The sequence below is a fragment of the Tamandua tetradactyla genome, chromosome 2 (genome assembly GCF_023851605.1).
Source record: "Tamandua tetradactyla isolate mTamTet1 chromosome 2, mTamTet1.pri, whole genome shotgun sequence".
Lineage (NCBI taxonomy): Eukaryota > Metazoa > Chordata > Mammalia > Pilosa > Myrmecophagidae > Tamandua > Tamandua tetradactyla.
This window is the reverse complement of record NC_135328.1, coordinates 152,948,285-153,092,463: the sequence shown is the minus strand read 5'-3', so window position 1 is coordinate 153,092,463 and position 144,179 is coordinate 152,948,285. Positions and strand designations below refer to the sequence as shown.

Sequence of the window (144,179 nt, the reverse complement as noted above, 5' to 3'; positions counted from 1 at the left end):
GAACAGCAGGAGGGAAAAGCAAGGGAAGGAGGGAGAAAGACTGTGTGCTAGGACTGAAGATATCACAATGAATCTCCGAGGAATAATTGCCTCAGTCTCCTGGTGCCAGCAGCCAGGGTAGAGCATTTCAAGGGAGGACCAGCCCCAGCTAACTCAGTCCCCTAGAAATGGCCAGCTAACAAATGAATTTTTCAAGGTTCTTCTTAGGAAGTGGCTATTTGTGTGGTCACTGTAAATGTTAATAGGTGAAAATAAATAAAACAATGTAAGCAGCTGGCGCGAGCTTGGCACAGGAGTGCAGTGTCCGAATCTGGGTACCGTCCTGGCCTGGGGGCCTCCTGCAGTCAGCAGTGAAGCAAGACTTGCTTTGTCCAATTAGAGGCTCAGTTACTGCTCAGAGAAGAAGTTTAAATCCTTGAATGAAACAGCTGTTTTACTTTCTCATCCAGAATTCTAGAACACTGAGCCCACAGGACACACCTATCGCTAAATCACTGTGTAGAGACAGAAGGCTCGTGATGGGGGGCGAAAGAGCAACCTGGAAAGTCCATTCCTGCAGAAAGCAAGTATGCCTTAGGCAAGGGCCACTCTGCAGCTCCCACCCGGGCCAGCAACACGAATCACTGACCTCTGAGGTAATTCTGGCTCCAACTCAAAATAAACAGAGCCCTGATCTGTAGATACAGGTAAGAAATAGAGGGAAAAGAGAAAAAAGCAAAAGCTGAGAAACTGAAAACCACCCGACGGGTTGAAGGGAGGGACCAGCACATCCTCTGGTTGCAGCTGAACTCCATCTGGTCCTCGTCAGAACCTCTGGCTCCTGTCCGGATCGAGCCACATTAATGATTTAAGGCATTTTCATGAGTGTATGATGTCATTTGCTGCAGTCCCCGCAGCGTGCTAAAGGAAGGACTAAGCTGCTAATTACAAGAAGATAAATAGAGGCTAGAGGCGATGCACCAGCATTCGCTGTCCTGCGCCCCGCCCCCGCTCCCCATCCAGCGCTGAAACTGGCTTTTCAGCCTGTGCCTTTCCCACCTGGTGTTAATTCTCTCTGGATTTATTCCCGAGACACAACGCCGAACAGGAGTTACAACTGTACCAAAATATGCCTCCCTATATTAAAAAATGTTTAACTTTCAAAACACTGTTCTCTAATCGAAGCCTCTGAGCTCTTCGGAGCAGTCTCCTCTTACAGGGCTCTCAACAAAGATTAACAGGCTCAGCCTCCTTAGCGCCAGCTGGGTCTAATTGTCACTGCCATTTACTCTTACAGGGAGAACAAGTTCTGCAAGGACAGGCCCTGCTGGATGCAGCCAGAGCTGGAACGCACCAGATGCAGAGGCAAGAGGCCCCTTTTCCTTCCCAGCTCTGTCCCTATCGGCAAATCAACCTCGTAGGGCCTCTATTTTCTCATCTGCAGAAAGGAGCTTTTCCAGGGAGCTGGGTTTGGGGCTGGCCTGCTACTGAAGCCCTCTTTGCTCAGCTCTAAACCCTTACTGCCCTATAGAAGCAAAAAGACGTCATCACCTTTCCTCTGTTGGAAGGAATGCTACTAGGATTCATCTTCAGTGCTTCCCTAAAAAGGTCTTTGCGAGTTCCTCAGGAAAACATTTTGAGAGGAATCACAAGTTGCAGAGGACAAAAATAAGGCACAGCGAGCTTCCTAAGTGACAATGGAATAAAAAGTTGAGTTTGGCCTTGCTCTTGGGAGCAGCATAGAAAGTGGCTTTTATGTTCTGTGAGAAATTTTGTTGGTTGCTTTTTTTTTAACGAGAGGTTTTATGGGAATTCCTACATTTTAACAAATATACTTGACACCATATAAAAGACATTCCGAAATGACACGTAACTCAGAAATTCAAATTTTCATTCTTTTTACCCAGAGGAGTCACTTAGCAACAGGTGTGTGTGGATTAAGGAAATAATTTGGGCTCCAAATCCATTTTAATTCAGGAAGGCAAATGAAAACACAAAACCATGCAAATCTGAAAGCAGTAATTTGGAATTAAATTATCAGGTATTTGTACCAATCTTTTATCATTGCTTATGCAATACATAAAACCAACACACTTTTGGAAATGCAGGCTCATTGTGTTTGTTCCAATAAGGTGAAAACTTCTCCCTGCTGCTAAGTGTTCTCTGCACACTACCCCAGTTAAAAACAAATAAAAACACCACCACCACCACCAACACCCCACCAAATAAAACATCATATGTCTTCACTGCCCAAAGCCTCTCATCTGACCTGGCTGAGTGACAGCTGTCAGTTGCCTGGATTTGCTAAATACTGAGTAATTGGAACAGGGCTATTTGAACCACCATGATACTTTTCATTATCTGAAAATACTGAAACCTGAGGAATGAATGGAAGTCTTATTCTAAGCATATTCTTAGCCTTTATTTGTGCAGCCTTGATCTGCACTTTGGTTCACTAAAATGCTCGTCACATTTCATCAGGGACCTGTGATCTGTAGAACACTGTCTGAGGCTATGACGAACTAGAGGAAATGAAGGGCTGCCTTCCTACCCCTGAGGAATTTGCCTTCTAAGGAAGAGAAGAAATGCACATGAGAAGAAAATACGCAACGACATACATGAAGAAATGCAAATCCATCTAGAATGAACTATACTCACAAGTCCTGGGTTGACGGGATTAGGGGCTTTCCCAGACCAGGTGATTCAGGGAAAGCTTTGTGGGGGGTGAATCCCATCATAGATTTTGAGATCATAGATTGTTGGATTCAGACCACTGCAGTTAACAGAGGTACACCCTGCAGTCTGAACACCAAGGCTGAGGCAGCTTTGGGTAGGAAATTAAGCAGGCTTGGGTGCAGTAGAGTGTGGGGAAGAGAAGTAAGACGTGAGGATGAGCGATGGGGGAGGAGCTATTGGTGCAGAGCACAGCTGCTCATTCAGGCACTCATCCATTTAACAAAAATTCATGGAGCACCATTATATGGCTGGCCCTCGTCCTGGGCGTTAATGCAGGCGGGAAATCTGAGTAATCATGACAGGCAACCAGGAACCAAAAAATGACATGATTGGAGTAGCATTTGAAGAGGAGAATTTTGAGACAATATGTAGGAAAGCTGATATGTAGGATAACACAGGCTAGAAGTGAGAACAGAGAAAATAAAAAGACTGGAGAGTCTTATTTTTTTAAAAAATTGGCACCAAATTTGTAGAACTTGGAGCTCATTGTTTGTGATCTTTTAAATCCCCCCTAAAATGTTAGACATAAGCACATTGCATCAAGTAAAAACAGAGAAGATGAAGTGGGTATTTGCTAATATTAGTTGATTAGTACCGTTATATTTCCATCAAATTTAATAAAACCACCATTAACCTGAACACCATAGAGTTCAAAATACATGATATTCTCCCAAATCATCACAGATACAACGAGCTGCCCAGCCACCTACCCACTCCATTTTAGAGACCTTCTGACAGAAGCTAAAAACAAAACCAATCGCGATTGACTGGTGGAAGTGTCAGCTCTGCTCTCCATTTGGAGTCTGGCTTCAGGCGTTCAGAATACCATATGGCATGAATTTCATGGCATTATCTTAAATATACTGTATTATCCTCCACAAACCTCCCACCCCTTGGTTTCTTGCAGTCATCTGTCCCCACAGGTATGCTTAACTTCTGGGTTCCCCAGCCTGAGCCCATAAAAGCTCCCCCGCCTCACTGCTCCCTGTGCGCAGGAACGTAGCCACGCCCAGTCCAATCTGCAGCACCAGCTCCTGCCCGAGTGGTGTGAACCTAGGCCTGTCCACACTCTACGGTGGCCTCTTGTCTACATTTGTAAAGGTGTTTCCTCAAACGCTCAAGGTTTTTCTCTGCTAAGACGGCTGCCCCTTTCCCCTGTCTAGGCTGGGACTGCTGCATTTTGAAATGGGCTGACAAAACAGCAATATATTTTACAATGTCTTGCAGGGCTCCGTGAGCTTGCAAACTGCAAGAAAATAAAACAATATTTAACAGGCTGTCCAGCCAACAGGGATCCTGGGACTTTTGCAGTAGGTCTCTGTGACTAATCCTGCCAAACGAACGCAGGATGTAATAACAATATTTAGGCAGGGAAAACTGCTGAAAGCTGCCCACGTGTGGTAGGTCCTCTGTTTATTATAATAGGATAGAGGGACTGGATAATAATGATTTCTCAGGTTATTATGCTGGGCTAGGGTTTTGGGAGGAGATGGTGTTTCAGAGAACATTTTACCTTACATGTAACAATTCCTGATCCACCCCAAGAAAAATCCCATTACAGGATTGACACCAGTCTCCCGGCTGAGCTGCACACGTGCTGAAAAATTTCAGATATTCCCTTTGGAAAGGACAAGTATAGGTTCCCCAGAAGGACATGTTATTTTTTATTCTTGTAGTCAGGGGGTTGGCAACTTTTGTGTCATGTGATTAGGGTTCTGAGCCTTCTTTCTAAAGCCTGAGCATGGGAGGGAGAGTGAGGAGTGACTATACCCTGTCGCTGGCAGCCAGCTGCAGCCCCTCTGGATGGAGGAGGGGGCACAAGTTGTGCCTGACTCTCAGGGCTGGTACCAACTTTTCAAATGCGATCAAGATAGGGGACAGCAATTGGCTCATGAGACCGAGTAAATCCAACTGTAAATTCTATCTGGCTAAGCATTCTCTGTCCTCCATTGGACCTTTTTTGTTCTCTGTTTCACTTCTGCTCATGCCCTGAATGTACACATGCACACCCCCCCACACACACATATATACACATGATCATGCACATACATGACACACATCTTGGGGAAAATGGCTGAGACAGACATGAGTACATTCGAGAATACAGAGCAGAGAAGCAGGAAGCAGAGGCTTTGGGTTATGTCTCCAAAAGCAATCGGCTGGGTTGGCCCACGTAAGGAATCTGGGTCAGGAAAGGTATTAGAATCCCAGCTCCACCACTTCTCCGCTTGGCTTTGATGAGCTACTAATCTAATCTGAGGCTCAGGTTATTTTTCTCTAAAATGAGGATGACACCATCTAGTCACAGGATGTTTTTTTGAGGATTTTATGCTAAAGCTCTTTGTAAATTGCAGTGCTGTGAAGAATCATATAGAAGCCTGAGGCAAAAGGAAAACATGTGCCCCATCTACACTCACTGAAATAGACTCATATATTTTGAACCAAGTGGGAAACGTTAGTAAAAGTTCTACAACTGTATTATAACAGAGTTATAAAATGAGCACATAACAATCTGTCTTTATTTAAAATTTTGATATTTGCTTATCAGTTTTTGCATTAATTTTTGCATTAATGTTGATTATTTTTAATGTTGCAATATAATATTTTTAACTTTATTACTGAGTTCTTTGGTACTCCTTAAATTTTGCTCTAGATGTGAGTGCCTCACTTGCCTCACCCTAATTTGCTGACCCTGGTAAATTGTAAATTCATTTACTTATTATTGCCCTGTTTGGTTTCAGTAGATCATCTTTATAGCCTTAATCAAATCGCTTTTTCTTTCCTCCCCAGTTGCCCAATCTGTAAAATAATAAACTATGTAGAGGAGATAAGAGAGATAAGAAAGAGAGCCCTTGATGTCAGGGACCTTACAATCTGGTAAGGAGGCCAAGATGATTCAGTTTGTGGACAATGTGAGCTACTGAGTTATATGTGTAGTGCAGACAGTCTTATAAATTTTGTAGAATTGCAGAGTAAGAGGAATTCTCGGAGCCAGGATTCCTTTCCAATGGGTTCATCAAGGTGAACTCGAAGTGAAATTAAATGGATTAACACACACAAAAAAAGAAAGGTGATTTCAACAGAGGAGCGTTGCAGCATTGTACAAGGTGAGACATCATGCTCCACCTTCCTTTCCCTGGGTTCTCCTGGGTTTCTGGTTCATGAGGTGGATTCTGGTTTTAAGAAATCCTGGATATACAAAGACTATGGTCTCAAAGCTTGTCTCTCTAGGAAGAGGGGTTCCATCTCTCCCCCCCCCCCCACGAAATGCTACTAGAAGACCTACCGTAGTTGTAATAGTTTTCAGACATTTTGGCAAAGATGTTAAAATGGGTCTTACTGGCACAGTAAGATTAGAAGTAAGAAGAGAGAGAAAAATGTGTCCTGATGATATCAAAGGTCAAAGCAACTTGAGCTAAAGGAGCCTGCCAAAACTATGGCAGGAGCCTAACCCTCCTAAAAGGGGCACCACCCGAGGGAGTAACTAGTGAGATGGTCTAACTACAATAAAGGTCGGAGAACGAGTCTATGGGGCGCTGTATTCTTTCGCACAATAAAAATTGAGCCATTAACCACAGCCTGGGTGTTCTGAGCTGAAAATGACTCATACAAAAATTCCCCAGACCAAAAACACAAGACGTCAGAAGTGAAATAGGGTTCACGTTGCCTCCCTCCAGTGGGACCTTCAGGTTCTCTGTGGCTTGCTTAGTTATGGCTTTCTTGTTTCAGAAGCCCTGGGAATCCTCACGCTTGCTCTGAACATCTCCATGATCTGGGCGGCCATGTCCCCATTCTGTCCTGAAATCTAGGAAGCCACATGCATTGGCTGAACTGCCAATCTAGAGCTACAGTTGACTCAGCCCCAGGTTTTCCCTGACAATCTAGATGGCTACTCCTCATCCTACCCTTTTGCCTCCTATTCCTAATCCCGATGTTGAAGAACACAGTGCTAATAAGTCTCAAAATGGAGATGAAATAAAGAGTAATTGAAGTAGCAGTGTATCTCAGGATTCATTGAAGTTCCTCCGAAACATGGTTCCAGCCCAATTGGAAAAAGTCCTGACTGTGTCAGTGTGTCTCAGTTGTTTTTTTTTTTTTCGGAAAATAGAAGCCAAGGTGGGGCTCTCTCAAGCTTACTGGAAAGTTATGCAGGCTCCTGAGACAAGAGCTTACTGAATCCCCAGCCTAAGTGTTTCTGTGCATATATATGTATATATTTGCGTACACATGCACATAGACCCCTCATATCTCCTATTCCACCCCTCCACATAGCATGTGAGTCAGTAGTCAAAAGACCTCTGCCAGCCACCCAGTCCTCTCAAAGGGAGCTGCCTTTTCCACTCTCCTCCCCTTTTGCAATGCCCCTGTAAGGGCTTATCCTATATGTGTTTCAATACAATACTCCAGATCAGACAATTGCTTATTAGTTTTATTTGCTTTCTTGTTATTCAAAACCATCAAGAAACTGCAGAGGCCTTTTGGCTGCCAAGAGAGAGCTGAAGTTCAAGTCTGAGTTTATTGTACCCCAGATTAAAGAATGCTCCCTAAGAAGCACTATCAGAGATGGGGAATAGAGTCAGCCTGAAACCCCAATATCTTGGGAGGGAAGGAAGGAGAAAGGGATAGTATCAGTGGAGTCATAGCAAATAAGCCCTGCGTGATTTCACAGTAACAGGAAGGAAACAACAGAAATCCGACTCTGCAGAGTCTGGTCAGTCAGACCTGTCCACAATCTATTCATCAGAGTGTAAACAACCAGGCAGAGTGTCCTGAGACCTGGTATTTTAGGAACTGTCTGATCCAGACCAACAGAACCACAGTCCAGCAGGACACACTGATCTGGATTCCTCAGACTCCCTCCCCCTCATCGTAGGACACAGTCCCAAGACCTTGGGACTTCTTGTTTTCACTCCCCACCATGTCTCCCTCCATCTCCCAAACTAACAGAAAGCTTTTCCTTTCTGGCTCCTGAAATGTCCTTCATTTGACTCTTAGTTTGCCTTATAAAGTCTCCCAATAGTCAATTTATTCTGCCTGCCACAAAAGAGTGCCTTGAGTTGAAGACATTCTCTTCAGGGCCTACTGCTTTCAAACAGGGCTCCGTTTTCTGCCGTCATTTCACACATAAAAGTGTCATCGTTTTGTTTACCTGTTTCTAGGTACTTTAATACATCACCCGCCCTTAAGTTGAAGAATTCTGTTCTTATTCCACAATTCGGAGTTCAGAAGGAAATTAATGCCAAAATAATTGATCTATTCCTTTCTGACTTTACCCTTTTTAACACTATTTGATAATCAATACTTTTTTATAAAGTACAAATCAATGATTTACTAGATCTATATTTCATTCTACATTAATTGACTGACAGTCTTCTATAAAGCAGGGCTTTTCTTTATCAACTGAAGCTATTTGGTTCCATGAAACATAGTTCCTAATGGAAAGGTGAAATAGAGATAAGCAATTGCTGTCTATTTTTTGGGGGGTGTGGTGGATGCACAGTCCAGGAATAGAACCTGGTCTCCTGCATGAAAGGTGAGCATTCTACCACTGAACCACCCAAAGCAATTGTTGTCTTTTAATGAAGTATAGAAGTTGGCTAATAGCTAGAATAACTAGTGAAAAGGGGAAAATTTTCTTTCTCTCTCTCTGCCTTTTAAAATTTTTTTTCTGATGATGATGATCATTATGAACTTATGGATTTCCCCCATTTTAGAGAAGAAGATGAAGCTCAGAGATAGTTTATTTTCTTAAAGATACACAGCTAATAAGCGGCCTAGCTAAGAATAGGACACAGACCAGTCTAATCCCATGACAAAGTTCTTAACCATTTTACTATACTGCTTCCACATGGCCTATGATTTTTTTCAAGTTTCCAAACACTAGTTTTGAAAGTATAAATTCTTGAAGCTCAGTTGGTTAATCCTGGGCATTAACACTTGAGTTAATGTAGCCTGCGGAATCTCTGCCTATCTAGGGATTTAATTGGCTCTTAATCATCTACTCTTTCCTGTTTTCAAGATTATTCTCCTTGATAAAGAAGATAGACACAAAACAGAAATTGGGACACTCTGCTTTTTGTTAACATTTATTTCCCAATCAGTGACCTATCCCTTACTCATCCATCTTTTTGCTCTGAGCAGCAACTACAATCTAAAGAACTGAAAGAACATTCAGACGAAATAAGTATGCTCTTCTTTTCTCCTGTTATCCTTATCCAAATATTCTCCACTAAAATTGCACAGCGCTATTATGGATTTTCTAACTCACAAAGTTCATCTCGCTTCTCAGTTCTTTTAATTTGTTTCTTTTAAAGTAGATACGTTCTTCCACATAGTATTATATTTGCTTCATATAATAACAAGCAATGTTTTGCTTATTTGATCCTGTCTGTTTTGGTGCCTGTTTATGCTGACCCAGGCATGGACTTTCTCCCAATTCTAGGATAAGGAAAAAGGTGGACCTGATATTTGAAGATGAATTTAAAGGTTGAAATAAAATCACTAATATAAATCACAGATAAATAAATAGCTAGACAGTTCATATATTTGTGGAGTAAATGAAATTTTGCTGACTAGATATAAATATATCGCTTAGAACATTGATATTAAATAATATCTAACATTTTTTTCTTCATTTGCCTTGTGATAAGTACCATGCTAAGTCCTTTACCCGCGTTATCTCATCTAAATAACCTTTAAGATAGATATTTTATTCCTCTCATTTTACAGGTGAGAAAACTGAGGCTTAGGTAGTCTAAAAAATTTCCTACGGTTAGTGAGTGGCAGAGCCAATGTAAAAGTCAGGTCTCACTGACACCAGAACCCATACTTTTTTACCACTCTGTTATACTATCCCTGTGCTCCTTGGAATACATAAGCCAAAGGAAAAAGAGCTTTCAATAGAAAACTCATTCATGTATAATACCATTATATGTATTCTGAGCAATGGGTTTTCACTTTCAGTTAGGATAAAGTGTCTTGAGGCAGATTAATGCTCCTTCAAAGAGTAAGTTAAAAAGTTGGATAATTTTTTTTTTCTAATCACTTACCATGCAGAGACCATTGAAGTGGAGAGGACTAAGAGTCTAGTATTCCAGAGGGAAGAAGTGAGCAAACTTTTTGTAGTTACGTTTACCCTCAGGTGATCTTGGGGAACAGGTTAAGACTTAAAATTCCAGACATTGCCTGGGCAGCAGCCTACTGCTCAGGAACAGAGTAATCGGTAGAACTTAAGAAGTTTTCTCTGTACATGCAAGAAGCCAATATTTCAATGAGAAGGAATTGGCTGAGAAATGAGCTTGTCACACCACCAGTTTTTTCCCTCAAGAAATTTCTCAAAGACCTGAAGCTCAGCAGAACAGGACACTAAAAAGAAGCAGAAATTTCAAAAAAATGGAGTAGACCTCCATCTTTACCCTATTCCTCCCTCTAAATACAACTAAAAGCCCTGAGCATTATACATAAAACAAATATAAGAAGACTCAGAGATTGAGTAAAGAACAAAGACTAGCTAGGGAACTGAAGATTCAAGGAACTGCATGGGTTGACTTCCCTGGGTTTTGTCTCATATGATTCCAGAATTGAAGCTGAAGACAGCAACCCAGAAACAACAATAGACACAGAACAACAAAAAAAAAAAGCCCCAACAAAAACCTATAGACAAAGGATAAGGAAAAGAGCAGCCTAGAAAGGTAGAAAGCTTTAAAATAACAACTGCTCTACTCCAGCCAAACATCACAGAAAAGACTGTGGCCCCACCTTATCCACACATGCAAAAGCTGGGTTGAGAGACTAGATTTGCACCCTTGCAAGGCTGTTACACCCCAACTCCTAGGAGGGCTCAGAGAAAGCCAAATATGAAGCTAACTTTCATCCCTGCGGACTGGTAATGAGGTCCACTTTCCCCCCGAAGGTTTATAGAGACCATGTATAATGAGGTTTATAGAGACCATGTAGGGAAACTGGACTTCTACCCTCACCTGGCGGTAACGAGGCACACCACCCCTTCCCTGCTGGGGTGGTGTCAGAGGAGGCTTAATGGAGAGTCAGGAATTTGACTATTGCCCACCATGGTGTCGGTGGAGACCATGTGTGAAGGTTGGACCTCCACCATGGCCAGAAGCAATTAGGAACCCCCATCTTTGGTGTCAACAGAAACCAAATGGCGAATTTGGACTCCTTCTACTCCTGGCAGTAATGACGTGAAGACATCTTCCCCTGCCAGAATAGTGTTAGAGAAAGCCAGTTAAAACAGAAGTTTAAGTAAGATTCAGAGGCTCAAAACATAATAGAAAAATGTAGTGATTAAAGCAGCCATGCTAAAAGTACTTCAACAAGCAATTACAAACACACTTGAAACAAATAAAAAAAAAAATAGAAAACTCCAGAGAAATAGAAAGTTTCTTCAGCAGAGAAATAGAAATTCTCTTCAAAGAAATAGGAGATATGAAGAGGACCCAAATAGAAGTTTTTAAACAAACAAACAAAAAGAAACCCTAAATGAATGGGCTCAACAGTGGAATGGAAGGAACAGAGAATCAGTGAACTGGAAGATAGAACAACAGACATTAATTCGATGTAAACAACAGATAGAAAACAGACTGAAAAAAGTAAACAGAGACTTAGGGACTTGTAGAATTATAACAAAAGATCTAATATTCATGTCATCAGAGGACTGAAAGGAGAAGAGAAAAAGGACAGGATTGAAAAAGTACTTTTAAAAATGCCCCAAAATGTCTCCAATTTGGCAAGAGACATAAATGCTCAGATTCAAGACACTGAGTGAATGAATCCCAAATATGATAAACCGAAAGAAATCCACGCCAAGACATATTATAATTAAACTTCAGAAAATTAAAGACAAAATGTATGATGTGTGTGTGTGTGTGTGTGTGTGTGTGTGTGTGTGTATGGAGAGAGAGAGAGAGATTGAGAATGAGAGAGAGAGAGAGCAACCAGGAGAAAAATGATACCTTGCCTATCAGTAAAAACAGCAATACGAATGGTGATGAATTTCTCAAGAAACCATGAAGAGCAGAAGCATAATATTTATATATTCATAATATTTTTCCAATGCTCGAAGAAAAGAAATCTATCAATCCAGAGTCCAATACCCAGTAAAAAGAAGCTTCAGGATTGGAGGGAAAACAAGACTTTCTTAGATGAAGTAAAACTAAGAGAATATGACACCAACAGATAATTGCCACCAAACTATAAAAATCTGAGTAACTATGTAAGTGGAAGAACTCTTTCTAAGCAGTAGTCCTTACTATATTCAATAAATTTTGGCACACCTCCATTTTTTTTTTGTTTTCAAAATTATGATTTGTATTGGCTGTGTCAGAAAATATTGTCTTAGAAATCACTGGGTATCCTTTCAGTGAAGTGGTGGACACTGTAATGAATGCTTCAAAAATTACCTGATTCTTCTACTGACTTTCTATTGATTAGGCTACCTTACAACTCTGTAGAAACAGCTGTTAAGTTGTAGGAAATGGATAGCAATAAAAATGATCGCTATCATTTGAGTGATCAAATTTGAATGATCAAAGCAAAAGACCTTTGTTAAGTAGAGAACATTAATTTCTGCACATCAAAATTTCAACTGTTCTTAATATCTTACTGGTTTACTCATTAATTAATGAGCCAGATAAAATATTGATACATGCTCATGTTCATATGTGTGTGTGTCATGTTTTCAACTTTTTGAAAGTAATGCTTTAGCAGTCTGGGACTTGCCAAATAGACTTACTATCCAAACTAATTAAAGTGCCATCCTAGAGAAGTGTCTCTCTCCTGCTGCACAAAGGCCTGAGCTCTCAGAGTGAAACCCAAGTGGTGACAGAACTTTTAACTTTGCTGACTCTGTTTTACTAGCTGTTTGTTTTTTCCTACTAATTTCATATTTTTAAATTTCGCTTATAGTTCATGCATAGTCCATAAATTAATCCCTTCTCATGGCAGCATTAATTGGAAATTTGGTTTTATTTCAATCATCTGGTGATCTCTGGAAATGGATAATGGAGAGCTATTTTTTATTGGATGAGGGGTGAAAGAGGATTCAGATGAGTCCTTTTTGTTTGTTTGGTCTATTTGTGAGCTCAAATCAATCAAGTATATCATGCTTATTGGGGAAAAAAACACTTTTATGATATCTGGACCAGTGAGTTTCTGTTTTTGTGTTTATTTTTGACTGGTGGTTGAAATTATAGAATTAAAGTTATAAACTCTCTATGTATTTGTGTGTCTGTGATTGAGAATAGTCTTTGCCTATTGTTGTATGAATATAAAATATCTTCCTTACAACATCATGTATTATAATGTCTCTTAAATTGAAAGAGAACAGTTCTGATTAGTTTATAAAGTGCTTATATATATCAAACATTCCCAAAATTCCTAGGAATTTTTAAAAACCAAGCAAAACTGAGTTTGCAATACAATTATTGTGATAGCTTTTTCAAAAAAAGGCTAGCTTAAAAATATATTTATATAAAAATCCAAGTTTGTATAAGTAAGTGAATCTAAACAAATAAGATTGGTTAAATGATTTTGATTTAAGGCAGAAAAAACACAGGTATATGTATTTACCCTGATTTATCAGTGTTAAGTTTAATAAATGCATATTTAAAAAATTTTAGGTTTGTTTTTTCATGAAAAGACTAATTAATTTGTATTTCTGAATTTCTAACACTTATTTACTGAACAAATAAGCTAATTACTCTTACCTGTTTACCATTATGAAAAATATAAATTTGTGCTCAATAAAACAATTCACAATTCTCACTGTTCTATACCAAAAAATAATTTTCAAGATCTTTAGATAATTCAAAACCTTAAATTAATATTAGATTTGGTTAATTAGTAGATTATTGGAGACCTCGAATGTTGATTGCTAGGCATAATTTTGTTTATACACTTGCTTCTTACTTTTATATGCTACAGAGAGGCTGTAACCTTGGGTCATGATAATGAATGTGTTCATTTTATTCCATTTGAAGAAAATGTAAAAATGATGTGTTATAGAATGATTATAGAATGTGATGTTATATGTATTTATGAGTGCTGGCCAGTTATAATACTTGTATAGGACAGACTATTGCCAATTATCTACCTCCTAATCTTCTCCATGAAACAAAAATTAGGTACTTTATTTAACTTTATGATTAATATGACAGATGGAGCCCATACTGGGAGCAACAGTGACAGAGAAATATAAATTTATGCGTCTTTTAATTTTTCAAGGGAGAATTGAGTAGATTTGTCCCAAAGTAAAGTATCAGTTTGTTCCAGAATATCAAGAGTATAATGAAGGAAAAAATTTGCTTGGGTTTGTGCATCAAAGAACTTTATCAAGAAAGCAAAAAGGTGTCCTATGCAACAGGAGACAGTATTTGGAAACCACGTATCAGACAAGGGTTTAGTATCCAGAATATATAAAGAGATTCTTCAACTCAACAACGAAAAGACAAACAACCCAATTAAAAAGTAGGCAAAAGACATGAGCAGATACTTCTTAGCAGAGGAAGTACAAATGGCTAAAAAGCACGTGAAAAGATGCTCAACCTCACTGGCTATTAGGGAAAGGCAAATCAAAACCACAATGAGTTACACCTTATACCCACTAGAATGGCCAGTATCAAAACAAACAAACAAACGAAAAACAGAAAATGATAAGTGCTGGAGAGGATGTGGAAAAAGAGGCAAACTTATCCATTGTTGATGGGAGTGTAAAAAGGTACAACTGCTATGGAAAGCAGTTTGGTGGTTTCTCAGGAAGCTAAGTATAAAATTGCCATACAATCCAGCAATCCCATCACTAGGTATCTATTCAGAGGACATAAGAGCAAGAACACAAACAGACATTTGCATGCCTATGTTTTATTTACAATGCATTATTTACAATTGCCAAGAGATGGAAACAGCCCAAATGTCCATCAATAGATGAGTGACTAAACAAGCTGTAGCATATACACACAATGGAATACTACACAGATGTAAGACAGAATAAAGTCATGAAGCATGTAACAACATAGACGGATCTTGAAAACATTATGCTGAGTGAAATTAGCCAGAAACAAAAGGACAAATACTGTACGGTCTCACTGATATGAACTAACGTTAATGAGTGAACTTGGAGAATTTCAGTTAAGAACACAGGTTATCAGGAGATAGAAATAGGGTAGAGATTGGGCAATTGGTGCTGAAGGGATGCAGACTGTGCAACAGAACTGATTGTAAAAATTGAGAAATGGATAGCACAATATTACCTGACTGTAGCACAAAATGTAAGTACACTGAATGAAGCTGAATAGGTAGGAGGGCTGGGGGCACATATGCAACCAGAAAGAAAGATAGACAATAAAGACTGAGATGGTATAATCTAGGCATGCCTAGAATGTACAATGATACTGACTAAATGTACAAATTAAATAATGTTTCTGCATGAGGAACAACACAGAAATGTCAGTATTGCAAGGTGTTGAAAATAGATGGTCATCCATATTTTGAAACTTCAACTTCTGTGTGAGACTAAAAGTAGAAATATTTATTTGGTGCAAAATTTATATTTTGACTAGTGCATTTCCTAATTTAATTTGTATAGTCAGTTTAATTGAACACCATAAGTATATGGAACCTTGACTAGGGCGTGAGATTTTGTTGTTTGTCTGGGTTAGAGTGATGCCCCAATAAATCCCAGAGTAATTTGAACAGTGAGTAAAGAAGTTATTTACAAAGTCTCCACAGGGGAACAGGGAGGAAGAGGGAAAAATTCAACTTCCCCATTTGGAGAATTCCTGATATTCTCGCAAGCAGTGGAAACAACCACGTCAATAGTCCAAGCCCTCGATCTTGGGGTTTACCCCTATGAAACTTATCCCTGAAAAGCATAGGCTAAGCCTACTTATTATTAGGCCTAAGAGTCACCCCCAGAGAACCTCTTTTGTTGATCAGATGTGGCCTCTCTCTCTAAGTCAATATGGCAGGTGAACTCACTGCCCTCCTCTTCCACATGAGATATGACTCCAGAAATCCTGGGATGAGCTGGGACTTAGCATGAAGGGATTGAGAAAACCTTCTAGACCAGAAGGCAGAAGTGTGAAATGAGGCAAAATAAAGTGTCAGTGGCTGAGAGATATGAAACAGAGTTGAGAGATTATCCTGGCGGTTATTATTACGCATTATATAGATATCCCCTTTTAGTTTATGGTGTATTAGAATAGCTAGAGGAAAGTACCTGAAACTGTAGAGCTGTGTTCCAGTAGCCATGTTTCTTGAAAACGTTTGTATAATGACATAGCTTTTGCAATGTGACTGCGTGATTGTGAAAACCTTGTGTCTGATGCTCTTTTTTTATCTATAGTAGGGACAGATGAGTAAAAAATATGGATTAAAAATAAACGAATAATAGGGGGAAAAAAGGTTAAAGTAAATTGAGTAGATTGAAAATGCTAGTGGTAAATGAGAGGGAGGGTTAAGGGGTATGGCACGTATGAGATTTTTCTTTTTTCTTTTTTCTCTTTTTCTTTCTTTTCTGGAGTGATGCAAATGTTCAAAAAAAATGATCATGGTGATGAATATACAACTGTGTGATGATTTTGTGAGCCATTGATTGTATACCATATGTAGAATGCTTGTATGTTAAGATTTACAATAAAAAAAAATTGTGTGGGAATACCAGTTTGTAGAGTTTGAAGGAAATGAATTTTATTTGTCTCAGTTTATAATACCTGAGTCAGAAAAGAAGCTGTGAAATACATTAAAATTTTGGCAAGGTTCACCAAGTTTTGAGGGGCTTATTCAGAAATGTTTATTTTTTTTAAAGATGAGGAGGCAGATATGTAAAAATTTCACTGCCAAATATTATATTAATATAAAGTTAGCTTTCTCACCCATAAATAACAAATTGGTCTTAGAGTTCTTAACAAAGGGTAGTAATTATTTGCTATTTTCCTTTTATGTAATCTGACTGGGTCTGACTTCTCAGAATGACTTTCTTGTGCTATGTTGATTTATCACATCTTTCATTAAAAAAAAATTTCTCACTTGTAAAAAATGTTTCTTTCCAATTATACTATTTTCTTCTATGTTTATTTTAAAACATTTTAAATGAATCACTTAAATAGACAACTAGGTGTTTTCCAGGCACTCATGTCATATCTTACTCATGCTACCAAAACTCTGCTAACTTTTGGCTTTGCCTGCACAAAATCATATCCTAAATTTAGAAAAAAAATAGGTAAAAATTTCTGGATATCTTTTTTATCTTGCTCCCATGCAAGATAAAGAGTTCAGAAACTCTAACCTGTTCTCCTTTCTCCTCAATTTCATAATAATAGGTATTTGTCCTGGTTCCGAAGAATCTGTCCTTATTTTCACCAGTTCAATTTGCAAATAAACACGTTGCAAATTGACTGTTGCAAAAAAATGTTATTTGGACAGTTCAATTTGCAACCAGGAATATATTTGAAACCGTCCTGTGAATCAGGTATGTCAACAACTATTAAAGAACAAGGGTGACTTTGTGCAGGGGCCCAAGCCTGGTCGGGTGCCTGGCTTACAGGACTCCAGCCTTCCAGACAATGAGGAAATTCCCTTCCTGGCAGCCTAAGAACCACCTTGAGAAGTGAGAAATTCACCTATATATGTATATATCGATATTTGGGTAAAATTTGGTGAAAAAGTCTCCTGGACTTTGTTTCCTCATCTTATACTAGCAAAGAATAGAGACTTTCATGAGTCCAATCTGAGAATCTTTATGAAAATTTCCATAAAGATATTCATTCTATGGCCTTGGCAGTTGCTTAATGTTATATGGCTCAAGAATTGCAACTAAACTCAAGGAGGCATTTTTTACGTACCCATGTAAATAATCAGGCTAAATCTTTAAGATAACTTTTTTTGTGATTAAGAATTACCTCTGGAGGTTATTTATCACCTCATGAGGGGGAAAACAGTCATAAAAAATCGTCCACGTCTTGGAAATGGGCAAAAGAGATTACTGGGTGTCCTTTTCATGGAACTTTGGGCATTGTCTAGTGAATCCTTCAGAATTTATCTGAATCTATAGATGTCTGCACCTTGACTGGACTGTATTAGCTATATCTTGTAATAGCTGTATAGGGGTAGCTGTGAATTTGTTAAAAAACAAAATAAAACATTAATGGCAATGCATATGATTCTTGTCCAGGAAATATAGGTAAAATCATCTGGTATAGAACATAAATCTCTGTAGGTCAAATTCTCATTTAAACTGGTCTCAACATCTTACTAAGTCCCTTATCAATTACTTAATGAGCTGAACAAAATACTTGATATGTATTCATGCCATACATATGTGAAAGCCATATTTTTACCTTTCTATAAATTATGCTTTAGCAGCTACATAGTAGTTTACTGAGTCACTGTGACAGAGATTGCTTGTGCTCATCCTGTGTGATGCTCTTCTCCTTGAAGCCTCCCTTGCAGCTAGGTTGGGGCCATATGCTTAGTTTTGTCTAATGAACTGTGAGCTGAAGTAATATATCACTTCCAGTCAGGGCAGTTAAGAGCAGTTATGATTTTTTTTCTATGTTTTCTCTTTCACTTCCTGGAAGCCATGTATTGAGAAGGTGGCATCACAAAACGGAGTGACCTGGATCCCTGATTCACTCCATGGAGATGCGATCCTCTGATGAGTTGCTCAATTTACATTAGTCATTCCATGAGCAAGAAAAACTTTGGTAGAGTTGGTGATTGGAATTTCTGGATTTATCTATTACTGCAACCATACCTATTCTTTCTGACAAATATAACAAATAAGCTATAATTTAGTAATTTCATAAATATTTATATATTATTGAGCAATTACTTTGTTTTTCACAATTGTTTAAAACTATATTTGCAATTTATGCTGCAATGAACATCTCCATGCACGTTTTTCTTTGGAGCGGAGTAGGGATGGAGATTATCTTCTTAGGATATTTCTGGAAGTCGTATTTCTGGGCAAAAGAAAATAAAGCTTCCTATAATTCTGTATCTCAGTGCCTTTTATATTGTCTTAGGCACAGGATTTGGTTACATAACTTTGCTGATAATTATTTCTAATACTTGTCACCATCAATTTTGCCAACTTTTGCCATTACAATTTTTTGGCAAACTTCATGGGCATAAAATGGTTCTTTTCTGATATTTCAGTTTGCATGGCTTTGATTAGAAGTGAGGTTGAGCATTTCTTCATATATTTACTAACTAGTTCTTCTATTATGAGTTGTCAGAATTGTCAGACCAGGAATATTTGTAGTTGAGAAACAAAGAATAGTTTTGCTTGATGAAATTATTTCTCTTTGTTGTCTTCCCCAAAATAGCATCAGCCATACTGAAAAGTGAAAAGTATAATATCTCTAACTATAATTTATTATATGGAACAAAACTGAACTTTTCAGCTGATATTAGCTATAAGTAACCCTTTCATCTGAGGTTCCCAAATGGTCTTTCACTATATTCATCCAAATCTTTAATTAATGAAGTGGTGATTAATTAATAAACACCATTTCGGCCATCTGGAATAAGCTCCCTTTACCTCCTGGCTTTATCATTTTTCTATTTCAGTTAAGATCTCTGTGTGAAAACATTTGTCTTCTTTATCATCCATGTATTGTATTTTCTTCCTCTTTCCTTTTGAATTTTTAATGCTTAGAAATATTCAGGGTAAGGAAATAGCTGCCAAACCTAGGAGAATTAAATTGGATTTTCTGCATCAATGCTACAAAATGTTGTAACCTCACACTGTGGGCCAATAATTTATTGTCAAGTCCCTGACATCATTTATTTGCTCCTATTGTCTATGAGCCACAGTAAATTATACATTAGTAAGCATGAAAACCCCTCGGAATAACAACTCGGGGTCTCTGGATCTGGCTGCTGTCTACTTTCCAGGCTCCCTTCCTTGCACAGCATGATACACCCTTGTCATACCAAACTGTTCACCCTTCCTTGAGTGAACTCTATTCTTGCATTACCCTTGTATATACTGCTCTTTCTACCTAAAATTCCCACATTTTCCACCCGGAGAATTCCTCTCATTATTTAAGACACACAGATGTCAACATGTCTCTCATGCCACCGAAGAGTTTACCCTTCTCTTTTTCACATTTCTGCAGCACTTTCCACGGTCCACATCTCTCGCCCTCCTGGTTCTAAGTCATGAAGAACCACATCTTCTTTATCTTTTTGTTTCTAGCACCTAACCCAGTAAGAGCTTTTTTTTTTTTCCCAATGAATGACACTAGTTTAAATCATAAGGCAAAACTTTTAACTTTCAGCTTCCAACCAGGCTGAAACCTATCTGCCTTTCACCTTTGAGCAGTCATCAAACACAAAACTGGGATGAAGCATTTGAGCAAAATCACCTGAAAGACCAGGATAAAACCAAGGGGCAACTTGTCAGGGCTGTGCAGCAGGGCCCAGCTTAAGCACTGTGGGATTTCCATTCCACCCACAACCTTCACCATGATCTAGGGCATTCTGAAATGCTCTCTACATCCACCGGGAAGGGATCTGACAAAGCCCAGGCAATTTTTAAAAATCATTAATTCCAGGGCTGGGCCCCCATTCCTAACTTAGCTAATAATCTCTATTCAACTTGAACAACTTTCTAAAAGCTGAGACTAAATGTGGAACATGTAATTGATTGTTTCACTTAAATTCATATGTGCTGATGAGACTTAATAAATTATAGTGTTTCTCCCAAATTTGGGGGATATTAAAGCTCCAAAGAATCTTCACTTCTGTTTGGCCCTCCTGTTTGAATAGTCAAGCTAAAGAATGCCACTTCATTTTCCTCATTAATTGCTCAGGCTCCCGTTTAGACAATATAATTGGTTGAAGGGGGATTGGAAAAAGAGAAGAAAGAAAGGTGAAATTTAACCCCCTTTTGGGGGATGAATCTAGACCTAGAAACAAATATAAAGGTAATATGGACAAATGACCATGAGCCTATGCCATTTTCACCTGGCACACCAAGGACTTAACATCCTTTGCTGATGTCACCAAATATCCCCTTTGCACAACTGAAAAGATTTAAATGCTGATGACTGTACTGTTTCTAAGTTTCTCTCCTCACCCCCATCCTGTTCTCAACAGGGTAAATGCAGTGAACTAATGACTCTGACTCCAAGACTGGTTCTTATGACTTCGTTATTAAGAGGGAAACATTCAGGAGTCTTTTGCCAGAAATGGGGTGTGCTCAGTTCCAGAAAGTTCAGGCCAATATTGTGAACCATTAACCCAATATTTTTTTTAACGATGATTGAGAATGAGTAGTTACTTTCTTCACCCAGAAAGTACTCGGAACACAGAATTAGCTCGTCTTTACAGTCTTCATAGCCTATAGTGTAAGTCTATCCGTTAGAAAACATACGGAAACCTGTTTTGGGGGTCAGAACCAACATCTTTGAAACATCGTTGACTGACTGTCATATTAATGAAGCTGCACATTGAGAGAAATATGGAAACTGTGATGAGGAAACTATAAAAATACCAAAATGTAAGAGCTCACGGACAATAGACTATTCGACTAGCAAAAACAGCTATAAGTGACACTTTCCCCAAAGGAATAATGAAATAACAGATAGCATTGATCTAATGCAAGACAATTTGAGGACCAAGTGGATTTGAATATTAAATGACCTAATGTGTCACTATTAATATTTCAGACATTTGAACATCAGATTTTAAAATGATGAAAGAAAATGTTCTCTCTACTAATTAAATCAATCATCTATAAAGTTGTAACAGTGTGTTAGGATTGTAGGTGATTTTTTCCTTTATTCTCCAAATTTCCTAATACACAATTGTAGTATTTTAATTATAATAAACAGATAAATTAACCCACCTTTTCCAACCCATCTCTCGGAAGGCTTAGGTTGGGACAGCCCAAAGACCAAAGGGCATCAGTCATGGAGTTGGACATGAAATTATTTTAGGACTTAGTGACAGGGGAAAATCATCCATGGTTGGTGTCTGGTGGCAGAAAATGAAATTTAGCACTCTGCGAAGGGTGGGGAGTGCCAGAGGGTGGCTTATAAGGTTTCAGGACAAAGAAATTTCATAGGGTGTGTATTAGTCAGGGTTCTCAAGGAAAACAGATGCAACAGGAGATATCTGTAAATATAAAATTTTATAAAAGTGTCTCATGTAACTGTCAGAATACATGAGTCCAAATTCTGTAAGGCAGGTTGCGAGCTGAAAACAACGATGAAGGTTGGTGAATTCTTAGGAAAAGTTGGCTGACTGAAGTAAAGATGAAAGTTCTCTCTTCTGACTGCTGAAATTGTCACCCCTTCCTCAAAAGACTTCACCTGATTGGATTAAATCTGACTGATTGGATTCCTCTCAGAAGACACTTCCCTTAGTTGATTGTAGATGTAATCAGCCATAGATGCAATCAACTGACTGATAAGTCCACTAAATGTCCTCTCAATTATGGTTAGGTTAGTACTTGCCTGACCAGACAACTGGGCACCATCACATGGCCAAGTTGATGCATGAACTTAGCCATCACAGTCCACCACTTTTCAGCTGGGCAGTTATACACATCACCTTAAACCATACATAATCTCTAAATAGAAAACAATTAACAGACTATATATTTTTTGCCTAACAATACTCAACTGTCCTGCATACAATTGGAAATGCATTAAATCTCTCCAGAATAGGGCACAAGTTCTTGGGTGACATTCACTCTTAAAGTTGATATCTTATAACTTAAATACTACAGCACGAATACCATGAATTATATCATATGATAAAGGGATAAGATAGAGCAGAAAACAAGTTATTTGCTTTACGTACAAATGCAAACATACTCATAACAAAGTGAGGAGGAAATAGTCATACCATTCTAGCCCTCATTTCTTAATGGATCACATGGTTGCAGTTTTATATTTATCACTATCTTCATCCACTACCCAATCATGTTTCCTTTACCCTCAGTAAGCACTTCAGATGGCCGTGGTTCTTTACCTTTAATTACAGGGCATGGTAGTACTAAGAGGTGCCCTAGAAGATCCCCTGTATTCCAGGAAAACTCTTTTTTACCTCCATTGGGTAGTTTCAGTCCTACTTCCCCTTGATAGTCAGGACCAATCACCCCAGCCAGTAGAGTAATCCCCTTCCTTGCCTGTTGTTGTAGAGGCATGAGAAGCCCAAAGTGAACCAGTGGCAGTTCAACGGAATCATTGTTGTGTCTTCTGGTGGGAGCACTCCTCCTTTTAGTACTAAGACCTACAGACCAGCAGAGTTTAATTTTGCAGGGACAGGAAGCAAAAATCTTTCTAGTGAATCACTAGGGTGATAGTGAGTAGTACCATTCACATTTCCATCCCTTGATTCCTGGACATGTGAATCCTGGCTATGGGAGAGATAGCATCATTGAGTGGGCTGATTCAGAACATACACAGCCTCCTGGAGAACACTGTCCCAGGCCAGCAAGGTATTGTCACCTAGTTGGTACCATAATGAGCCTTCAACAACCTATTCCTCCGTTTTGTCAATCCAGCTGCCTCTGGATGATGGGAAACATGGTAAGACTAGAGAATTCCATGAACATGTGCCCATTCTCACACTTCATTTGCTGTGAAGTGGATTCCTTGATCAGAAGCAATGATATATGGAATATGGTATAATCACATAGCCATGACTTCACCACCACAATTCATATGAGGAAAATTCCATTTTTTCTGGAAAGAATCCCATACCCTTCCCCTATATCCCCCACTTATTGACATTTACCTTTGCATATTCCCTTTGTTTCAATCAATAGAAGCATATTACAATATTATTATTAACTATAGACACTAGTTTGCATTGATTGTATTCCCAACCCCCTGCCATACCATCCCATTTTCAACATCTTACAATGTTGACATTTATTTGTTCTCCCTCATGCAAAAACATTCTTATATTTATACATTTAATCACCATCATTTTTCACTGTAGGCATCACTAAGTTATACTGCCCCAGTCTTTCTCCTCTTGTTTTCTTCTGGGTCATACCTCCAGCAGCCTTTCTTTTCTTTCTTTCTTTTTAATATTTTTATTGATAAAACAACATACAAACATTCATTCCATACATGGTGTACAATCAATGGCTCACAATATCATCACATAATTGTGTATTCATCACCATGATCATTTTTTTTAACATTTGCATCATTCCAGAAAAAAAAGAAAAATCACATGCATACCATACCCCTTAACAACTCCCTTTCATTTACCACTAGTATTTCCATCTGTCCAGTTTATTTTATCTTTTGTCCCTTCTATTATCTGTTTATCTTTTATCCATATTTTTAAAACAAAATTCACATTTCATTTAGATTGAATAAACTGTACAAAATTGATTTTCGCCGCCAAAATAACAGCAATATTTTCTGTATTATTTCTAGATAAACCACAAAACACTTATTTTTGTAGGCTTCCCAGGTTTTGCTTATAAATCAAGGTGAGGTAGTAGATATAGTCATGGAAATAGAAGGAAACAGATGTGCTGGTTTTAAAGGATGTATGTACCCTAGAAAAGCCATGTTTTAATCCTAATCCCATTTTATAAATCCAGCAGTTTCTTCTCATCCCTATTGAGTACTGTATGTTTGAAATTATAATTAGATCATCTCCCTGGAGATGTGACTCAATCAAGAGTGGTTGTCAAACTGGATTAGGTAGAGATATGTCTCAACCCATTCGAGTGGGTCTTGATGAGTTTACTGGAATCCTATAAAAGAGGAAACATTTTAGAGAAAAGAGAGAATCTGAGAGAGCAGAGAATGCCACAGCACCATGAAGCAGAGAGCCCACTAGCCAGTGACCTTTGGAGATGAAGAAGGAAAACACCTCCTGGGGAGCTTCATGAAACAGGAAGCCAGGAGAAGAAGCTAGCAGATGACGCCATGTTTGCCACAGGCCTTTCCAGCTGAGAGAGAAACCCTGACTGTGTTCATCATGTGCCTTCTCACTTGAGAGAGAAACCCTGAACTTCATCAGCCTTCTTGAACCAAGGTGTCTTTCTCTGGATGCTTTTGATTGGATATTTCTATAGACTTGCCTTTAAATGGGACATTTTCTTGGCCTTAGAACTATAAACTAGCAATTTATTAAATTCCCCTTTTTAAAAGCCATTCCATTTCTGGTATATTGCATTCCAGCAGCTAGCAAACCAGAACAACAGACAAATCAGCTATCAGTATTCATGGCCTCTGATTCTGTCTTGACCATGAAACAGAAGTGTTCAACACATACCTGCTAAAAAGCTTATGACGGTATAGGCTCAGCAAAGGAATGTAAACAGCAACAACGAGATGTGGAAAAAGGCATTCAAACTTTAACTGTAACTTGTTCCTTTAGGTTCATTTGATAAAGACAAAATCTACACTGCAATCTTTGCTTGGCAAGCTTAGTTTCTCTCACTCTCTGGTAATTCCCTTAACTGTCCAATACAAATTCTTAACAACATACTTAAAAGTCCTACAAGTTAAGATCAGTTGAAAGCCTCATTTTAACATTTTACAAAATGCATTCCTTCCTTCGACACCTCTTCAAAACTTATTTCTTCAAAGCACTGATAAGTGGACTGGCAATTGGATCCACAGTCATGATTAATGTTATGTCTAAAATGACTTAAAGTAAGTCCAGAGCACCACTAACAAAGATCATGCAAAAATGAAACATGGCACTTTCAATGCTATCTTCTGGAAGAATAGATGGGTCTTCAAAGCATGAGAGTTCAAACAGGGGCCCTTTAAATAGGTAGATTATTAATGACTAATGTATTCAATGGGAGACCTACAGGCAAAGAAGGTCAGTGATTAAGCAGCTTACATACACCTCACAGCTTCTCCTCCAAATGTAAGATGAAAACATATGTTAAAAGTCTTTTAAGTATTTTCAATGGTTTCTGAATTACTTGTAGGAAGCTCTAACTTAGTTGTATAGAGTTTAATATATGTGTCCACCATCAAATCCAAATCATGTTTTATATAAAAATTTATGTTAAGCAAGGCCAAGTTACTTGACCTTTGGTCTGTCAAAGTGTTCCTCAGGTATGCTTTGAGATGCTTTCGTCCATTTTCATAGCATTCATTTTCAACCTTCATCACAGGAATAATACATAAGACCTTCAACAAAGCATAAACATTAGGAAAAAACTTGATGTCAGGTAGATGGAGGGCTTCATAAACGGTGGATGGAAGCTCTATATCTTTCCCTCTGTGTTTCCACTTGATTCTCCAACAATGAAGCTCGGCTGAGAGTGTGTCAGGTTTGGGTAAGTCACTTCTATACACGTCAGCATGATGTTCCTTTGATGTTTTGAACTTGAGCTGTCCCATGACAGAAGGTACCAGAGATAAGCATTTAAGAGCTTTGAAGTGCTGTTCTGAAAATATGTCTTTAAGTTCCTGAATAATGTGCTCCACTGTTGGAACACGTAGGGTTTCCTTATAGTAACTCTCTAAGATTAACTAAGATTCCAAATTACCTTGCTGAGCTCTGCGGAATTTGCCAGGGAGTTTCATGTGAATATCAAGTTTGGTTGCCAAATTTGTGGCTTCCTCAAACCAAAATTCATGATAAACTGCAATATTTTCCATCACTTCGTTTAGTGAATGCAGCACGGCAGTCAAGCGGCTAGCTGCAAAGAAGACATCAGAGGTTTGCTCCTGGAGGTTTTCCCAAAGGCTCTTGTAAAAGATAGGACATTCTCGTTCTTAAGAACAGCAATGGTAACAATGAAATCAAAATCTGTTGCTACACTACAGAGTGCAAATGCTCAGCCAGCTATAGTTATTCCATCTAATATTTCTGTCATTATTTATACCATCTGAACATAAAACAAGCGCTTTGATGTTTAAAAAAACTCCTTTTTTTTGCAGGAGTTCCACTAAAATTTCAAAAGCATCATGCCTGCCTGTCCATTGAGAATGGCAAATTTCCTTATGTTCATTACCCCTTTCTTCATTGTCCTGAAAAATGACTGAAATTACATTGTCAAGTTCTAAAAGTAGTTGCGGTGAATGACGGAAAAAAAGAAGAAACTTCTTCAATTGTTCCTAATGCAACAGATACTCCCATAACAGACACTGATTTTGCTAACCACATATAAAGGCACAGTAAGAGCAGAGCATGTAAATAGCTTGGGGTTATTTCTCTAGAAGTCTGGAAGCAACAACTTCATTTTGGAAGAAAATCCACCGGACACAATGTAAGCCTGTCCACGACAGTATTCCATGTTTAATCAGCATTTCTCAGTTATTACAGTGTGAAATTTCACAGCCAAAATTTCTGCATCTGCCTCACAGGGGAGAAAGTCCACAAATTCCTCTCTCAGGTTATGAGAATCCTCCAGAAACCTCACCAACACAGGCAGGTGCTCTTCCCCTGCTATGTCCACGACGTCATCAATGATAATTGAAGAGAAATGTGTCTCTCACTTCCCTGAGAGTTTCTTCCTGAATGCAGCTCTCACACGTCTCTAGCATCTGTTTCTACTGTTTTTTATTTTATGAAACATAACCACATACAAACACAAACATTCTTACCATATGATCATTCCATTCTTGTTTTATAATCAGTAACTCACAATATCATCACAAGTTGTATATTCATCATCATGATCATTTCTTAGAACATTTACATCAATTCAGAAAAAGAAATAAAAAGAAAACAGAAAAAAATCCATACATACCATACCCCTTACCCCTCCCTTTCATTGATCAATAGAATTTCAGTCTACTAAATTTATTTTTAACATTTGATCCCCATATTATTTATTTATTTTTAATCCATATGTTTTACTTGTCTGTCGATAAGGTAGATAAAAGAAGTATCAGACACAAGGTTTTCATAACCACATAGTCACATTGTGAAAGCTGTATCATTATACTGTCATCTTTAAGAAACATGGCTACTGAAGTACAGCTCTGCATTTTCAGGCAGCTCCCTCCAGCCTCTCCTTTACACCTTAACTAAACAGGTGATATCTATTTAATGCATAAGAATAACCACCAGGATAACCTCTCGACTCTTCTTGGAATCTCACAGCCATTGACATTTTATTTGGTATCATTTCACTCTTCCCCCTTTTGGTTGAGAAGGTTTTCTCAATCCCTTGATGTTGAATCCCAGCTCATTCTAGGATTTCTGCCCCACTTTGCCAGGAAGCTTTACACCCCTGGAAGCCATGCCCCATGTAGAAGGGGAGGGCAGTGAGTTCACTTGTCATATTGACTTAGAGAGAGAGGCCACATCTGAGCAACAAAAGAGGTTCTCTAGAGGTGACTCTTAGGCTTAATTTTAAGTAGGCTTAACCTATACTTTGCATAAATAAGTTTCATAGGGGAAAATCCCAAGACCAAGGGCTCAGCCTATTGATTTGGTTGTTCATACTGCTTGCTAGAATATCAGAAATTCTTCAAATGGGGAAGTTCAATATTTTCCCTTTTCTGCCCATTCCCCCATTACAAGGGGACTTTTCAAATACTTCTTTATTCACTGTCTAAGTCACTCTGGGATTTATCAAGACATCACATTAACCTGGAAAAACCAACAAAATTTCATGACCTGTTCAAGATTCCATGTACTTATAGTGTTAACTAAACTTACCATACCAAATAAGTTAGGAAATGCACAACCAAAATATAAATTTTGCACCAAATAAACATCTCTTCCTTTAGTCTCATACAGAAGTTGAAGTTTCAAAATATGAATGATATCATCCTTTATCCAGTCTTCTGATATACCTTAGTCCTATCCAGGTCAGCTTCATTCATATCTCTACTTGATGTCTGATCACCTTTTCAACTTTTTGAACAGTTCATATATATGGTATTGCTAACTTTCATAGCTTCAGAGCTCCAACTCTGGCAGACTTTCTTGAGTGAAAGTATCCTCTTATTGATGCCTTAATTTGGACATTTTTATGGCCTTAAAACTGTAAACTTGTAATGTAACAAATCCCCTTTGTATAAGCCAACCCACTTCTGGTATATTGCATTCTGGCAGCTTTAGCAAACCAAAATAATACCATTTCCATTTTATGATGGAGTGCTGCTGTGCACATGCAACTTTATGGCTTGGTGGGTGTATTAGCTAGGGTTCTCTAGATAAACAGAATCAGCAGGAGATATCCATAGACATAAAATGTATAAAAGTATCTCACATATGGAAATATAGAGTCCAAGGTCTGTAGGGCAGGCTGCAAGCTGGCAACTCTGATGAAGGTCCTCAATGAACTCTCTCTTTTTTGGTTGTAGGAGGGCCAGATGCAACAGCTTGTCCTTCATCTTTGAAAGGATATCTTGGCATGCCCCATGCCACTGGATACTTAGAAATTTCACTGAGATGGAAGTCCCCTGTATTTTTTGTTGGATTTATTTTATACCCTCTGGCATGCAAATACTTTACCAATAAGTCTGGAGTATTTTCTACTTCTTGCTCACTAGGTCCCATCAACATGATATCATCAATTAATGGACAAGTGTGATGTCTTGTGGGAGGAAGAAATGAGTAAAATCCCTGTGGATTATAACATAGTGCTGAAGAGTTGATATACCATTGAGCAGGACAGTGAAGGCCTACTGCTGGCCTTATCAGGTGAAAGGAAACTGTTTCTGGTGGTCCTTACTAACAGCTATTGAAAAAAAAGCATTTGCCAGATCAATAGTTGCATACCAGGAACCAGGGACTGTGTTGTTTTGCTCAAGCAATGATACCACATCTAGAACAGCAGCTGCAATTGGAGTCACCACCTAGTTAAGTTTGTGATAATCCACTGTCATCCTCCAAGACTCATTTGTTTTCTACACAGGCGAAATAGGAGAGTTGAATGAGAATGTGGTGGGAATCATCACCCCTGCATCCTTCAAGTCCTTAAGAGTGGCACTAATCTCTTCAATCCCTCCAAGAATCCAGTACTGCTTCTGATTTAACTATTTTGCTAGGTAGGGTCAGTTCTAGTGGCTTCCACTTGGCCTTTCCTGCCATAATAGCCCTCACTCCATGAGTCAGGGAATCAATGTGGGGATTCTGCCAGTTGCTGAGTATGTCTCTTCCAAGTATGCATTCTGGAATGGGGGAAATAACCACAAAATGGGTCCAGAGACCCACCAAACTCACTGTGAGATGGACGTGGTTTAAAATTCCATTGATCACCTGACCTTCAGAAGTCCCTGTCCTGACTGGTGGACCAGAATGACATTTTGGGTCTCCTGGAATTAATATCACTTCTGAGCTAATGTCTAATAATCTCTGAAATATCTGATCACTTCCCTTTCCCCAGTGCACAGTTACCCTGATAAATGGCTATAGGTCTCCCTGGGGAAGGCTGAGGAAATATTAATAAATTAATATTTAATATAAATATTAAGTTATACCATTAATAGTATAAATTTTTGGCAGTTTAATATGATCCTTCCCCAAGTGTACCTGGCCTTCCCCTCATTCAAGGGGCTCTGGGTCAGTAAATTGTCTTAAGTTTGGAAATTGATTAAAGGATGGTGACTATGTTTTTGTAACTCAAGTTATACTTTTGTTCGCTTGACCTAGAACTCTTCTGCCTATACAGATTAAACAAGAATTTGGTAGACTGCCTACCTATTATGCTTCTAAGTATTCCATTACCTACTAGTCAACACCACAAGTCTCTGTGAATCAGATTTTGACTCCTGCTTTAAGTCTGCAGTCCATTGTGGTGGCCACACCTGCCTTGTCTTTGGCATTTAACTGCTGCCATGTGGCTTCTGCTCACTCAGAATCTGATCATCCCCATTGTGTTTAAGGATTCCAGCTCAGTAACAGCAGTTCCCACAGTAATATCTGACCCAGAGAAGGACAAGCACAAGCTCTTCAAGGATGATGGAGTTAGTATCGTAAATTTATTCCTCAAAGTCCTGGTAAAAGTTGTGTCTTCTGGACATTCTTGTGGTTATATAAGCAGGTCTTCCATGATAACTCTCCTCTAATATTCCAATCTCTCTAAGCCTTTGTATCCCCTCATTTATCTTATGTCAGGGCAGTCCTGGAATTTTGACCTCAGGTAATGTCAGCCACCTTTTGATCCATATTTCAGCCAACCACCCAAACAAACTGTTACCACCCTTTCTAACACCTCAAGCTATAATATTGAATGCAGTATCTCTGCATTGTGGGCCCATATCAATCAATCAATCACTCAATAAAGCCTGATCCAACTTTATATTCCTTCCACCATTATCCCACACCCTTAATATCCATTCTCACACATATTCCCCTAATTTCTATCTATATAAATTGGAAAACTCATGCAGTTCTTTTGGAGTATAGCATAGCTCTTCATTGGTCACACATTGCACCTTACTCAATCTATCAGTGGTGCATGGAATGGTGTATTAGTCAGGGTTCTTTAGTGAGATAGAAGCAACAGGAGATATCTGTAAATATGAGATTTTATAAAAGTGTCCCATGTAACTGTGGGGATGTCCAAATTCCATAGGACAAGCTGCAAGCTGGCAACAATGAAGGTCAGTGAATTCCTAGGAGAGGCTGGCTGGCTGAAATAGAGATGAAAATTCTCTCTTCTGACTGCTAAAATTGTCACCTCTCCCTTAAGCCTTCAAATGATTGGATTACATCCAGCAGATTTGATCAAGTCAAACCAATTCAATTAAATACAACTGACTAGATTTCTGTATTGTGGAAGACATTCCCCTTAGTTGATCACAGATGTAATTAGCCATACATGCAACCAACTGACTGATGATTTAAGTTCCTGAAATGTCCTTCCATTAACAGCTAGGCGAGGCTTGCCTGACCAGACAACTTGGCACCATCCCTGGCCAAGTTGACACATGAATCTAACCATCACAGGGTGTGACAAGAGAATTTCAGCAAGGTCTCATGGCACAGGGGTTTGGAAGTTATCAGCAGTGAGCAAGAGGAGTTTCAATGCCTAGTTTACATGACACCATTTGTACATTCTTTCCCCCCTGAGGAGGTCTGATGATGTTTAATGTCTGTTCCAGTCATGTAGGTGGCTACATGCTATGACTTGCTCTCAGTATTGAGGGAAATACTGGGCCCTAGATCCTCACACTGGCAATAACGCAAAAACAATTATTTTAAGCAATGGCATGTGCAAAATAAAAAGAAAGATGCACCCATTGTGTTTCCTTAAGTATGACAAAACAGTGACATTAAAATTCTTGATGTTCTGCAAACTTCCTTGCTCAAGTGCCAATCTCAAGCAAACCAAATGGGAGGTACCGTTAAATTTTGCTATTAAGTATCATGTGAATATTAATATTTTAGATTGCTGTACGATTGTGAAAATACAATCATCCACACGTATATAATTCTTTCAAAACTCCACTTTTTTGTGTCTGTCTCAGGCTAAATAGTTATTATTTAAAGATCTTTACATTGCTTTTTTAAAAATAAATATGATTTCTATACTTTTGTGTTTTAATAGTTTCTGTTGGTACATGGGAATGCTACTGATTTTTGTATTATCATGTTTAAAGGGACAGACAATTTACTGAACACTCTTATTAGTTAAGACAGTTTTTTTTTTTTTAATTTCAAAGTACATTGTAACTAGTAGTTATAGAACAGATTCAGAGTTTGGTATGGGTTACAGTTCCACAATTTTAGGTTTATCCTTCTAGCTGCTCCAAGATACTGGAGATGGGGGAAAATATCAATATAATGATTCAGCAGTCATACTAATTTGTTAAATCTTATCTTCTGTGTTATAACTCCTCCTTGTCCTTTGATTCTTCTCCCAATCTTTAGGATACTTGGGCCACATCCATTCTAACATTTTCCATGTGGGAATGGGGTGTTGATAATATGGGATATTGGGGTGGAAATAGTTGATATTCTTGGAGAGACTGGTCCTTCTGAATTTCAGGATTTATCTGGCCTAGGAACCCATGTGAAGGTTGTAGGTTTCTAGAGGTAATAATAGTGCTTGGAACTTATGTAGAATCTCAGATAAAACCTAAGGTGTTCTTTAGGGCTGACAGGAATGGTTTTGGAAGGGATTTGGCAAATCTAAACTAAAGCTAGCATAAGAATAGCCTCCAGATAGCCTCTCAACTCTATTTGAACTCTCTTAGTAACTGATATCTTATTTTGTTGCATTTCTTTTCCCTCCTTTGGTCAAGAAGGCATTGTCAATCCCACAGTACCAGAGCCAGGCTCATCACTGGGAGTCATGTCCCATGTTGCCAGGAGGACTTCTGCCCCTGGATGTCTTTTCCCACTTAGAGGGGATGGTAATAATTTTACTTGCAGAGTTGGGCTTAGAGAGAGAAGCCACATCTGAGCAACAAAAGAGATTTTCTGGAAGTAACTCTCAGGCATAACTACAGGTATACTTAGTTTCTCTGCTATAGAAATGAGCTTCACAAGCAAGTCTCAGGATCAATGGCTTGGCCTATTGACTTGGGTGTCCCTAATGTTTGAGATAGTATTAGGGGTTTCCCTGGTGGTGAAGCTTAATAGCTCCATATTTTTTCTCCTGTCCCTCAATGGACTTTGCCAATTCTTTTAAATTAACTATTCAACATACTCTGGGGTGTATTTGGCTATTATATTAAGCTATACAGAATTACAAGCCCTCCCATTTTGGGCTCCATGTGTTTAAATGAGCTATCTAGATAGATTGAGCTAGATTATGTACTACAGAAAAATTTCAGTTTTGGACAAAATAAACCTCTCTTCCTTTGGTCTCATACAGTAGTGAAATTCTAAAAAACTGATGGTGTCATTCTTACCTCTGTATTCTGATTTACCTTATTCCCAATGCTATCAGCTTTATTCTTGTCTCTAATTAGAGGCTGATCTCTTTTTTGGTTTCTTTAACAGTTATATGTAGCAATGCTGACTTTCAGAGGTGCAGAACTCCAGCTCTGAGTCTTAGGTGTCACACAGATGGACAAAGTTCCAGGGAGATAACAGGTTATATATGTATAGCACAGCATCTTAAAATCTAGAAATAACATTTACAGCTCTGGACTAAATGTGACTGCCATTGAGCTTACAATCTAAATCCCAATTCTCTTAATAGTTATTTTCTAAAAGAGGCTATACAATATATGTTTTTTTGTTTCTGACTTAGTTTGTACCACATAAAGTCACCAAGGTACATTCACCTCACTGCATGCCTAACAATTTCATTCCTTTCTATAGCCACACAATATTCCATCAAATATGTAAACCACAGCTTGCCATTCTACTTCTCAGTCAATGTATCCTTCAACCACTTCATTCCATTGGGAATCATGTTTAATGTCCACAGTCAATAATCCATGTCTTATATTATCCTCACTTAGCTTTTTTTATCCTTATTTAGTTTTACAACCATTAATGCTCTCATTTTTAGACAATCTTCATTGCTCCAAGGAGAAAAATACCTAATAAATGCACCCTCACTAAATACAAAATCGAAACCTCCCCTTAGCTCTTGTTTTTCGCTCCCAATTATTTACCCCAGTATTGCTGGGACGCTATTGATGTCTTCCTTCTAAATATAAACGAGAGCTTGCAATAGTACTTTCCTCCCATAACCCTTGTGCCAGTTTGAAAATATTTTGTACCCCAGAAAAGCCATGTTTTAATCATTATCCAATCTTGTGGGAGCAGCTGTTTCCTTTAATCCTGATCCAATACTGTAGGTTGGAAAGTTTTGATTAGATTATCTCCACAGAGAGATGACACATGCAATTGTGGTTATGAACTTTGCTTAGATGGAGATGGGACCCCACCCATTCCAGGTGGGTCTTGATTAGCTTACTGGAATCCTTTAAAAGAGAGAACATTTTGGAGAGAGTTAGAAATGACAGAAGCCTCAGAGCTAACAGAAAGAGAGCAGACAGAAACTTCAGAGCAGAGCTGACACAGATGCCAACATTTGGAGAACAGAGACACAAATGTTTGAAGATGCTTGGAGCCCACCAGACATCACCAGGAGATGTTAAGCAAGCCAGAACCTGGAGAGAGTCAAGGGAAGCCAACAGATGAAAGTCAGCCCCAGAGAAGCAAAATGAAGAATCTGCATAGAAACAGAGGCTGAAAGCATGGAGCCCAAGAGCAAGGGAACAGCAAGGGACCAGTGTGCCTTCTCAGCTGACAGAGGTGTTCAATATGCATCAGCCTTCCTTGAATTAAGGTATCTTTCCCTAGAGGCCTTAGTTTGAAAATTTCCATACACTTTGAACTGTAAACTTGTAACTTATTAAATTCCTTTTATGAAGGCCATCCCATTTCTGGTATATTACATTCCAGCAGCTTGCAAACTAATATACCCCTCTATTATTTACTCTTTGTACAAGATTGCATACCTTTGAAGTAGTTCATGCAATAATGTATTTATATTTGTAGTGCTAATTGGTGAGATACATGGCTCTATACAACCCCTATAGTAATATTACTTAGAGACTCACTAATGAACTGCCTTCACTTTCATCCATTCCCTTACATTTAAGTTCAACCTTATTAACTAATGATTCACTCATCTCTAGCATCTATGTATCTGTAGGTCCCTTGTATTCTATATTATAACCTCTGAGTTTGCCTTTACCAAGTTCCAATAGCAAAATCACACAGTATCTATCCTTTGGTGTCTTGCTTATTTCACTCAGTATTATGTCCTCAAGGTTCAACCATGTTGTCCTGTGCTTCAGGACCTATTTCATCTTACTGCTGCATAAAATTCCATCACTATGCATATGCCACATTTTATTTATCCACTCATCTGTTGATGGCCACTTGGATTGCTTCTATCCTTTGGCAATTCTGAATAATGCTGCTATGAACATCGGTGTGGAAATGTCTGTTTGTGTCACTACTTTCAGCTCTTTTGGGTATATACCAAGTGGTGGTATTGCCAGGTCATAGGGCAGCTCAATATTTAGTTTTCTAAGGAACTGCAAAACTGTCTTTCATAGTGGCTGTACTATAATACTAATGAATGCTAATGAAAATGAGCATCTTTCATGTGCTGTGTAGTCATCTGTAGTTGCTCTTCAGAAAAATGTCTACACATATCTTTAGCTTATTTTATAATTGAGTTGTTTGTTCTTTTGTTGTTGAGTTGTATGATTTCTTTATGTATACAGGATATCAAATTTTATCAGAAACTTTATTTCCAAATATTTTCTCCATTGAGTTGGCTGCCTCTTCAACTTTTTGACAAAGTCTTCTGAGGCATAGAAGCATTTGATTTTGAGTCATTCCCATTTATCTATTTTTCTTTCATTGCTTGTGCTTTGAGTGTAAAGTTTAGGTAGCTACTTTGTATTGCCAGGTTTTGAAGGTATTTCCTATATTTTCTTCTAGAAGTTTTACAGTACTAGCTCCTATATTTATGTCTTAGATCCACTTTGAGTTAATTTTGTATAGGCTGTAAGGTAAGGGTCCTTTTCATTCTTTTGGCTATTAATATCCAGTTCTTTCATGCCCATTTAATGAAAGGACTCTTCTGTCCCAGTTCTGTAGATTTGAGGACCTTGTCAAAGATCAATTGACCACAGATTTGTTGGTTTATCTCCATATTCTTGATTCAATTTCATTGGTCAATACTTCAGTCTTCATACTATTACCAGGCTGTTTTAACCACTGTGACTTTGCAATAAGCTTTAAAAGCAGGAAGCATTAATCCCACTTTGTTCTCTTTTTAAAAGATATTTCTAGCTATTCACAGTCTGGTTCCTACCAAATGATCTTGATAACTAGCTTTTCCAAGTCTTCAAAGTAGGTTGTTGGAATTTTTTAATTTATTTTTTATTTATTTTATTTATTTATTTATTTATTTATTTATTTTTATTAATTAATGGAAAAAAAGAAAAAAAGAAATTAACTCAACATTTAGAAATCATATCATTCTACATATGCAATCAGTAATTCTTAACATCATCACATAGATGCATGATCATCGTTTGGTTGTTGGAATTTTGATTGGTATTACATTGACGCTGTAGATCAGTTTAGATAGAACTGACATCTTAACTACATTTAACTTTCCTATCCATTGAGCATGGAATATCTTTCCACCTATTTAAATCTTCTTTGATTTTTTTTTTTTTAGTAATGTTATATATTTTTTTGTATACAGGTCTTTTGCATCCCTGGTTAGGTTTATTCCTGGATATTTTATTCTTTTCATTGCTATTTTGAATGGAATTTTTTCCCTAATTGTCTCCTGTTAGGTCATTGCTTGTGCATAGAAACATGGCTGATTTTTGCACATTAATCTTGTATCACACCACTTCGCTGAATTTTTTATTGGCTCAAGAAGCTTTGTCATAGATTTCTCAGGATTTTCCTAGTATCATGTCATCTGCAAAAAATGAACGTTTTATTTCTTCCTTTCTGATCTGGATGCCTTTTATTTCTTTTTTATGCCTGATTGCTCCAGCTAGAACTTCTAGTACAATATTGAATAATAATGGTGACAGGGGGCATCCTCGTCTCATTCCCAATCTTAGAGGGGAGTCTTTCAATCTCTCTCCATTGAGTACAATGCTGGCAAAGGGTTTTTCATATATTCCCTTTATAATATTGAGGAAGTTTCCTTTCAATTATTAACTTTTAAAGTATTTTTATCACAATAGGATGCTCATTTTGTTGAATGCTTTTTCAGCATCAGTTGAGATGATTATGTGATTTTTTTCCTTTCAATTTGTTAATGTGTTGTATTACATTGATTGACTTTCTTGTGTTGTATCATCCTTGCATTCCTGTTATAAACCCCACTTGATTGGGATGTATAAATCTTTTAATGTGTCATTGGATTTGATTTGCTAGCATTTTGTTGAGAATTTTTGCATCTGTATTCATTAAGGAGATAGGTCTGTAGTTTGCTTTTCTTGTAGAAACTAATACCCGGTTTTGGTATTAGAGTTATGTTAACTTCTTAAAGTGAGTTAGGCAGTGTTCTTTTCCCTCAATTTTTGGAAGAGTTTGAGCAAGATTGGTGTTAGTTCTTTTGGGAATTTTGATAAAATTCCCCTGTAAAGTCATCTGGCCCTGGGGTTTTCTTTCTAGGAAGATTTTGGATGACTGATTGAATTTCTTTACTTGTGATAGGTTTGTTGAGATCTTCTATTTCTTCTCAAGTGAGTATAGTTTGTTTATAGGGTTCTAGGAATTTTTCCATTTCCTCAAAGTTGTTTAGTTTGTTGGCATATAGTTGTATAGTATCCTCTTATGCTTTTTTTTTTTCCTTCAGGGTCTGTGGTAAAGACTCTCTTCCCATTTCTGATTTTGTTTACTTGCATCCTCTCTCCCTTTTACTTTGTCAGTCTAGCTAGGTATTTATTGATTTTATTGATTTCCTCAAATAACCAACTTTTGGTTTTATTGTTTCTTCCTATTGTTTTTGTTATTATTGTCATTCTTCAATTCATTTATCCTTGCTTTAATCTTTGTTATTTCTCTTCTATTTGCTTTAGTGTTAGTTTGCTATTCTTACTCTAGTTCCTCCAGGTGAGCCATTAAGGCCTCAATTTTTGCTCTTTCTTCTTTTAAAATGTAGACATTTAGGGCAATAAATTTCCATCTCCACACTGTCTTTCCAAAATCCCATAAATTCTGATATATTGTATTCTCATTTTCATTTATCTCCAGATATTTATCTATTTCTTTAGCAATTTCTTTTTTGATCCACTGATTATTTAAGAGTGCATTATTTAATCTTTCTATACTTGTGAAAGTTCTGGTTCTTTGGTGGTTATTGATTTCAGGCTTCATTCCATTATTACCAGAGCAAGTGCATTGAGAAATTTCAGTCTTTTTTAAAGACTAGCTTTGTCCCCCGGCATATGATCTATCCTAGAGACTGTTCCATGAATACTACAGAAGAAGATACATTTTGGTGTTTGGGTGTAATGATATATAAATGTCTGTTAGGTTTAATTCACTTATCAGATAGTTTTAAGTTCTCTATTTCCTTGTCAACCCCCTGCCTGGTTGGGTTATCTCTAGAGGAGAATAGTGTGTCAAAGTCTCCCACTATTATTGTTAAAGTGTCTATTGCACCTTTCAGTTTTGCCAATGTTTACCTAATGTATTTGGTAATCCTTGATTGGGAGCATGCACATTTATCATTGTTATTTCTTCTTTTGTCCCTTTTATTAATATGTCATGTCCTTCCTTATCTCTTATGATGTCTTTACATTTAAGATCTATTTTGTCTGATATTACTGTAGCTACTCCTGCTTTCTTTTGGTTTCAGCTTGCATGGAACATCTTTTTCCAACCTTTCACTTTCAATCTATTTGTGATTGTTCTGTTGAAATCTTCTATTTCTTATTTTTCATATCCTTGGGTCTAAGATGAGTCTTTTGTAAGCAGCACATAGATGGATCATATTTCTTAATCCATTCTGTGAATCTGTATCTTTTAATTGCTGAGTTTAGCCCATTAGCATTCAAAGTTATTACTGTAAAGGTATTTCTTAAATCCACCACCTTATCCTTTGGATTTTATTTGTCAGATCTATATATTCTTTTCCCTCTTTCTCTTTTTATCCTTTAAGTTATCTTACTGGTACTCTTCAATTATGTGCCTTCTTCAGACCTCTCTCTCCTGTCTTTATTTTTCATCCGTCAGAACCCCCTTTAGTATTTCTTATAGAACCAGGTTCTTTTTGACAAATTCTCTCAGCTTTGTCTGTCTGTGAAAATTTTAATCTCTCACTCACTTTTGAAGCTCAATTTGGCTGGGTAAAGAATTCTTGGCTGGAATTTATTTAAAGATCTTTCTCTTGTCTTTTTTTTTTTAATTTTATTTTTATTTATATATTTGTATGGGCAGGCACTGGGACTCAAACCCGGGTCTTCAGCATGGAAGGCAAGAGCTTTGCCTGCTGAGCCACCGTGACCCACCCTTCTGTTGTGTTTTGAGAAAATACTACATAATACAACTTTATCTGGCCCCTGTCAGATGAATCCTCAACTTTCCCTTTATTCATGCTGAGTGGTCTCTGCCTGCAAGAGAAATAATCTTAAGTGGGACAGTTCTAGTTATGGATGGAAAAAAGGAAGCCCCAAGAGGTTTACATGAAAAGTGCTGATTTGGTTTGAGAGACTGAGACTTCTAGTCTCTGGCTGGCTTCCCCAGATCCTCAAAACTTGGATTTTTACATTGCTGTACTTTACCTTATAAGAACTTTATACTTTACCTTATAAGAACTATCGCTGAAGACATGAACTCTCAGGGGAATACTCACCCCTGCACCCTGACATTTACATCCCCACGGCCTTAGCACCAAAACCTAGAAAACCCTTCTTTGACCTCACCTCCTAGGGAGTTGTTTACAGGAGAAGTCTCCCAAAGCTCACTCCCACCCTATCCTCCTGCTCTCTCAGGGTTGGGATCTGTTGGCCTTGAGGTTCTAGTTACCAGGTTCTTCCGTTCCCACCCCACCCCCACCCTATCCGGTTATCTGTGCTGTCACTCTTCCACTGTCTTCCTGAAAGAACAAACAAAGCTCTGAGCTAATGGCTTCCAACTCCAACAACCCCTGCTACATGTGGCTCAGGGCCCACCTGGACAGGCTTTAAACTGCCCCCCACCCCCCACCCCCATAAAGATCCCATCTCACCATGGAATCCCCAGGGAGCTTCAGATATTTTTCCCATTCCCATGATTTGGTCTCCTTTGAGCTTCACATCTGGGGGAAAGGGAAGAGGACTGCTCAGAAGAAGGACAATTTTAGGGATTTTCCATCAGTATATTACTTTCCTATCTAGTATAATATTCAACACAGCTAGGAAGAGTGATTTATAAACTGGTATGCTTTCATCCAAAGACCTTGTAACAATTCCATTAATCTTCAACACACTTTTCTGAGGCACAGAGATAAGAAGTACAATTTGCTTTGATTTGCAGGAGGGAGGGAGGGGGAGAGAGAGAGAGAGAGAGAGAGAGAGAGAGAGAGAGAGAGAGAGAGAGAGAGAGGTGAGGTTTCAGCCAAGAGTCTTTTAATAAGGCCAGGAGGGAAAAACTGGTTTCTTCCTTTACAGTATGTCATTCAGTGAGCCTATCTCCTCTCCTTATTTTAACCAAGTATTGAGCAAATGTGTAAATACGAGGTAAATTTAAACAAGTAGAGAGAATCTACAATCTTCTTTAGAGTACCCTGTCAGGTTAGAATATAATTGTTAACAGGGCTGGGAGGTAAGAGGAAAAACAAGGTAAAGTCATTCTTTCATAATAGGAGAACAAAGAGAAGACACAGGACTGCACCTTAGGAAAACCTACTCCCAGGAAAAGGAATCACCAGAATTACATAATTTAAAAATTTGTAATTATAAAGTGATAACCCAACCTGGACCCTAGGACTCATATCCACAGCTACATTCTAAGGTGACTAAATGCCTCCTCTCCAAATTCCCTACACAGGTCTGTCCGCTTTGTTAACCTCCACCCCTGCCACCCATGCAATACAAAAGACTGTTGAAATTTATTTTGTACCATGTCAGTAAATTCACTAAGATTCTTACCCCTGTTTTCCTGTCACGTCTATATAATTCCTTTTCTACTGTTTTATAAAACCTCTGTTCCTTTAAGGTTGATGATACTGAGCACTGCCACCCTCTAAACTTTCCTCTTGCTGTTTTCTATGCATCTTCTCATCACTCCATTGCCACCATCTCTCACCCCCACCTCCCAAACTTCACTCCCCACTGAACCCCTGCCTTTCACTGAAGCAGCAGACGTAGAGTCATCCTCTCCCTCAAGCCCATTTGCAACCTCCCCAATTCCTGCCATTATCCTAACTGATGCCACCATACTTGTGAATGGCCTGCCCAATACGTTGGTCACTCAGATTCTTGATCTTCTCATCTCAGTGACTTTTCCTTACTTTTACCATAGCAACCCATACAGCACAGACCTTGATATCATGTGAAGCAATTTCACCTCTAAAATCACAACTTTTGATGGCCACTTCTACAACCACATCTTCTTTGCCATGTAAGTTATTATTTATTTACTGCTTACAGGTCACTTCTGACTCTTCTGCTTTCTCCGTACCCCTCAGCCCCCTACTGTCTTCCTCTCCCTTCTTAGTCCATGGCCCATTGGACTCCATAGCCCATTTCTTCAACCATTCTTTATGCATTTCTTCAACCTCTTTGTCCCATTGTCCTGCAACAGGGTTCATCTGGAGGTGATTTGTGAGTCTTTTCTGTGCTTGCCTTGAGACTGCTGAATACTGCTCAGGACAGTGTCTGGAAGACAGTGTTGGGCTAACCCAGCATTTACCCTAATTCCGTTCTTTCTCATCAGCCTCCACTCCTTCCTGCCTTGAAAATAGATGTGATACCTGAATCTGTGGCAGCAGTCTTTTGACCAATAGAGATGGCACAAATGCACAGTTTCACATTCCTGGCCTTCTAACCAAAAATGAAACCTGCCTCCATTGTTGTTGTTGTTGTTTAAATTTGTTAATTTGAACTGATTTCAAACTTACAGGATGGTTGCAAAAATAATACAAAACTAATAAAGAGAATCCCAACTACCACTCCTCACTCCACCAATTTTAACATTTTACCACATTTGCCATATAAATCTATTCCATCCATCCATCCATCCGTCCATCCACCCACCCACCTATCTCTCTATCTCTATCTATTTTCTAAACATTTAAGAGTAGATTGTATATAAATCCTGCTCCTTAAACATATAATACTTCCATGTGCATTCCCTAAGAACAAGGATATTTACTTATGTAACCACCTTAAATATATTATCAAGTTCAAGAACTTCAACACTGATATAAGGTTTACAGTCTATATTCTGATTTTTTTACATGTCCCAATGTGTTAGTTAGATTCAGTTGTCAACTTGGCCAGGTGAGCATACCTAGTTCTGTTGCTGCGGACACAAGCCAATGGTATGTGAACCTCATCTGTTGCTAATTACATCTGCAGTCGGCTAAGAGGTGTGTCTGTGCTGCAATGAGTGATGTTTGACTTAATTGTCTGGTGCTTAAATGAGAGAACACAATGTAGCACAATCTAGCAGCTCGGCATTCCTCATCTCAGCACTTGCAGCTCAGCCCAGGCCTTTGGAGATGCAGAAAGAAGTCACCCCGGGGAAGGTTGTTGGAACCCAGGGGCCTGGAGAGAAGACCAGCAGAGACCATCTTGTGCCTTCCACGTAAGAAAGAACCTCAGTGGAAAGCTAACTGCCTTTCCTCTGAAGAACCAACAAAATAAATCCCCTTTTATTAAAAGCCAATCCGTCTCTGGTGTGTTGCCTTCCGGCAGCTAGCAAACTAGAACACCCAATAATGTCCTTTTAAGCCCTTTCTCCTCCATTATTAGATCCAGACCAGGGTCGCGTACTGCATTACATTGACATTAACTATTTGGTTGCTATCTTATTATTTTTTTTGTTTTAGTAACATATATACAATCTTTTCCCTTTGTGTTTAAAATTTCCCCTTTTAAACACATTCTGAGATATAATTCAGCAGTGTTAATTACATTCACAATACATTGCTACCATCACCATCATCCATTACTTAAACTTTTCCATCACCCCAAACAGGAATTCTGTACCAATTAGCTATTAACTATCCATTCTCTACCCCTTATTTGGCCCCTGATAGCGTATATTCTAGTTTCTGAGTCTATAAATTTGTTTACAGTAATGATTTCATAGCAGTAAGAACATACAATATTTATCCATTTGTGTCCTGCTTGTTTCAATCAGCTTGATATCTTCAAGGTTCATCCATGTCATTGCATGTATAAGACCTTTATTCCTCTTCATACCTGCATGATATTCCATTGCATGTAGATACCACTTTTGTTTGTGTCCGTCTATTTATGGACACTTAGGCTGCTTCCGTCTTTTGGCAATTGTGAATAATGCAGCTATGAACGTTGGTGTGCAAATATATCTGTGTGAGTCCCTGCTTTAAATTCTTCTGGGTATATATATATCTAGAAGTGGGATTTCTGGATCATATAGTAATTCTACACTTAACTTTCTGAGGATTGTCAAACTGTCTTCCATGATAGCTGCACAATTTTACACTACCATTAAACAACTATGAGTGTTCCTCTATCTCCATATCCTCTCCAACACCTGTTATTTTTCTATTTAGTTAATAGTTGCCATTCTAGTGGATATGAAAGGTATTTCATTGTGATTTTGGTTTGCATTTTCCTAATGGTTAATGATGTTGAACATCTCTTCATGTGCTTTTGGCCATTTGTTTATATTCTTTGGAGAAATGTTTAGTCAAGCATTTTTTATAGGGTTGTTTGTCTCTTTGTTGTTGAGATGTAGAATTTCTTTATAAAGTCTGCAGATTAAATCCTTATCAGCTATATGGTTTCAAACTATTTTCTCCCATTTTGTAAGTTGTCTCTTTCAAAGATCAAGTTCTTTGATTCACAAAAGTTTTTAATTTTGACAGGATCTCATTTCTCTATTTTTTTTCTTTTGTTTTTTGTGCTACTGGTGAAGCTTAAGAAACCACTATTTAGCATAATGCCTGCAGATGCTTCCTTATGTTTATGAGTTTTATAGTTTGGTTCCTTATATTTAGGTCTTTGATTCATGTAAGTTAATTTTTATATATGGTGTGAGATAGCGGTCACCCTTCATTCTTCTACAATAGATATCCACTATTCTTTTCCAACAGAATGGACTTGGTGCCCTGATAAAAAATCAAATGGCCACAGTTGTGAGGGTTTATTTCTGGACTCTCAATTTTATTCCATTGGTCTGTATATCTGTCCTTGTGTTTACTATGCTGTTTTGACTACAGTAGCTTTGTAATAAGTTTTAAAAACAGGATGTGTGGGTCCTCCAATATTGTTCTTCTTTTTAAAAATGGTTTTGACATTCAGGATGTTTTAACTTTCTGTATAAATTTGAGAATGGCTTCTCTGTTTCTGTAAAGAATGGTGGTGCAATTTTGACTGGGATTAAGTTGAATCTATAAATCACTTTTGGTAGAGTTAACATCTTAACAACTTTTAGTCTCTCAATCCAAGATCTTGGAATGGTCCTCACTTTTTTTGAGAGCTTGTTAAATTTATTTTAACAGTATTTTTTAGTTTTTCATGCATAAATCCTTTACATTCTTGGTTAAATTTATTCTTAGATATAATTTTTTAGTTGCTATTGTCATGTAATATTTTTTCTTAATTTTCTCTTCAGATTGTTCACTACTAGTGTAGAGACACTACTGATGTGTGTTGATCCTGCCACTTTACTGAATTCATTTATTAGCTCTAGTGCCTTTGTTGTAGAATTTTTGATACTTTCTCTATATAGGATCATGTTATCTGCCAATAAGGAAAATTTTGCTTCGTATTTATTTTGCATATTTATTTTCCTTGCCTAATTGCTCTGACTAGAACTTTCAGTACAATGGCAAATGGCAGTGGCGACAGCGGACATCCTTCTCTTATTCCTGATCTTAGAGGGAAAGCATTCAGTCTTTCACTTTTGATTACAACGTTAGCTGTGTGTTTTTCATATGTGCCCTTCATCGTGTTGAGGAAGTTTCCTTCTATTCCCAGTTTTCTAAAGGCTTTTATTCAGAACGGGTGCTGGATTTTGTCAAATGCCTTTAATGTGTCAATTGAAATGATCATATGGTTTCTTTCTTTTGTTCTATTAGTGCGGTGTAATACATAGATTGATTTTCATATGTTTCATTTTCACATCCTGTTTTAAAACTTATTACAAAGCTACTGTAGTCAAAACAGCATAGTAAACACAAGGACAGATATACAGACCAATGGAATAAAATTGAGAGTCCAGAAATAAACCCTCACAACTGTGGCCATTTGATTTTTTATCAGGGCACCAAGTCCATTCTGTTGGAAAAGAATAGTGGATATCTATTGTAGAAGAATGAAGGGTGACCGCTATCTCACACCATATATAAAAATTAACTTACATGAATCAAAGACCTAAATATAAGGAACCAAACTATAAAACTCATAAACATAAGGAAGCATCTTGCATACCCAAAATAAATTCCACTTGATCAAGGTACATAATTTTTTAAGGTACTGTTGGATTCCATTAGCTAGTATTTTGGTGAGAATTTTTGTATCTGCAGTTATAAGAGCTATTGGTTCGTAGCTTTCTTTTCTTGTGATGTCTTTATCTGACTATGGTATTAGAATTATACTGGTCTCACAGAATGCGTTAAGGACTGCTCCGTACTCTTTAATTTTTTGGAAGAATTTGAGCAGGATTGGTATTAACTCTTTCTGAAATAGTTAAATTTACCAGTGAAGCCATCTGGTTCTGGGTTTTTCTTTGTTGGGAGGTTTTTGGTAACTGATTTAATCTCTTTATTGTAATTGATCTGTTGAGATCTTTCATTTCTTCTAGAGTCAGTGTAGGTCATTTGTACGCTTCTAGGAAATTGTCCATTTCATCTAAGTTGGCTAATTTGATTGCAAAGTATCCTCTTATGATCACTTTTATATATGTGGGGCTGATACTAATGACCATCCTTACATTATTGATTTTAATTATTCGCATCTATTCTCTTTTGCTCTTTGTCAGTCTAGCTAAAAATTTGTTGATTTTATTGAGCTTTTCAAAGAACAATTTTTGGCTTTGTTGATTTCCTCCCTTCCACTCTTTTTTTTTTACTCTATTTCATTTATATCTGCTCTAATCTTTGGTATTTCCTTCCTTCTGCTTGCTTTGAATTTGATTTGCTGTTGCTCTTCTAGTTCTCCTGGGTGTGTGATTAGGTTTCTGATTGAGCTCTGATTTGGCCTGGTTTGTGCCCTGATGACAAATTATGCTTTCTTTCCCTCAGCACCTATGGTCTATGTTGGGAAGCTCTCACAGGTCAAGTCTGCAACTTTTCGGTTTGAATGCCACTGCAGAAAATACTGCTGGCACACAGTGTCACCTACTCTAAGGGTCAACAAACCACTTCTTCAATGGAAATAGTATCATATTTTACTAGTTTCTGATGAGATTATTCTTGGCTTCCTTTAAATCAAGCTAATAAATGACAATGTGACATTCAGCTAGCAGAAAGGGTTGGAGAAGAAAAAAACTCCTTTAATTCCTCTAGGATACTGTGCCACCTCAGCTAGCTGTCATTAGTTCAATGGTGACGCTTTGATCTTATTCCCTGTATGGGTATCCAAGATGAGCAGAGATAAACTGGCTATTCCATGTCCTCCTTGGAATTTAAAGAATGTTCCAAGCCTGTATCTTAAAAGCTCTCAGTCCAATGCAGACTAGATTTCTCTACCACATCTTTGTCTAGAAAATGCTCATTTCATTATGAGTTAGGCTTAGATTTAGCTGCATGAAGTAGAAAACCCCAGATAATAGCAGTTTGAATACGTAGAATCTATTTGACCCTGTTAAAGATTTCTGGAGGAGGCAGTCCATAGTAGATGTGGAGGGTCCGTGAAGTCACCAGGTATTTTCTCTTTCTTTTCTATCACCCTCAGCACTGTTGGCTTCCAATGTCAAGGTCACTGCAAGGTCCAGGATGGCAAATTCACCTTTGCAAAGAAGGAAAATAAGGAGGAGTCTTCTCTAGACTCCTGTCCTCTTCTTTTTTTCTTTTTAACATGGGCAGGCACTGGGAATCAAACCCGGCCTCCGGCATGGCAGACAAGAACTCTGCCACTGAGCCACCATTTCCCGTCCTCTTGTCCTTTTTTAAAAAGGCTTCTGAGAAGTCTTTCCCAGTAATTTTCACTTATACCTGACTGGTCAGAGCTTAATCTCATTACTATAACTAGTTGCAAGGGAGACTGAAAAATATAATCCTTTATCTAGATATGTTGCCGCCCTGAATATACAGGAATTGTAAAAATAAAGAAGAGAAATTGATGCGTGTTGAATAATAATTGGCATCTTAGCCATATTTCTCTTCTTCTACTCTCCCCCAAGAAATCTTGGCTTCTGTTCACATTATACTACTTATATCTCCACAACTTAAACCATCAAGTTACTTAAATATTAACAATGAAATGACCGAATATTAGAGGTTTGCTTCAAAATAAACATCTGAGGTTGGGAGTGATTGTAGTGGGCAAGTGTAAAGAAGAAACAAGAAACAAGAGTTGATAATTATTGAAGCTAGGTGATGCTTACTTGGGGTTTTATTTTTCTGTTTCTCTACTTTCGTATAGTTTATTTTGTATGTATTTATTTACTTGACATTTTCCATAATAAATCATTATTTTTAAAAAGTACTTGTCATATTTTCTTGCTTTTGTTCATGCTCCATAACACTGTAGGCTCCAATGAAACATGAAAACTTATCTAGTTTTACTCACCAATTTATCCCATAATAGAGATTTAATTCAAATTTGTTGAATGAATAACTCTATGTTCTTTCTTCTTTCAGGAAACCTTTTTCCTCATTCTTGCCCTGTTGTAGTTCCTTACCCTTTAAGGGCCAGGGCAAGTATCATTTCACCAGACAGTTTTTTCTCATGTTACTCCCTAAAGCAGAGTTAATCACTTTCTTCTCTTCACTCCCACAACATTATAGTCATACCATTGCTATAGCATTTATCATATTGCATCACATTGTATTGTCATTACTAAATTCATTGACTATTATCTCTTCCCCCAAAAAGCTTATGAATTCTTGGAAGATAAGCAAGTTCTTAGCCACTTTTGTATCTCCTTTGCCTAACATCTTTCGTAAATACCTGTTTAAATGGTTTGAAGGCAAAACTTAGGGTTTAATTTTTTTTTAATGTTTATTGTAATAACCTATATCCAACTAAAATTTTTCTATTTCAACCACTGTCAAATCTACAATTCAGTGGTATTGTTTGTTTTTTAATGCAATTTTATGGAGATATATTTGCACACCATAAAATCCATTTAAAGCATACAATCAGTGGCTCACAATATCATCATATAATTGTGCATTCATCACCCCCCTATTAATATTTCTTGTCTTTATTTTACTACTCATTTGCTAAGTGGATTTTTAATATTATTCGGTCCACTTGATGGACACAATATAATTGTTTTATCGTGAAAGTTAGAATTATAGTACAGAGCCCAGAGTCTTTGTGAATGTAGTTATAGAAACTGAAATGAAGCTAAAACAATTGAGGTCATGGTTGATGTACTGAGCTCTCTGGCTTCAAGAGCTGGTTCTATCCTCTTCATGCCTTCTTCATGAAGTGGATATTCAAGGAGGACCAGTCCCTGGGGCACAGATACATGAACTCCTAGAAGGGCCAAGTGAAATATCCCATCCGTGTTCTGTTGATGGTGGGAAAATTCTCAGGCTGTCAGACTATTGACATCAACGAACAAAGTAGCTGATACAATCTGACATCACTATGTCTTCATGGTTATCATGTCCAGTTGAACTTGTCTTCTGGGGATTACATTTAATCAAGATACAAGATATTTCCATTCTGAAGTATAGTAGGTGAGGTATTAAAATGAGTGGGAGGGGGAAGACACGTTTATTTGGGATTATGTGTGAAGTGTTAGATGGCTAGATATTAAAAATATCCAAGTTAAAACCTTAGTAATCAGAACATTTGCTGCCTAGATTTTGCCAACTGCCAATCATGTTGGACTGAGCTAATCTGTTCCTGTTTCTGAAACTAAAAAGGTAAATAATTAACAATAAAATGTCCTCTTATAAGAGCTTAAAAAACATAAAAGAAAAGGATATAGAAAGTAAGAGAGATGCAGTCAGCCAAGAAACTGTAAACCAAAAGAGGAAGAAATTACTCTCATAATTCTGGGAATGGACAGAGTAAAGAAAAAGCACGAAGAGTAAAGGCATAGAGGAAAATAAAGCAGGCTAAGCAAATCATTTTACTGTTTCAGAGAACACTTCATGTCTGAGTGTTCCAGTAAAAGTCATAACGGAGACCAAAGGGATCTTGCTGTCTGATCTGGTCATTTAGCATTTTAGCAGCTCATGCAGCCTCTTCCAGGAAGCCGTGCCTTTATCTCTACCCATCGTGCTGTTGATCTGGGGCCCTCAGATTTAAAGATCATAATTTCTTTGGAGCCTCTGCACAGACACCAGCTTGCTGTGATCAAGACTTGGATGGGGTTAATCCTTTCATTTTACAGGTATAGAAACTGAGGTGAAAAGGTACCTGTGGCTGAACCAGAACACCACCCCATTATCTGTGGTTAAGACTCTTGGCTTACTGGAATGGGTAAAGAAGGAAGAAAATAAAGATTAGCCTGAAAACCAGCCTATGTCTATGTAATTAAGCCCATCACCCAGCTCCTGTCCTCTGTTCCTTCCCTCCTCCCATCCAAGAGCAGGAAAGAATTAAACTACACTGTGGGTCCCACCCACCTGATTTAGACCAGCATTTCATCAGGAGGCAGTGGAGGATGAGGATGGGTAAGGAGTAAGGAGTAGGAAGGGGAAAGAAAAGGAAGAAAAGTGGAAGAAGTAGGGCCATCACCTTGGCACATTTTGCAGTTAGCTTGGATTGGACCATCAGTGCCTAAGGGACAAGGAGATGAAGGGGGCTCGGTAAGTCCTAGAAGTGGGAGAAGCACCCCTGCCTGCACATATCTTCCCATCTACCACTCCTCTCCTTGTCCCCCCACATCTCAATAGTCATGCCATTCAACCCAAATAACTATTTCTAATATAGATTATTTTAAGTTTAAATATAAGACCTCATCACCCAGTGCTTTGGAAAAAGCCCAGAGGGGAAATGCCTCAGTTCGCAAACAGGAGGGGAGAGGGAATTCTGGATGAATTGTAAAGAGGAAAAGGGCTTAATAAAGCCACCCCATCTTCTGTCATAAAGGACTTTTTTGTTTTCCTGTGTCAAAACGCATGGCTCCTGCTGTTGCGAAGAACACAAGCTCTGAAGATCTCTGTAACTGAAGACAAGCTACAAAAGAAAAAGAGAGTCCATAGCTAGGGCACAGTTGTATTTAAGTTATGATCTCATAACACCAACTCCAGCAGCCAAATCCAAGCCATCGGGAGGGAGGGGCCACTTCACAAATCCGATATTACTAAACAGTCAGCTCTGCACACACATGTCTGGCTCAGGCTATCTCTTCATCCCCTAGCTCAGTATCTACTGAGAAATTAAGAAGGCTTTGTGGAGGGGAAAGAAAGGAAAAAGCGAAAAGTGGGAATAAGATGCAGTTTTATAATATGAATCATTTCCCCTTTCCAGTAAGAAGTCAGTTGAGCTTTTAAATTCTTCCTAGTGTGATATAAATCAAGTTGTGTTTTCAATTGCCTTGTGTTTACTCAAACTCAGTGACAGAACAATGTGTTGTTGGTAACAGCCTGTGGTGAGCTGGAGCAGGGGAGGCAAGTCCATCACCCTTATCAGAGAATGGCTCAGTTCCAACAAAAGGAAGTCCCAGGAGGATCTGGATTTGAGCGAACATGTTACAAACACAGTTCAAAGTGCTCTTTGCTATGTGGATGCAAGGGATCTGGGAGGAAGGTGCGGGGGGGGGGGGGGGGGGGGGGGGGGCAGGGGCAGGGCGCTGCTTTGGCTGCCACTGTGATGATAACACTATGTAGCAAAGTCACCCAGCACTGATACAGAAAAATGCTTCAAAGCCCTTTTCTTGATGGAACTCTCTAGGCAAGAAACAGAGCTGTATTTCTCAATCTACTTTAATTCCACAGAGCAAATGAGGTCTGACAGTGGTTTATTTGTTCCATGTCTGATGGGAGAATATTCTACTTCAAAGCCAGAGTTGCAAAACCCTCTCTGGGGACTGAACTGGTCTAGTGGCTCATTTCAGTCTCCTAAGGGCAGTGGCAGCCAGCCCAAGTGAGAGTGTGAGATAGCTGGTTTCCCCCTTTAAAAATGTAGTCTTGTAAACACAGATCAGCAGTTGCAGTATCAATTCTCATAAGTAAACAAAATAACATATTTTGAGAATGATTCACAAGCTGAATATAAGGAAACAAATATTCTTTTATTCAATCAAATCCGATTTATTGTGCATGAAGCACAGTGGTTCTTTAGATGTCAAGGAGCCAACCAACTTCTGCCTTTCAGCCCAGCTCATTATACTGAGTTGAAACTGGATGATTTTCCTCTGGATTTTGGCACAATCAGAAATGGAGCTCCAGAATTGGAGAATTGTGGGAAGAGAATCTTTTCGAGTCCCAAAGACCACAGAGAAGTCGATTCACCAGAACACTTCATTTCCACGATGTTCAGGTGCTCTGAATTTAAGCCCAAAGTATGTGGGAAGGTTTGTGACAAACCAGACTCCTCCATTTGCTGAAAGGCAACTGTAAACAAAAGAATGTGGGGTCTGAGTGCACGCCTCACTTTGAGTTTGGGCTCTGACTCTTTTCTTGTTCCTGGACATGACTTTGAGGAAGGTGCTAAATTCTTTGAGTCTAAATTTCTTAATTTGATAAGAGAGATGATAATATTATCTACATATATGTTGATGGGGAAAATTAAGTGGAATAATAATGCATGTAACTCAGATAATACTGGTCCTCTTCTCATTTTTCCTCTCCTTGCTACCAGCCTCCAAAGGTTGTCACCACAAGGAAAACATACGCACTCAAAAACATGTCAAGAGAAAAGGGAGCTATTTCCTTCAAATTCTCCTTAACTTAAATTTTCTCTCTCCTCAACAACTGCTCCACCTCTTTCTTCTCTTTCCAAGAACTTTTCTCCAACCTCCCCTTTCCCACCAATGAAAAACAGATTGGATAGGTATGAGAATTGATGTGGGTTGACTGGTTCAGAAGCAATTGCAACAGTTCAAGCAAGAGAAGGTTGTTTGTTGGATGGGCTAAAGAGATGAAGGTGTAGATAGACAGAAGTGGGCAGACTTTAAAGATATAAAGGATTTAAAATTAATAGGTTATGATATGTGAATATATCTCAATAAAACTGCATTAAAATAAAAAAAATCAATTAAAAAAAACCTAATAGGACTTGGTGATTGAGAATGGGATCAAATATGGCTCCCAGTTAGAGATCTGACTTTCACAAGTAGGTAGATGGTGGTCCATTTACTGAACTAAGGTTTATTCAGGGAGGATGAGGTTATTAGGCAGAGGACATATAAAATCCTGAAAGTTTCCTCTTCTCCTGGGACTCCTGGGCATTATTGTTTTATGATGAACATCTCCAAAGCTGGACAAGTCCCAGGCCTGTCTGATGAAGTTCAGTTGGATTAAGCCCATTATAAAATACCAAATAAACCAAAGGGCCCTTCAAGGTACTTTGATCAGTTCAATGACTAATATCATTATTCCCCATGACTTCCTTTAAAAATTTTTTTGACCTCCTCAATTTGGTTCCCCCTACTCACAAGGATATAAACTGTACAGAGATATCCTCAATTCAATGGGCAATTTGCAGACAGTATTTCACAATGAACCAGGAGTTCACTAATAACAAAGGGGACAATGAGGTGACAGAGGGAGAAATGTGTCAGGGATGTGTAGAAGACAGTTGAGAAAACTGGAAAAGAAAAACCCAAAAAACTATCCTCAGCTGTTCTAGTTTGCTAGCTGCCAGAATGCAACACACCAGAGATGGATTGGCTTTTAATAAAAGGAGATTTATTTCATTAGTTCTTCAGAGGAAAGGCAGCTAACTTACATCTGAGGTTCTTGCTTATGTGGGAAGGCACAGGATGGTCTCTGCTGGCCTTCTCTCCAGTCCCCTGGATTCCAACAACTTTCCCCAGGGTGATTTCTCTCTGCATCTCCAAAGGCCTGGGTTGAGCTGCGAGTGCTGAGATGAGGTATGCTGAGCTGCTTGGGCTGTGCTACGTTGAGCTCTTCATTTCAGCACCAGCCAATTAAGTCAAACATCATTCACTGCAGCAGGCATGCCTCTTAGCCAACTGCAGATGTAATGAGCAACAGATGAGGTTCATGTACCACTGGCACCTGTCCACAGCAACAGAACTAGGTGCCTTCACCTGGCCAAACTGACAACTGAATCTAACTACCACATCAGCTAAACTACCATCTTGTGGAATTTAACCTAGGCTGATTGTCTGGAAGATAGACCAAAGGAAAGGATTCCAGAGGTGACCATAAAGGAAAGGAAGAGATGGAAGAAGCGAGAGGGAGAAAAAGAACTACAAAGAATTCAAACTTGCCTATTAAGTGCCATGTACTTAAAACTTGCTTATACATATAAAGTTTGTCACTGTGGAATTCCTCATACTGTGATAAAATAATGCAAGAGTCAACAAACTACTTCTATTTTTGTAAGGTTTATCCGCTAAGAATAGTTTTTACATTTTTAATGTCTGAAAAAGAAAATCAAAGGAAAAATATTTCATGACGCATGAAAATCAGATGGAATTTAAATTTCAGTGTTCATAAAGTTTTGTTGGAATGTAGCCTCTCTCATTCCTTTATGTGTTGTCTGTGGTTGCTTTTAAGTTACAGTGGCAGAGTTGAGTAGTTGGAACAAAGAAAAAATGGCTCTCAGAGCTAAGTATACTTACAATCTGGCCCTTTGCAGAAAATTTGCAACCCCTAAAACAAAGCTCACCTTTTAAACAATACACTCAGGATATGTTTTAGATACCTCACCATAGGAGAAAAAGGAACAGACCTAGGGGTCCAAATGTCAGGACTTGGGACCCAAGTACAGTCTAGAGTGAGGGACTTCCTATAACTCCTTAGAAAATGGCAGCAAAGCCAACCTCAACTATGCAGCTAGTGTCTCGGGCATTTCAAAGCCAATTTTTATTAAAACCTAACTTAGACAAAAGATAAAATAGAATCTCAGAAAGTGCTACATGGTAGAATGAGCACCAATCTATAAAAATCCTCCAATTGTTTTTCTCCGAAGAAAACTTAGCAATTCTTTAATCATTCCAGCTGGGAACACTGAGAATCCCTGCCTTCTGCCTCCTGATGTCAAAGAACAGAGTTGCGATTTTCCCTAGCCTTTCCTGAGAGTGCAGGCTGGGCCCTTGCAACCCTGAGACCCTGTCTGGATATAGACTCATTCTTTCCAGGATCCTTCAGTCAGAGCCCTCAGCCCCTCCCGAGTCTCGCTCTGACCCACGTACTAGACAGACTCATCTCCACACGCCTGCACTTAACTCCTTCCCATAACGCACTTTTCATACTGATTTACCACTATTCTTGCCATTGAAGTCAAAGTCTCATTTAATCCATGCTAACTCTCTGGAGGAGTTAAAAGCCCATCGGTGGTAAGCTCCCCTTCTGTCCTGTTCTGAGTCCCTGCTTACAGAGGTGGAGGACTGGGGCCCCAGGTGATGTGGGTTAGTTGTGCAATCTCCCTTTGATATTATACCTTGCTCCTCTTTATCACGGGATTAACTTTATCTGGTGTCTATAATCTTTCCAGGCCTTCTCTGGTCTCTTTCAGATGTTCCCCTACAGTCCTGTGCCCGTATACAGCACTTTTTAAAAAAAAATATTTTTTTGAGAAATCTTCACACACGTACATTCCATACTTGGTGTACAATCAATGGCTCACAATATCTTTACATAGTTGTGTATTCATCATCATGATCATTTTTTAGAACATTTGCCTCACTTCAGAAAAATAAATAAAAAGAAAATACTCATACATACCATACACCTTACCCCTTCCTCTCATTGACCACTAGTATTTCCATCTATGCCATTTATTTTACCTTTTGTCACCCCTATTACTTATTTTTTTATCCATATATTTTTTACTCATCTGTCCATATCCTGGATAAAAGGTGCATCAGACATAAGATTTGGACAATCACAGTAACATTGTAAATGTTTTGTCTTTATACAATTGTGCTCAAGAATCAAGGCTACTGGGACACAGCTCAGCAGTTTCCGGTACTTCCCTTCAGCCACTCCAATACACCATAAACTAAAAAGGGTTATCTATATAATGCGTAAAAATAATCTCCAAGATAACATCTCAACTCGGTTTGATATCTCTTGGCTGCTGAAACTTTATTTTGTCTCATTTCTCTCTTCCCCCTTTTGGTCAAGAAGTCTTTCTCAATCCCTTGATGTCAAGTCCGGTCTCATCCTGGGATTTCTGTCCCCTGTTGCCAGGGAGATTTATGCCCCTGCAGTCATGTTCCACGTAGTGGGGGAGGGCAGTGAGTTCACCTGCTGAGTTGGCTTATAGAGAGAGGCCACATCTGAGTAACAAAATTGGTTCTCTGAGGGTGACTATTAGGCCTAATTTTAGGGATTAGTTTATCCTTTGCAGGATTAAGTTTCATAGGGGCGCAACCCAAGATCAAGAGCTCAGCCTATTGATTTGGTTGTCCCCACTGCTTGCGAGAATATCAGAAATTCTCCAAACGTGGAAGTTGAATATTTCCTCCTTTCTCCATATACCCCCAAGGGGACTTTACAAATACTTTTTTATTTATTGCCCAAATTACTCTGAGATATATCAGGGCATCACACTAACCTGAAAAAGCCAACAAAATCTCACGCCCTATTCAAGATTCTATTATACAGCACTTTTTTTTTTTTTCATGGGCAGACACTGGGAATTGAACCCAGGTCCTCTGGCATGGCAGGCAAGCATTCTTACCTGCTGAGCCACTGTGGCCCCCCCTATACAGCACTTTTTAATTTATAGATTTTCCCTTCTCTTGGAACTGTGGCTATGAAGATTCATAGTTTTACAAAAATGAAACTTTTCCTTCCCAACTCCATACTAGGTTGATCACTACTTTATCTTCGTGTGGAAGTCATGTGCATCTCTTAACACAGAGAATACGTATGCGTTGATATGCATGTGTGTGCATGTACAGTGTCCATACACTCACATAAGTATGTGTGGGTCTGGTCACAAATATGCATATGGCCTCAGCTGTATCATCTATAGAATCAGAATGTTGGATTAGGCATCTCTGAGGCCATGCTCAGTTCTCACTGTCCATGATAGGGGCTTATGGCTGAATTTTGAATGTGTTGTTTGTACGTATCTGCTTGTACTTATGGCATGGCAACACTTTAAAAATTATCTTATATAATTTTATATTAATTATAATAAAATAATTGTATCTTAAAAGTGATATTCTCACTCCTCTGATGCCGAGTCTCAGCTCATTCTAGGATTTCTGTCCCACATTGCCAGGAAGGTCCACACCCCTGGGAGTCATGTCCCATGTAGACAGGGGGAGGGTGGTGAGTTTGCTTGTTGTGTTGGCTGGAGAGTTAGGGCATATCTGAGCAACAAAAGAGGTTCTCTTGAGGGTGACTCTTAGGCCTAATTTTAAGTAGGCTTAACCTGTCCTTTGTGGGGTTAAATTTCATATGAACAAACCCCAAGACTGGGGGCTCAACCTAAAGCTTTGGTTGTCCACACCGCTTATGAGAATATCAAGAATTCAACTTGGGGAAGTTGAATTTTCCCCCTTTCTCACCCTTCCCTAAAGGGGATTTTGCGAATACTTTTTTATTCACTGTTTGTTCTAGTTTGCTAGCTGCTAGAATGCAACACACCAGAGATGGATGGGCTTTTAATAAAAGGGGATTTATTTCATTAGTTCTTCAGAGGAAAGGCAGCTAACTTTCATCTGAGGTTCTTGCTTACGTGGGAAGGCACAGGACGATCTCTACTGGCCTTCTCTCCAAGCCCCTGGGTTCCAACAACTTTCCCCAGGGTGATTTCTCTCTGCATCTCCAAAGGCCTGGGCTGAGCTGCAAGTGCTGAGATGAGATATGCTGAGCTGCTTAGACTGTGCTATGTAGTGCTCTCTCATTTAAGCACCAGCCAATTAAGTCAGACATCATTCATTGCAGCAGGCACGCCTCCTAGCTGACTGCAGATGTAATGAGCAACAGATGAGGTTCATGTACCATTGGCACCTGTCCACAGCCCAGAACTAGGTGCCTTCACCTGGCCAAGTTGATAATTGAATCTAACTACCACACTGTTCAAATCACTCTGGGATTTATTGGGGCATCACTCTGGACAAACCAACAAAATCTCATGTCCTGCTCAAGGTTCCATGTACTTATGGTGTTCAATTAAGCTGTCTACATAAGTTACATTAAGAAATGCACTAGTCAAAATATAAATTTTGTGCCAAATAAACATTTTTTGCTTTAGTCTCACACATAAGTTGAAATTTTGAAATATTAATTATCATCTCTTTTCAGCACCCTGCAGTAATGACATTCCTTTGTTCTTCCCTTTTATTTCTTTTTCCGAATAGATGCAAATGTTCCAAGAAATGATCATGATGATGAATAGGCAACTATGTGATAATATTGTGAATTACTGATTATATATGTAGAATGGAATGATCAAAAGTTAAAAAAAAAGAATATGAATCATTAAATTGACATCTCTTTTAGTCTCCAGTATTTTAGAATGACTAGAAGTAAAAACCAAAAATTGTGTAACTGTAACCCATGTCAAACTCTGGAATATGTTCTACAGCTAATTGTGGTGCTGTGCTTTGAAATTTATAGCTTTTTTGAATATATGTTATTTTTCCCAAAAAAGGAAGGAAAAATTGTCTATTGTGATGGTAAAAGACATGTTTAAGCCCTCTATAAAAAAAGTATATATCAGTTTTTAAGTATGTTCAGAATTGTGTAACCAATGCCAGCCACCGTTTAATTTAAGAATGTTCTCATAACCCCCTAAAGCAACCCATACCCATTAACAGTCTCTATCCACTCTCTACTCTTGCCAGCCCCTGGCAACCACTACTGTACTTTCTATTTCTATACATTTGCTAATTCTGAATATTTCATATAAATGGAATCATATAATATGTTGTCTTTTGTGGCTGGCTTCCTTCACTTGGCATAATGTTCTCAAGGTTCATCCATGTTGTAGCATGCTTTAGTATTCCATTCCCTTTTATTAGTAAATTATTCCATTGTAGCATGGATAGACCACATTTTGTTTATTTATTCATTGGCTGATGGACATCTGGGTTATTTCAACCTTTCGGCTTTTGTGAATAAAGCTGCTATGAACATTTAAAAAAAAGTAATATTGTAGCAAAGATCCCTTCTTGATTTGTTGGCAGGGTGTGTTCCCTTCCTTACCTTCAAAAAGAACAACAAAATTTACTGAAAGTAGAGGTCTAAATCAAGGACTTTGGTTCTCAAGAAAACAACCACCTGGAGGAATAAGGATTATTCTCTTCTAGAACTACTTTTAGTAATGAATAGCTGCTCAGGTACAAATAAAGGCCCATGTATAAAGAAATCTCCTTTACCTAGCAGAGTGGTACACATGGCTATAAATTTAGAAATCCTTCAATGCAAGTACATGTACAATGGAAATCAAGGGCATATATCTTATGCTTCAAGTCTGTTTGGTAACCAGTATATGCCCAGTAACTGCACGTTGCCTGACAAATAGGAAAAGCTCAATAAACATTTTTAGAATATGTAATGAACAGCACTGGCCTCAGAATCAACCTAGACTGAAATAGGTCTGACAGGAATTAATATGTGTAAAAGTGTTTTGGTGGTAAAGGAGAATGAAGGAAGGAGGTATTGGGGAGGTGGGTGGGAAAGGGGGTGTTTGCCCACTAACAACTGGTGGGAGGTTAGGATGAGGAGGACGTCTGACAGCCCAGTGCCTTGGGCTCGGATCTGAGGCCCTTAGAGAGAATGGCTACAGACAAAGATGGAATTTCACCACATGTCACTGTTGTAGCTTCAGTACCCAGGTGCATGGAGTGAGGGACTCCTACACCAAACAGAACCTAACTCTAGCATCACAAGAACTCTGAGACATGCAGTGCCTCAGAGAATCCACAGCTTTGGTAGCATCAGAAATGGCCAACTTGAGAGGACAACCGTCTCACAAAGCAAACCAACTAGTCATTAGCAGGGACTGGGGAGAACCACTCTCAGGAGGCTTCAAGTGAAGCAAACATCCGTTTGCTGGGTACAGTTTGCTGGAGCACAAGATCAGCACCCAGACTGTTCATGAAATCACAGCAAACTTGGTCATTGTCATACATGTAACCCCCACTGGTAGCCCCATGGTTTTGTGAGTGACTGAGATGTAATTCCACTAATTTTAGGTGCAAATGACATGTCCTAGTCAGTTTCCAGAGCCAAAAATGCTTGGACTGCTTGACGTCCAGAAGTCCAGTATTCTTCTTCAAGTTTCTACCCTTCTCCTGTATGTGTCCAGGGGTTACTGGAGCCTTATGAACATCTTAAGGGGAGGCATTCTGGCCAGATCAGTCCTGACTTGTTACGTTATCTGGGATAGAATGGCTGATGCGTAGAAGGGCACCTGATGAGTCTTAATTACTTCGAAAATAGAAAAAGTAAGACTTAAAGAAGATTTTCTCCCCATTTTCACATAGCAATAATTTTGTTTGGGATCCAAATCACCTATTTCAGGCCTATTTCTAAACAAATATATGAGATGGGAATTATTTTTAAAGGGGCAAAATGAAAATTTTAATGGATGCTTAGTCAATACATATCTTCTATCTACTTGATGGTTTCCAATTTTCAGTAAAATTAAGTGTTTGAACATATAGGTGACTTTTTCAAGTATGTTCAGAAGATACGGAATCTATTTCTCCATCTCCTTTTTCTTTTCTGAACCTCATCCCATATCATTAAGGACAAAGCCTGAGGTTAGTCTCAGGCAGCCAACAAACTCACCACAGCCCTATGATAATTAGCTTAGTATCCAATTGATAGCTAAAATAGAGTGAAATCTCCATTCACTTTGAAGTCCTGCAGTTGGTCTTGTGCTCCCAGAACACTACTAAGAATACTAACACCAAAGACACCAAGAACCACCAAACCAAACTGGTATTTTTCCATCTGGATCTTACTTCCATCCCAGCTGCAACTACCTCACTCAGTTCAGGCCTCCACAGTCCTTATTTATACTTCTTCAGCAATCTCCAAAGTAATGTCCTTGACTCCATGTAGGTCTCACCAATCCTTTCTTTTTCTACTTCCAGAAAGGTATGCCAAAATGCCAAACCTCCCTTTTTTATTTTCCTGACTGTAGTAGGCTGAATAATGGCCCCAAAGATGTCAGGCCTAATCCTTAAAACCCATAAATATTACTTTATATGGAAAACAACCTTTGCAGATGTGATTAAGTTAAAGGTCTAAAGGGGGACGTGTTTACCCTGGATTATCTGGGTGGGCCATGAATGCTGCCACAGATGCCCTTGTAACAGAGAGGTAGAGGAAGATTAGATATAGAACAGAGAAGGTGATGAGATGACAGAGGTAAAGATTGGAGGGATGTGACCACAAGCCAAGCAATGCCAACAACCACCACATGTTGGACAAGGCAAGAAATGGATTTTCTCCTGAAGCCTCTGGATGGAGGACAGCCAGCCCACACCTTGATTTCAACCCAGTAATACTGATTTCAGACTTTTGGTCTCCAAAACAGTGGATATTTGTTACGGTAGCCACAGGAAACTAATACATTGACCAAACTCTGTTGTTCCAAACCTCAGAGCCTGGAACAATAGTCTTGACCCTGAATATTCTTTCAATTCATCTCTCACTAGGTGCCCCTCACTTTATACTTCACCCCAGCCATACTTATATTTGTAGCTGTAAGGAAGCTCCAAATGCTTTCTCTTCCTGGAAATTTCTGTTTGTCCACCTGTAGAATATTAACTCATCTCTCCTGTGTCGCTTTAAAAATTATCTCCTCTCTAAAGCCTTAACAATCTGCTTCACCTGTTCAATATATTTGATCATTCTTTTTGAGTTCCCTTTGATTCCTCAATTTTTCCCACTTATCTCTCATGCCTACTGCTCCTATGAAACTGTAAGGTCCTTAAAAGAAGGAACCGAATCTTATTTATTTCTGAATAGCTCCTTGTGTTACCTTGAATTGTGTACCCCAGAAAAACATGTTCTTAATCCATTTTTGTAGATATGAACCCATTTTGGATAGGCCTTTTGCAGATGTTTTTAGTTAATGAAGGTGTGGACAACTGAATTAGAATGGGTCTTAACCCTATTACTGGATGCCTTATAAGAAAGTCACAGGGAGAAAGCCATGGGTAAGGAGCCAAAAGTTGGAAGTCAGTGGAATCCAGACGAGAAAGGAGAGGACAGAGCCGTGTGCTTTGCCATGTAACAGAAAAACCAAGGACATAAGGATCACTGGCCACCAGCCCCCAGAATGCCATAGTCTTCAAGGAACAAACATTACCTTGCTGCTGCCTTGACTTTGGGCTTCTCATAACCTCAAAACTGAGCCGATACATTTCTGTTATTAAACTAACACATTGCATGGTATTTGTCTTTGCAGCCTGGAAACTAAAACACCCTTGTTCTTAGCATAATGCTTGCCACATAGTGGAAGGCTAATAAATGTTTGTTGATCAAATAAAATTACTGCTGTGAAGCAATTTTACACTGCTGTTCATTGCCTCTTTCTTCAAACTTTCCTCCTCTGCATTCCGGCACATCATGTCCTCCTGGTTCACTTTGACCTTTGTGATTTTCTTCTCCTCCTGCAATTGCCTTTCATTTCCTCTCTACTTTATATTGGCAATACTTAGGGGTAATTTCATTTTCTGTTTTTTTTCTTCTTTCTCTTATATGTTGCTGGCTTCCACACTTCCAGTCCTCCACTTCTGAACTTTTTTCACCTGCCCACTGGAAATCTCTACACAGTTGTCCCGTAGGCATTTCAATAACATGTCAAATCCAATTTTCTTCTCGTCTTCCCATGCATATTAATTCAGACAAGGGGGACCCTGGGCTGGGATTCTTGGAGCAAAAATAGGATGACTAGAAGACCAAGGCAGGCTTGGGCAGTAGCAGGAGGCCTTGCAATCAAGGCCATCCAAGGCTGATGTCTAGAGGGAAGCTCAAATGAAACTTCTTTTCAAAGGGAGCTCAGCAGAGATACAGAAACCAAGTATGAGACAACAATTAAGGCACCAAAACACACAGGTAGGAAGGGGCATACAGGTAATAGGGAGACCATGGAAATATTCGACAGAAACAAAGGCTTAGGAAAAAAAAATAAAGAAAAAGAAACAACCGCTTGGGGGTTCTCTTTATGGAGGCACTTAAGAAAGCAAGCAGTTGAGATGTCAATTTTGTTAACATCCATTCTGCTACATATCCTTTCTACTTTCATTCACCTATACAAATGAAAAAACCCAAAGTCATTCTTGACTCTTCTTACCTTGTGTTTTAACCCCTGGAATTATCAGTTACCAGGATTAGCTAAATCAAGCTTCTAAGTAGCTCCCTCTGCTCCCTGTTTCCTGTCCAAACCACTCTGAAGACCTCTAAAGGAGCCTGTCTATCGCAGCCTTTTCCCACATCAATTACTTCCAATGCTGCTGCCAGATTTATCTGCCAAAATTCAAGTCTTCACTAAAGTCCTTAGTGGTCTCCTTTCACTTTCATAATGAAATCTGAATGCCTAAATGGGGCACCTAAGGTCCTTCACACACTTCAACCCTCTCCTGTTTCTTCAGCAATGTCTGCTGCTAATCCCCACTGTTTCCTTAAATCCAGCCTTAAACATGCCATGTTATGTGGTGTGTCCTTGGAGCATATATGCTTCTCCTCCCCATTCCGTTGCCTTTCTATCTACAAATTCTTGCTCACGTTTCAGAACTCTGTTTTAATGTCACCTTTATAAAACCTCTTGATATCTCTCTTGAGTCCCTTCTCATTAGTCTTCCTTTTCTGTCCTCCCGAGAGGCTTGATCACTTATCACCTATTTCAGAGTATTTGTTTCCACAACCAAATGCTCCACTAAACAGTAGGCTTCTTGAATGCAATGATAGCTTCTTATAAATCTTCAGACTCTTAGAACTTAGCCTGGAACCTGGCACATTGTTGGATACTTCAATAAGTGTTTGTTAAATGAATGAATACACTGTGAAAGGTTAACAAATAAGACCAGAAAGGAAGAAAATATGTCATTGTAAGACAGGCCCCGTTGGCTCTGTACCTCAGTAAGTGTTCCCATTGACTAACTATCCATTCTCAAGAAGAAGAGTCCTCATAGATTGTTCCCGTTATAGGGTCCAGAAGTCAGGGAGTGAATAATTCCTGTAGTTTATCCAGAGCTGGACACCAGGGAATATGCCAGAAAGGCTGATAAAAGGTCCATGGAGATCATCAGTATGGACCTCAGACTGCTGGAGTTTGGGAATTCTTAGTTTTCACCTACTAAGCATCCCTTAACTTATAGGTAAGGAAACTAAGGTTCCTTGAGGCAATGACACTTACCCAAGTAAGTGACACATGGCAAGTGCACAGAATATAAAAAAGAAAGGGATGACAAGGGGAATGGATGGAGCCAAAGAGGATACAACCAAGTCCAACCCACTAGACACATTTCCTATCCCCAGTAGACATATTCCTCATGTTTACATATATTAAATTGTGTGTTTGTACTGCTGAACAAGCAGTTTTTTCAAATGTACATTCAGTGAACAAGTATTTATCTGTCTCTCAAACTAAATTAAGAACTGCAGAGGAAGGTATCACATTTCTCTGCTCTTTTGGTTCTCATCTCACTACTCCACATATACATACCACCCCCAATACACAGTCACAAACAGTCCTAATTTCATGCCTACTTCGTTATCCAAGTACATGATGAAACTCTGCAGATAATTATTGTCATTGCCAATTTGGAGTAACACATCTTATTTATAAAACTATTCATGGGATTTTTCTCTTATTCCTCTTCCATTTATAGGTCTTCTGAACATATTTGCATAATTAACTTTCAATCTCCTTAATCCCATTAATCTCATTTGGAAGCACATTTCTCCCTCCTCTACCCATATTTTCTTTCAAATCCCCAAACATAGTCTTAGAACAAGGACACTTTTCCAACTACTTAAGCAAATGTGGGCATCACCACTGACTAGAAGTACTGGTTTGACGTTGTTATGTACCCCAGAAAAGCCACTTTGTTTTAATCCAATCTTGTGGCGACTCACCTATTGTGGGTGGAACTTTTTGATTAAATTGTTTACATGGAGATATGACCCACCCAATTCAAGGTGGGTCTTAATCCTTTTGCTGTAGTCCTTTATGAAGAGTATAAAAGACAGAAAACGTAGACATAGCTCAGAGCCAATATAGAGAGCAGAGAGATGAGACCAAGTGAAGAATACAGAAGGAGAGAGATGCCCCAGAGACACTGGTAGGAGACTCACAGAACACAGGAGCTCAGAGAGGTGTCTCTGGAGGAGCAAGCAGAGACCTAGAGAAGCTCAGAGAGAAAGCTACTGGAATCACAAGCTGAAAGCAATGCAACTGGGGAGTGAAGGACCAGGAGATGCCAGCCACATGCCTTCCAAGCTGACAGAGGTGGTCCAGATGTTGGCAGCCTTTTCTTCAGAGTCCAGTTATCATTTTGTTGATGCCTTAAATTTGGATATTTTTCAGGGCCTTAGAACTGTAAATTTGTAACCTACTAAATTCCCTTTGTAAAAAGCCAATCCATTTCTGGTATATTGCATTCTGACAGCTTTAGCAAACTGAAATATTGGACTTAGACAATCATTACTTGGCTTCATGAGTGACCTTATACCCATTCTGGAGGAAAGGATGAAGAACAAGGAGCTGTGAGTAGAAAGACTTTTCCTTAAAACAGATTGGGGTCAGCACAAGAGTCCAGTGCCCTAGAGTGCTAGCCATTTGCCTGTTTGCTCCTCTCCCACTTAGTTCAGCCTTGCAAGCAGTTAAGCATCACTGATAGACAAGGCAGTGTGTATTTTATGCCCACAGAGAGCATGGCAGCATTTGGGCACTAAGCCTTCTAGAAGATGTTGAGACATGTAACAGTGATTTTGCATCACACTAAGGGAGTAAAAGAGTGTGACATGGCAGAGGCCAATTTGTATCCTAAGGACCTACAACTTTCTTGAGCAATGTGGCCTAATTGAGCCACCTGGACAACTTCAGAAGCAGACGTCCTTACCCTTCTAAGAAAATACTTCAGGTCTACTTCAACTCAAGAGCAGAGAGACACAGATGGTAACAACTTCCCCTTCTGAAACAGTGACCAGGACAGCAGAGCATACCCTGACAATCCAACCTACAGTGGATTTTTCTAGGCTGTTTGGCCATGCAGGTTAAATTGCCTGTGGGAGAGCTACCCTCATCTGCTGTGGCAAAGTACTAATTACCCTGTATAGACAGAGGGCTGGGGAACTGCTCTGCATCCTTTATCAGATCTATTCAGCATCTCCTTTGGCAGAGAAAAAGCCTAAGGGATCTTCCTGGATGATCCATATTTTCTATATTAGCACTCAAGACAAACAAGCATATACTCTATGAAAGTGATATTTGCTCAGTGAGGATGAAAGGAGAGCCCAACAGTGAGTTAGAATGAAATTAGTTTTTCTTCTTTTTACCATTCAGCTAAACCTTTACACTTAGTGTTAGTGAAAACCACTTTACTGAGTTTGGGAAGGCAGAGAGAAGTTGAAGAACTAGGGAAAGAAAGCTGCTCCAGAGGCCTTAATGGAATTCCATCTTACATATGCATAACATTAAATAACTTATAAAGGACTTTCACATATTTAAAATGACCCTCACAATAGCCCCATGAATAAGTTGGGTAGGTATTACTACTCCCACTTGAGAGGTAACAAAGACGAAGTTGAGAAGAGTATATGACTTGCCCATGGACAAATAGACCACTTCAGTGATTCAATAAACATATTTTGGGTATCTATTAAATACTAAACAGGACTCAAAATACTGGGAATGCAAAGAAAAGTAAAGTAAGTTCCCCTGCTTGTTGGCATCTAATTTGGGAGACAGATAAGTAAATAGATACTGTGCATATTAGGCAGCAACGGCTATGAGAGAGGCACAGCCAGGCAGCTCTGGCTTCATAGGAGACCCTCAATGGCACCTTGGCAGAGGGAGTCATGAGAGCTCGTTGAAGGAGGAAGGGAGAAGAATAAGAAAATCTTCCAGAAAACTGTGACTTCTGAGCTAAATCTAAAAAACCTAGTAGAGCTGAACAACACGATCATATAAGACATCTCCTCCAAACCCTTCCCTGGAGATTTAGCAAGCTGAAGGACAAATCTCACCCACTTAGAATTCTGGAAGATGACAGAGACTAGAAAAGGAAGCCATAAATGCAGAATCAAAGAAAAAAAAATATTAGGTAAGAAACTTCCTTCCCCGTCCCATTAGCCCATTCTCCTTCCCTTCCCCCTCACTCACTCCTGAACAGTGTGGGAGATGCTCAGAGATAGCAGCCAGGGTACCACCCACCACAGAGAAATGCTATAGAGCCACTTGCAGCATGCACATCCAGGCACAAGCACCCAAGTCTGCAAAGACAGGGTGGAACACAGGCTGCTGAGAAATGTTGCATACAAAGGGCATCCAGGGAGAACAAAGGGGGAAAAAAGAGAACATAATAAAAATACTGGCAAGAACTATTGTTGCCCTCACTTAATCCAATTTCTGTTGGCTTGACCACCTAAAACCAAAACAGACCTTACTGAAGTGACCCACCTATCTGGAATGACTCCAGCTGGCTCAATGAGATAAGATACACTAATGGAGAAGAAACAAGAGGCAGAAAAAAAAAGTTAGGGGTGGAGAGGGGGCAGAAATTAAACTGAACTACTATAAGATAGGATGAGTACTGTATTAGTCAGAGTTCTCTAGAGAAACAGAACCAAGAAGAGATATCCAGAAAAAAAAAAAAAAGAGCTTTATAAAGGTTTCTCGTGCATCTATCAGAATGGAAGAGTTCAGAATCCACAGGGCAGGTTATGAAGCTGGCAGCTCCAATGAAGGGTCTGGACAATGAAGGGTCTGGACGAACTTTAGGCTCTCTGGCTGAAGAAGCAGTGAATAAGTCTCTCTTCTTCCTTAAAAGCCCTCAACTGATTGGCTTATCTCATTGTGGGAGTTGGTCATCAGCCACAGCTGCAATCAACTGACTGATGATTTAATACACCAGCCTTCCAGTTTATTAACCAGCCACAAAATATCCTTGCAGCAATGGTAAAACCAGTGCTTGCCTGACCAGACAACTGGACATCATCACTTGGCCAAGCTGATACCAGACCTAACCATCACAGGTACCAAACTGAAAAGTGCAAGGAAAACAGGGCACTGAATGAGGGAGAGCTGGGGAGGAAATTTTGCAAAAAACAAGCAGAACAGATCAAATTTCTAAGAAAAGGAACAGTGGAAGCTATCTCCTGACACTGAAACAACTGCACAAAAAGTACAGTCTTAAAAATTATACTGCACATCCAAGCAAGAATCAGTTAAGAGGAACTAAATCTGAACAGTAAAATATGGGCTATTCTAAAGATCTAGAATAAGTTGGACAAAATGTCAAAGAAGAGCCAATCTGCAATAAAACCCTAGACAAGAGGGAGAAATGGACCATCAGTAACTCATCAAGAAAATCGGATGCTTATACATCAGCAAAAAAAGTTATAAGCCATACTAAACAAGGAGATATGTCCCAGTGAAAGGAACAAATTTATGTCAGAGGAGACACAGAATCTGGAACAATTAATCAATGATGTTCAAACAAATCTCCTAAATCAACTCAAGCAGAGGAAGAAAAATATGACCAGAGAGATAAAGGATATTAAGAAGACACTACGTGAGCACAAAGAAGAATTTGAAGAGAAAAGACAACTTATCAAATGGGAGAAAATATTTGGAAAACATATCCAGTAGAGTTTAATATCCAGAATATAAAAATAAAACCTTCAAACGAGCAATAAACAACTCAATTAAAAAATGGATAAAAGACTTGAATAGACATTTCTCCAAAGAGAGTATACAAATAGCTAAATGCCGCCAGCTATTAAGGAAATACAAATCAAAACCACAATGAGATCTTATTTCACACCCACTAGAATGGTTACTATCTAAAAAACAGAAATCTGAAATTGTTGGAAAGGATGTGGAGAAATAAGAACATTCATTGCTGGTGGGAACGTAAAATAGCGCAGCCTCTATGAAGGATAGTTTGTCAGTTCCTCAGGAAGCTAAGCATCGAATTACTATATGGTCCAGCAACACCACTTCTAGTTCTATACCCAGAAGAGTCGAAAACAGGGACTCAGATATATGTACACTAATGTTCATAGCATCATTATTCACAATTGCCAAAGATGGAAGTAACCCAAGTGTCCATCAACTGATGAATAGATAAACAAAATGTGGAATATACATCCAATGGAACACTGTTCAGCTGTAAAAAGAATGAAGCCCTGATGCATGTGACAGCATTTATGAACCTTGAGGACATTTTGTTGAGTGAGATAAGCCCAACACAAAAGGACAAATATTGTACGATATGACTAATTACAATAGGTAAACTCACAGGGCCACAATCTAGAATATAGGTTACAGGGGGATAGATTGAGGGTAGAGAACAGGAAGTCGACACTTAATTTGTACAGAATTTCTATTAGGGTTGATTCTAAAGATCTAGAAATGGATTGTAGTGATGGTAGCACATTATTGTGAAAGTAATTAACAGTGTTGAATTTTGTATGTGAATAAGGTTGAAGTGGGAGTTTTATGCTGTGTGTGTTACTAGAAGGAAAATTAGAGTATAAAACATGGGACTATATAACACAGTGAAGCCTGCTGTGGATGATGGACTGGCGGTCATTAATAATACAAATATAAGAATGTTCTTTCATGAATTAAAGCAAATATATGACACTAAAAAAAGAATACAATGAGCAATGAGGGACTGAGAAAACCTCCTGCGCAGAGACACAAAGTGGGCACTGGAGGGACGATGGAGGGCAGGGTCATGAGCCCAGAGGAAATGGCACCATGAGTAGTGTCTGTGGCTGGAGCACAGGTCTGAGAGCAGAGAACAGTTGGAGATGAGCAAGCAGCTGGCAGGAGGGTCTTGCAAATCCACAGGAAGGAATTTGCTGAGGACCAGTTTAAAGCCTTAAGAGGGAGAGACTTGGCAGATCTTATTTATTTTATTGTTATGTCTTGCTGACCCTTGTGGTCAGAATTATCTTTCCTCTGGCCCACTGTGATTTGATTCCCATTTGCCTTTCCAAACTCATACCATGAAAATTTGTTAAAATGTAAATCAGGGATCAGTTCAACTCAATTTTGACTTTTTCATACAAACATTTCAAACATTTCCTTGGAACTGAGATGCTTTTCAGCCAAGTATAGCCAGACTCCTCAATAATCAGGCTGAATTATTACACCATCTTTCTGGGTAATGAAATTATTTCTTATCCTTATGGTTTACACTGACAGCAGTAAAACTTATTTTCAACCTTATTACCAGATTTCTTTGAGTTTAGTAGTAGGGATAAAATTAATTCCCAAGAATAATTCAAATTAATTTATTAAAAATCTACAATTTTTTTTCATTTTGGGCAATATGAAATTGTTGATATTTGATCATTTTTTGACCTATGAAATGGTAATTTCACTGGGTTCAACCTAATATTTTCCACCATTGATGAGATTTCTGTTTATGTGGGTAGGAGTAGTAGAGGGGGCAATGAGTTATTTGCTACCAAAGATAAAGATAGAATTCCTCTTAGGAAGGATCTATCTTTTGTTTGGAAAAATGCCTCAATGGGTGGTTTGGCTATGCAAGAGATTAGAGATGGAAGAAGCTGAAACCAAAAAGGCCCAAAGTTGCTTTGCTTAAACAAATAAAAAAGTTGTCAGGATTTTGACAGTTACTTTCTGTTGTGGGGAGAGGAAGATATGGAGCTTTCTGTCCTGAGGGAGAACAGGCCCCAGTGTGATGAAACGAGAAAGATGGGGACTATGGAATAGCATGGTTTCAAGGTTACCTACTAGATTCTAGACTCGAGAAGATTTTAGCCAGGACTGGTGTCCTGGGATATGAAAGAATGTGGCTGGTTCCTACAACAAAAGGCAAAACTGGTCTCAGAAGTATAGAAGTTTGTAACTAGAACTGGGCCAACCTATCTAGTTCTAGGCTGGCTTAGATACAGTAGGTCTGAGTTGCTGCTGGACATCAAAAACTTTTAATTCTAATCTACTTATCCAATTAATAAAAACACGACTGGGGTAGGCCCAAATCTGTAGGTTGGGGAAGGAAGTATTCATGAAGAGCTTTGACAATGACAAAAGGGGAAGTGTGGGGGACTAGAGAGGAAGGCCGTGCTGAGTGTGGGGTTGATTTGTGAAATAAAGATGAGGCAGAAAAGGTGTGCTGGGGCTGAAGTATAAAGAGCCCTTCGACAAAAATGTAGATTTGATCTTGTTTACTAGAGGGAGCGCTTGAAAGGTTGGAGCAGGTAAGGAGTATAGTAAAAGCAGTATTGTAGCAAGAGTTACCTGGTCTATGATGGGCTAAAACACTAAAGAGGCAGCTTGAGGGCCTTCCCCCGGCTGGGGTGCCTTAGTCTGGCCAGGGCAATAGCAGTGTGGATGTCCAGACAAAGGAGAATCACTGGGATTTGGAGACTTGGAGAAAAGAGTGGGCAGAGGAGAGGTGGGGTTATGATACAAAGTTTGGAAACTAAGTGACCAGAAAAATGATCTGATAACAGAATAGGTAAGTAGGTTTGGGGAGGTTACAACATCTTCAGCTTGTAATGTTATTGTGTGGGAGGTGGGAGAGTGTGGCATTCAACTGGTGGAGACTGAAGACCTGGCTTACTTACTTCTGTGGTCAACTCACTGCCTGACACCTGGTGTGTGTAATGGACCTTAAAACATATTTAATTGGGAATCGAATGTCCAGTAGGCAGCTGGAGAAGTACTCATTGTTATCAGGCATGGTGAATTTCTCACCATACTAAACGCTTTACATACATAATCTTCCTACTGCAAGCCCATTTTAAAGTGGAGGAGTTAAGCTTGTCCAGTTAGAAAATAGCAGAACCGGAATTTGAACCCATGCCATATTATGCCAGAGACTGACCTCTAGAATACCACACTTCCCCACCTCTCAGTGGACAGAGGATGAGTTTTGTATAGATTTGTAAATCATCAGAAACTCCCAATGGAGGCAGGAAAACATATGTGTGAGTTGACTTATGCATTCCCCGTTAGGGGGTAAAAGGAATGGGAGAAAATGTAATTCTTTCCTTTCCTCCATCCCCATCCTTCATCTATGGACTGCACGAGGAGACAGCTCACCTCTAAGGAATCAGATATTTAAGGGACCCAGAAACTGGAAGCATTTACTAAGTTACTAAGCTTTTATACTGGATGATTCACTGGGTTCTAAAGATAGTCAAAAGTCCAAGATATTGAATGTTGATTTGTTAAGCTTTTGAGCTCTAAAAATGAATGACAATGGACCCATCATTCCCATGTCCCATGGAGGTAACTTTCCAAAATCTTTCTCATTCTCTCTCCCTCTTTATGCATATGCATGTGTTCATCCCCATCCCTGCCCCCCCCCCCCCCCCCCCAGTTCTAAAATAATTCTGGGACTAATAAGCAGCAGTAAGTGAGATAAGACTCCCTGTCTCTGGGAGCTGGCTTCTATCTCTGAAATATAATCTTAGGTTCTGAAATATAATCTTAGGTTCAGGACTAACAAGCCCCTTGTTTTCCACTTCCTAGAGATTTTGGATCATTAGGCAATTTTTTGATGATCTGCACCTACCTCTTCAAACAAATAACCTCTACCATTATCAGGAACACACAAACATTTAGATGGTTGGCATTAAAACTGTGGCTAGAACCCCAAATTACTGAGAACAACCAGTGCTGGATCAGAATAAAAGATGAAGATAAAACATATGTGATGAATCTCCTAATCTATACTGCTTAAACCACAATATATAAGTACTTAGAACTTGAACTGTGAATATCAGCAGTGTTTTCATTTTATGTCACCCTATCTAATTAAGTACTTTCTTATCACAGTGACTATAGAGGCAGCGAGGAGGGTTCCAATGCACTTCACAGAGCTTTGCCAGAACAGGTCACTGGCGAGTTTACAGAATGAAAGAGAGCAAAGCAGCTCCTCTAAAAACCGGTGATTAGATTAGTTCACCCAGAACAGGAGGGACATTTCTGAATCAAAGAACCTTTTTGTGTTCATTCTGTAATTTCATCATCACCTTTTTTTTTTTTTTGATGCTGTTTAATTCTACCTATAGCCTTCTGGAGGAATTTACTTTGAGCCGTTTACCATTTACCTTTTAATAAGTCCTATATATATAGTTTACCTTAGAGAATCCTCCTCCCATTTTAGATACAGCATCAGAATGGTGGCTTCTATTAGCAGAAACTCTACAACCTTCCCCGGTCAAGCTCACCCTGGGCCCCAGCATGAGCAGGCAGGTTATTTTGTGGGCAGTTCATATGTCATGTTAAATCCAGAATCTACTCTTCCCAAAGATTCCATAGCACAATTACTATTCTCATTCTCATTTTACAGAAAGAGAAACTAAAGCTGAGAGAGTCAGAATGACTTGCCCAAAGTCATACCCTAGTAAGTGGTGAAGTTAATATCAAAACCAGACCCCTTCATCTCCAAAACCCACAGAAAGGGCCCATGGTGCTGTGGGGGTAGCAGTAGAGGATGGTGAGTTTTGTAAAGTCATGATATAAATGAGTTTTTGGAGAAAGATATTTACTTAGAAAATGGATGAAGGTCCATCATGAGGTAAAGAGATTGATCCTGCGTGGCCAAAAAAAAAAAAAAACAAGATGAAAATTAGAAGTATCTATTAAAATAGGAATAACCTTGTAGTACAAAAACACTTGTAGTTTTTACTTTGTAAATTACAGTACATTCCTACCTATTCATTAAAAGTGATCCTCTAATCTACTTCTTTGACCCAGATGAGGCTCAGCTAATCCATGCTTATGAAGTAACAAATTTGCTTTTCTTTACAAAATAATTCATGTATATAGCTTTTCATTAGTTCATAGAGACTTTTCCTTATGAATCTTATCTGTGAGTTTCATAATAGTCTCTCTCTGAGTCAATCTAAATAGTCTTCAAGAGACCTAGAGTGATGTGGCAAAAGCTTGACCGAGACACTATGAGAATAAACAAGCAAGGAAGAAATTCTGAGAGGTTGTATATTCCATGGAAGGATCCACATCATTTCAGACAGATTGTTAGGGCCCCAATTTAGGGAAGTAGGATCTGCAGCTTCTCTTTTCATGACATACATAGGAGATGTTTAACACTTGGAATTTGGAAAATAAGCCAGGTATATTGGAAATTTTCCTACAAAGAGATAAATAACACCTAAAAAATGTCTCAAGAACTTAATGGGCTGGGATTTGGAGATGCGACTATTTTAATAGAAAGGGCATCTTGTTCAGAAGGGTTGGTTTTAATAGAAAGGGCAAGTGAAGAAGAGCTTCATAGTTTAAATATACATTCGGATAGCATTCCATCATCCTGAAGTAGATAGTTGATGGAAATATTTGGGCGAGAACTAGAAGAAAGAGTAACATGATGTTTTCTATCGTCTACTTAGCCAGACTGTAATGTAGAACATCCTTTCATGATAGAGTTCTTTAAATCGACAAGACCCTGATGATGAAAGGCTCCTTTTTCTCTAGTGTCTTTGATTTCAGGGTTGGGGGGTGGTAATTTGTTCTTTGTTCAAAATTCTTTAATTTGAAGAACTGCCCTCCCTAACTCTGTATGATTCCGGGATGGTGGGAGCTACTGGTATCTAGTGCTGGGCAGGTAACTTATCCAATGGCCTCTTCAGGGTATCAGAATCTTCAGAGAAGTCACAAAAGGAAGAAAGGTGGTTGGTGGCTTTCATGGATTTCTGCTCATGAGACTCAGCCCAAGTTGCCCTTCCAACCGAATGGTTCAGATAATATCTCAATGCTTAGAAGCTATTCAGTGGGCTTTTAATATCTTCCATTTTGCCTGTATTAGTCCAATTCAATTTCTGTCGCTTGCAGCTAAAAAAACCTTAATGTGATTTAGAGATTGACACTAGAGATTGGATTTTAGACAACAGACCCTCAGGGAAGTAAGCATTATTTTTAATAAATTATCAACCCAGGGGGCACTCTGGTAGGTTTTTTTAGTTATTATTATTATTATTTGAGGTTGAAAGCATTCCTAACTAACACAGAAGAGAAACCACTAAACCTTGTGAAGTATTTGTAGGAAGTTACTGAGGGGCTTTCAGTTCATAGATACCTTCCCCAATTTTATCATATCTAAGTCAGTCCATACCATGCAGCATACAGCATCACAGCCCCCTGACTTCCACATGCAGAGGCTGCTTGTTGTCCATTCAAATGGAGAAACAGCTCGGCACCCCTTCTTTCATTTTCCATTGGCCATCCATTTCATCTGGATGGATCAATTCTCCCTTCAAAGAAGGACTGGTTGCCCAGCTGTTGGAAGTGCTTTTGGCAGACAATTTTCAGCTGTCATCCTCTTTCAAGGATTGACTCAGTTGCAGAAAACTATCCTGCCAAGAAAATACCCTTCTGGGAGCAACCCCCATTTAATGATTCATTAAGTTCAGGTGTAAAGGCCATTCTGGTCCAATGCAGCATGACTCTCATGGGCCACTGTAGGTGGGATTACGCTTGACCAATCTTACTTTCTTTCCCGCTTTTCCATAGGTGTTGATTCTAATGGCACTTTCTAATAAGCCTCCTACATGCTAAATTTCATCTCAGAGTCTGCTTTCTGGGAAACCTACCCTGCACTCTCACCTCTGATGTTTTCATAACCAGACTGTCCAAGATCCCAAATGGTCACTTGGACACAGTATAGAGGCCTGTCCCAGAGTGCCTTGTCATTCAAGTCCAAGCACCCATTCTTTCCCAATGGCTGCCTGGAGGGACAACCAGTGAAAAACCATGGCCTAGTTTGGTTTGCCAGCTTTTTTTTTTCCCTTTCTGATTTCTGTGGTTTAAGCAGCCTAACTGGCAGCTGTAGTTGTTGCTAAGTATTATCTCGGAAGACTTAGCATGATACATCCTCATACCAGTAGAACCCTTGAGGAGTTGGTTTGTGACTCTTGATATTAATGCCACAGACCTGAAGTAATTAAATAATTGTATGCAAACTACATTTGATGAGGAGATCCTAGGTAATCCACAGGGTCTGCTGGCGTAGTGAATTGAGGCTCATTTTCTAATTACCAACACCATTCTAAGATTTAAACTTTTTTTTTTTCTACTCAGCACAAGGAAGAGATTTTTTAAAAGTCCAAGAGGAGTAGCCTTTTAGTTATTGGAGTGTTTCACTTAAGCACAAAGGTAGAGAAATAAAAACAGGGTCATTAGGAATAAACCACAGAGGGTCTTGATTCCATTTCTCTAAATGATAGTCCCCGCTTCCTCTGTTGAACTCCTCATTGTACTCTGTAGTAAAACTTTGGTATTTTAGTTATGTCTACTTTTCACTTCTATAAGACCGAAAGCTTTCTGAGACTTTGTCTTAATTTATGTTTTATCCTGCATCTGGCAGTAGCTACACACAGTAGACACTCAGTAAATCTTGAGATGAGCTAATGATGGTTATATGAGGAAGTAATTCTTTTGTTGTAAGAAAATCACTTATCTAAGCAGGAAACTAGCTCCTGTTGGGAAGCTAGAAACCATGGAACATTGAGTCCTAGAGTGGAAGAGGGCTTCAGAGTTTCTCTTGTTTAAATCTCTCATTTTACAAAGAAAAAACCCTAGATGTCCAGACACTAAAATGCTTCACCGCTGGTCATATAACACCCTACTAACATATCAGGTCTACTGACTTCCACAAGAGGGAAGTAGGAATGTTTAAGAGTTTGGGCTTGTGGCTCAGAAATGTGAATACAGGATTCACCAATTATTAGCTTGGGCATGTTATCTAAACCCTCTATACCCCATCTTCCTCATATGTAAAACAGGGATAGTAATGCACCTGTGACCCAGGATTGCCTTGAGGGTTGATTTTTAGTTTGCTAATGCTTCCAGAATGCAATACACCAGAAATGAGTTGGCTTTTATAAAGTAGATTTATTTAATTTCAGCTACAAATTTACTAATTTGAGAAGACACACAATGATGTCTGCTGGGCTTCCCTCCTGGCTTCTGAGTTTAAAGTGCTTTCCCCAGTGTGGTTCAGTGTGGCTCCTTTCTGCATCTCCAGATGTCTGGCTCTGAGCTGGCTCCCAGCTGTGCTAAGCACTCTTCTGACCTCTCTCTTTTAAGCCTCCAGCTAGTTAAATTAAATGTCACTCATTGTGGAAGACACTCCGCTTAGCTGACCGCAGATGTAATCAGCCATAGATGAATTTCACATGCTGATGGATTAAGTTCACAGCAACAGAAGGACGGGCACCATCACCTGGCCAAGTTGACACCTGAACCTAACTACTTCAGAGTCCATCCCTCGTCAACTTGGCAGTTAACCATATACATCACTTTAAACCATACTAAATCGCTAAATAGAAAATAATAACATATTTTATTTTTTGCCTAACAATGCTCATTTGTCCTGCATACAATGCACTAAATTTTTCCATATACAAAATGCATTCATTTTATCACAGTGTCACTAAAGTCTTAAATAATTTTAGTAACAATACAAATGCAATACCAACTCAAAAATAGTACAAAGTCTCATCAAAGACAATTACAGGCATGGTCTGTTCCAAAACAAAATTATTCCCTGGCTGTGGACCTGTGAACTTACAGCAACTTATATGCTTCCAATATACAAAAAAAAAAAAAAAAAAAAAGAGCAGTTATAGGGTAAATGATCCCATTGCCATATGAAGACATAGGAAGGAAAACAAGGGTCACCAGACCTAAACAATTCCAAAACCCTGCAAGGCAAACAGCATTAGATTTCAAAGTCTGAGTGTCATTCTACCTTAGGACTTTAGAAAGCAGCAATCCCATCCTTTCCAAGGGCCTACACAGTGACCCTGTTCTCTCCAAACAGTGGGATGAGGGTTGCAACATTGGGAAACAACCCCCTCAAGCATCTGGGAAGCACTCAGATTCTCTGCCATTTCTGGAGCACATGTTCAACCACTTCAGAACAAGGGGGTGGCAGCCAGGTTTCCCCCAATCCCTGGGGAATGTACTCTACCCTCTTTGATGCCTGGAAGACCAGAACTCTTCCTGAACACCAAAGCAGAAAGCCTGCTCTCTGCCTCCAGGGCAAAATCACCCTCTCCACACATATAAGTGGATCTGGTCTCATGGCCCGAGGGTTCTTGGCTTCAGACTTTAGCTTCCATAGTTCTTCCTCTGAGGCTGTTTTGAGCTGGTCTGAGCCCTGAGCTGAGGTGTGTTGGGCTGTTGCTGAGCTCTGCTGAGCTATACTGAGCTATTTCTCTCTCTTCTGACTTCTGCTTTTAAGCCTCACTCATTGTGGAAGGCACTCCCCTTAGCTAACCTCAGATGTAATTCAGCCACACATGAATTTCCCATGCTGATGATTTAAGTTCATAGCAGTAAACAAAACTGGGCCCTGTCCCCTGGCCAAGTTGACCCCTGAACCTAACTATAATAGTTGCTAAGAATATTTGTAAGAGCATAACATAGAGCCTGGCTTATGGAAAGGACTCAATAAATGTCATTTATTTACTCGATACCCCTTACCTGTGTGCCTTCAGAGTGAGGAGCCTCCACCTATGCTAGCTCATAGACTGGGTAGAGTATAGAGCCAATATGCAAACTACTCCCCAGACTTGTCATGAAATCCAAAAGTCAAGGTCATTACAGAATGTTCAAAGACAGATGAAGAATTTAGAGCAGAGCCCAGGCCAACTGCAACCATGGCTCTATGCATACATTCAACATTGAGATTAAAGGGACTAGTTCATATCACTAACACTGTCCTTTTTTTCTCACTTTTCTAGATGTTAGAGATGAAGAGTAGTCCCTGGAAATGATTCTCTTCAAGTCATCTGTTCTAGTTTGCTAGCTGCCGGAATGCAAAATACTAGAATCAGAATGGATTTTAAAAGGGGGAATTTAATGAGTTGCTAGTTTACAGTTCTAAGGTTGAGAAATTGTCCCAATTAAAACAAGCCTATAGAAATGTCCAATCTAAGGCATCCACCCAGGGAAAGATACCTTGGTTCAAGAAGGCCGATGAAGTTCAGGGTTTCTCTCACAAGTGAGAAGATACATGGTGAACACAGTCAGGGTTTCTCTCTCAGCTGGAAGGGCACATGGTGAACATGCCATCATCTGTTAGCTTTCTCTCTTGGCTTCCAGTTTCACGAAGCAACCTGGGAGGCATTTTCCTTCTTCATCTCCAAAGGTCACTGGCTGGTGGATTCTCTGCTCCATGGTGCTGTGGCATTCTCTGCTCTCTCCCAATCTCTTTCTCCAAAATGTTTCCTCTCTTATAGGACTCCAGTAAACCAGTCAAGACCCACCCAAATGGATGGAGACATATCATTGCCTAATCCAGTTTAACAACCACTCTTGACTAAATCACATCATCCAGGGAGATGATCTAATTAGTTTCAAACATACAGTATTGAATAGGGATTATTATACCTTTATGAAATGGGATTTTGATTGAAACATATCTTTTCTAACAAGAGCATACATCCTTTCAAACCAGCACATCATCCACTGGTCTTCATTTTTCACCTGACTTTTGTAGAAAACCAGAAAGATTTTCCTTAGGAGGTCACCTCAATGATTCATAGCTGAATTTTCTAGTCCAGTTGTAACTACATAGTAGCCAGACCCACATTATCAACATGGGAAAAGAGGCCAAAGATAAAAGACAAGACTGAGTCAGTCACCCTAGTGGACTCTGGGTCAGCTTCTGGTGAGACAAGGTGGCAGGAATCTGTGTCCAGGAGCAAAGTATAGGACCGGGTCAGGTTGTGCTGCAAGGGACTGCAGGGTCTGCCTCTGGGGCTGCCACCCAACACCATATACAACCAGAAATCCTGATGAGATGGAGGGTAGCCTGGCTCAGGCTGGTCTCTGGCACCTATAAATATATAGAATTCTGACTGCTAACCTAACACAGATAGCAGTTTAGCACAGGAATTTAAAGCAGGGGTGTGACAAATAGGCAAAGCACAGGACTCCAGAAGTTCATTTGGATTCAACACTATTGAGAAGACAAATACAATGTCAACCATTTGTGTCAAATCATGCCTAAGAGTTCTGAGATCAACAAAAGTGATCCAAGTCCTTCCTACATTGGGGCTAGGGCAAGGCTGGGGCTAGGGGTTACTCCATTCTAAGGGTCTGAAATGGAGCTACCAAGTCAGGATAAAGCAAATGTTCAGCAGATGGCTGGCAAACTTGATAGGACATTCAAGCCAAAATAACCATCCTTGCCATTAAAACATAGCATGCTTATCTATTTTGCATTAATTATTCAATATTACCCAGATAATTTCCCTAAATTATTACGCTAATGACCCCAGCTTTACATATCCCCTTTGGCTGTCAATACCTCCTAAGTGCTCTTTTCCAATAATGATTGTGGGAGAAGGAAAAAGTCGATTCAAGGAAGTCAAAGAAAACTAAGGAGGAAAAGTGTTATCCCAGCTTTTTATTTGGCCAGACGCATTACTATCCCTGTGCAATTGGTTTGTCTATTGTGTAAAGTCATGACTAGTTTTGGATCGCACAAGTCTGACTTGTGCTATGATATTGGAAAACGGCTACTCTACATACAAAGTCCTTTTTATACATTTAAAAATTTGTATATTTATCAAAGCAGTACATACCCTCAGAAACAGCACTTTTAGTTTCTCTTCTGGAGTTTATTTCTATAGTTTAAAATTATATACTTACGTGGCTTTTTTTCCCTTTAATTTTACAAATGAAAGCATCATCTATTGATTTCCTAATTCATGAGATTGGAATCTAGTTCTCTTATGCCAACACCTTCTCTCCCCTACACCCATCCTCTTAATATATCACACAGATTTTGGTTCAGTCAATAACTTTTGCATTATTAACAACCATGTAAATATGGCTCAAGGCTGAGCTATATAATATACCATGATTGCATTTTATTTGTAATGCAGCATGTTGTTTTCCTAGAGGTAATAAATGCATTCTTTGCAGTTGCATGGTTTTCTATGTACCTATTTCTTGTTCTTAACCAAACTCCTTTCAATATAAACAAAGACATCAGATCTTTTTATTCTTTGTGCATGACCTATTTTCTTCACCCTGAAAATTTTAGGATCTTTTCTGTACCCTCAAGTTCTGAAAATACATGACAACATGACTTGATGAGGTTGAATTTTTGTTGTGTACTAGGTAGTTGGTAGATCCTTTCATTCTGATGACTTACGTCTTAGTTCTGGCATTTTTTTTTTTTAATGATTTCTTTGACAATCACCTCCCCTCCATTTTTGTTATTCTCTCAGCTAGAAAAGTTGGACCTGGTAAACCAATCCTTTAATTTTCTTTCTTTAATTTCTTTTCTTTTTGTTCTCCTGGGAGATTGACTCACCTTTATCTGACAATCTTTCTTTTGATTTTTTGTTCCACATTAAACTTTGCTTTAATAGCCTTTAAAATTTGAGAACAATTTTTGGTTAAATTGTTTTCATTTAAAAATATTGATTTTAAAATCTGAACGCTTAAAATTGTCACAGAACAAATAGTCCATAAAGCATTCCTTTCCTTTTCAATCTTTTATATTAATTGTTGCCATTAATTAATCTTTTACTCTTCAACTCAAAAGACTCAAACAATCCATCAGGACCATGGATGAAAGTGAGTTCTTTTGCTAATGATTAAAGCAGATGTTGGACAGAGTATTCTTTTCGTTTTCTGTGATTTCTGGATAGAGGTTTTTTTTGTTTTTTTACCTTGCTGGCTCTATAGCTTTCTTGCTAATTGCCTTGATGATGCTCTTAGCTATAGTCTATGACATCATCTGAATAGAAGAATTATTCCAGAGAGGATAGACTGAAAAGCTCTCCATACACACAGGTTAACCAGGCACCCATGCTGTCTTAACTGCCAGACTGATATGACAAATATCTCACAGTGGATTGGCTTAAGCAATCTGAATTTTCAGTTCATGGAATCAGAGGCCAGGAGTCCAAGATCAAGGCATTGGTAAGGCAATGCTTTCTCCCTGAAGGCTGTAGTGCTCTGGTGCTGGCTAGCCACAATCCTTGAGGTTCCTTGGCTTGTATATCTGCATCTGGTCAAACAGCAATCTTTCTCTCCTTGTGTCTGTGTTTCCAGTTTTCACTGACTTTTGGCTTCTAGCTCCTCTCCCTGTGGTTTCCTGGCTACAAGGCCTCCTGCAATGTGAATTAAGTTAGCTCACCCTAATCTGGTTGGATCTTATCTATATGGGATCTTCAAAGATCCTGTTCAAAAATGATGTCCAGCCCTTAACTGATGATGCATCTTCACAGGGTCCAATTTACAAATGAGTTCACTCACACCCATGGATTAACATTAAGAACATTTCTTTGTTGGAATACATAATGCAATCTACTGCACATGTCAATAATGGCATCATAATCAGATCTCAAGACTTTGAGGCCTCTTTTAACTTCTTGCTAGATCAAACGTTTCCTTGCAAACAACTGAGCAGTATGAGAATTCAGCACAAATTTGGCCTGAATGGTTCAAGGTTATCCTCTGCACAGTGAAGCTGGCCCCTCATGATGTGGAGTCATTCTTACTGTGGCAAGCATCTTAGACAGATATGTTTTTGATGTTGAAGCTCATCTTGTAATGAGGCAGAACTTTGCTTAGAGTAAAGAATTTGACAGATTTTATATCCATCATTATGCTGACTGAACCATCCTATCCACTCTTAGAACACCAGTCTCCATTTGACCCATGGGAAAAACACCAATTCCCCTGGAGGAGCAGGCATAGCACCCTATCAACTGGATGAGTTGGTGGCAAAATGCAATCAGGGGCTTCAAGCTGTGCCATCCCGTGGGCATTTGCCATTCTCATGGTGATTCCATCTCCAGTAACATCTAGCTTAAGCATGTTGTCTACTGAAACTCATAAAAATGACAGTGTGTCTAGGTTTTAGCAGTTTTTGTGAATGTACATTTGAAATGTACATTTAAAAATGATTTCTTTATACCTTCTATGACTGTAGGGTTCAGTGGAATGTGTATGTGTGTGTGTGTGTGCTTTTAACACTGACATCAAGTTTCAATTCCAAAGTATTAGCCAAAGGGCATGCTCACAGTTCTGCTTATTCTTTGAGTTATGGCCTCAAAATCATCAGTACTATATCAATAATCAGTACAGTCAGACTTAGATAAGTGATATGTATTTTTTGATAAAGGAGAAGTCTCTTTAGGTAAAAGATTTTGATTCAGAATCCTTTTTAATTTCTCTTCGGGAATTTATTTCTATAGTTTAAAATTATATACTGGTCCTCCAAAGATATCTATGCCTTAGTCCCTAAAGCCTGAGAATATGTTATCTTATATGGCAAAAGGGACTTTTCAAATGTGATCGAAGTTATGATCTTGAGAAGAAAGTTTATCCTGGACTATCTGGGTGAGCATAATCTAATCATGTAAGCCTTTAAGGGCGGAGAACTTTTCCCAGTTGCAACCATGGAAGAAGAGGAAGGAGAGATTTGAAGCATGAGAAGGACTCAACTTGCCAGTGCTATCTTTGAAGATGGAGGAAGGGAACCACACATCAAAAAATGCAGGTAGACTCTAGAAGGTGGGAATGGCCTTTAGCTGATGGCCAGCAAGGAAGTGGGGACACACTCTTACAACCATAAGGAATTGAGAAGCTGAAGGCTGAAGGAATCAGATTCTATGGTTGATCCTAGAATGCAGCCTTGATTTTAGTTCAGGGAGACCCATATTGGGCAAATTTAAGATAAATTCATGTTGTGAATTTCATTTGTTAATTTGTGGTAATTTGTTACAGAAGCATTAAGAAACAAGTTATGTGGCATCAATGGTGGCCACTTAGGACTTGCTAGTTTCAAAGTTCTATAAGGAGATATCAGAGATGATCCCCTGTTCCTGATCCAGTTGTGTTTAAAGGAGCATTTCTGTATCACCAGCCTGCTTCTCAAATTTTTCAGTAGTTCTCTGATCAATTCTACTACATTTGAGATCAGGCAGCTGGTAGAGGTTGACTTGCCTGAATCTACGGGTTCAATGACTTAGATGTTTCCTTTTCTACTCTGGCTTGGATTTAGTGATAGTTTTCATTATATCTTTATTCTGGTATGAGCTAAAAGTTCTTTTTTTTTTTTTTTTTTTTTGGATTTTGCCATTTTAATTCTTTTTGAATACAAGTCACTTTTTGCAAGCCAGGTAACAGAATCACACTAAGCCAGTTTAGTCCTCTAATGATTGAGACCTATTTTTTTGATATTCAGCAGAAGGCCATAATAATACAAGGTGTTAACAATGAGTTAAATCTTGAAGAAACTACTTATCTACATTTTTCATTAGGAAATAATAAAAAATACAATCCTTAAAGGCATAATATAAAGAACATCTTGATCTACAAAAGGACAGAATGACTCAAATTGTAGCTGGCCACCCTATTGGTGAACCATATCAGAATTGGTCAAGGACGGGTAAAAGGAGAAAGTGTGTTTACATTGAGAAAACCTGCTCTGAGGTTTTAAAATGTCCTGGTTGCTGTCACTAAGAAATTAAGTAAATAGATACAGGTGCACCCACATTAATATTTGATTTTACCAAGGTCTTTCCTGGAATACAAAGTTAGAAATAATTGCAGGAGATAAGATACTTAGATATTTTCAAAATAAGCTATGTAGTAATAAGAAATGATGCATAATGCATTTTTCCATTTCTTACAAGGACAGTTTGATGATGAAGACTACTTAAAAGAAACACAACTCTAAGATGGGTGGTGGTAGAAACACTTCCTGCTACAGAATAACTTCCTGCTTCCCTATACAGTTAACATTGCTATTTTTCCATGATGCAATTCAAGTGGAAAAGCTCATCAGGAGACTTCACCAGAGCCAGGAGCTGAAAAATTTCAAAGTATGCCCTAGTGAGCTAATTGTAAGCCCAGTTAACATCTTTGGGATGGGCCCATAAAATCTGGACAGAATTTTGTTAAACATCTGCACACTGCAGAATCCTTAGTCCCTGGCCTGTGTCTGCCCACTGTTTTAAAGCTGGGCTCAGTCCCATCTGTAAATGTCTCTGGACTTAGGTGGATGCTAGTCATCAAAGTCTGGAATGTCATCATAGGATTAACCCCGGCAGCCTTTGGATGCATAGTAGGCGATGCACAGGTGGTAAAAACCCAGGAGGAACCCCAGGATGCCAATGATCAGCACAGGAAAGTTCTGATCTGTGACCCCCCCCTCCCCCTGCTTTACTGATGTAACCAGCCAGTAGGAGGGAGCCTTTGATATTGAGAAAGGTGCCAGTCAAAAGCAGCACAGTGGCAAGCACAGTGGCTTTTAAGGAATCATAGGAGAGCTTTTCTTAAACTGAAGGTCAAAGTCGCCATTATCTGTGCTGGAGAGCCTTAAGTATTAAGAGACAGCATCCTACCTAACAAGTTAACACAGCTACAATCAGAGCACCACGCCAGTCTGCCCATATATGGAGAGCTCACCCAGGGTTGGCAGCCATGGAGGCTGCGTGGTATGCCCTCTAACCGCCACCTAGCCCACCCCAACCCGGACCAGCAAGGTGCCAGAAATGGCATCTAAATGTTCTTTTGAATTTGCATTTCTACTATTATATTTGTAAAATTTAAAAGCTCTTTCCTGTTCTCTGAAGGTTTATATATGCAGCATACTGTTCTTGTTTCATGGATTTGAAATCTTCTTTTATGTCTGTAATGTTACAGTTCTTTATTTCCTTCTAACATCATCTCTTGTTCACTTAAATATTATTTTTATTTGCTTTTGTCCTTGCCTTTCATGTTAAATACTGTTCATAACTATCACAAATATGTAATGGTGAGGCATTAAAAAGCTGATAGGAAGCCCTAGATTTGTGAACAGGCATCTGATGGGCTTTACCATAGAGCGATTGGGCCATCTGATACATCTCTCTCTTCTTTGCACTTTCAAAGCCAACTGAGGGAAAGCAACTGGAAAGAGGGAAGGGAGAGTACCATTCAGAAGACAGGATTTTACTTATTTTCACTCTTTTTAGCAGGTATCCTCACCCTGACCCTCTGTTTATCTCACCAATGCCTCTCTACTTCAATTTCTCTGCAGAATAAATTACTCTTCTCCAGGCTGCGTGGTTTAATGGAGGAGACAAAGAATGGAGTGAGTGGGGAAGGATCTACCAAATATTCCTTATACATATTTTCAATCAGTCTTCCTGTTTTCTCCTTCACCATCTAGCCACCCCTACCATCTGAGGTAACCAGTGCCTCCAATTTCTGACCCTCCTGAAGTGAAGTAGTGTGAATTGATATGCTTCTTGTTTGTACCCCCACTCTGCTGGCACTTGGGTATCTACTTTCTTTGTTCTGCTTGATCAGTTCCCAACCACTGATGTTCTTTCATCTTCCAAAAATGTGTTGATATTCTCTTGTTTTCAGTTGAGTTCTTGTATTTCAGTTCAGAATAGTATCATTGATTCTGAATAGTATCATTGATACTATTCTCTTTGTCTTTGTGGGTTTATACCATTCATTCATTCATTTCCTTGTATTTATATCGATTGACATTTTACTGGTGTTTTAGAAGGGAACGATGGCTTTAACCCAATATGTTTAACTGAAAGACCTTTAAGTTTTAAGAAACAAAAACATAACATTGAAGTATAAGAGAGCTAGTTCATTCCCTTTATTTGATTAAATGAACAATGAAGAAAACCTTCCTACCTTAATTTGTATTTCAGTCATAAGTCAATAGAAAAAATGTATTTTGATGTCCATATTTGTGGCCAGCCAGTACAGGAGTAGAGAAAAACAGTGATAGACTTGGCATGCATGTTCTTAGAAAAGAAAAAGTAGGGTTATCTCCAAGGGAGTGTTCACAAGAAACACTCATTGGCATGTGTGCTGGTTGAAACTATTATATGCCTCAGAAAAGCCATGTTCTTCTAATCCATTCTTGTGGGTGCAGACTTATTATGAATAGGATTTTTTGATTAAGTTGTTTCCATGGAGATGTGGCAACAATTGGGTCCATATTTAGGTGGAACCTTTTGATTACATTATTTCCATGGAGAGGTGATCCACCCAATTCAAGGTGGGTCTTAATCATTTTACTAGAGCCCTGTGTGAAGAAAATAAGAAGCAGAAAACATAAAGAAAGCTCAGACACAGATGCTTGGAGATGTTGAGAGAGCTGTTTGAAATAAGAGGCTTGGAGAGAAGGACAGTAGACATCTCCATCTGCCTTCCCATGTGATGGAGAAGCTCTGGAATGGATTGGCCTTTCTTGATGGAAAGTTTGCTCTTCTTCTTGCCTTAATTTGGACATTTTCAAGGCTTTAGAATTGTAACTTGTAACTTAATAAATCCCCTTTATAAAAGCCAATCCATTTCTGATATATTGCATTCCAACAGCTTTAGGAAACTGAAATAGCATGTAATAATCATAGCTGAGAATTGCAACAGGCTCTGTTACAGAGACTTAGCCTCAAAGAGAAAAATATCTTTCACACAACTCCAAAGTGGAAAACATCTCCTTGAAATAATCTTTCTTTTAGTTCTTCTTCCCCATATACTTAAGAACATCTTCAGCTAAGACAACATCAAAATTCACTAAATACTCTGATATAAAGAGTAATGTATAGTCGAAGAGTAGTGTTTTAGTTTGCTTGAACTGCTGTAACAAATCATCAAGAACTGGGTGGCTTAAAAGAAGAGGAATTTATTATCTTACAGTTCTGGAGGCCAAAAATTCAAAATCAAACTGTCGGCAGGGTTGGTTCCTTCTGGAGGCTTTGTAGGAGAAATTATTTCATGCCTTTGTAGCCCCTGGTTAGGTGCTGAAAATCCTTGGCATTCCTTGACTTGTAAACACTTCATTCAAATCTCTGCTCCTACCTTCATATCTCTTTCCTCTCTGTGTCTCTGTGTATCCTTTTCTAACCCTTATCAGGACGCTCTCATTGGACTCAGGGCCCTACCTAGCCCAGGATGATCTCATCTTGATCCTTACCTTCATTACATCTGCAAAGACCCTGTTTCCAAATGATGTCACAATCTGAAGTTCTAGAGGACAGGGACTTTAAGGGGGTACTATTCAACCCACTACAAGCAAGATAAGTCCAATAGGCTTTCAAACTGCATATTTCATGTTTTAGCTTTCTTCCTGTCCATCAAGTTGTTCAATCCTGCATGCCTTTTGTTCCCCCTCTATATTAGATTTGACTTTCAGGAGGGCTTCTTGGTTTAGCCTCCATTTCCTCCTATTTTTCTTGGCACATGACAATCAGTAAACCCCAACAGCAAAGAAGTTTGGTGCAGAAGTTAGAAAGTGCACTGTCCTGAGTCACAAGACCAGGCCAGCCAGGTCATTTTCATTGAGTTGAAAATGACAGAAATTCTTCCTGTCCAATTTGATGGACAGGAAGAAAGCTAAAACATGAAATATGCAGTTTGAAAGCACATTGGACTTATCTTGCTTGTAGTGGGTTGACTAGTACCCCCTTAAAGTCCCTGTCCTCTAGAACTTCAGATTGTGACATCATTTGGAAACAGGGTCTTTGCAGATGTAATGAAGGTAAGGATCAAGATGAGATCATCCTGGGCTAGGTAGGGCCCTGAGTTCTGCAAAGCAATTCTGCAAACCCTACCCGGCCTCAGTGGAATGGGGGTTTTCAAAGCCCCATCTTGCCTTCTTCATAGACAGTTGCGAGAGAGTTAAATGAAATCAGTCTTTTGGTATTTAGGGGGAGAGGGAGTTATTTTATTTCATTTTTTAGGCTTTTAAAATTGAAATACAAACTACAAGAAAAGGTACACAGATCATAATTACTTAATTCAAAGTGAATACACTCATGTGATAACCACCTGCAATAAAATGAAAACATTTTCAGCACCCCAGATGTCCCACTCATACCCCTCCCATCCATTACTATCCTCAACAAGAGCCACTCTCTTATGTTCTAGCACCATTAATTAATTTTGCCCATTTAAAAAATTTGCATAAATAGAATCTTATAATATACAATATTTTGGGTTTGGATTCTTTCAATCAATATTATATTTGTGAGATTCTTCCATGCTCTTCTGTGTAGCAGTCATTCTGATATTTTTAAACAATAGAGCACTAGAGGAAATAAGGTTTTAGCTGTACAATTTAAGCATCGTTTAGAACAATCATTTCTTCCACTAGGGCAAGGAATTATTTGTATTTTAAACACATGCATGTAATGAATCTAAAATTCTTTCCTTTTATAAAAAGAAATGACAAGAGAACCCTCAGGAATCTGGCCCATCAAATTCTCTGGGTGCCTAATAGGTTTTGTCTTAAGGTCTTCTTATCTATTCCACTTCCACAAGTGTGCAGGAAAGGCCCCCATTCTGGTGTCAGATCCTCCCTACACAGAGGTATCCTCTGGTTACTCTAAGGACACACTAGAGAGAAATGACATTAGCCAGTAATAGATATTGTTTTTGATCTAAATTTACATAGTTAGACACATTAGGGTTGTGTTGTCTATCTGTAGTGCAAACATAAATGATTAAGCTGAATCATTTACAGGATTAAATTACCTGTACACACCAGATTCATCCAGTATAATTATAAGGTCACTAAAATTAATGAAAATTGTATTTAGCTGATGAAATAGCCTATCACCAGATCAAATACCAACTAAATTCGTTTTCTTCTAATGAAAGGAATCAGATTGAATATTAATGCTAATGTTTCTGAAACAAAGCAAAGAAAAATAATAGAAATTTGGAAACTTAGCAGGAAACTGTCAATGTTTCCTTCTTTCTTTACCCTGGCATTATGCACCATATCTGATCACCACAGATGATAATGTTCTCCATTAGCAAATTGGCCTAAAGACACTATAAAAATCTTCATAAAGGAGTAACAATAATATAGATGTTTCTTGAAAAGCAGGTCATGAAATTATCAGATGCTTTTTCAGCAAAGAGGAGGCAAATCAGTTGACAGCCTGGCTGAGCGCAAGTCACAGATGTTTTATCGAAGTACCTAGAAGGAAGACACAAAGGCAATCGCCACTCTTCCCCTGAACACTTGTCACTTGATTAACTAGTTTCTATTCATCATTTATAAGATTTGCTATGGAACTCAATGCACCCTTATGGCAAAGAAACCAAGCCAATGACTTTCTTTCATGAAAGAAATTCCAATCAGTTGCAGCATTCTGGGAAATGAGAATATAATGACACTGATTACAGAACCAACACTAGAAAGCACAATTCTCTCCCAGGGGGATAGCAAGAACACACTGGGGCAGGCCAGCCCCATAAACTGGCAATTTAGCCCAGCAAATGCAACAAGGCCATTCATAAACGCCAAATTGCATGGTCTTGGCTCTTAGCCCAGTTGCCAATTCATCGAAGGCAGAAGTGACCCTGTGAGCTATTCCAAGATGCAGGTTACTTTGAGAGGAATAGAACTGGAAATAGGGAGTATAAAAGGCTTCAGAAAAAGTAAGATAGGAAAGAAAGAAAATAATTAGCCTGGAGTAGTTTATTTAGAGACAAAGTATCTAAACTTATGCCTTTGGGAAATTGTATTTTTTTTCCCATATCCTAAGCAGGTTAGTATATAATGGATAAATACGTTTTAGAGTTAAAACTGATAGCTTCCACCTCACTTACATCCTTGAACTTTCAAAAATTGTTTTCAATTCCAGACTTCTCATGATAATTTAAATGACTATGGGTTAAATCTCTCAGACTATGATTGCTAAACGGAGAGTATGCTGCAATCCTTTCTGAGCACTGTTATCAGATTCATCTTCCTAGAACACGACAATGTCCACATAACACTGTTCAGTGGATTCTCTCTGTCAAGCAAAGTGCAAACTCCTCTGCTGAGCACACACGTTCCTTCAAAATCCAACACCACTTTCTGCTTCTCCAACCTTATTTCCTACCATTTCTTTACACAAGACTTCTAGTTGAACCAATCCAGTTTCCTCACTGCACTGGAATTTCCTCAATTCCACTAAATTCTGTTGCAGACACCTTTCATGTTGCAACCTGTTCTAGTTTGCTAGCTGCCGGAATGCAACACACCAGAGACGGATTGGCTTTTAATAAAAGGGGATTCATTTTGTTGGTTCTTCAGAGGAAAGGCAGCTAACTTTCCACTGAGGTTCTTTCTTACGTGGAAGGCACAAGATGGTCTCTGCTGGTCTTCTCTCCAGGCCCCTGGGTTCCAACAACCTTCCCCGGGGTGACTTCTTTCTGCATCTCCAAAGGCCTGGGCTGAGCTGCTAGTTCTGAGATGAGGAATGCTGAGCTGCTAGGCTGTGCTACATTGCGTTCTCTCATTTAAGCACCAGTCAATTAAGTCAAACGTCACTCATTGCAGCAGACACGCCTCTTAGCTGACTGCAGATATAATTAGCAACAGATGAGGTTCACGTACCATTGGCTTGTGTCTGCAGCAACAGAACTAGGTATTCTCACCTGGCCAAGTTGACAACTGAATCTAACTAACACACAACATATATGTTATCTCTAACCAGAACTTCTCCTGGGGCCAAGCAGACTTGGCAGGAGGACTATACACAGGAAAGGGCTTTGTTTAAGGGCCCAGTCTGGGCCATGGAAGATACTCATCCAGGGTAAGGAGATAAAAAATAATCGAAGTCAGCCAATGAGGAACACAAAGTCATTGGTGTCTGGGGAGTGGAACTATGCTTCAGATCCAAACGGTATAGGGCAGCATATTCCCAAATATCTGGGCATGTGATAGGACTGCACTTTCCCATGCATTTGAGTTAGATGTGGCCATGGACTAGGGTTAGCCAATGAAATGAGAGTGGAGGTGACATTTCTGAATAGTTATTGTTTCTCTTTGCTGTTTTGCTTTGTTTTACAGAACACTGGCATACACCATTTCATTTGAATTATTTTTCCCTCTGACTGCAGTTGATAGACTTATTTGGTTTTTGGTTACTCCCAACCACAGGCTATTTCATTAGCTAAATACCCATTTCATATATTTTAGAAATCTCATAATTAGACAGAGTATCTGAGAGGTGGAATCTGATGTAAGCAAATAGTTCTGAGTTCTTGGTTAGAATGGAAATGATGTGCCTCTTTTTTTAAAAAATTAACTTTTTACTTAAGAGTAATTTTAGATTTACAGAAAACTTGCAAAGATAATACCCTGAGTTTCTATATATCAGCTTCCCCTATTGTTAATATCTTACATTGCCACAGTTCCTTTGTTACAATGAAAGAACCAATACTGGTGCATTCCTGTGAAATAAGGTCTATGCTTTATTTGAATTCCACTAGTTTTTCCCAGTGTCCTTTTTCTATTCCAGGTCCCATCCAGGACATTAAATTCATTACATTTAGTTATCACATCTCCTTACCCTCCTCTGGTTTATGACAGTTTCTCAGACGTCCCTTATTTTTGATGACCTTGACAGTTTTGAGGAGTACTGGTCAGGTGTTTTGTAGAAAGTACTTCAATTGGAATTTGTCTGATGTTTTTCTCATGATAGAAGGAGTTCTGGGTCTGGGGAGAAAGGCCACAGAGGTAAAGTGCCATTCTCATTAGATTTTATCAAGGGTACATGCAGTCAACATGATATCACTCTAATGTTAACCTCGATCACCTGGTCGATATAGTGTTTGCTGGGTTTTCCCCTATAAAGTTACTTTTTCTTCCATTTCCCTTGCTCCACTATTTATAAGTAAGTCATTAAGCACAACCCACACTTAAGAGATGGGAAATAAAGCTCCATCTCCTCGAAGGAGAAATATCTACCTTAAGTATCAGAATTCTCCCCCGGTGCTCTCTGGAATGGGAGTTTTAAATACCACTGTACACTTTGCTATGTTCTCTTTTCCCTCTGCCCAGATGAGTATTAATGTTGATTCCATCAGCTTCAACCCAGTGGGAGGGCAGTGGCACCATAGAATGTCCCTAGCTACCTGCGATAGACGTGTAGTGTGGATAAGAAGTGAGCCTATCTTGTTCTTAGCCATTGAGATTAGGGGACTGTTATACCATGACTAAGCCTATCCTTTTGGAGAGAAAGTCAAAGTAAGATCACATTTAACAAGATCACAAATAAGGAAGGCAGGAGCAATTAGTGGTTTAAGACTGAGGCTGGAAACAGTGCCAGGACATTGGACGTCTGCTCTGATATGATATGGCTTACACAGCTTGGCGGGGGGGTGGGAAGAAGAGAGGGCAGAGTGCAGATGATACTAAAAACCTATGCCAGGTTATGCAACTTTCTTTTTTAGATCTTTCCTCATCAGTGCAACACACACTGGTTTTCTTATACTTCACAAATCTAAAATCAAAATCATTATGTCTCCCCTACTCTGTAATCAACTCTTCCTCCTGATGGTAGTTATGCAATTGTGCAGCCATTTTCCCTTCACAGGCTTACACTTTCATGTTATTGTTGAATCCAGCCTCTTCCATGGTCAATCATTTCTAGAGAGTAATTCTGATGCTTAACTCTTCATCCCAATGGCCATCAACCCTAGTCTAGATCTTCACCACCTCCTGTCTGAACCATTGTGATAGATTCCAGTTAATCTCCTAATTAATTCACTCTTCCCTCTTTCCCCTCCAGCTCTCCATCTCTAAACCACAGACCCGATCAATTGTTTCTAACATGTGAACTACCTTCCTGATCTACCATTCAAAGCCTTCAATGATCTGGGCCAATCATCCTGTCCAGCCTCATCTCACATTGGTCCTCCCTATCTAGCCTATACTTCAGATAAATTCAATTGCCAAGTACTTTTATTTCTTTATTAGTCTTTCTTGCTCTCCTGTGATGCCTTACCTTTTTTCTCTTTCTCTAAGTGGCAAATTCTGGCAGTCTTCAAGGCTTGGCTTAAAGGATTTCTACGAAATCTTGCTGACATTTCTCCCATTCTAGGCAGAGTAATCATTCCCTCTTCCTTTCCCAATTTAGAAAATTACATTCATCCTTTAATATTTGGCTCAAGAATCACCTCTTCTACTCACATTCCTTTTTGTTTCTCCTCTCTCTCCCCGTTCCCTAAAAAGTTAATTTGAACCCTGTACTTTTGGTAAGGAGAAAACAACACATAAGACATGGATCTTGTTTTCCAGCAGCATACAGTCTACCAGAGGACAAGGACATAATAAATAAGAGCAAACCCCCTTCAGAAGGAACCACAGCCACCTCGGCCACTCTGACAGGGCTCCATCTACAGAATTCCTCACATTGTGCAGCAATGTCTGCTCTGCTTGCTGTCTCGGGGAGTAATTTTGTGCTTCTTAATGACAGAGACCTTTGTCGTCTCTGAATTTACAGTGCCTACAGTCGTGCTTAATAAATGATCAATAAATATTTGTTCAATTGCATCCAAGTGAATTGATGTATGCGTTCACTCTTGCAGGGGTTTCTTGCTGCTTGGTAAAATGTTGTTTTTGGCATTCTTTATTGTGGAATATAACATATATACAAAAAAGTAATACATTTGAAAGTACTTTCTAACAAGTAGTTCTAGAACAGATTTCAAAGTTTGGTATAGGTTACAGTTCCACAATTTCAGGTTTTTCCTTCTAGCTGATCCAAGACACTGGAGATGAAAAGAAATATCAATATAATGATTCAGCAGTCATACAACATTTGTTAAATCCTAACTTCTCTGTCATAATTCCTTCTTCTCCTTTAATTGTTCTCCCAATCTTTAGGTATATTTGAGCTATGCCCATTCTAACTTTTTTCATGTTGAAAAAGGGTGTTGACAATATGGGATAGGGGGATGGAATTGGTTGATGTTCATGAGAGACTGGCACCTCTGGTTTTCAGGATTTACCTGGCCTAGGAACCATCTGAAGGTTTAAGGTTTCTGAAAAATAAACTTAGTGCATGCAATCTTTGAAGGCTCTTAGACAGAACCCTAGGTATTCTTTAGGGTTAACAGGAATAAGTTAGTTGGGAGTTGGCAAACCGTGGCAATTAGCAATAACTAGCTGAAGCTTGAATAAAGGTAGCCTCTGAATAACCTCTCAACTCTATTTGAACTCTCTTAGTCACTGATAACCCTATTTTGCTACATTTTTTCTTTCCCTTTTGGTCAGGAAGGCATTGTTGATCCCATGGTGCCAGGGCCAGGCTCATCCCTGGGAGTCATGTCCCATGTTGCCAGAGAGGCTTACACCCCTGGATGTCATATATAAGGGAGAGGGTAATGGTTTTACTTGCAGAGTTGAGGTTACCAAGATTGAGGCCACATCTGAGCAACAAACGAGATTCTCTGGAGGTAACTTGTAGGCATAATTGTAGCTAGGCTTAGCTTCTCCACTACAGAAATAAGTTTCATAAGAGCAAGCTTCAAGATCTAGGACTTGGCCTATTAACTTAGAAGTCCTTAGTGTTTAAGAGAGTATCAGGGGTTTCCCAGGTGGGAAAGTTTAGTAGTTACATATTTTTTTTCTCCAGCTGTGAGGTACTTTGCCAATACTTTTTAATTATCTGCCCAATATACTCTGGGATATATCTGGATATTACATTAAACTATACTGAATTACAAGCCCTTGTTCCTGTTCTGGGCTCCATGTGTTTGGATTGTTTGTATGAACTATCTAGAAGCTTGGTGAATTTTTTTCATCAGATTTAAACAAGGGACATATTTCCTTGTTAGAGTCAGCTCAAAAAAAAGCAATTACATTTTATTTTGCTTTTAAACCAGTAAAAAATGTGGCTCAGTTTCTGAAAAGAGGCAATCTTTCTATGATGTTGAAAAAAAATGACTTTCCTTGTTATTCTTCTACTTAGAAAATTTATAGATATTTATTGTAATGAGTTATAAATGTAACATATAACTATAATGATGAACTGATATTAGTTACATTTTTACTGGAAACAAAAGTAAAAACAAGCTGTCAAGGTCAGGTTCATGCATCAACTTGGCCAAGTGGTGGTACCTGTTTATCTGGTTGGACAAGTGCTGGCCTGTCTGTTGCAATGAGGACATTTCATAGAATTAGATCATGATCATGTCAGCTGCATCCACAGCTTATTCCATTTGTAATCAGCCAAGGGAGTATCTTCTAATGAGTGATGCTTAATCTAATTGCTGGAAGCCTTTTAAGGAAGATTCAGAAGAGACAGTCTCTTCTTCCTGCTTTGGCCAGTGAGCCTCTCCTGTGGAGTTCATCCAGACCTTCCACTGGAATCGTCAACTTCACAGCCTGCCCTGTAGATTTTGGACTGTGTGTTCCCATGGTTATTGTGAGACACTTTTATAAATTTTATATTTGCGATTGTTCCCTGTTGATTCTGTTTCTCTAGAGACCCTAACTAATATAACTTGTTATGAGGAGTGGTTCTTAAGAAACAGAATCTTAAAAATGGGTTTTTTTGAATAGTTTTATACTCTGACTGGACTCAAAGGCACTAAGGACTCTGATTCCCACAATCAGAATGACACTCCCAATCCATGGAGTGAGTTGGCAAAAGAGATAGTCAAAATAGTACCATTCGATTTCCCTAATGCTTCAATTGTATGAAGCCAGGCTCTGGGGGATAATGTTTTTGACACCTTTATGGAATTCTGTGGAAATCAGAAGTATGGAGATGTTGCTGGTTGTTGTTAAATACACTGGATACATTAAGGTGTGAAAGGGATGGGCTTAAGGCTTCAAACAAGAAGCTTAAGCACCATCTGACAGATGTAGAAGTTTCCATGAATATCCTGAAGGAAAATCTTATTTCCTGTAGCCATAGACTTGTGATCTCTGAAGATCAGACTCAGAATCTTATTGTTAGAGTAGCAACTTTACAATGTAAACTGAAATCTCAATGTTGCATGGTGTCTGCCATTAAAGTGAGGGCATTGATTGGAAAGGAGTGGGACCCTGAAAAATGGGATGGTGACAAATGGTTTCATAATGATGTTGGGGGCGAGGTTGAAACCCTAGGCCATGTTGAGTCTTCTCTAGATAACCCTGTAATAGTCTGTACTGAGGACATAGCCACCCCACCTCCAGCCTACCTTGAGGAGTTGGCCACCCAATCTCCTCCTGAAGGGATTAGCCCTAGAGTGATTAATCCTGTTTCACCAGATGAAACTGCAAATGAATACCCTGAAGCAAGTGACTTGGAAGATATTTCTAATTCTTTCATGACCCACCCCCACCACCCCTCATTTCTTCCAGACCTATAATTAAAGTCCCAACATGTCCCTAAAGATGAGGTACAAAGCATCACGCATGAGGAGGTATGTTATACTCCAAAAGAACTGCGTGAGTTTTCCAATTTATACAGACAAAAATCAGGGGAATATGTGTGGCAATGGATTTTAAGGGTGTGGGATAATGGTGGGAGGAATATAAGGCTGGATCAGGCTGAATTTATTGATATGGACCCACTAAGCAGAGATTTTGCATTCAGTGTTATAGCTCAAGTGGTTAGAAAAGGTATTGACAGTTTGTTTGGATGGTTAGTTGAAACATGGATCAAAAGGGGGCTGACATTACCTGAGGTTGAAATGCAGAACTGCCCTGGTATAATGGAGATGAGAGGATCCAGAGGCTTAGAGAGATTGGGATGTTAGAGTGGATATATCATGCAAAACCTGCTCTTACACCCCAGGAATGTCTGGAGGATGTATCTTTTACCAGAATAGTGAGAAATAAATTTGTGACACTAGCACCATCATACCTGAAGAGCTCTGTAGTTGCACTTCTCTGTAGGTCAGATATTACTATAGGAACTGCTGTCACTGAGCTGGAATCCTTAAACACAATGGGGATGATGGATCCCGAGTTGGCAGAAGCCAGGTAGCAGTGCTTAATTGCCAAAGACAGGGTAGATGTGGCTATTATAATAGACAGCAAACTCAAAGCAGGAGTCAAAATTATATGAGCCACAGAGATTTGTGGCATTGGCTAGAAATACAATAGATGGGCAGTCTACTAAATTCTTGTTCAATCTGTATAAACAAGAGTTCTAGGTCAAGTAAACAGAAGTCTAACCTGAATTACAAAAACACAGAGTCACAGCCCCTTAATCAATTTCCAGACTTAAGACAGTTTACAGCCCAGAGCCCCTTGAATGAAGGGGCGGCCAGGTCCCTTTGTGGGAGAACCCTGTTACACTGCCACAAATTTATACTGTTAACCTCCCTCCAAGTCTTCCCCAAGGAGACCAATGGCTTTTTACCAGGGTAACTTTGTATTGGGGAAAAAGATATGATCAGATATTTCGGGGATTATTAGACATGGTTCAGAAGTGACATTAATTCCAGGGGACCCAAAACGTCACTGGTCCACCAATCAGAGTGGGGACTTATTTAGGTCAGGTGATCAATGGAGTTTTATTTCAGGTCTGTCTCACAGTGGGTCCAGTAGGCCCCCAGACCCATCCTGTAGTTATTTCCCCAGTTCCAGAATATAATTGGTATAGACATATTGAGCAACTGGCTGAATCCCCACATTGGCTCTCTAACTCATGCAGTGAGGGCTATTATGGTGGGAGACACCAAGCGGAAGCCACTTGAACTGCCCCTACCTAGCAAAATAGTAAATCAGAAGCAATACTGGATTCCTGGAGGGATTGCAGAGGTTACTGCCACTCTTTAGGACTTGAAGGATGCAGGGGTGGTGATTCCCACCACATCACCATTCAACTCTCCTATCTGGCCTGTGCGGAAAACAGATGGGTCTTGGAGGATGACAGTGGATTATCGTAAACTCAACCAGGTGGTAACTCCAATCGCATCTGCTGTTCCGGATGTGGTATCATTGCTTGAGCAAATAATACATCTCCTGGTACCCAGTATGCAGCTATTGATCTGGCGATGTTTTTTTCTCAATAGCTGTTAGTAAGGACCACCAGAAACAGTTTGCTTTCAGCTGGCAAGGTCAGCAATATACTTTCACTGTCCTACCTCAGGGGTATATCAAATCTCCAGCCCTATGTCATAATCTTGTCCAGAGGGACTTGATCACTTTTTCCTTCCACAAGACATCACACGGGTCCATTATATTGATGATATCATGTTGATTGGACCTAGTGAGCAAGAAGTAGCCACTACTCTAGACTTACTGGTAAGGCATTTGCATGTTAGAGGATGGGAGATAAATCCAAAAAAAATACAGGGGCCTTCTACCTCAGTGAAATTTCTAGGTGTCCAGTGGTGTGGGTGTGGTAGTTAGATTCAGTTGTCAACTTGGCCAGGTGAAGGCACCTACTTCTGTCGCTGTGGACATGAGCCAATGGTACGTGAACCTCATCTGTTGCTAATTACATCTGCAGTCGGCTAGGAGGCATGCCTGCTGCCATGAATGGCGTTTCACTTAATTGGATGGTGCTTAAATGAGAGAGCTCAACGTAGCACAGCCTAAGCAGCTCGGCATTCCTCATCTTAGCACTAGCAGCTCAGCTCAGGCCATTGGAGATGCAGAAAGAAGTCACCCCGGGAAAAGTTGTTGGAACCCAGGGGCCTGGAGAGAAGGCCAGCAGAGACCATCCTGTGCCTCCCCACATAAGAAAGAACCTCAGTGGAAAGTTAGCTGCCTTTCTTCTGAAGAACTAACAAAAAAAAATCCCCTTTTATTAAAAGCCAATCAGTTTCTGGTGTGTTGCATTCCAGCAGCTAGCAAACTAGAACAGTGGGGCATGTTGAGATATTACTTTTAAGGTGAAGAATAAGTTGCTACATCTGGCCCCTCCTACAACCAAAACAGAGGCACAACATCTACTTGGTCTCTTTGGATTTTGGTGACAACATATTTCTCATTTGGGTGTGTTACTCCAGCCCATTTATCGAGTGACAAAAAAGCTGCTAATTTTGAGTGGGGACCTGAATAAGACCTCTGCAACAGGTCCAATCTGCTGTACAAGCTCGTCTGTCTCTTGAGCATTATGATCCAGCAGCTTCAGTGGTGCTGGAAATGTCAGTGGCAAATAGAGATACTGTTTGGAGCCTTTGACAGGCTCCAATAGGAGAATCACAATGCAGACCCTTAGGATTTTGGAGCAAGGCCTTACCTTCTGCTGCAGGTAGCTACTCTCCTTTTGAGAAACACCTTTTGGCCTGCTACTGGGCCTTAGTAGAGACTACACTTAACCATGGGCCACCAAGTTACCACGAGACCTGAGTTGCCTATCATGAGCTGGGTGTTGCCTGACCCACTGACCCATTAAGTTGGGCATGCCCAGCAGCACTCTATTGTAAAATGCAAATGTGAGTGGTACCACTAACTGTTACCCTTAGTGATTGACTAGGAAACGTTTTGCTTCCTGTCCCTATGACCCTGAGGTCTGCTGGTCTACAGGTTTTAGTTTCAAAAGGGGGAGTGTTTCCACCCAGAGAAACAACAATGATTCCATTGAACAGGAATCTAAGACTGCCTCCTGGTCACTTTGGGCTCCTCATGCCCCTGGATCAACCAACAAAGAAGGGAATTACATTATTGGCTGGAATGATTGACCCTAACTATCAGGGGAAAATAGGACTGCAAATACACATTGGAAGTAAAGAAGAGTTTTCTTGGAATATAGGAGATCCCCTAGGGTATCTTTTAGCACTACCATGCCCTGTGATTAAAATCAATGGAAAGGGGCGGGCCGCGGTGGCTCAGCGGGCAAAGTGCTTGCCTGCTATGCCGGAGGACCTCGGTTCGATTCCCGGCCCCAGCCCATGTAACAAAAACGGAGAAACAGAATACAATAAAACAAGAAAATGTTTAAAAATGTTTCCCTTTCTTCCTTCTATCCTTCCTTCCTTCTCTCTGTCTTTAAAAAAAAAAAAAAAAAAAAAAAAAAAAAAAAAAAAAAAACAATGGAAAACTGCCACAAGCCAAACCAGGCAGGACTACCAATGGCTCTGAAACTTCAGGAATGAAGGTTTGGCTCACCCCACTGGCAAAGAACCACAGCCAGCTGAAGTGTTTGCTGAGGGTAAAGGGAACATGGAATGGGTAGTGGAAGAAGGTAGTGATAAATATGAACTACAACCACGTGATCAGTTACAGAAATGAGGACTGTAATTCTGTTTTGTTTATGTTATACTATGTAAGTTGTAAAATATCAAGTTTAAGAATGAACATTAATCAAGAACTTGCCCCCTATTCTGGAAAGATTTAACGTGTTTCCAGTTATATGCAGGACAGTTGAGTATTGTTAGGTGAAAGAAAAAATGTATGTTTTATTGTTTTTTATTTAGAAATTAGTGTTTAAGGTGATATGTATAGCTGCCAAGTTGACAAGGGATGGAGTGTCATGGTCAGGTTCATGCATCAACTTGGCCAAGTGGTGGTACCTGTTTGCCTGGTTGGGCAAGTGCTGGCCTGTCTGTTGCAATGAGAACATTTCATAGAATTAAATTATGATCACATCAGCTGCATCCACAGCTGATTCCATTTGTAATCAGCCAAGGGGAGTGTCTTCTGCAATGAGTGATGCTTAATTTAATCACTTGATGTCTTTTAAGGAGGATTCGTAAGAGATAATCTCTTCTTCCTGCTTCGGCCAATGAACCTCTCCTATGAAGTTCGTCCATACCCTCCATCGGAATTGCTGACTTCACAGCCTGCCCTGCAGATTTTGGACTCTGTGTTCCACGGTTACATGAGACACTTTTAAAAATTTTATATTTGTGAATGTTTCCTGTTGATTCTGTTCCTCTAGAGAGCCCTAACTAATATGCAAGCCAACAAGATTTATGCTCTGTGAAAATTTTGAGCAAATTATCAGACTCTTACAAAGAATTGAAAATATTTTTGAGGAAATAAAAAGTGCAATATGGAAATATTCCACTTAATTATCACATGAATTTAGAAAGACTAATCTTTAACATTAGCATTGCAATTTAATTTAATGCTCTTGATGACAGTATTTGCTAATTGGTTGTTGAGTCATGCCAAGGATATACCTTAACTGCCATATGAACTGTCAGACCTTCTTTCCCCCTTTTTTAGAAACTGATGTTAATTTTCCATTGCCTTCATGTCTATATTTTGTTTAAGAGTCTATGGAAGGAAAGCAAAAGATGACTTGGAGGTTATCCCACCTGCTAATGGTCTTGGCAGTGGAGCTGCAACCCCTCTTCAATAGGTTCTGCTGGAGGCACCTGCCCTCCTCATCACAGTTTGCCAGCTCATGTTGAGTAGCAGAAAAGTCAGGAGCTGAGCAGTCCATTCTCCCTGAAACTTCCTTGGTCACAGGCTTCTCAGCAATGTCTGCTCTTCCTTTTTAATCTCTTCTGGGTCTCTGTGGAAGTCGAGGTCAGGCATGACTTCTATGAGTGTGCAGGTGACAGCAGAAGGGACAAACTGTATGAGTGGAGAAGACTGGGAAGGTGAGAGATGGGGTGGTCGTGTGGGTGGACCATAACTGATCACTCAATGAGGAATTACTTGGCCCTAGAATTATAATACAAAAAGATATTGTAAGGAGGTGCAAGGGTAGTTCAGTGGTCTAGCTCTCGCCATGAGGGAGACCCGAATTTGATTCCCGGTCCATGTACTTCACAAACAAACAAATATAAACAAACAAGCAAACAAATGAAAATCCAAATAAACAAAAATTCAGCAAATGGTGCTGCAATAAGGGGAAACTCACATGGAAAAAGAATGAAATGTGACCCCCACCATACAGCATACAAAAAAGAAAAGATGTCATAAAAGTAAAAGAGTAATAATAACAGCAATGCTAATAGTGAACACATATAGCACTTACTATGTGACAGGCAGTGTTCTCACAGCTTTGCATATATTAACCTTTGTGAGCTACTTTTTTTCTAGTATCACGCACCAAAAAAAATGCAAAGACTAAATATGTCTGGCAAGATGTCATTTTCCATTAAGGCTCTTTAAAATATAGCTCTTAGCATACTAGTTAAAAAGACAAAGTAAGAGCAAACCCTGCATTAAGAGAGGATATCAGGGACTGCATAGTAAACGTAAAAAAATTAAAACAACAACTACATAAACCTGTTTGTGTTACCTAGACTCCCCATGCTTTAGGAGTAATAATAGCACCTACCTCTTAGATACTTCTTTTCCGGTAACTATCCTGCCTTCATCAGACACTTTAATATAATGCTCTGCATGTTTCAGCCAGTCACTAACATCTGTTGATTCTAACAACTCAAAATCTCTTGCTTTGATTTGTAAAACAAAAACCTGTTTGTATTATGCAATTGAATTCAAGAAACTTTCTTTTAAGGGCCAAAATAGGTTATACTACCGAAAGCCAAAATTAAGTGGTTCTTGTGAACAAACGACATATAGCTAAACTGTAAAATTCTCTTTAGTCCTCACATTGTTATAAAATTTTTCCTTTTATAAAAGTAAAATTTTCCTCCCTGTAACATACACCTTTGTTCTTAATGATACCTGTAGAGGTGCCTAAAATAATTTTGGACCTCTGAGAAATCTTTAAGTAAATGCAGTAATCGTTTGCCCCAAATAGTTTCCTTTTTTCCTTGCTAAGGAACCTAATTAATTCTCTTAGCTCTTCTTTATATGTAACATATATCATATGCACATTATATATGTATATATATGTAACATACACTATTTATTTGTAGAAATGTGTGCAGTGTGTAGTTTAACAAAAGAAGCTCTTTGCATGGCAGAACAAGTATATGGTATTTACATTGATAATTTGTATATAAGAAGATCTATTGTAATGGATTCTGTTTAATGCAATATGAACACAATAAAATAACCATGATTTTTTTCCCCTTGGGGCATAGTTAGTATGCATGTAATTTTAGTTTTATTTTCTTCCATGTGTATTCCATTGCTTCAATGTTTTTGTCTTTGGTTCACATTTTTTTTTTTGCCATCAGATTTTATGGTCAATTTGAAAAGCAGTAACCAGAGAAGAGATTATGATGTTTATATCAATCAGCATCCAGCAGGAAAGAAATGATAAACTCAAAAGGGTAACTGAAGACAGATAAGTGACAGGGCTACCTAGAAAAGTCAGAATTAAGTATTACCAACAAGAGAAGGTAAAGTGTCCAGGGATTAGCAGCAATCGGAAACTGTTATTGTCCATAGGCTTGAAGGGTCAAAGGGAGAGAGTATTTGTCAGAACTTGGGAGGGCCATAGTGATGGATGATGGCAGGAGCTGGGACTTAAGTAGAGGAGTGAAGCCATTGCCTCCAATCTCCCACCAGAACCTCCTATAGACTGGCCCCAAAGTTAAGCCAGAGACCCCAGAACATGAAGAGAGAAGAGGTCGGCAACTTGAGTGAAAAGGCAAAGCCAAAAAGGGTGGCAAGGGGATCTGGAGGATCAAACCAAAAATCTAGTTCAATGTGAACCAGCAAGAAAAAAATATAAGCCCTTTAAGGGTGGAGACAGTGCATAATGCATCTTTTTATTCCCAATGTCTAATGCAATGCTTGATATACAACATCTGTTCTGCAAGTGTCTTACTGAATTTATGAGCAGCTTAGAAATAAGTTGCACCTAAAATTTACAAGGTATTTTAAGTAACTTGAGAATATTGATGAACGTCAGTTTTTTTAAACAAACACATCACATATCACTATGATTAAAATTTCCTAGTCCTAAAACAACGCCTTTCTTTTAATAATCAATTAATATTGAAGAAGAATCTGATAAACCTGATTTTCCTTACCACCAATCTATCCCTAACAGATATAGGGAGAAGTTGTTTTTATAGGGGTTGTCTCTGACGTCCTTAACTGATTTTTATAAGTCAGTGAAAGAGCAAAACCCTCTTTAACAGAGAGCCAATACATAGTGATGTTTGGATACTAGGGAGAGACTCCTTTGGTTTTGATTCCATTGCTTGTGTTTCCTTGGGTAGATTACCTAGACTCTCCATGCTTTAGGAGTAATAATAGCACCTACCTCTTAGATATTTCTTTCCAATAACTATCCTGCCTTCATCTGACACTTTAACATAATGCTTTGCATGTTTCAACTATTCATTAACGTCTCAAAATCTCTTGTTTTGATTTATAATCTCCAATTTTGACCCTGTTGCCTGGTGACTTGACTCTATCTTTTTATCTGTCCCTTGTGGATTAACACATTGGCTCCATCCTTCAGTTTTGGTTGTGTGATTGCAGTAGGGGTGCCAAAAATTTTTGGGGTTCTAAAACACAAATAAATACAGATACTATAGAAAAAATGCAAAGTAAAAAATTTTGAATCTCAGATACACAGATAATTTTTAAATGAAAGTGTAGGTATTGAATGTAAATGTTGAACCATGTCCCCCACAAAAGTCATGTTCAGGTCCCAACTGCTGGTCCTGTGGGTATGAACCCATTTGTAATAGGACAACTGAAGATGTTACTAGGTAAGGTGTGCCTAAACTGAATGAAGGTGGGCCTTAATCCAATAGGGTTGAAGTCCTTATAAGCAGAAGAAATTGGACACAGAAAGAGAAGCTACAGGGAACAGCCAGAAACCAGAAGTCAAGAGAACCCCAAAGAGACAGAAGGCACCATCATGGTATTGCCATGGTATGGAAAAGCCAAAGAACCCAATGACTTCTGGAAGCAAGCCTTCTAGCCTCTGAAACTGTGAGCCTACCCATTATTAAGCCAATTCACTGCATGATATTTGTTTTAGCATCTAGGAAACTTAAGACAGTAAGTTTGCCCCAAATATCACATGGCAATCTAACATTGGTGGCTGCCTCTCACATCACCCTCAAAGCTATTATTCAAAGCTTATTGGCCCATCCGATCCTATGTTCTCCCCCTTCTCCAGGGCAGCCCTAGACCCTGAGGACCTCAGCTCCTGCTTCTCTGGCAGATATGTTTGATCAGATCTTCTTCCTACTGGGAATAAAGTGAACCCTCAGCAGAGATATCCTGGTCTCTATTGGTTCTCAATATTGAAATAGAGGAATGAACCATATGTAACAAGTAGATCGAAGGGTTTCAAATTTTCATGGGTCACCATCAGTTTTCTGAGGCGCTGTTGAATTTCCCCTTTGGGTGTCATGAAAAGAAATTTCCTCCCTCATCTCTTGTCAATGGACTTTTGAGAAACTTAAACTAATTCTGTTTGCTCTGTGAATGGGTGAAATAAAAGGGCCCATCATTCCAGTTTCTGGTTTGATAAGGACTGTTGGGAATCTAAAAGACTTTGGCAAGATTAGTGAGATGGAATTTTCAAGAAGCTGCCTGCAATCTTCTCAGATTTAAAGTGTACTATACATTTCATATCGCTTTTTAAAGGTCAAGAAGAATGACACTTCACAGGTAGAATGGGGTTTGTCCACCAGGACAGGAAATGAAAGCATTGAATGTAATAGTACTTGCCACCAGCCCCGTGGAAAAGATCCCAGCTGGTGTATGGAAACTCATTGTTTTCAGCTTTATTATCCAGGGATGTCTGCCCCACCTGACTGGAAAAAGGTAATTGAGTTTATCAGCTAATTCAAATTCAGTAAGCATCTGAGGAAGAAACTTTTGCCACCCCCATTTTTTTTTTTAAGTTTTGGGCTGTAATTCTTGTCAACGTGTTTATCATTGTTAATTCTACAGGTATAATTTTGAGTTTTATTTCAAAATGACGTTTCTCATTCTTTTAAATGGCAATCCCTTACTCATTCCCAAATTATATACCATTTTTCTCTTCTTACTTTCTGGAAGCAAATGTACTATAAGCTTGGGTTTTTCAGAAGGCTATCCTGCAGGAAAGGTGGGTGGTCATGAAGAAACTGGTCCTGCTGCAACCAGATAAGATTATGTTGTTCTCTGTCACATGTTAATATCATTAGTCCAAAAGTTCTTCACCCTCCCTCCTCTTCCACCACACACACACAGATAACACACACACACTGAGCAAAACAAAATACCTACATTCTCTGCCTAAGAAGAACACATGTACTCCTACCTTTGTGAGAACAGAAGACAAGTTTCTACTCTCCACTGATTGTACAGTTTCATCTCGTGCATTCAAATTCCTTGGCTCTGTCATTTTCTAGCTGTTGAATTTGGACAAGTTACTTAACCTTTCTGAGCTTAAGTTTTCTCACCTTTAAAATGTAGGAAATAAAAATGAACTCACAGGGCTGTTGGGAGGCTTAAATAAAATTATTTAAAACACTGTCAAGCACATAATGGAGGATCAGTACACTATCATTGCTATTACGATGAAGTTCTGAACATGTGGGCCACTTAGTTCTGTGATTTATTGAGTTGGGGTGACAGCCATGAAAGTTTGCCCCCTGACTCTCCCTTCAAGAAAGAACTTGTTCTTCAGCTGCAAGGAGGACTGTGAGCAGATGGCATCCAGCTGCTGGGGCTGGAGCTGAGGCCGTGCTCTTCCCAGGCAGCACCCAGCCAATGACTGAGCATGGCAGGGGTACGAGGGCCTGGCTATTTCTGCCCAATGTAGGACTCCTCTTTGTGCCAGATTTTACTATTAGATTAATGGAGACTGTGAAATCTAGGGCATCTGAGGCTCACCTCATCCTATCCTGCTTCTCCCTGTACCTTTCACAGACATTACTACTCTTGTCAATGTCTTATTCTCCTAACATTCTCTCATTGTCTACTTCATAGAGGACCTGAAATGATGCCATGAAGATTCTTCAGTTTATGCTATCCTCAAATACAAGCTCACATGGTGCCTAGTACATCTGGGAAAGGAGTAAAACCAGATTGGATTGCTTTACTGTTAACTTGGGTAGGAAACACCTATATCTGTGTGTGCAAGAGAGAAAGAAAGAGACCAGGACAGAGAAAGACACAGAGAGAAAGAGAGAGAGAGAGAGCAATAGTATAGAGGAAAAGAAGCACCCTGGGTCCTGGATCCAGTCCTTGGAGATCCTCCTATTGAAGATCTGATTCACCAAAGAGGGGAAAGAATCTCTACTGAAGTGATAACACTTTACCTAGGATTTGTAGCCCATGCCTGGATGGTCTATTAAAACCAAGTTGAAATAACACATGAGGCCATACCCCAGCCAGGTCTGGGCCTTTGAATCCTTAATATCAAAGAAGTTGGCATTAATATCACTGAGACCTAAAGTAGGAGCTTATTATGCAGACACATAGGAACAAGGGTTTTCAATTTCAAGAAAGTGCATAAAAGCCCAGGAACACATGTGTGGTATGTTTGGGAGTACTCAATAGTCAATATTACTGGAGTGTGAACCATGAAGTACAGTAGTAGGGCATTAAAGTTAGACAGCAGGAAAGATGCAGATCAAGAAAAGTCCTTACAAACCTTGCAAAAAGAACTTGGATTTCTTTTTTTCTCCCCTTAGGCCAGTTTTCCTCTACTGTGGGTCACAGACCCCTGGGAACCTATGGACTTAATTGTAGGTGGTCCAAGAATCTATAGGAGAACCAAGCCTTATTTACAGAATAATGTCACATATATATGTACTCCTATTTTTCCGTTATATGTAGGTGTTTTTGTGATTAACTTAATTTCAACTGAAAGCATTATTAAACATTAGATAAAATGAACGTAATTGTTGAGTTCATAATAGTTTCTCTTGTTAAGTGTTTTTTCAATCGATGTGAAAGTCAAGTTACGTACTGCTTTTATCATTATGTAGTTTTGCAAAAAAAGTAAAAGTATAATTACTATTGTGTGGGATCTGCAAAATTTAAGGGCATTACAAAATGATTGGGAACCAATGCTATGGGCAATGAAGAGCCATTAACAATTTTGTAAAAATGAAGTAACATGAAGGTAAATATTATATTTATTCCATTTACTGCAGTGCATAGAATGGAATGGAGAGGGGTCAGACTTGCCAGACTGGAGGCAGGAGGCATGAGGGGCCCATGAGAGAGACGGCATGAGCCTGAATTCCTGCCATCGTGGTGGAAACAGAGGGAAAGATGATACAGAAGCCCACATGATAGAACCTGGTGATCTGAGTCATACAAGAAAGGAAGTATGAGCTGATACCCAGATTTCTGTTTTGGAAAACTGGACAGATATATTGATGCAAAATAGGCACTCCCTTCGAAAAATAATAGAAGAGAACACACGAGGAAGGGCAAGTTTGTGGGGAATGATGAGCTGAGCTTTGGAAGATGAGTTTGGTAGGCAGAATGATGGTCCCCTAAAGATGCCTATGTCCTTACCAGGAGCAGGGGTGAGTGTGCTAGGTCACATGGCAAGGGGGAGTTCAGGTTGCAGATGGAATTAAGGTCACTAATCAGCTGATTTTGAGATGGGGAGATATCCTGGATTATCCACTGTGGGCCCAGTGTAATCCCAAGGGTTCTTAAGTGCAGAAGAAGAAGGTAGAAAAATCAGTGTTAGAGTGATGTAGTATGAGAAAGACACTGAAGACTCCACCAGCCATAGTTGCCTCTGAGGTGGAAAAGGGGCCATGGGCCAAAGAATGTGGCCAGGCTTGAGGAGTTGGAAAAGGCAAGAAAAGGGATCCTCTTCTAAAGTCTCCATCAAGGAACACAGCCCTGCTAATGCTTGATTTAAACCCAGCGAGACCCATTTTGGACTTCTGATCTCCAGAACTGTAAGGTAATATGTTCGTGTTGCTTTAAGCTTCTAGGTTTGTGGCAGTTTGTAACAGCAGCAACAAGAAATCAATATAAGTGAAGTTTGAAGTACCTTTGAACATTCAAGATATTAACAAAGTAAAATGGGATCCTCTACTCTGGAATATGTCCTCTTTTTAGAGACAAACATCAGGTTTCCAACCACATGACTGTTTCATATGCACACTGTATCTCCTCAGGACTTTTGGTTTTATTGTTAGAATTTCACATGATACCAGACAAGAAGGAAGACTGTGGTTGGGTGACTGGGCTAGTCAATAATGATTGCAAAAGAGAGCTCTAGAGTGACAAACCAGAGAAAGTGCTTGTACGTAGTTTGAAGTTACTGAATACCCCGGAAAAGGACTTGTTCTTTCAATCCATTCCTATGGGTACAGCCCTGTTGTAGGTGGGACCTTTTATTATTTCAGTTGAGGTCTGCCCCAGGGTGGGTCTTAATACGTTTACTGGATTCCTTTTTGAGAGTATAAAAGAAAAAGCTCAGAGAAGCTAAGAGATGAAACCAAGAGAAGTACACAGGAAAAGCTCCATAGAAAGTGAAAGTATGCCACTAAAATGAGAAATTGGAAGCAACAAAACCTGGGAGTAAAGGACCAGCAGACACTGGCCATGTGCCTTCCCATGTGACAGAGGGTCCTGGATAACAGCAATGTGGTCTTCAGAGAAGGTTTTGTCCTGTTTTTTAATGGGGATATTGTCAGGACCCTAGAACTGAAAATTTGTAAGCTAGTAAAGCCCCATTCTTAAAAGTCAGTCTATTCCTGGTATATTGCATTTCATTAGCTATAGCAAACTGCAGCCATGCTAATTGGGAACAAGAGCTTCTTGCATGAAAGGGGACAATGGGCATCCAGCAATGCTGGGAACCACAGGAGACCTTTGACTTCCACACAACTCCTTCGTTGCTCCCTTACCCACTGGACTGACTCCCTAACCCATCTTTGTACATCGAATCCAGACTGTAATATGTCATCATCTGCTGAATTAGCATCTTCAATTATCACTGAGTAGGGTGATAATAGCAGCAGCTTTGTACCATGCAGTCAGCCTGGGCAACTATTGGAGTAATTTATATTACTATTTCACTCTTATTTTATAAAAATGAGTAGAAATAAAAAATGAATAAGCTAGCATCCATAAAAGGTATAAGCCTCATAAAGTTTAATAGAGATGAAAATGGAAATCATTAAGGGTTAATCATCAACTCAGTGGTCTGCTCACTAGGCTTGTTGATGAACTGGGTGTCACACTGTGAAGAAAATTAACAAAACTATGGAACACGTTTACTGATAAGATCAGCAAGAGTTGACAATTATTTTGAGTGCTTATTAGACACTATACAATCATAACCCCATTTAAACCTCACAATAACCCATGGGCATAGGTGCCATTATTACCCCTTTTACATGTTAGGAAATTTAGAGAGATCTTAAGTAGGCTGCTTAGAGGATCACAATCATTAAGTAGTAGAGCTGGGATTCAAACCCAAGTGGTCCAACTCCAGAGTCCAGATGTCTACATGGATCTTCCTCCCCATTACCACCATCACTTCTGGCATCATTTCCTACTACTCTATCTGTGCTCGGTCTGCCCCATCCATATGGGCCTCCTGGACATGCCAGGTATTTCTCTGCCTCAGGTCCTTTGCACTTGCTATTCTTTCCCAGAAAACTTTTCTCCCAGGTGTTTTTGATTCATTAACCTCCTTTAGGTCGTGGAAACATTTCAGCAAAGCATTCCCCAACTTCACCTACAAGGACTGGACATTCTGACAGTGTATGCTGGAAAGGCCCATCCTGGGACAAAAAATGAGGACCCAGAGGTGGGACTTAGATTGGTGTGAGAGAAGAACTTCTGAGTCCTTCTGGGGCTTGGGCTCTGCCTGGCCTGATGGAGGCAGGTGAGGGGCCAGGAAAAAAACCAACCTTTGGCATCCTAGGATATGTGAAGATTGTGCAGTACTTTAATGTGCTTTCCCCACAGTATTACCAGTCCACTATTTCTGAATATTCAGTGAATTCTAATTAGAATTGTAGCCTGGCTTCCATGGTGCTGGGGAGAATTAGGTGATCAGACATAATCTTCACTAGATAACAAGGAGTGATCACTTCCTTGAGGCTGGAGAGTGGTAGCAGGATGACTTCTGGCTCAGAATGGTCATCTCCCCAAGGTGACATTCCTGAGTCACTAGTGTAAGGCTGCATCCTGGTATCATGATGAGAAGGCTGATTGCAAAGCCCTGAAGAATTCACAGAGAACACACAGGTAGCTCTGGCTCCCCTCAGTAGATGGTAAACTCTAAGCCATGTTGATTGTCAGCTATAAGGCAGCCATTGTGACTGGTTTCCTCTGACTTCTAGCTCCTTCCAAGGTAATTTATAGACCCTACATGGGTCTCAGTCTCATGAGAAAGGCAGTACCATTTGCACATAGGGAAACTGAGTCCCTATTCTAGAGACACCTCCATCTTATCACAAATTTCACCTCAAATTCTGGACTTCTGGTTTCCAAGGACAGTGTTCTTTCTAATACATTGGGACACTACTAAATGATCCATTACCAATGCATTGTCAAAGAATTCTGATTGTCAGATTGTGAACCCAGAATCCTCAAAAACCTATATTGAGTAAACTCAATACCAGTTAGTTATGCATTTCCAAAACACCTCTGATTACACGTCCAGGATGCTTCTCAATCAGTCCTCTTTCAAGATGTGGGTAAACTTTTACTCACTTCCAGTGAAATTCTTTGGTAGGAAAGGCAAGTGCAGTTATACGCATAGCTCAGAATTTATTTCATACCACCTCATGTATAGCATCTTCAAGTACAACATTCTGCTCAACATCATTTACACTTAAAAACAGAAAAGCACAACTTGGTAAGGCACAAGTTTACAAGAGTCTGGGGAGAAGACCTTGCTCTTTCATTTTGGCTTAAGTAATACCTGCGTAGTTTCTTAAGTATGTCAAGAACAGAGAATAGCATTATAAAATGTTCATTTATATATATATAGTAAAAAGAGACAACAAAAGAGATTTTGGAGTATATGGCATTTAAATTATGACATACTTTAGGAGTTAAAAATAAAGTAGCATTCTCTAAAGCACAAGTCTCTGCAATACCAAGCTGTAAGTAGAATAATTTTTGAGCTTTGAAGTGAATGAACTTCAATTACATACTTAAAAAATATTTTCCACCCAAATACCTATTTTCACAAAGAAATAAATTTCAGGAAAACCTGGAGTAAAACTGTACCCTTACTCATCTATAAAATGCAGCACTACAACGAAAGCTGTTGCAGTCAAATGTCAACTCATTAGATTTTTAGCAGTAATAGCCCAGGCTGCATTAAGTTGAGCTGTTTCCTCATTTTCTGGGTTTTGCAGTACAGCATTAGGCACAACCTGCTAAAAAGTAAACCACCCACACATAAAGCTCTCAGAACTGGACCACACACGGTCTTTCATTGGTAACTGCTTTACACCAGTGTCCCTAAAAAGGCAGATGCTGACAGCAGATTCTGTAGGTACTTAAGTGTGGCCCAATATACTGTCACATGCAAAAAATTTTTCAGGTTTTATGCTCTATCTTAAAATTAATTTGCACTGTGACCCATGAAATTTCTTTTTTAATAAAAATGTTTAAAATTACTTACCAGTTAGATAATTTATCCCCCTATTCTCCACCCCACTATTAGGAATACACACTATCTTTCCTTGTTGCCTCCATCTCTGCATTGCCAGGGCAAGCAAATCCCAGGCTGGGAAGCATGACTTTCCACAGATGGGTGAGCTAGGCATGGCAAGATTAGAATGCATCTAATCAGGTTTATTTTAAGCATTTCCACAAATGGAGTACTTTTATCCACTCAGGTTGTAACTAAACATTTTGGAAAACTCTGATACCAGTTTCAATATACTGAAAAATAAATAGCGAACAGTTATGTATTTCAGTGGTTTAAAGACGAATCTTTGTTCAACAAAGAACTTCTTTAATTTTATTTACCAGCAATAATAAAAGAGGCCCTTATCCAAAAACATAGTCCGATCTTTTTTTTCTGTAGGAAAACACAAATTGGACTTTAAAAAATATGTATTTAAAAAACAACACAAGGCCCACAAAAAAGATAAAAGTCTTCTATCCACTGGCTTTACAAAGATTTCCCTGGAGTTGGTTATTGCATTGATTTTGGTGAATTTCTTTAACCCACTGCAAGCTTGACATTACAATGAAATGCATTTATGCTGTGTTTTGGCATGTCAGAAGCATACCTATCTCATAGTAAAGGCTACTTTCCTGATATGGCACTTATTTCTTCAGAAGATTAAGCCCTAAAAACTACCACAAATATGTGGTTTCCTTAATGTTCCAGGGTAAGAAAATAGTTGAATGTGAGAGGCATCCCAGCTCCTTCCTGCTGGCCAGAGAGCAGTGGACACGTCCCTCTCGCAATACTGTGCTGTCAGTTGAATGAGTCGCCTGTGGATTTACCAAATGTTCTCCCAGGTTTCAAGTTGTTCATTTTTTTTATGATCTCAAAAGTGAGTAATTAAGATATATGTAAAATCAAATCTAGGGTATAATCAAAATGATGTCTACTCAAAAAAGTTTTAACTAGAAGAGGAAGCCAATCTTTCCTAAAATCTGTTTTTTGTGGCCATGCACTTTTTTCATGTCTTTTAAAAGTCAGAATCTATGGCATACACAGCCATTTATTCATATGTTGTGTATGCAGAAGTACATTTTGGCTGATGCAATACAATAAAAAGTATTTTGTGTCCTACAAACATTTGCTGCAGGCCTCAGTGTTCATTTCCTTGAAAAGATGGGGGAAAAATTAAGATAGATGCTCCCCAGCACTCTAATTACCTAGGATTTAGGCAGTTTGGTACACACTTCTCAGTACCTAAAGGAAGAGAACACTCCAAACTGAGGTGTTGTAAGCAAATGTCACTTTCTTATCTCAACATGAATCACTCCCTAAAGAAAATGAAAGAGCTCTTAACTAACACATACTTTCTTCCATGTGGCATTTTGGCTCTTTTAATGTAGTGGCAACACAACTGGTCTAAGAATAAAAAATCTCAATAAATAAGTTTCCTTTTTGATCTACACAGTGCTATATAATCAGTGGGATGGTGGTTGGGTTGTTTATAAATCTTAAATCAACTGGGTAAATGACAAGAAACTCAGTCAGTGATTGCTTTGAGTTTTGTAGGCAGAGGTTGCATTTTTTTTTCCTCAGATTTTTCCTCTTAAAAAAAAAGTTTGCAAGGAATTTCAGAGCTAAGAGTTGTTCTTACCATGATTGCCTGTGTACATAATTCCCGGTTACATTAAGTAGCCCTTAATCAAGGGAGGGTTAACCACAAACATTTCCCCTTTTGTTCTCCTGTTCATCATAATGCAGCAAAATTTCATTCTTGACATCCAGATCTGAGGTGTCCTCTTCTTATTAGATGCAAATTAACCCAGAGATCTAAATTTCCAGAGTTATGAAAAATTCTTAACTTACCTAAAAAATTTTGCATAAGTGTCTCATCCCTAAGTTCAAACAAGAAAATCAAAAGCAAGAAAGGATACATAAATTGAGAACTCCTCCTATATTACATACACACACACACACACACACACACTCTCTCTATACAAGTTCTGCACAGAAAAAGGAGTCATTTCAGCTAATATAGCTTCTAATAATGATGTCATCTGAAAATAGCTTTTCTGAGTTTCTGCCAGCATTATAGGAAACAGCAATATTTCTTCCACCAGGACTTGGAGAGGTTTTTCACCTTGTCTGGAGTCCTGCTCTTGGACTTCTTTGGCTGTTGCTGAGTGTCCGAGTATTGAATGCCAGCCACGATGGCAGCATCAAAGACCTCTTTGAGGTTTTTCTGAGTCAAGGCTGAACATTCTATGTAAGAGGTGGCTTTGATTTCCTCGGCACACAACTTAGCTGCCTCCTCAGGCACTGGCTTCTCTTTGCATTTGTCCAGTTCAATGAGGACTTTAACGTCTTCTCTGAGGTCTGACTGAGTTCCAACGAGAATGATGGGGGCTTTGGGACAGTGGCAGCGAATCTCTGGTACCCACTTCTCACTCACATTCTGGAAAGATGAAGGGCTTACAACACTGAAGCACAGCAGGAAGATGTCTGTATTCGTGTAGCAGAGAGGCCTGAGTTTGTCAAACTCATCCTGCAAACAATCAAAGCAGCCAAACGTTACTGTTGCAATCAATTTTCATCAGCAAAAAGACGGTTCTTAACACTTTTCTTAAAAAAGGCTCTGGTGGGTAATAGAAACTCAACTGGTTATGGAAAGAAGAGATAGTATCTTGAAAACAATCCTGCTGTGTCAGCAGGTCCATGCTTCCAGTGCAGATGTGACCACTACTGTCTTCTTCAAGGGTCAAGTATGGCGCTAGCACTGCTAACTGAGTTGAGTGTTTGCGTTAATACTCACAACTTTGCAGCTTGCCACTTGCCATAGAAAATGTACTTAAAGTAGATGAACTTTATGTAAAATTTGGCTTTCTCTAGCCTTCAGCCCATACAGTGTAACCCAGACTTACTCTCAACTCTGAGTACTTAGCTAATTTTGTAAAATTTAGACCATATCCATACTAATACCCAAGATCCCAACTTGACATCAATGAATCCCACTCCATTAACACAGCCCCTTTCTTTATGAATCTAGGGCCACTCGTTCTCACAACACCTGTCAAATATACAGATCTCATTACATCTGCTTTAAAGAGGGACATAGCACCCAGTACAGAGAGTAATGCTAATCAGATACACTGGCAGACCAGAAATGGAGTCAGTGACCTGTTAAACCAGATTCTCATTGCAACTCAGAGAACTTGTGCCTCTCAGTAGCATTTAAGACATTGGTTAGTACATCCTCCTTTTGGCTCACCACACTTCTTCTTTTCTGCTTCAACTTCTTTTTCTTTCTCCTTCCTTATTTGTCTTTTCCTTTCTCTCTCCTTCTTTCCTTCATTTATTTCTGCCAGTACCAGAGGCCTGCCAGTGGTCTCCCATGTACAGTGCTTTGGGTAATGATAAAGACCGAAACAACCCCCCCCCCCGCTTCCCCCCCCACATTCTTTATGGTATATAGAATTGGATCCAATCAAGTTGATTGAAAACAATCCTGCTGTGTTAGTGGGTCTATGATCCCAATTGGATTCAACTGACTTGACTACAATCTAAACCAACCATCCACACTATCAAATTCTTTCATATAGCTATCCATTTACCAAATGCTTATATTGAACATCTCTTGCACCAGGTACTATGCTAGGTGATAAGAATTCAGTTGAGAATAAAACAGACATGGTTTCTGCTCTCAAGGAGTTTGTACATTAGTCTCTAAAATAGGATCTCTTTATATCAAATATTCTATAGTTTCATGCAGCACCATATTCAGTTAACTGAAAACTATATATCTACTTTTTCACAGGCAAATATTTAAATCATCTCATTGCATTTAAAATTTTTATCTGTGGGTAGAACCATCCTCATGTGTATTGTTACTATAATTTCCCAATTACAAGAAAAAATCAAACATTATCCATGCTTTTCGGTATTCAATTCACATACTCTATTTACAAACTAATATTTACATATACATTATTCTCTGTCCATGGCTTTCTCCTCTAGGTATAAATAAAATATGTTCTATTTGAACATACTGTCTTAATTTGTGGTTCCATAGTTCAATTGTGGGGCAACAAGCAACTAATAAATATTAAAATCCACCAGTCAAAATACTTGGGAATGAAAATGGAATTTCAGGATGTCACAACCATTTGTCCAGTGAAAGTCAAAGAAGAATTACTTCAGGGTCTTAGTGCCAACTTTGTGCTGAAAGAATAAACATAGAAACTAAACCAGGTAGACTATTGTTCAACTCTGAAGATATTTTAATTAAATATTCTCTCTACTCTCAGAGGATCTCAAAGTAAGAAGTACAAAACATGAGAGCAGCATTAAGTGAAATCCTGCAGGTAGCTATGCTTCATTGGTGGAAGGCCAGCGGTACTTGGCTCTGCTCTGGAATTTGGGCTTGTATTACCAATGAAAAATAAAAAAGGCAAGCACAAGGGAAACCTGGGTCTCTGACAGATGCTTGGAAATCTGGCTCCCCTAGACCTCTTAGGATTCTGTCTAAGGGGCTCAGGAAGCAAAATAGAAATTAGACCCTTTTGCTCACTGCCTGACCAGAAACCTTAGATATTTGCTGAAATAAATGTAATACACACGTGCACGATGAGACCAGGTGGAATGCAGCACTCAATGAAATGTGTCCTGGGGGCCAAGCAATTTGTATGTGCCTGCCAGGTCTGGGTTAAAGAAACTGTACAGGATTAAGGTTGGTGGATAGGGGTGGGGGTGGTGGAGACAGGCTGCTAAATTGCATCCGTCCCTCTGGTCAAGCTGCAACCTGACTTTTCCAAGGACCTCACAGGTCAAAGGCTGAAGAATTTTCAGTTCCCACTAGCAATTATACACTGAACTACTCCCATTTCAGCGATATGCCTTTCAATTCTGCCAAAGGTCTATTTCTTAAAGCTCTCCAGGTCCAATCTGTTTTCATTGAGTAAGACTGTGAGCCCAGCGTTAAAAACCCCTTTGAACATCTCATAAACTCTTGTACTCTCCCTAACAAGAAAATCTAAAGGCAACTTCTACTTATTTATTCAGCCAGTAGAGCTACACTCTTCTCTTTCAGTTCATCGACTTTTCTAAGAAACTGCATTTTAGTCCAACTCAATGGATTATCCATGCTCAAGTTCTGCTGGCATTTGAAGTGGAGGTAGCCACTTCATTAACCCTATGAGGCTATTTTGGATTTGCCTAAAGGAGGGGTAAATTTCACTGGCTGGGTCAACTCTAAGAAAATCTTGCAGGTGTCAGTTTAAGTCACTTAAAAGGTAGTTTATCAGAGCTGGATTAGGAAGTATAGAAAACGATTACCACCATGACCTGCTTTGCCAAGAGTCAAATACTAATTTATACTTTGTGAGCAGGAAAAAAACTGACTTTATTTTACTGTCTTTGTATTGTTCCTGGAAGAGCACTTTTTCATAAAATATTTTTGAAGTTCGTTTTCTACAAATTTTTAGATGTTGGCTTTATTCATGATTTAATTAGGTATACTTTACTAGCTAGTAGACCAGCTGAGAACTGAGGTAAATCTCACTGAAGAGTAGAAGAATAATGTTCAAATAAACCGAAGCTTACCAATTTAGCTACAAAACCTTTTCTTTTTTTTCCTAATTATAAACTTCTTTCATGAAATGGTTCTAAATGATTTTCATGATCCCCTGACTTTCAAACAGACAACCCAACTGAAAATTTTTAACTCTTCCTTAATAATTCTGAATGACCTTTACAAAGTCTTTCTGGTAAAAATTCTCTCTTCCAACACTTTGCAAACCAGTCCTTCGGTCTCAGAGCTGAAGAGGACTATTTTTCTTTACTCTTGGCTTTATTTTGTAACCTTTACAAGCTTCTATTAACCCATTTGTGGCCCGTTTAGCTTGTAAGTTTCCTGAGAGGCAGACTCATCTTTGTATCCCCCAGGACCTAGAACTTCATTCATTCATTCTACAAGCTTTTATTAAGCCCCTTCTCTGTGTCAGGCACCGTGCTGGACACTAGAAATAAAACTCCTGACCTCAGGAAGCAATGGTTGTATGGAGGACCTATATCTAACAGGAGAGCCCCCATGTGGATGGCAAAGTCCACGGGGCAGTGGGATGTGTTGAGCTGCTTGTTCCTTTCCTAAAAGGCCCCAATACCCGTGCCTTTTGATTTGCTGTGTTTTCCTGCCTTCTGTTTTATTCTCAGGCTGTCAGTGGTCACTTATTTCCGGGTTGGGGGTGGGGTGCCTACATTTAGTGAGATGCTACTTTGCCCACATTTTAAAGATCAGAAAACTTGACCTGTAGTAGAAAAAAAATTCTTACTTACTACAAAGCAATTATAAATAACAGTATGGCATTCAGAAAGAAGAAATATTAGATGAAACCGCCTTCTTAGATGGTGAATGTGAGGTTGAGGAGGAGCTCCCATGACAGGAGTGGAGAAAGAACAAGGAAGCTCGGTTATGGCTCATTCTGCCAAGGACCCCATCACACTGGCATTCAGCTGGGATATCCTAAGCTATCAAGTCTTATGTTCAAATAAAATCTGTCCTCAGCTCTTGAGTGAACAACTTGGATGTCCTGGGATGAAAGAGATGCTTGGAGAAGGACACTGGAAAGCCAACTTCTTCTTATTTGCAGATGGTCATGGGACAGCATCTCAGAAAGTGATCTGGATACTTCACCTGCTTACAAAGTACCCACCACCACTTTGCCTAACTAGCAAGTACTAGAGAGGGAAGATATTCTTGAACCTGTCATTTCAGCAAAATCAAGAGGCATCCATCTCAGGTTTCTAACAAAGAATAGCGTGACTTCAATGGCCCTAATTTATCACCCATTCCAAGGGTGTTTTATGTGATGAAGAACATCTGAGAGTTTCTTTAGTGAACACCCCAAGGAAGAGTCACCCAGACAACCTCACATGTACACCTTCCCCTTTACTCCCTGACTGTCACCTCTCAGTGCCTGGCCCTTCAGACAAGAATGTTCACAACGACTTTGCTCACAATGATTTTGAATGAACAAGTCCCAGTTTATTCATTTCCTAGCTTCAGGCACATCCAAGAATTTATCTATGCTTTAAGAGATGGGGGGGTCACCATAGTAAGTAAAACCATGGAAGGGAAATATTAACACTTAATGGCAAATCTTTTTCTTGAGCAAATTTCTTAACTATTAGGCTTATTGACACTGCCTAAAATTATTAGAAGACACTACTAACTTACTCTGAGAAATTAAAATGAAGCATTACTGATATTTTAAAATAAAAACCAAAAACGCAATATTAGAAATCCAGTAAGATTAGAGCCATTCCTGACCCGTTTTCCCACACTCCTGCCCACACCAGCTGGGTTAAACCCCGTTTTATCGGTACCAAGGAAGGTTCTGCCTCCTCTCCCACGCTCTTAGAGGAGGCAGCAGCAAGGGTGGGTTTGCTTCATGAGGCTCTGGTATGACCCCAGTTTCTAAGAAATCATTTAGAAACTCGTAAAAGGTTATTTGGAAGGCTTTAAATGGTCATTTCCTTTGCCAGCGCTCAGCGGTAAAGTGATACTGACCTGGCCAGCTGTGTCACAGAGCTGAAGTCTCACAGGCCGCCCATCCACAGATACCACAGCTAAAAAACAAGACCAAAGGGCTGTCAAGAGGTAGTTTTTTATTCCATTCAGAAGAGTAATACTTTAGCTTGCCCTACCATTCTCCTCTTTCCAAACTCTTTAACTCCTATTCTGGTTCCTTCAATGAATTCAAGACTTGCCTAAAAAAAAGGAAACCCGATCTGAGGCAAACATTCCGTATACAAACCCTTCAGGGCCGGATAATTCACTTCAGTGCAACGGATGAGGCAGCAAATCACTGAACCCTTTGATGGCACCGTCAGAAGCGCCCAATGCTTTTCTTCCAGCCTGAAGAGATTTATTTTCCTGTCACACTTGTTTCAAAGAACCTAAGATCAACACTGGGGGTGGGGGTGGGGGATAAGTAGGAATCAACCTTGCAGTTTTAAATTTTAAATTAGTGGAAAACCTCGCAAATAATTCTGTTTTCCCTTGGGAAATTTTTCCTGGCTTCAGAATTTACCATAAAATTCTATCTTGTTTTGAGCACATGTGCAAACACAGGGTGCTTGCATTGTCTTGTTTGTAGAGGAGGTTACTGCTTATCTCTCCACCTCGGTTCAAAGAGAGGATTTAAAAAAAAGAAAAGAAAATGGTGCCCACCTTTCCTGCAGGATGCTGGTATTTGATGAGGAGAGGTGGGGGGTGGGGCGTCATTAAAGCAGGGCTTGGAGGTTTCTATTTGAAACAAGCAATTCTTTTTGTCTCGATACAACTTTTTAAATTTCATATAAAAGTTTAAACTAGTCTGTAGGATAAAAAATAAAAAAGGAAACAAAATACCATTTCGGGTGCATGGGTGGTTCAGAGGTAGCTTGCTCGCCTTCCACGCGGCAGACGAGGGTTCGATTCTCGGACCATGCACCTCCCCCCCCCCCCCCAACACATTTAGGTAAGGAAACCCGTTAGCATAGTACTATTTTATCTAGGCTGTTTTTGAGATGGAAGAAATCACTGCCCTTTGCCATCAGGAGTTAGGAAGACCTCTAGAAAGATGTCAGTGAAGCATTTTTTTTTTAAAGGAGCATAAGACAATAAGTGTTTCACACCAGCTTCTGTGGATTTTAACTTCTTAAATTTCAAAAAGATCTGAAAAGTTTAAAAATCAGGCTGGATGTAATTAACAGTATTCTTTTTATCTTTATATCTGCTAAAACATGTGACATTACAGCCGGTTCACAGAGCTGTAAGTAGCTTAAAGAGATACTGGAAAGACGCTGACAATCAGAAATGTTGGAGTTGGGCGTGGAGTGGAGCAGGGAGTGGAGGTGGGATTCAGAAGAAACAAATCGTGTTTATTCCGTAGGCTTGATCCAAACTTAAGCCACCTTCGCCAGTGGTGCCAGCGCTATTTTCACTAAATTTATTTCCCCGCGTCTCCCCAGCTCTTTAGCATGGAGGACCCCCTTACGAGCTCGGCTGCCCTAAAGGAAAGGACAAAAACTCAAGGCCACAGGTAAACCTCAACTTGCATTTCACCTGATTGAAGCTAGACAGCGCGCCAGGAACATGGACTTTTCTACGCAGAAAACCGACCAGGTGATCCGAAATCTATCTCTTTGATCCCCGCCCCTTCCCCCCCCCCATCTATCAAACTGAGAAACCATTTGAGTTTATATTCATTTGACTCCCAAGCAGCTTCCCCCGCCCCCTCCTCCCCCCGCGTTCCTTTAGATTTTGTTCCGACCTTGTCCAGTTCTCGAGGATCAAGAAATCTACCCAGTTCTGAACTTGATCCATTTCCCAACTGGAGCTGACCCCTGTGTCCTGCAAATACCCCCTTCCCCCCTTGGAAACTCCTGGAACCTGGTAACGTCTCCGCGTCTGCAGTCCCTTCCTCGGCGCAATAACCCCGTTGACACCACTTTTCATCGACAGCTGCTACGGTAACTCTCCCGCTGCTTAGCCACCCCCAGGCCAGCGCCCCTTCCACGGCCGCACGTGCCCTCACCCGAGAAGTTGTCGAAGGCGGTGGGGATGTACTCGGTGGGGTAGCCGTTGGTGGTGTAGCTCACCACCAGGCTCGTTTTCCCCACCGCGCCGTCTCCGACCAGCACGCACTTGATGCTGCGCCTCTCCGCGCCGCCCGCCCGACAGCGAGTCCCCAGCGCCGCAGTCCGGCCGCTGCGCACCCGACGCGGGGGCACCGGTGGCACCTCGCAGCCGCAGCAGCTCGTCACCGGCTTACTGATGTACTCCGGGTCCCCCTGCTGTGGAGGCATTGGTCTCTCGGGTTGGAACGTGGAGGCTACGGGGAAAGGAGGCAGCAGGAGGGGCTGGGGACTGGAGGAGAAGAGAAATCCGAGGACTCCGGGAGCCAACAGCTCAGTCTTTTCACCGCGACGGCCGCCCGGCTCCTGGAGTGTCCTGGTTTCGGGCTCGCGACCACGCCGTGGGTCCTGGAGAGAGAAGTAATCTGGAATGGTTTGATCAACGGCTCAGTCTCCTCCTTCCTCCCAGACGGGCGCGCTGGCGGTCGCAAGCGTATCCACTGAGAAGCCGGGAAGCACCCGGGGCCCCAATCTCCCCTCCGCTCCAGATGGTTCTCTGGCGCGCGAGGATCAGGGGTCAGGAAGGGAGCTGTCACAGACCGCTGGCTGGAGGCTCTCAGATCCCTCAGAAAGCAGCGATTTCAGAGGAAGCGGCTTCCAGACAAAGGCGATCTCGGGGAGGATCGCGGCTGGCGTGCTCTTGCGGTGGCACCACCCGGGCGCAGCGCGGCAGGCCCGCAGTGCGGAGAGGACTGAAGCCAGCGCGCTCTGGTCTCTCCCCTTCCCCGCTTCACGATGACATAACTCGTGGGGAGAGGGCGGGGAGGGAGAGAAGGAGGCGGAACCCGTTGGGCGGCTTCCCTTTGGCCGAGACTATAGCGCCCTCTACCTGCGCGCCTTGTCCCCTGCACCTTCCCTACTCTCGTGGCAGCAGCACCCGTCGCCTCCAACGGACCAAAAGATCTGAAGTGCCCGCTCCCCCGGGTGAGAACCGCGCGTGAAAGAGCCGGGGCTCAGCTGATTTAGCAGCTTCCTTCCCAGTTTCTGAGATTGAAACAATCGGTGCGCGCCGATTGGCTGGGGCAGGTCTCCGCCTTCTCACCCTCAGGCCCGCGGGGTAACCTGAGCTGCTGCTTTTTTTCTTTCGCCACGCCCTCTTCCAGCTTCTCTCTGCTTCCCGGGGCCCTGACTCCTTTCACCAAACCCTTCCCGCGGGGACCGCCTCACTCCCAACCCCAGCCATTCTTTCTTCCTTCCGACTCTGTTGGAGGTTATGCTGTGAAACTCCTCCCTTAGGCTGGTCACAGTTCTTTGCTCAAGGTGGGGAAATGAAGTGTCTCGGGAGCCACAGCCTCCGAATGAGACCGAATAAAACAGACGGAATTTTTTTTTCCCTTATCTAACCACAGGTGTGGTTTTTCTTCTTTTAAAATCTTTCATTCTAACATTATTTGGGGGGCAAAAAGGATGCCACCTTTATTTTTAATGCTGACATGGCTTTGTCTTTGGCACGCTATAACGTTTATATATTTATGGTCCAACAACTTTCTTTATAGCTCCAATTCCATCGTTTAGTTAACTATAATTTAGCGACTTAATATTATCCGGAAATAAGAATACATTTATCGTTAACTCGGTCCTCTCTGCCTTGCTTCCTACGTTTAGACAACAATCCATTCAGCAAACAGGAAAAGACTCTTTTGGGCCAGTAAGGCACGAAAGGCGCTTTGAGGTTTATGGTGTGGTGTGAGGAGCCGACATATACTACTAACATTGATGCTGGTATTAGTACTACTACTAAAAGTTACAACAATAACTCAATAAATATTGAGATTTTGTTATGTGCCTGGTCACGTTTGTAAGCACTCTGAATGAAGTAATTCTTTTAAACTTGACATTGTTTATACCGATTTTACAGATGAGAAAATATGAGGCACAGAGATACTAAGTAACTTGCTCGGTTACACAAGCTAGTAAGTGGCAGTGCCAGGCCGAGCCAAATACTCTGGCTCCAGAGCCTTAGCTCTTAAGCAGTGTATTAAAGGCAAAGATAAACTCAGACATGGAAATATGGCCATGGTGGGAATACAGAGGTGGATTTATCAAGAAGCAAAAAGCTTAACTCTGGGACCCCTTACTTCCAAAGAACTCCTCCCAAAGCCTTGAGGTCCCTAGCAATGGAAGGACATGGTTATATATACTGTAAATTTTACAAAATAATGTATTTTAGGAACCACTAGTTCATGTTTCCTTCAACTCCCACTCCCCCTCATATCGATTGGCTTTGAAATAACCATGGACATTCTGGAGATCAAGCCAAGGAAACTGAAGTTGGCGACACATTTCTTTTGGATTTTCTGGGATACAGGTCCAGGGCAGGGATGAAGAGAAGTGTCAAGAACACAAAATTTAAAGAGGCACTCACTTTCAGGTTCTGCAAGTGCCAACCCTGCGCTTGTAGGAAACTGAAAGTAAAGGCCTCCTTAACTTTTGAGACTTAAGCTCCTTGTTCGTCTCACCCTAGCCCTGGTCCTGATGGGATATATTCATGTGGTCCACACCCTTATGTGTTAGGATATAGTTTTATGTCATAGTTTTATGCTGCTGCTAGTCATCCAGGTGTAGGAATGGTTGCCAGTGACGTGCCTACTACCCTCAGTGCAGAGTCACCTTGGTGTCCAGGCACAAAGAGCGAAGCCAGAGGCTGTAACATGATTGGAACTGCCTACATTCCCCAACAATGGAATGAGTAGTAAAGGAGTAACAAGAGTTTGAGATGTATAGTGCCAGAAGCTAGTCTTTGGCAATTCTTTTGGTTATAAGACACATAAAATTGTTCGAGATGATTTTGTTCTCTCAGCTATACTTGGTCAGGAATACCAATGCAGCATGTACAAGTGTAAATGTACCATATGTTTTTTATGGGAATCACATGTAATAGAATTTATCTGAATTCCTGTGTTTGTAAAGACATGAACCTGTAGCAGTACCATAAATAGCAAGTTCACTGTATGTGGATTATCCTTTACAAAATTGAAGAAGTGATCAAAGAGTATGCAACCAAAAAATGTAAGAAAAACAAAGTAGTATAGAGGTGTGCAGGCAGTTAATTAGAATATTGTTTTCTTATGGATTCTTTTGAAGTTTATGATATTTGCCAGCCTTTCAAAAACTGTGATTTTTTGTGATGCATTTCATATTATAAATAAATACTCATTTTTATTTCTGATTTTCTATTCATAATTTAAAAAATTATTTTCCTTAAAGAAGACCCCCAAATTTTATAAGCCTGAGGCCCTGTAAAAATTGGCTCTGCCCCTCCATCTGGCCATATGTTAATTTTTATATCTTAAAACATCTTATTCTTCCTTTACTCCCTTTGTTTGTACTGTTCTTTTTACATGGAATATTGTCCCATTTCCACTCATTTTGACTCATTTTCTAGATTCAACAGAATCAGTTCTCTGTGGTCTTATCAAAAATGCCCAGAACTAATTCTTCCCTTCTTTACAAGAATAGAAATGTATAGTTTTTTACTAATTTAGTGAAAAGGACTGCCCTAGCAGACTTTCTACTCTGCGCCTTTCATTTTGATATCTTTTGGCATATCCACAAAATAAATAGAATAAAATGCCTCAACGACTCAACAGATTCCTTGTCACAGTGTCATTTTAATTATCAAATTCAACATAAAGCCATTATTCCTACAATTTAAACATTTTGTTATTCACCCATTTCTATAAATAACAGCAAAGAACCAAACTAAAAGTGTTTAGGTTTTGGGATCTTAAATTTTAGCATGTTGCACAGCTACGCTTTCTAAGTGTGTTCACGATCTTTCTTCAAGTCACAAACCTTTTCCTTTGAGCACATTAACCTCATTTCTTTTATTCAGCAATGTACTAGTTTTATTCTTTTTTTTTTAGAGATATTTTCATTGTGCTTTTTATTAAGCATTTTATGACCTTTTTTTGAATAGTGTGTAATAGTTTTTTAAATGCTCTTTAAGCGACCACAAGTCAGAATATTATTTCTCTTAAACTGAAGATTCTAAACTGGATTATCTGCTCTACCGCTCCCATCTAAGGCTAAGGACTGTTTTTCTGGAATCCTGCTCCTTGTGTGGTTCCAGGTTAAAGGTACCTGATGAGAGAAATCCTGTGAGATTGGGAAAGATGAAGGGAAGCAAAGTAAGGTCATGATGGTCAAACATGATGGTGGACAGACACAGAGAGGCCTCCCATATTCTCCTCTCATACTCTGCACCCATCTTGTCCTCTTCACTGCTGGCCTTGCTGCTTAGCAGTAGCCTCAAGCCCATCACCAATCTCTTGACCCACAAAGTGGCTTGCCCGGTAACTGCAGTTCCCGCTTAGGCAGCAATTTTCACAGAAGCAAGTTTCCACAGAGGCAGCAGTTTTGGCAGAACTTTCCATAAGCTCTCCTTTTACAGACCCATTCTGGTGGCAAGATCTGTGTGGCTTATTGGATTTTTGCACACAAGCTCCAAACTGTACACTACACCAGTACTTTAGATGAATGGGTTAGTGACTGTTTTTGTAATCCTTTGATTGTCACTGTCCAAACTCCTCTCAGAATCAAGAAAGCTCTAATTCCTTACTCTTGCAATTTGTACTGGCTCTGTTTTTCTGATGGAACCCTGACTGATAAATTTCCTTAGTCTCTTAGGAAATTAGCAATGGAAACATTGCTGATACCATCCGAAGAAAAAAACTGATAAGGAAAATAATCTTAGCATTTTTTCACTAGAGAAGTAGGGACAAGTCATATCGATGTCGCCTACCTACCAGTTGGGTCAATATTTATCTGACAAAATCACATCATTCCATGTCAACTAATTTGTCTACACTTAGTTGGTTCTCATTAGTAACAAACCACTGAACTCTTCCATCAGTTAGCATTATGGTAAGAGGCCACAGCACATTGTCAACTGGTTAATGCTGGCATCCTACTTCCAGATGTCTTTTTGCCACTTGACATCACCTTGTTGGTAAGTAGCATGAATAGGTGAAGACCTCCCGTTGGCAACAAGAAATTTTAAGTTCTGTAAATCAATCATTACTTCTGATTTTTAAAAATATTTCTGAAAATAAAACATTGTATTGTTTTACTAGTCAGATTAGGCCAGGCTGTACCTGCAATAAATAAACCCAAAATTTCAAGGACCAGAAACAGTAATTAATTTTTGCTTCCTGCAAACGACATGTAGATCTAGTGGCTTTCCATGTGGTGACTCAGGGATCAGTCTGATTGCATTTGTAGCAATGCCGTCTGTGACACATGGTTTCCAGGAGAGATAGTAGGAGGGTCATCTACCAACTATTAAATGCTTTATCCTGGAAATGGTTTCTGCTTATAGCTCATTGGCAAGACCTTGTCACAGGTCCTCATCGAATTGCAAGGGGGTTGGGAGACATGGGAAAAGCTGATCCTCTGATTTACCGCTCAGTAAAACTTTGCTGTATCTTTTAAAATATATATATATATTTTTCTAAAGTAGGAAGAACAAGAAAATTGAAGCTTTAAAATTATTTTGTAAATGCTGAGTTTTGTGATGATTGATGAAAAAAATATATTCCAAAAACACAGAGTTTGACAGGTTTTCATTCATGGAGGAGAGAGAGTCATGGGCCTCCAAATGAGTCTCCACTAATATTACATGTCATGATACCAATTAACCAGTTTGACCAAAGAATCTTTGTCTCTGGGCTGAGTGGCTAAAAACATTTCCCAATCTTAGGACAAATGAAATTTAGAGCAGTTTTTAGTACTATTTTAAAAGTAGAATAGGACATGATCTCATCAAAAAAAAAAAAAGTACAATAGGAAGGTTACAGACCTTTTGACATTCACATGTCAATCCCTGAGTAAGCATCAGAGAATAAAACCTAACACAGAACCAGACATTCATTAGGTGAATATGCTGTTAGCCCTGTGTAGGAGCTTAGGGCTTCTAAGATGTTATCAACTCACCCCCATGATCCAGGGCCTTAAAAATCGTACCCTCTATGTGCTAGGCTAAGGCTTCAAATTATACAAAATATACAATTATTCTTTTGATTTAAAAGTTTTGTCCTCTATTGAGAAGTTGAGAATAAACAATTTCCTTTGCATGGAGATCAAGTGGAATTCACATTCAAGCATGGGAGGAATTGTTGGCAACCATCTTTGCAGGCAATCTCTCCCTCACGAATCCTATGACCCAGGAATTTATCCTTCCTATGTATATACCAACATAAATGCATGCATTTCTATACTTGCACACATGCATGTCTGGATGGGTCTGTGTGAATGCAGAACAAGTTTTATAAGAGCTGGAAACTGGAAACTAAATATAAATGTCCCGACCAATAAAACAGATGAGTTGATTTTGGAATTTATGTAATATCAATCAGTCAAGATGAGTCAACTACAAACAAGAATGAATCTCACTAACATGATGAGGAATGAAAGAAACCAGGCACAAAAGAATGTGTTCTATGTGATTTGATTTGCTGTATATTAAAGTTAGAAATGGGCAAAACTAAATGACAGTGTTAAATGTCAGGCTAACTGAGGATAATTGTTACATTTGAGAAGGAGAGGGACCATAAAGTTTCTGATGTTCAGATGGTGTTCTGATTCTTGATCTGGGTGGTGGTTTCATTGGTGTTCACTGTGTATTAATTAATCATGCTGTGTATTTGTGTTATTCACTCTTTTGAGTTGCATTATAATTCAAAATTATAATGGTTAAAATATGCAAACTTATAAAGCATATTAAATATGACTGATGGTTATTTGCATTTCAAAGAACTATTTGCTTTATCTTAGCACAGTGCTAATTATATATTATGTTCTTTTTAATTAAACAAGCTTGCATAGTAAAATTTAAATGTGATTTGTTTTACTTAAATTCTGTTTATATAAAACTTTTCCAGAACATATCTCATGCAGTACTATTGCACATTATTTACATGTCTAATATTTATTTTTAATACGGTGTCATTTTCCACAAGTGCTATTTATAGGCTTTTTAATCTTTTTAATAAACTAAACCGGTTTTGCAGGATTATTAAAAAAAGAGATAAATGTCAATTTATATGCATAAGTTCCTGGAGAAAAAGCAAAGCACCACAGAGAACCCGTGGAAAGATGGCAGTACATTTGCACTGTGAGCTCCCTGGAGAGGAAAGCCTAGAATCCTAGCTAATGTTGAAAACAGCTGCTGTACAAGGCAGGCTGAACTGCATGGGAGGCACTTTCCTCCCCCTCAGTTTTTATTGTTTATTTTTCCCTTTAAAATCCCCTGTTTTGGATCTATGCAGCTGCTGCAATGCTGCCATTTTCCCTTGATCAGAAATTCCACTTCCACACCTCAGAGCTACTGTAACATTCATGATTTGCCCTTCCAGTCATCCTGACCCTTCTGATATGAAACCTCCCTCCCATTTCTTTGCAGCAACTGATATGTTTCCAACTTCCCTCCTCAAAACACATCATAGAAACTTCCCAGGCCCAACATTTTCCCAGCTGCCCAAATCCTTGCAGATGATAAGAACTCTTTAGAAACCCTTCTTAGCAATTGCAAAACCCTGACCTCCTCTGATTTTTTTCAGCCATCCTGAAGATAAGCACTGACCATGTAATCATTTCCCAATAACCATGATCACCCTGGCCAGCAAATTCTGAAATGATGGGATGTCATACTCCATTCCAGAAACAGCAACTTCTTTTTTTCTGGGGTCTTCCCTACTGAGGGAATGGAAGTACCTGCAGTTCTGCAACAGGAAAAAGAAAGATCATTTTATAAATTCCAATAGTTGTAAAAATTCATGGCTGAGTTTGTGATAAAAGTATAAGACTCTGAATAAATGTGTGGACATTCAAATGCCATACAAACATGCTTAGTTCAGTCTTTGAGATGAAATGATTGTTTACTGTAGCAGGAGTCCTGTTTTCTCTATCAAAGACGTGTTGGTAGAAGGGATAAGAAGATAAATACTGCTGCAACATATTGAAATCATGAGATTATCTCGATTTTAGGAGTTTGGGAGTATGACCTTTGGCTGCATGACTGAACAGAAAGATCCAACTCAAGAACATAGTATGAAAATTAAGTGTGAGAAATGGTGATTGTGGAAAAGAAATATAGAGGAGGTTTTTGACTTCAGGGAATTGGAATACAAGTAAGAAAGAAGATATTTGTAAAGCAACTATAATGCAAGATAGTGTATGAGGAGCATCATGGGATGTATAAAGTGCAATCACAATTCAAAAGATGCCTGAGAACAGACTTCTAGATGGGAGCAATGCAAACAGCCCTCCTCTGACTAGAAGGGAAGCAAAACTGCTCTGGGTTCCAAAGACACTCTTTCCCTTGTCTCAACTTCTGCTTGGTTATAAATCTTCAACAGTTATAGCCTTGTTTACTAAGTTCACCATGTGCTAAGCATTTTACATACAGTGTTATATTTAATTCTCACAAAGTCTAAGCATGTACTATTGTTTCCCCAATTTTTCAGATTAGAAAATGGCAGCTTAGAGAAACTTCGGTTTCCTAAGGTTTCTCAGCTAGTGACAAGGTTAGGACCAATTTCAGTTGTCTGATACCAAAGCCAGCGGTTTTTACCACTATCTCCATCAGACCGTCTGACATATGTAAGAAAAAAGAGCAATGGAGTTATTTGAATAGCAGTTGTATGCAGTTTGAATAGCACAGTCACAGTACAGGGAAATGGAGTGGACGCTCGGTCATTAGTTGAGTACAAGGTACCCAGTGCATATGAATAAACACTGATCTGTACAGACAGACAAAAAAGCAGGTCCCAAAGTACTGCCCTTCAAATGTTTGCAGTATACATTAGGAAAGGGGATATATATATAAATATATAATACAAGAGTATGAATGAGGAGGAAAAAAAAGAGAAAACTCAACAATAATTTGGATGTTTAAAATATCCTGACACAAGCTAGAGTAAAATTTATTCTCTTGTTAACTATTTTTCTGCTTATTAAGAGATTAAGAGCACTGCCGAGGGAATGCTTAAGTAATTAAAAAGTGAAACATAGATCATGCCCTATTGAAATATTTTCATACGTGGGTATTGCTAATTTAAAACCATTTTTAACGATTCATTAAATTAATTCCATAAACATGTATTGAGTGCCCTTGTTATCATGGCTAAGGAGACTTCAGTTTAAGTGGTCAGACATCTCATGTTTTAAAATGTTTTCTATAATTCTAAAATTTCATTAATTCAGTGAAATTTGAATTTGGCTTTCAAATCAAGTAGACAAAACTGGGAAGTTTTAAGTTGCATTAAAAATGTTTCTATAGGGTAATCACTGCCTGGAAGGACTTTTCCACACTCTTGACCTAACAAAATCACAAAGGTCTCTGCAGGACCAGTTAAAGGTATTGCCATCGTTCCGCCTTCCCTGCTTACCAGTTTGGGAATTATCTGTCTCTCCCTGACACCCCCCCCCCGCCGACCCAGGCACTCAGATGGCATTTCCCATCTCAGCTTCCGTGGTTTCCAGAGCCATATGGGATGGAGGATGAAGAGAGATACTTTCTCTCTTCAATTGCCAGTGGTCCCATAGAGAAGCTAAGGAACTCAGGTGGAGGCACTCCTTGGCAGTGGCCCCTTTAAATTGTTGTTACTATCTAGCCATCAGAGTTTTAAAATCCCAAATCTCTAAACCTCCCATGCATGGCAGAGCACCAGATTTGGAAACCTCTGGATGAAAAATTCTTCCTGGGTTCTTCCTCCATCAGAATACAGACAAAGTCTGGTTGTTACTGAGCTCAAGATCCTGTAAATTTTGGAACTCTGCCCTTTGGGACTGTGGAGTAAATCCATATTTCAAAGGAAATACCTTCAAATTAATTAATCTGAAATAATCCAGAATAGGAATATGATTAGTAGGAAAGGTTGAGTAATAAAAATAGTTTTCCTTCTCCTTTTATCTCTATAATCATAATCTTGAGATAAAGGGGGAAAAAAGGCAGAGAAAAACTGTCAGACAAGAATTCAAGGACAACCAACCAAAGTGGGCAACTTTGTTCTTCTCCCATTTCTCTTCTGGGAAGGAAATGAAGCCCATCAATTCAATTCAGCTCACTTCAGCTTCTATCAGTTGAATGACTTCTGTTATAGGTTGAATCATATCACGCCAAAAGAAATGTGAAGTTCTAACATTCAGTCCCTCATGTAGATGGATTTAGTTACATTACAATGAGATCATACTGGAGTGGGTAGGATGTTCATCCAACATGACTGTCCTGTTAAGGGGAGAAGAGATACAGAGGCAAGGCATAAGGGAGAAGGCAGAGAGTCAAGGGAAACCATGGATGGTTGGTAAACAATCAGAAGCTAGGAGAATGAAGGATGGAGTCTTTCTACAGACTTCAGAGGGAGACTATAACCAAAATAAATGATAGAAAATGTTTTTTTTTTTTTTAAAAGTAAGTGCCATAGAGTAGAAGTAAGCAAGGAAGGAGGGTCGGTATTAAGGAAAAGGGGGTTATATTTTAATCAGGTAATCAAGGAAGGCCTCATAGAGTTTACATTTGCGCAAAGACTTTGAAGGAAGTAAGGAAGCAAGCCATGTGGGTGCCTAGGGAAAGAGCATTCTAGGCCAAAGGAACAGCAAGATAAAAGCTTACTCAGAGGGATTGTGCCAGCATGTTAGAGGAACAAGGAGGCCAGTGTAGCTGGGGCAGAATTAGCAAGCAGGAGAATAATAGGAGATGAAGTCTTATGAGAAATGAAAAAAAGAAATGCGGACCACAGAAAAGGTGTTGGTGGTTCTACATAAGTCTGGGAGCTACAGGAATTGAGCAGAGTGGTACCATCATCTGACTTAGGTTCTGGCAGTTTCACTCAGGGTGCTGGTCTGAAACTAAGCTGTGCATGAGGGGCAAAGAAAGCAGGGAGACCAGGGAGGTGACCAAGGTTCCAGGCCAGAGGTGGAGGAGGCTTGGACCAGGAGTAGCCATGCAGATGGTGGGAAGCGGTTGGATCCTGGACAGGCTTTGAAGGTAGAGCCCATACGATTATCTTGATGTATTAGATCTTGAATTTGAGTGGATGAGAAGATTCAAAGATAACTATCCTAGATCAAAATCTGACAAACTGAAGTTGCCATTAACTGAGATAAGGAAGACTCCAGTGATTAGCAGATTTGGCGAGGAAGACAAAGGATTTGGTTTTGTACATATGAAGTTTGACTGGTCAAAGAGGAAATACTGCCCAGGAGGCAACATTCTTGTTCAATAAGTCTGGAGTCCAGAGAGAGACCCTGGCTAGAGCTATAATAACAGTTTCATCAGCATATGGGCAAAATCATGAGAGGGGATTAGATCACCAAGGAGGTAGAGAAAAGGAGGAAACCAAAGATGGAACTCTGAGAATCCCAAAATAAAATGAAAAGGGCAGACCTTTAAAAATGCATTAGGTACAGTCAACTATCAAAGCTGGAAAGGAGAGATGGAAAAGTCTCCAGAGTCAAATACACTGCCTGTATGAACAAGAGTCGTTTTTGCAGAGCTACCTAGCACCTGCTTTCCCAGTTAGCAAAGAGATCCATTTGAATATGAAATGATCAGTTGTCTCCTTTGTTTACAGTGTGGTCAATAATTAATCTGATCTAGCCTTATGGTCACGCTATTTTAAGGGTACCAGCCTCTACCTATTTACAAACTGATTATTCCTTTGGTTTTTCACGTTGGGTTGAGTTGCAGTAAAGGAGACGATAACCGTGACTGAAAAACAAAAACATTCTGGGCAGTCATGTTGTGAGTTGGTCTTCAGTGCACAGCCCTATACAAAATGGTCCAGTCGTCTTTGTTCCAATGTCCGCTGGATTTGGACATGGGATCTGGTTGTATTGGCAAACAGACCAGCCCTGAGTTATTTTTGCCTGATACAGCCCACGTATCTTTCAAGCCATGCATGTTTCTTTTTAGCTTGTTAAATGGAAAGGAAGAACCAGAAAGGTTTTTCTGGTTCAGCTTTGACTAATAGTGAAACTCCATTGATTTTCTTCTAAAAAGCATTTTAAAATCTTGCTTATGTCAAGCATGTTTTAAGAAGAAAAATATTCTTTTGGATCTTCTGAATTATGGGTGGATCTGATTAGCTGCTCTTTTAAAAGACAAGCAGACCATTAAATTTAAATCAATAGAGGATCAAGATAACATGTAAGATAATCAGTAATCTGCTCTGTAAACCTGATAAAGACTGTGAAGAGAACTGCGGAGTGGGGTGGTGGGGATATGTGCAAAGTGACTTCATTAGAGAAAAATGTTAGTTAATATCCAAGATAAAAATGATTTCCATACAGCCAGTTTGATGGGGGTTGATGTGCAGGAGATGCCCTCATTGCCAGATGACCCTGAATTTGAATCTTAATAGGGCCACTTAAAAAAATTTCTTTTGTTGTTGTTGTAGTTTTTGATTTTTAAATAGCAAACATTTATTATCTCACACAGTTTCCGAGGATCAGGAATCTGGGAGTGGATTAGCTGTGTGGTTTTGGTTCAGATTCTCTCATGAGAGAGGGCCAAGTCTGAAGTGATTTTTGACCTAGTCTGAAGTGATTTTACGGCTTGACTGGGGTTTGAGAATCTGTTTCTGAGTTCACTCATGTGGTTGTTGGCAGTTCTTTGCTTTTGGCCAGAGGTTTCATTTCTTTGCCGTGTGAGCCTTTCCATACGGCAGCTCACCATATGGGAGCTTGGATCCTCCAGCACAAGAGACTCAAGAGAGTAAGTTCCTGAGATGAAATTTGCAGTTTTGTAATAACCTAGTCTCAGAGCTGACATGCCAACACTTCTGCCACATGCCATTGGCCATACAGGCTAACCCTGCTAAAATACAGGAGCGATCAACACAAGGGATTTAATACCCAGTGGCAGAGATTATTTGGATCATGTTAGAGGTTGGCTGCTACAGTTGTTGTTTAGTGTCGGTTTGAAAGGAAATGAGCTGAACTTAATTTAACCGTAATTTAAGCCATACTGAAGTCTAATGCAGGTCATTTTCCTGCTTTTACCTCAAAACCCCTCATCTCTAAAATGTGGTTAATGATACTTGTAGAGTTGCTGTGAGAATTATAGCTGATAACCAATATTGTACTTTTAAAGTTTATTGTTTGTATTCATTGCATTTTTGCAAAAGGGCCCACAATCTAATCTATAGGAACTACTAAGGTTACAATGTGAGACCAATATTGATGATTATAAAAGAGTTCTTTTAACTTTTAGAAAAAGTACTTTCTAATTTTTTTTTTAGAGTACGGGATATTTTAATATATTTTCTTGGGGTTATTTAAGGTCAAATGGGAGCCTTATTAAAAGAAATAACAACTAATGAGAGAAGAAAGAGGGAGCTACTGAGTTAAGAAATAATTAACATAAATTGTATTCGGGAGTGTGGTCAAATGGCCTAGACAGACTTGGCAACTTAAATTCAATGACAGTTTTAGCATTTGTTAATTGTGTGACTTTGGCCCTCAACAAATAACAGCTCCCTTCTTGATTAGTTTAGTAGCCTGCTTCAGAGACAGAATGTTGTTCTACTGACTTCTAGAAAACTGATGATTCTATAAATTGAAATTTCAACAATTTTGGCTTTTCTGTAGAGATTCAAGACACAAAGTAAATGATCAATAAACATTGGATGGATGGATGGATGGATATGAAAGCATGAGGAAATCTTTCTGATTGTCATTTTAAATAAAAGTTAGCCCAATACTGTCTTGGGTTTACATCAGGAAATCTCACTCTTCCTCATTCTACTCTCACTTATCCTCTCTGAAATAGATCCTTTAGGAATAAATGTTAATAAAAGTTACATTTATGGTTTTAAAGTCATACTGTCTTTTGATCGTCAGCTATGATTTGAGTTGGTCCAGCCATGGCATCTGATAGGATCCTTGCTCCCTCCAAAAATCTGCTTCCCTAGCTAGTGAAAATACCCAATCCTTACCACAGTAAGCTTTCAGGGTCACCTATGGTGTGAACATCCCCAGAACTTTTTCTCATGTCCTGAACACATATGTATATATCACTTTACAACCATTCTAATTCTCTCAATTCATACCTTGGTCTCTGTGTTTCTGAATATGAAATGCAGTTTTCTAACTGTTCTTGTTTACAAGCTGCTGGAATGCAAATACCAGAATTGGAATGGCATTTAAAAAGGGGAAATTAATAAGTTACAAGTTTATAGTTCTAAGGAAGTGTCCAAATTAAGCAACCAACAAGAGGTTACCGTCACTCAATAAATGGGTCAGGATGGGTCAGGAACACCTCTGTCAGCTGGGAAGTCACATGGCTGGTATCTGCTGGTCCCTTGCTCCTGCTCCATTACCTTCCATTTCTGTTCCTGTGGGGTTCCTCACTTTGTTTCTCCAGGGCTGGCCTTCATCTCTTGTCTTCCCTTGGCTCTCTGCAGATTTTGGCTTGCTTAACATCTCATGGTGATTTCTGCTGAGCTCCAAGCATCTCCAAACATCTATGTCTCTATTCTCCAAGTTTCAGCATTTGTGTCAGGTCTGCTTTGAAGTTTCTGTTGGTGCTTTAGCTACTGCTACCTCTGTAGTTTCTGTTGTTTTCTCCAAAATGTTTCCCTTTTTAACGATTCCAGTAAACTAATCAAGGCCCACCTGGAGTGGGTGGAGTCATGTCTACATCTAGTCAAAGGGCCACATTCACAATTGGGCATGCCACGTCTCTGTGGAGACAATCTAATAAAAAGTTTCTGCCCTACAGTAGTGAATTAGGACTAAAAGAAATGGCAGCCACCACAAGATCGAATCAGGATTAAAACATGGCTTCTCTGAGGTGCATAGTATTTTCAAACTGGCACACTAACTTTTCCCAAATATTGTGCATCTTGGTTTTTAGCCTCCTTGTACTTGTTTTGTATTCTTTCCCCTTATGTCCTCTCCCAAAGTTCCCTAAATCTCTGAGCCCCCATTGTCCAATACTTGTCCCAATCCAGTTCTTCAACCAGTTAATAGGGCAATTCTAACATCTAATGAAAATCACCTTGTTCATCACTCTTTGAGGCTGGCATCAGGGCATAGCTTCTTGTGTTAGCCAGCCTTCAAGGGGGCCCCCAACGATCCTCACCTCCTGGCATTCATACCCTTGTGTAGTCACCTCCCACATCTACACAGGGATGACTGATGTAGCCAATAGGATACTGCAGAAATGATGGAGGGTGACTCCTGATCTTAGGTTATAAAAGACATTGCAGCTCCTGTCTTGTGCTTTTGGAGCACTCTCTTTGGAAAAAGCCAGCGACCATGGTCTGAAGACAGAAGCAGACCTAAGAAGAGGTCCTATGGCAAGGAGCTGAGGTCTCTGCCAATAGTCATGTGAGGGCACCATCTTGGAAATGGATCTTTCAACCACATTCAAGCCTTTAGATGATGCAACCCTGGCCAACATCTTGACTGCAATCTCAAGAGAGATTCTAAGCTAGAACCACCTAACTAAGATGCTCCTTAATTCCTGACAACAGAAACTGAGATAATGTTTATTTTTTAAAAGACATCTGAGAAGAAATTTTAGGCTAATTGGTTATGCAGCAAAAGGTAATTACTACCCCTCCTGAGCAGCCCAGAACTTGATTAGTGAAGCTCATCTGCCCATCCCTGAAACTTACCTGCATCATCCCTCATGACTAGAATCAAAGTCTTAGACTCTTCTTATTTCCTTTCAGTCCATCTACTAGAAACCAGCGGATGGATAAGTCTTTCTTGTGGGACGTATGGGAAAGTTCAGGATATCATCTCTTCTTTTAACTTCTCCAGATTCTAATTATAATTTCTAATATGAGTGCCTCCAAGGAAGAAGTCTTCCTTTTAAATACCAAATTGGTTTTTACCATACAGAATGAAAACAGACAATTTTCGCAAAGGAAGCTAACCCAGATGAAATGAACCATATAAATGCCCTATCCTTTATATTCAGACATGGTACTACCTTACTAGTCAAATGTATGCATTGAGTAGTTATGCTAATGATGGGCAGGGATTACCTAGATCCATCTAGCTCTTATGATCCTGAATAAACTTTTAAATGACTCAAGGTTAGATTCAAGGCTGCTATGTTTGGTCCAAGAACACAAAACTGGATTATTTGGAGAAGGGGCAAGGACAAGACTGTTAGTGACTGAGATGACTGGCCACCAGTAAATTACCTGTTTCTAATAAGATCATTCTACTGAAGCCACTTTTCAACCTTTTTTCTACACAAAAATGCCAGAGGGGCATGGCTCCAGTATAACTCCATAACAGTAGTTCACTTTGGCAATGATTTTTCATAATGATCTATGGTACGGGTGGTCAGTGGCAGATTAGTATGACCTTTTCTTCCCCAGTCTATGGGCCCTCTCTGTCAGATAGAAATAAATATACTCTAAGGGGTTGTATTTGGTTCTCAGGTAATTTTGATATTCTCCCTAACATCTGAGAATCTCTATGATAAAGTAATTCAAACACACTACAGGACCCTAGAGGAATGAGAGAGGTAATATTAGTTCTGGAGAGTTTGTTGGTTATGAACATTCTGGGCTCTAAGGCATGCCTGGCTTTATACTTGGAAAATGCCTTGTACGTCTTGGTAGCCAGGTGATTGACCAATGCAAAGTGTTATTACAGAAATAAATGGGACAATTCCATGCATCTTTTCAAAGTAGATATAGCAAACAGGCTTTTTTTTTTTTAATAGATTTAAAGGTCTGAAAGTTTTCGTACTTCTAAAATTCTCCCAGAGAAAGGGAATACTTTTATTTCAGTGGCATGAAAAAGGTTGTTTTAACTTCATTTTCTTCCAGCTCTGTTATCCACACTGATAACGGGTCCTTGGTACAGCATGTCTAATGAACTACAGCCAATGCCATTTCAGGACGGCCCACAATTGTGCCAGCTGGTTCCAGGCTTTTTAATCCCTTGATAAAAAAATAAAAATGACCTTATTTTGTCAAAGGTGAAAATGAGCACAACTGGAATGCTTGCCTGTATAGAAAATAAATTCTTTCTTATCTTTCATTGCTATTTCCTCATGATGGATTTTGGACTATACCAGGGTGAGGAAAAAAGTCATAGTTGAAGTGGAATAACAATAACAAGAAGATGTATAATTATGACTCCCAGTTTCTACAAGCCTGGAATATAAAATAAAGCCAATATTCCTTTACTCATTTAATAAATACTCCTTGAATGTCAACTACATGGTGCCCACTGTACTGAGTGTTGGGAGTTCAACAGTGAACAAAACAAGCACAGTCTTTTTCTTATGAAGCTCACAGACAATAAACAAAGAATCCTAAACTACAAATTGTGTGAAGTGCTATGAAGTAAAATAAGTGGTGGCTGTAAATTACTGGAGAGTTATCCCTTTGTTTTCTTGTTTACAACTGTTTCTTCAATACCTGGCACATAGTAGGGACTTGATAGGTAAGGAGTGAATTAATTAATTTATTTATTATGAGTTATTATAAGGGGAAGCAATTTGTAGTGTGGGAGAACAGTGGAAGGGGCTGTGATACATAAACTGTAGTGGGAAAGATAAGCAGGAATTACATGATATGGTTAGGGTGAAACAAAAGCAAACAGATTTAAAAAGAAAAATAAAAGACCCATATTTCAATGCTAAGTGTCACAATCACAAAGAAGCTATTTCCATTATGACTAACTACATCACATAAAGCAGAAATTACAAGAGATGCAAGGCACAGACAAGAGAAACAGAAATAGTGAGAGACCAGCACATCACTCTGAATAAGACAGATCTAGTAAACAAAAGAAAAGATGATATAGAAGGGCCAAAAAAAAAAAAAAATCAATAAAACATGTGATATGGATATACATTGAATTTTTCACACAGAAAATATACTTTCTTCTCAATGCACAAAGATCATTCACAAGATTGATCACAAAAATTGATCATATATCAGGTCACAAAGGCAACATCAGTAAGTTTCGTAAAGCAGAAATATTACAAACAACAGTCTCTGATCACAATGTGATAGAACCAGAAGTTACTGACAGCAATGATAAAAAGGCTATTCCATCTGGAAATGCAAAATCTATTCAAGACTCTTGGATAGAAGAGGAACTATAAACTGATATCACAAAGTTTCCAAAACATCATGACAATGAAAGCACAATATGTCAGAATATATGGGATACATTTAAAGCAGTGATTATAGGAAAATTCATAGTTTGAACACTTTGATTGATAAAAATAAAAGATATTAAAAAAGAATGAAATCCCTAGCTCAAAAAGGTAGAAATTGAACAAAAAAGCAAACCAAAAGAAAGTACAAGGAAGGAAAAAATAAAGATAAAATCAGAAATTAGTGAGGTTGATAGAAAAACAGTAGATCTAGTCAACAAATCAGAATCCTGGTTTACAGAATAATTAACAAAATATATAAACCATTAGCTAACTTAATCAAGAAACTGAAAGAGAGAGAAAACACTGATATTCAAAATAAATGACAAGGGGGAATATGCGTTGAAATAGAAGAAATTAAAAAATTCATGAGATGACTTTGCAGATCTCTATGGAAATGGATTTGAAAAATTAGATTAAATAGATAAGTTTTTAGAGAAATAGTTTATCAAAATTGACCCCTTTTAGATTTAGAAAGTTTAAACAAACCATCATCTGTAGAAGAAATGTAGAAAATTATCAAGGAAATATATTTCAAAATGCACCAGGCCCAGATAGTTTTAGAGGAGAATTCTGCCAAATCTTCAAAGATCAGATGGTCCCAACACTGTAAATTACTCTAGATCATTGAAAAAGAGAAATTTTCCCAATGCTTTTAATGAAGCAAGTATAATATAAATATCTAAACTTGTTAAAAACAGCCCCCCCAAATTTGAAAGCCAATGTCACTTATGAATATTGCTACAAAATTTCAAAATAAAATATTAACAAATAGAATTCAACACCACATTAAGAAAATAATGTGCCATGGCCAAGTGGCAATTATTCCAGGAGTTCAGTATTAGTTTGGTATTAGAAAATCCATTAATGATATACCTATTGATAGATCTAAAGAGAAAAATCATCTGATTATCTCTTGTAGATCCTGAAAAATCTTTTATAAAAACTTACAAAATTCAACATCCATTCCTGATAAAAAACTAATGAAAACAAGAATTAATTGATACCTTCTTAACCACAGCTAGACAGATAGATCCATATAAATATCTTAGTCCCAAATTAATTAAAGCCAGAATGTTAATGGGAAAACATTAGCCATGAGAGGCATTTCCAATAACATCAGGAACAAGGCAAAGATGCTCATTATCATTACTGCTTTTCATATTAACTGGAGGTATTAAGCAATGTAATTAAGCAAGAAAAACCAGTTAAAGGCATATGAACTGAAAAGGAAACAAAACTATCTATTTGTGATGGTATGATCATGTAACTGTAAAACTCTAGATAATCAACAATTAAACTAATGTGAACAATGAAGTGATTCAGTAAAGTAATAGGATATAATGTTAACATATAGCAATAACTAGCTTTCATACAAAAGTTAACCAGTCAGATGATGAAATGAGAGAAAACTGTTATTAGACAAAGGCCGTGGATTCTTTTGCCCGATGCACTCAATAACCAATTCTTGAGACACTGGGATTTCAAAAAGAGAGAGTTTATTGCTAGGTGTGTGGTTGGGGAACAGATGGCCGAGGGGTCCAAAATTTGTTTCCCCAAGTTGCAGTCATTTGGGTAGTTTTATTAGAGAAGAAAGATGGGTAGGGTTTAGGATAATGAGTACCATGACCCCGGATGATGTAATTAGAGGTGTTCTGATTACTGAGCATGCATAGCCTGATCAGTCATAGAATGCAAATTCTGTCACAGAATGTGACTTGCTTAGAAAATGGCAGAATGAGGTCTAGGGGACTTGTAGGTTAAAGTCTAAGCTACTGCGCATGTCAGGCAGGCCCACTTTGGTTAGATCCAGTCTCAGTCGTCAAGATAACTTTAGATTTGGGATGGGTTAGTTCTGGGCTGACCCAAGACCCTTCATTAATAAACATTAGGGGCTGTCTTTAGTTATTACAAGACTCTGAAGTTGAAAAACTAGATAATTGGGTACAAATGAAGGTTAGTCACAAGGCTTTTACATTCACAGGGGCAGAATATAAAAGCTAAAAATCACTATCAGAGATCAAGGCAGCTGGATTACAATTTAGAGATTTCAGGAGTTTCCCTCTGGCTACTCCAATATACCAGAAAGCAAAAGGAAATATCTATATAATGGTCCAATACTCAAAATCATCCCTTAAGTCTTAATTTTTCAGTTACAAAACCCCATCCAAATAACAATAAAGAAGATAAAATACCTAAGAATAAATTTAGTCAAGAAATGTGCAAAACTTGTATGAGGAAATTTTTTTATAACTTCTGAAAAATACAGTAGACTTGAACAAATGAAAAGGTATTATGGTTTCCTAGGACTGCTGTAACAAAGTACCATGAACCTGGTGGCTTAACACAACAGAAATTTATTCTCTCCCAGTTCTGGAGGTTAGAAGTCTAAAATCAAGGTATCCACATGGCTAGGTTCTTTCTGACTACTTTAGGGAAGAATCCTTCCCGCCTCTTCCTAGCTTCTGGTGGCCAACAATCCTCGGTGTTCATGGCATGTAGCTAGCTGCAAAACTTCAGTCACTGCTTCCATCTTCACGAGGCCTTCTCCTATGTGTTTCTGTGTCTCTCTTCTTAGAAGCACAGCAGTCACATTGGACTAAGGGCACATCCTACTTCAGTATGATCACATCTCAAATGTACTAATTACATTCAAAATGACTCTGTTTCTAAATCTCTACTGGTTTCCACAACAGCCTCTAACACCAACTATATTGCTATCAGAAATGTTGATCAGCATTTGCAAACAGCTGCAGAGTCACCCAGTCAAGTAAATGCTGATGCGAAATACCTGGAGATAGCCCAGACTTCAAAGGTTAAGGGCAATTTTCTACAGATTGCCCCTCATATACCAGTCTTAAGTTCAAGGGTAGGCTAGGTCACCCATCCTTCTGAACAACTGGTTACAAAATCAGGGGGTTCACCAATCCCTTGGGTTTGGTAATTCTCTAGAATGACTCACAGAACTCACTGAAAGTGCAATACTTAGTATATAGTTATATTATAGTAGAAGGATTCATTTAAGAAGTCACAAGAGGAGAAACTTCGGGAAAGGTCTAGGAAGGTCTTCAATTCAAAGTGTGGCATCAGAACCCATCACCCTCTGGACACAGAGATGCAGTTTCTAAATCATGGAGGTTCTTAAAGGCTCAGGGACCCTGAATTTACATGCAGGTCCATTATATAGGTATGATTAATAGAATCAATGTCCATGTGGTTGAGCACTATCTGAAGTCCTCCTCCCCTCCCAGATGTCAGGAAGGTAGGGCTGATGTGAAGCCACTCAAAATCCCAACCCCTAATAACCTGGTTGGTCTTTCTGGTTTGGTGAGCCACCATTCTAAGACTGCAGGTGTAGGTGGCCCCTCCGTACTGCCTGGTTAGCATATGAACTATCAGGTGTGATTCTGGGCCCACCATAAAGAACAAAGATGCTCCTATTATGGGAAATTCCAAGGTTTCAAAAGTTGCTACCCCAGAAACTGAGGACAAAGATCAGTCAAGTGTTTCATTACACTGTAGAGAAGCACTTGGTGTTAGGGT

General features: G+C 39.3%; 1 protein-coding gene and 1 long non-coding RNA gene across 3 annotated transcripts; both read right to left on the bottom strand.

Moving 5' to 3' along the window:
• Window positions 1-40,329: 40,329 nt before the first annotated feature.
• LOC143662722 (uncharacterized) lies at window positions 40,330-107,162 on the bottom strand. Of its 2 annotated transcripts, XR_013165570.1 has the most exons (5): window positions 107,095-107,162; window positions 106,520-106,610; window positions 101,694-101,893; window positions 92,048-92,193; window positions 40,330-40,399 (listed from the first exon to the last, which is right to left on the bottom strand). It is a non-coding gene; the product is annotated as an uncharacterized LOC143662722 (long non-coding RNA). The 2 variants fall into 2 exon arrangements; XR_013165569.1 differs by lacking the exon at window positions 40,330-40,399 and having other exon boundaries at window positions 91,867-92,193.
• Window positions 107,163-111,943: 4,781 nt separating this feature from the next.
• On the bottom strand, window positions 111,944-123,460 carry RHOU (ras homolog family member U). Its single transcript, XM_077149400.1, has 3 exons — window positions 122,398-123,460; window positions 120,387-120,445; window positions 111,944-115,367 (listed from the first exon to the last, which is right to left on the bottom strand). Exons 1-3 carry the CDS (start codon window positions 122,666-122,668, stop codon window positions 114,912-114,914), a joined length of 786 nt encoding a protein of 261 aa, XP_077005515.1. The 5' UTR covers window positions 122,669-123,460; the 3' UTR covers window positions 111,944-114,911.
• Between the last annotated feature and the right edge of the window lie 20,719 nt (window positions 123,461-144,179).

What these genes read in the sequence shown, in the direction of transcription:
- RHOU (XM_077149400.1), bottom strand. Translation starts at nt 122,668, where the DNA reads ATGCCTCCACAGCAGGGGGACCCGGAGTACATCAGTAAGCCGGTGACG. An exon ending in CGCCTTCGACAACTTCTCGG is followed by an intron (nt 120,446 to 122,397) that starts GTGAGGGCACGT and finishes CTTGTTTTTTAG; the next exon opens with CTGTGGTATCTGTGGATGGG. An exon ending in TCTGTGACACAGCTGGCCAG is followed by an intron (nt 115,368 to 120,386) that starts GTCAGTATCACT and finishes GATTGTTTGCAG; the next exon opens with GATGAGTTTGACAAACTCAG.